A 128,852-nucleotide genomic window follows, 5' to 3' on the forward strand; every position below is an offset into this window, starting at 1 on the left:
ATCGGTGATAGTAGCTTGGGTACACGTCAGTACTGGATGACAATTTATAAGTTACTTATTTTCTGCGTGAAGCGAAACTCAAGTCTAGAATGGAATATAGATTTATCACGTAAATTTTAAGTAAAAAAGTTAGCGAATTAGTTTATTAGTCTGGCTATACAATAACAAATAGAAAGTATATGTATTAACTATACAGTATCAGGTCCCTAATTTGCACAGTAAATAACACAGCCCATCCTACTGCTAGGCACTACTTATATTATTTATTTATTTATTTATTTATATACAAGAAGGTACATCGGGTTTATGAAAATACAGAGCATTGAAGTTTTACATTCCTGTAAAGCCACTAGCACGTATAGCGTTTCGGGAAGATCCTTAATCTAACAGATAATTTTAAGAAGGTAATTTCTAGCAAAAAAAAATAAAAAAAAATAAAAAAATTACAGGTACTTTGTAAGAAAGTATAAAAATACATTGTAAGAAAGTATAAAAATGCATTGTAAGAAAGTGTACAAAATACATTGTATAAGAAATTTGACAGGATTAGTAGGTACATTAAAGTAAATTTAAGGGCAATCTACAGGTACATTGTAGCATAATTTGAGGATTTTTGCACGGTATAATGCTATAAACTATGTGTTTAGTATAACAACCATGATATAAGATGACAGCAAGGATTACAAAGGTAAAGTTGTATGGCTTACAGTTGTGTCCGGACCACGGTCGTGTGCGGTCGCAAGGTTGGCGCTCTTGGCGTCTGCTGATTGGTGGGAGGTGGAGTATTGCCCCACACTCTTCGTTTTTGCACGTGGTGATACAGGATATTGTGAATTTGTTCTCGATTGTTGACAGCGTCGAAGAAATGGCTGAGGCGGTATGGCTAAGTGGTAGTGAGGAGGACAGACAAGATGATAACAGACCGTTTGAAGTAGTAGTGAACAGAAAGAAACGGAGAAATAATAACAGACAGCGAGACAGTGAGAGTGACGATGAAATTACAAAGAGATCAAAGAATGAGACCCTACTCAGCAAGACTCAAGACAAGCAATTTAATAGAAGGAAGAGGCTGTTGTTCCCTACAACATGCCAATTGAATTTCCACCAAAAGCTAGAGTGGACGGTACGTCTAGCTAAAGAATGTTTGGAATACGAACCACTCTTCAAGGAGGGTCTTCACCGGCCCTACATAGCAGTTGGGACTGAACAGGCCGTGGAACGCCTCACGACGGTTGGTTTTGAAAATGTAGTGATGGTTAAGGTATGTTGCACACAAAGATCATAGTTTTCAAGTTTCCAACTTATTTAGATCCTGACTGTCTTCTTCTTAACAATGATAATGTTGTCTGGGCAAAGAGGAACAGTGTTCGTGGTGACAAACAAAGTCAGGTTGTTGCCTTGGTAAAGGGTGAGGCGCCGGAGAAAATTTTTGTGCAAGGACTAGGCTATAGGAACGTTGCAAAATACGTTGAGGAGCCCATACTGTGCATGAAGTGTTCACGTTGGGGACATATGGCATGGAAATGCCAGTTTGACCCCAGGTGTCGGTATTGTGGGAAAAAACACGACTCGCGAGAGTGTAGAGTCAAGATTGAAAGAAGTGAAAAAATCATCCCATTTTGTTGCAACTGTCGAGGCAGCCACAATGCTGGTTCCTCTCTATGCCCCATGAAGCCTCATCTGAAAGAGACTAGGACGGGTCCTACAAGCAGGATAGATGTATCCTCGCAGCAAGGAAAGATTGTGCAAGAGGAACATGGAGGAAACAGTTGGAAGCCAACGACAGCCCCTATGATCAATGTGTGGGAAAAAGGGACGGAGAAAGTAAAGGCGAGCTTAGGGAAAGTACATCATGCAGTGGAAAAACTGAAACCTTGTGACGACAAGGTTCAGGACAATATGGTCACCTCTGAGGTTGGTAATCAAATTTTGGAGTATCTAAAAAAACTAGATAAGAGGATTGAGGCATTGGAAAAATTGGCTATGGAAGGTAGACGGGGTGAAACAGGACGTGTTATTGAAAGTGTAACAGGACGTGAAATGGAAAGTGAAACGTGCGTAGAAGAAAGTAATGATGTGCATGACGTAACGATGATAGAGGATAGTCAGGAGAATACACTTTCTAGTAGTGTTAGCGGTGTTCAACCTCCTGTTGTGACAAATGTTGAAAGAACGTTTAAAGTAAAACGGGTTACAGAAATAACAAAGAAAATAGATATGAATAATATTACCTTCGATGTTAGTAGTAGTTGTGAAAGTGAGGAGAAAGAAAAAAATGTTACGGTGTTGGAAGGAAGTTTCTAAGGTATTCTCGTATCTCATGGAATGTGACGGACAGGGCAAAGGTAGTTTTATTATTAATCATGGATGAAAGTAAATTGAGAATATTATCTTGGAACGTTAATGGATTAAAAACTAGAGCGGTGGATGTACACTATTATACTCTTAGAGAGGATATTGACATAGTAGCACTCCAGGAAACTGGGGATAGGGATGGTAGCATTCTGAGGCTAAATGGCTATAGAGGTTTTCACTTATATGCTGATGGAGGAACTAGGGGGGTCTCATGTTATGTCAAAAGTACCATACCTGCCGAGATAACTGGAATCCCTCAGAGATAAAGAGGTATTGAAAGTATTAGCTTGCGGATACAATTAAAGGACCGAGAGTTAAATTTAATTAATCTGTACATCTCTGATAGCTCCCGTGTTTTAAGATACTTGCCAGATTCCTTCTTTTCTGAAGATACACTTGTGGTAGGGGATTTTAATGCCAGACATCCAGCTTTAGGATCAAGGGGTAAAGCAAATAGGAATGGTTGCAGATGGTACCAGTTTTTGCAGGAACATGAAGATGTTCAACTGCTGGGCGAGCCCTCTCCTACTCATTTGAGGGGAGGGAGATTAGATTATGCTTATTTGATAAATGCTGAGGGCATAGAGGGGAATTGTCTTACTGTGGATGATATGCTAAGTGATCATTTTGCATTACAAATACAGCTTAAACTAGATAAAAAGCATGCCTGCCTTCAGAGGAAAAGGTTAAAGTTTAATGAGGGAGAATTAAGGGGTCTTGTTGGCCATATTAAGTCTTGGTATGATACTTATAAGCCAGTTTCGGCAGAAGCATTTTATGAAGATTTAATTAAGGAGGTAGATGTATTTAATGCAACATTGAACAGGAAACCATCTAGTATAAAAAGGCATCCCCCCAGAAAAGAAAATTATACACATGACAAGATGCTTAAGGGGTGGACAGTGACAATGAGGAGAGCTCACAGGGATTGGAATAGGAATGGTAGGACTGAGGAAGGGAAGAATGCTTTACTGGCAGTTGCTAGGCTGTGTGGGGAGAAGAGAAAGGAAATTAGGAGCAAGTATTGGCAGGAATTTACAGAGAAAGTTGGGAGTAACAGAAACTTGAAGGAAATCTGGCAAGACGTAAATAAAATAAGGGGTAAAAAGCATAATTTTGTTGCACATCCAGACCCGCAAGGAATTGCAAATGGGCTCGTAAATAAATGGGCGGAAGCTGCCAAACTTAGTTCATTACCCGCTGTAACGAGAGAGTCATTAGATTCTTGGAAAGATCTAAGAAAGGATTTTATACTTATAGCAGGTAACAGTGGTGATGTCACTTGCACAGGTATTACCAGAGAAGAACTAATAACGGCGATTAAAGTTGGGAAATCTACCGCACCTGGGGAGGATGGAGTAACTTATGAAATACTTAATGAACTTGCCATTATGACGAAAAGCCCACTTTTAGACCTCTTTAATATTAGTTATAAAGAGGGCAGTATTCCCAGTAAATGGAAAAAAGCTATGATCATCCCTATCCCTAAAGCCAATGGAGAGTATAGACCTATGTCTTTAACCTCGTGTTTTTGTAAAATGATGGAGAGGATCATTTTAAATAGACTTTTATATATAATAGGTGATCACCTAAGCTTGTTAATAAAAATTAAATAAAAAAGTGCACTAAACAATCGCTCTTGACTGTTAACTTTTGTTGCCAACAGATGGCAGATGAATTCCTTCGATTCATTAGATACTCATTAGGATGTAGGGAATTTTTAAGAGCTAAATAATATTTTTTTCAATTAACAGATTTAGGTACACACAGAAATTATAATGTGATGCTACTCTGTTCTATATGAGGGATTACAAACTGCAGATTAAGAGCTTACTATGAGTTCATGTATAATATCCTCATCTCAGAGGATGGTTTGCCACATTCGGAGGGACCTTTGACAAGCCACCGGCTTCCTGGCCTCGTCGAGGCCACTGGTATTAGTAAACCCTCAGGTAAATTCAGGTAAAAGTACATGGCATCAGAAATATGATCAGATGTAAGTCTAGCCTGCACTAGCAAACTCTGGGAAGAGCACAAGAATATCTTCTAAGATTCGTGAGTGTACGAAGTAGTACATTTATTATTATTAACATCTTTATTGACAAAAATTAATTACAATTAATTACACTCTTTCATTTTGAAGTTGTTAAAGTAAATACATGAAATAGCTGGGAGATGTAGGACTTGCAGTGTCATGAGAGGTTAACAGGAGGATGAATGGTTGTGGTGGCTCACTGCAGTTGTGCGTGTGTGTTGCATGCAACCAGTCACCTGTTGCAGAGGCTCTCCAACTGCCAGAGCTCTGCATATTTGTGACAGGTTGTTGCAATATATCACGTTCCAACCTCACGATAGCAACAGCATCTCCCAGTGAGATTGTTTGTGTCATCTCCCAGTGACGATGTTTGTGTCATCTCCCAGTGACGATGTTTGTGTCATCTCCCAGTGACGATGTTTGTGTCATCTCCCAGTGACGATGTTTGTGTCATCTCCCAGTGACGATGTTTGTGTCATCTCCCAGTGACGATGTTTGTGTCATCTCCCAGTGACGATGTTTGTGTCATCTCCCAGTGACGATGTTTGTGTCAGACTGCACTCTACACTGTTGACGTAACGACGAGAAAAACCCTCACAACGAGGTCTGAATTTGATCAAGGCAATTGCGGAGGTATGTTTTGGCGTAATGATGATAAGTGAAATATTTGTTTTGCTCCTCTTACCCATGTTTTAGGTGGTAGTGTAAGGGTTACAGAGCCACCTCAGACCCATTCTGTGAGTGACGGTGAAAGGGTTACAGAAGCACCCCAGACCCATCCTGTGAGTGGTGGTGAAAGAGTTACAGAAGCACTCCAGACCCATCCTGTGAGTGGTGGTGAAAGGGTTACAGAAGCATTCCATACCCATCCTGTGAGAAGGGTTACAGAAGCATTCCATACCCATCCTGTGAGAAGGGTTACAGAAGCATTCCATACCCATCCTGTGAGAAGGGTTACAGAAGCACACATTGGCTTCAGGAACTGGATCCAAGTATTCCTTTAAGTAAACAAAATGTATTGATTGTGAATTGATCACAATCAAGAGGATTGTGTATCAACAAAGTGTGAGAAGATAGAATGTTTGATCAGGTTATCGTAGGACCCACAAATACTTACGTCTCGGTATTAGTCAATATTTTGCGAAACAAATCTTTCAAAACATGCAATACTTTTTCATGTATATCAAATAGTCTCTAATCATTAGGAAAACATGAAACTAAAACTGAAATATAGCAATATGAAAGCTACCCAAACTTTAGTATTAATTAATATATTGCACTGTCTCAAGAATGTTGAGAAAGAGCGTGTTGACAGTACTAGTAACAATGTTGAGACAGAACGTGTTACAGTACCAACAAAACTTACAATTCAAGAGAGTGAATTACTTGCCTTGAGCGCGATATGTGTAAGCGTGGAGTTGCCTGTAGGTAGGTGAGTTGGGTACCACCTGCATGTCTAATGAATCATGTCCGGCTACACTTCGCCTACGGCACTCCGAACCCATACCACAACATACTTACCTCGAATCCTCAAAAAATGGTTATCTCCGTCAAATTTGACTGTCTCAGTTAGCAACCGCTCTTATCTCAGCTAAATAGCATTCCATTTCTATCAGGTAAGCCTACTGTGAACATTGCTGAACAAGATTTTATTCAATGCTGAGAGAAATGGGTCAGTGAAATAGTGCAGCCAACTCCTAAATGTTGTTTTAACCAAAGATCAGAAGATATTACCCTATAAAATGTAGTCATTCACAACGGTTACTATAAAGTAAAGCAATATATAGTTCCAATCTTCCGCCCTCAGCTATCTTGCCAATTATTCTTAAAATGATACGTATTTTCAGACCAAAACAAAAGTGATGGCTGGGGAGGACGAGGAGTCGGTTGGCGCCATCGAGGAGGGAACACCAGGACAGTGTGACCAACTGCTAGGCTCCAGGAGACAAGAGTTGGCAGAGATACAATGGAAGTTCACCGAGCAGGACCTCAAGGACACTGAGTGTGGTCTAGGTCCCTGTAGGGCAAGATGGCTGCAGGTGAGATCACTGTACATTCAGGAGTATATAATGATAAGCCTGAATTGTACACAGACTGCATTGTATTGTATACAATATTGTATGTACACTATTGTATATACTTGAAAATTCCAAATGACCTTGCTGGGACTATATCCTCCACATGCGACGTTGAGTGCTGTACCACTACCACATTACGAAAGCATGGGAGAGTGTTTATAAACTCATTCAACCCCCATGCCCGAGTGCATTCGGGTTATGTTTGGCCACATAGCCTAACCAGGATTGAACCTGGATTCTTCGGTCGCGAGTCGAGGACGCAGACCAATGTTCATTAGGGCACCTTCCTAGTCATCGTGTGGGTCAGTCTCCCGTGGACACAAATATCATTTAAAGCCTAATGCATCTTTTTATCAAAATGTTTATTTTTATTCACTCACTTTCTTTACTGTGTGTGTATGCAGAGGCTGGCGCTGAAGGAGTGCTTGATCGTGGTGTTCTCTCTGAGCGCCATCGTGCAGGGCATGTTCTTCAGCTACACCGTTGCAGTCATCTCCACCATAGAGAAGAGGTTCCAACTCACCAGCAAACAGACTGGTACGTCACCTCTATAGGGTTCTATGGTCGTCTTCTCCAGTCTTACGAAGGTCTGATTGTCCCCCCGCCCCCATGTGAGTGATTGTCCCTCTCATTGGAGTGAGTGTCCCCCCATGTGAGTGATTGTTCATGACTGTTTCAGGGATCATGCTGGCTGGGAACGACATCTCGGTGGTGATGTTGGCCATCTTCCTGGGTTACTACGGCAACGCAGGTCATCGTCCCCGCTGGCTGGGTGTAGGAATCGCTCTCACAGCCATCTCCAGCTTCATGGCCACCCTCCCACACTTTATATATGGTACCGACACCCACCACTACCTCACCACAGCTAGCCTTAACGATACTGCGCAACCTGGGACAAGTAAGTGACGCGCTGTATCTGTGTTTGGTGTGTGTGTGTGAAGAAAGTTATTGTTGCTAATTCAGCTACTCAGAATAAAAAAATCCAAGTAGCACGGGCTATGGTGAGCCCGTAGTGGACTTATCTGGCATAGAAGCGGGGCTGTATGGTATGAATAAAGATAAACAAAGTTTAAATTACATTCTTATATCAAAGCATTAAATTTCAAGTGTAAGTTAAGACATACAGCACTGTGCTACAGGGCTGTATACAAATAACTAAAATTAAATGTGTATGAACATGGCTGTGATTGTGTTGCAGACGAGGAGCTGTGCTTGTCACAGTGGGAGGAGGTGTGTGAGGAGATAAGCGAACAAGGGGAGGGGAAGCCTTACTTAGGCCCCATCATCCTGCTCTTCGTCTCCCAGTTCATCGTCGGCATCTCCATGACCATCTTCTTCACCGTTGGCATCAGCTACGTCGACGACAACATCAACAAGAAGACCACCGCCTTCTACTACTGTGAGTATTGATTGGTGGTGTGCTTAAGGCCCATCACCCTCTGGAGGGTCATCAAACTCAAAGACCCCCGAAAGAACCAGCAAATATACTTTAGTCCTAAACAGTCCAGAGCTAAAGTGTATATACACCGAGAGGTATACCTCTGAATACATATATCCCTTGTGTAGTATTTTTATTATTATTGTTATTGTGATACTAGGCTGTTCTCTCAAATACTTTCGTTGTTGACAACTCATCCCAAACAAAGTCTCAAAAATGGTCGGTATATTTTCTAAAATCAGATATTATGTTCCCCACTCTGCTCTCCTTTCATTATACTACGTACTAATCTATCCCTATCCTATATACGGTATCTGTGCACGGGGTTCAACCACTTCAAATTACCTCAAGCCTATCATCACAGCAAAAATCTGCTATTAGAACTATAATAAACTCTGTTCTCAGACAACACACAGCCCCTCTGTTTAAATCCCTTAACATGCTTAACATACACTCCACACATTCTCATTTGCTATCTACATGTACACAACCATGTTCCTAAATGTTAATCTTGATCTGCAACTTTTCCTTGATAGGTGTAATAGAACTCATGACCACCACACCAGAAATAAATATATTTTTGATATCCCCGGAGTCAGGCTAAATCTGTGCACACTCCGTGCAAATAAAAGGGCCCAGTCTTTGGAACTCACTCCCTGATGAATTAAAAAATGTTCTAACCTATACCTTGTTCAAAAGTTAAACCAAAAAGTACCTAATTATATCCTCATAGTTTCCTATCTTGTGCTTCAAACTCACACTGTATCTTGTACTACCCACTTCCCCAATATTAGTACGTAGGACTAATTAAGTACTTCATCTTTATCAGTGTAATCACCTCTGTCAATTTATATTGTTGATATAAAACCTTGCTACGATATACTTTTCACCTTTTTTTTTTACTTTGTAAGAATAGTGGTGATTGTGGTAGTAGCAGTAAGAGTAGTGGTAGTTGTGGTGTATGGCATTAGTGATAGCATTACCAGTAACCAACATCAGTACCTGTATTCACCCTGTCTCAACAACGGTACACACAGCTATCTACCTCTTGCTGAGGACGCTAGGACCAGTGCTGGGCTTTATGCTGGGAGGCAAGTGCTTGAGCTTCTGGATCAATCCCACCATCCAGCCCAGCCTTTCTCATGACGATCCCAGGTGGCTAGGCGCCTGGTGGATAGGTAAACAAACGCAATATTAATCGAAAATGTGACATAATTAGTAATTATTATGATATACAAAATTAATGTCTTTAATATTTTATTACTGATAATAGAGAAATTACAAATCATTTGTACATAATATAATAGGATGATTAACATAGCTATTATGATGATACACCTAGATAACACAAAAACAAAAGCGTAATGATGTGTCGTCTGTGGGGCCTCCTCAGGGTTCCTGATCATCGGCGGGTCCCTGATGCCGCTGGGGTGCACGATGGTCCTCTTCCCTCGCAAGCTGCCCGCCACCCTCAGGAGGGAGGCTAAGAGGACCCTCAACAGGAGGCTGGACCAGGATAGGGGGACGAGGGAGGCTGGAGCGGTGCTGAAGGGTAGGATGTTGCAGGTAAGCACGACTATACTGCAGGATGGGACGATTCACGAGGACGGTGCACTACAGGAGGACGGGATGATGCAGGCTAGGCCCCTGCACGAGGACGGGATGATGCAGGCTAGGCGACTACAGGAGGATGAGATGATGCAGACTAGGCCACTACGGGAGGACGAGGCTGTGTTCGTTGCATCTACTGCGAAAACGAACGAGACATCGTTGAAAAGTAAGCGTGGTATTTTGAGTTAATAGGTGAGGATGATGTGTAATGTGTGAAGGTGATGGGTAATGGATGGTGGGTTAGGAGAAATTATAAAACAATGAAAAGGTAACAAATAAAAGATAGACGAAATCCATAGCTCGATGGATTATTGAATAAAAAAAAATTATTGATGAAAGGCAGGGTGCTAAAGAGAGAGAAAGAGAGAGAGACAGGGTTGGGGTGTGAGCTGGTGACTGTTAGGGGTGGTGAAGGTAGAGGGATGGCGAGGGAAGATCTGGTGAAGTTTATATCACCTTGATGAGTACGACAATGTTACAGGAGGCAAACTGACTTAGAGCCGGTTGAGGGATAAGGGAAGCTTTGGTGAATAATTTTCCCGCAAATAATAACATGCTCACCACCACACAGCTAATAATGTCCCCTAACGTGGCTAGTAACTCCCTACACAGCTAGTAACTTCCCCTCATCCCATTCACAGCTAGTAACCTCCCCTCACCCCATACACAGCTAGTAGCCTCCCCTCACCCCCATACACAGCAAGTAACCTCCCCCTCTGCCTTGCAGACCTGCCGAGACGTCTGAGAAGACTGTTGAGGAACCGGATATATACAGGTAACCTCTTCAACGTGACCCTGACCGTCCTGGCCACCTCAGGGTACAAAATCTTCCAGCCGAAGTACCTGGAACACCAGTTTAAGAAGACAGCCGCGGACGCCAGCTACTACACAGGTGAGCCGTGGTTATTTAGATTGATAGTTATGCTGTGGTAAGCATACTGCGATGCATGCTGTGTCTAGCGTACTGTTATATACTGGGAATTCTAGGATCTATTTAGGCTGTGACTTACCTATAATGCATGGGTTGGTGTTACATGCTGTGACTCCCATACTGTGGCTTATGGAGTTTGGATTGAGGAATGTGGCTCCTATACTGTAGCTTGAGTAGTGTGGCTTACATACCGTGATATGTATGGTGGGCAGTAATTACTCTTAAAACACACTTTCCTAAACACTGGAAGGTATCTCTCAGATTTTAGATTTCAACTTCTAGAAAGAAGCAGTACATAAACGCCTGTGAAAGAACCAGTGGAAGCTAATCAACGGGTCCATTAAAAAAAAAAATAGACAGTAAGCTACCCCAGGAGGAGACGTTTAGTAGGTATCTCATACCGTTCCCTGTACTACGCGCCTGTGTCTCGCCCCTGCTGGGAACATGTTCAAAACAAAAATATTAATATCCTATATTTAAAATATGTAATACAAACAAGGAGCAACGGTTTTAAGCTCAACAAGCCACAATGTAGGATAGAAAACAAGAGATGTTTTTTCACCCATAGGGTTATAAACCCATGGAACCGCCTATCCGCCTTTGCTGTATAAATGCCAAAATACTGCTGCAATTAAAATTACAGTTGGATAAAATCATTAGGATAAATGGGGGGACCTTTGACAAGCCGTAGACTTCTTGTATTTCTCGAACTAAGTAGAGAGATAATCACTCAGGTAAATTCAGGAAAATTTTGGGGTGTTCAATTTTGCATTCAATTACGTATATGTGCCTTCTGCTTCACGTACGGTGTACATTATCTTCATGTACAGTTTGGTAGCATAGTATGAGTACCTATGATGGTGCATGTTGGCAGGGATGGCGACCATGGTGGCCACTACGCTAGGGACGGTAGTGAGTGCAGTGGTGCTGCGCTGGGTTCGTCCCCGAGCCAAGCTTGTGATAGGCTACAACGTGTTCTCCACGCTCCTCACCTGCGTCTGTTACCTCTGCCTCATGTTCATCGGCTGCCCCGAGGTCACTATTATCACCCCAACCAACATGCGCTTTCTTAATGAGTAAGTGGCAAATTTTGCAGATCGTCTTCTCCAACCAGTACAAACTTTACATGTCTATATAAATAAATTTTAAAGTTTCTGAGCCCATTATGCATAATAAGTTAAGCAAAACTAATTATTGCACCATATGATTTGTATGTCATTTTAGTTTCTCTATTTGTTGTCTAAAAATTCGAATTGCGCTCAGTACCGAATGGTTCACCGTCTTAACCGAAAACCTGGGTAATTAACATTTAAGAGTCATTAGATAAAGGTAATTGCCATAATATAGCACAATAAGCTTATTGCTGTGTTATATGGATATTATTATAACTGCAGAACAGTTAATCAACATATTTGCAGCTCTACAATTAAAGTTACCGTGGTGATGAAGAACACCAAGTACGAGTTTACAGGCAGATAAGTTTATTCTGGAGCTTTACTGACATGAATTTAAGAGTAATATGTAATCTTTCCGCTAGCGCCCACATACAAATGAAGTCACCACTATGCAAAGCGTTTCAGGCAAAATTTAGAACAAAATAGATAAAAAATTATTTAAAAGTAGAATTGGGTAAACACTTAATGAAGTCAACTAACATATGTGAGAATGTTCACTATAAAAAATTATATACAATATTTAAAGGTGACATTTAACAATACCAGGCACAGACTATTACATTATGGAATCTGTAGTTCTACCAACAATACAGAATGGGTTTTTAACATTAATACAGCAGGGGAAACAAAAAGAAATATTTTAGTAAAGCAACTATAGAACATACACAGTAAATTAGTAAAATTTTAAAGTTTAATAGGGTAAACACTAATGAACCTCCCACAGGATGATTACGGAGTCCACAGTAAAACTCTCTGGGTGTATGTGACAGGTCGGATGGTGAACCGTGCTGGAGTGAGTGTGGGTGCTCAGAGAGGTTCTCGCCGGTGTGTGCAGAAGACCTCTCCACCGTCTACTATTCCCCGTGCTACGCCGGCTGCTCCAGCGTCAACACCTCCGTTAGCGACAATGTACGCGATAATTGTTCACTCAACATATAATTACCATGGAATTTGACGGATATATGATTGTTTGCCCTAACACAAAGTTAGGGAGTTCCGTTTGTTTAATTTTAGGTAAATTATTAAAATGTTTACACAGTTCCCGTGCGAAGGGTTGACTGGTGAATACATTCCTGTCAAATGCAAATAAATATATTATCTAATCATGAATCACTAGTAACTTCAAATACACACTGTTTGATATTGTTATTCCCTCCTGCTAGAGATTGACGTTTTTGGTTATGCATTCCAAACCCATCCAATAGTCTATATGTGTGGTAACGAAACACTACAGTGGGCAAAGTTGGATCTTTGTCAAAGATTTTGGATGAAATAATTTGATATTTTTTTGAACATGTGAAAGAGAATTATTTTTAAATCCTTGAATTATTTATTTATTTTTAAATCCTTGAATTATTTATTTACTGACGAGGTGAATCAAAACTATCTGCAATAATGAATCACGTTCAGTATAGCAGGCACTAATTACAAAACCACCACTGGACATTGAAAGATAAACGTCAGATTCCACAATAAACATAAATAAACAACTTGATTGAAACAGAGAGGAACAACCTAAATTGGGGAAATTGATCCTGTAATGGCACCCACAGCTCCTACAATAGGGAAATCTAGGAGAAAAATTGACCCGGAAACTCACCAACTCATTCTCAGTGAGATCTTTAAGAGTACAATAATTATGCTACTCTCTGATTACATTTTTTGTGTGTGGATAGGCAGGCAGGAGGGTTACTCAGTAGACAGAATATTGAAGTTCTTGCGAGGCAGGATCACGTATAACATTTGGGGATTACGGCTCATGCTTGGTGATGATATGAAAAATTGGTTTACTAATAATTATATAAAATATATATAAATGTAGTATTTTCCCTTGAAAATTGATGTAAATATGATCTTTATATTGTGTATTATTTAATAAAAAAATTATCTTGTAGGTAAGTGTATAGTGCCCTGTTCTTGTAGACAGGTATACAACGTGTCTTGTTCTTGTGAACAGGTATACAGTGACTGCCGGTGCATCGAAAGCAACATGGCCACAGACGACAACGGCCCGCTCCAAGAAACACCCATCTTACCTCAGGTAGGCCTGACGTCGGCACTTAAACTAATTTGTTATTATCGATAAATAAAAATAATTGTCATTAGAACCAAAACACTTGATCTAATCTACCCTAGGCTTAGTAGTAATCAAAACTTTAATATATAATAATGTCGCTTATTTGAGAAAAAGTTTGATTATACAGTAGGACAAAATTTACAAATGAGCCTTTGGGGATAGCTTGGGCGAGCTTAGCCTGAGAATGAGTCGATGTTACTATTAGATAAATGAAGCAAAAATCTCACCAATGACCCAATTACGTTGCAGATTGAGACAAGATGGGGGTCTGCAATGCAAGGCTACTGCCCAGACTCTTGCAACACGTTCATCTATTACATCATGATCCAGATCTTTATGGATGGCGCTTTTTCACTGGGGAAAATTGGTAGCGTTCTCGCCCACCTGAGGCATGTTTTGATGATCATTTTTTGTCAAATTGCAGACATAGTGATAACACTGTACCTTTTGCATTAGGCTGTAAAATTACATAAAATATACTTTTCCGTACAGAGCTGTGGCAGACGAGGACAAAGGCTTAGGAATCGGTATATTGGAGGTATCTTTAGCTCTGTTTGGCTTTATTCCTGCACCTGTCATCATGGGCGCCATTATAGGTGTGTATTAATTTATTTTTGTTACTCAGATCGTTTGCCTTGTCTTATGCATATCATGGATTCATCCTGGCATATTAATTCACTCAATCATGATAATAATTTTTATACAGCAAGGTTTTCTTACAGCTTGATCTGGCTACTTAGAATCAATTAAGTAAATATTTTTGCCTGCAGACTCCTCGTGTGTTATATGGAACATCTCCTGTGGCAAATCAGGCAATTGCTGGCTCTATGATTTGAATAAATTGAGGGTAATAACCCATTTGGTACCTGCAGGTTAGTGATATTAAACGTGTGTATATCCACCTTTCTGTACCAGTGGCACCCAATGATGTAGTGGTTGGCTCTCTCACAAGCTCTCTCATTGCCGCATTGGATTTCATTTCATTCATTGAAAGTTTATTGCGCATCCCGTATTCATCCTGTAAGCGGTAGTTTATTGTACACTCCCCACTCATCCTCGCAAAAAGGATTAGAGAGCACAAAAGGTCTTAATCAAAACGGTTGTTATTTGACATTGGTTTTCATCGTTTATCTACACACTTATATTTAATTATGAGAGCTAGTAACAGAACACAGTTTGCACCGTAACTGCTATGTATTGCAAATATAATAATTTATTATATAATAAATGATTGTATTTGTTACACATAATGTTACACATTGGAGCCAAGTCATTTTTAGGTGATACCTAACCTAATTTTCAGTATTGGATAATAATAAGTATCGGAAATGGTGCTGTTTATGAGCTTAGGCTACATATCTTTCACTTTCATCACAGCTATCTATATCTATAAGATAATGTCCTGTCTCTTCAATGTTGGAGGCCAGACTCTTGGGACTGGCCTCACCCAACTTTCACACATGAAGAATGTGGGAATGTCATAGGGCAGTTGGGGTAGCCTCCAGTGCTACAAGAAATATCGGCATCTAACCTACCCACCCATGTGATATTCATAAAGACAAGTATTGAATACTGGTAGTGTTGTCCGTAGACTTGCTTAGAAGTTTAATTGTTTCGTTATACAGCATTAGTTTTCATAGAGAGAAGGAAGAGAGGGGGGGGGGATTTTTTTTTACTAGAGGGAAGGATAGCAGGGGGAGAGGTAAGAGATAGGAGGTATTGGGGAGAAGGGGGGAAAAGGTGCAGAAGGGAAGATACATCAGAGGGTGAGAGAAGGGGGAGAAAGACGCAGAGGGTGAAAAAGGTGGATAATGGAAGAAAGGCGAGAAAGATAGGAGAGAAGGGAAAGAGGGGGAGAGAACTGGACGCAGCTGGGTACCCCCCCTATACGGTTACTATCTACTACAAGACAAAGATTATTGATGTGTGTAATTGTGTGGGTGATTAGATATGTATGTGTATGTATATGTGTATACGTATATATATATGTACATGTATGTATGAGGGTGTGTACATGTGTATACAACATTGATAATTTTGTAACTAGCGTCAAATATTTGTACTTGCTTAGCTAAACGAACTAGAGGGTTCAGTTCCTGAACCGATTATGTGCCTCTGTAATCCTTTACACCACCGCCCACGGGATGGGTATGGGGTGCATAATAAAGAAAGAAATTGAAATATCTACTACAAGCGAAATATGGCTGTAATGCAAGATTCACAGTGCGGTCTGCTGCATGATGCGAGGAGGACGTGTTGCTCCGCATCTTCTTGTTTGCACGTGGCTGCTGCAGCTAGATGTTGTGAATTTGTTCTCGACTGTTGCAGTGATACAGTGCCTTTGTGTATCGAGGAAATGGCTGAGGCGGTCTGCCTAGGTGATGGAAGATCCTGTACTGGGCCTGGAGAGTGTGACAGTTGGGATGGCAGACAGGATGATACTAGGCCGTATCAAGCAGTAGTAAACAGATATAAACGGAGAAATATTCAAAGACAGCGAGACGAAGACAGTGAGGAGGAAATAACAAAGAGACCAAAAAATGAAGACATTCTCAGCAGGACGCGGGAGATGCAGACTAATGGAAGGAAGAGGCTGTTGTTCCCTACAGCATGTCAACTGAATTTCCATCAAAAGCTGGAGTGGACGGTTCGTTTGGCTAAGGAGTTTTTTGAATATGAACCACTGTTCAAGGAGGGTCTTCACCGGCCCTATATAACAGTTGGGACAGAAGAGGCCGTGGAACACCTAACGAAGGATGGGTTTGAGAATATTGTGATGGTTACTCCGGAAAAAGGTATGATGTACACCAAGGTCATAGTGTTTAAGTATCCAACTTATTTGGATCCTGATTATCTATTGCTCAACAATGATAGTGTTGTTTGGGCAAAGAGGAACAGTGTTCGTGGTGAAAAACAAAGCCAGGTTGTTGCCTTGATAAAGGGTGAGGCTCCAGAAAGAATTTTTGTGCAAGGACTAGGCTACAGGAAAGTTGTAAAATACATTGAGGAGCCCATATTATGCATGAAGTGTTCTCGTTGGGGACATATGGCTTGGAAATGCCAGTTTGACTCCAGGTGTCGGTACTGTGGTAAGAAACACGACTCTCGAGAGTGTAGAGTCAAGATTAAAAACGGTGAAAAAATCGTCCCATCTTGTTGCAATTGTCGAGGCAGCCACAATGCTGGTTCCTATCTATGTCGCATGAAGCCTCATCTGAGAGACTCGAGGACGGGTGCTACAAGCAGGATAGATGTATCCTCGAAGGAAGGAAAGATTGTGCAGCAGGAACATGGAGGAAACAGCTGGAAGCCAATGACAGCGCCTATGAACAATGTGTGGGAGAAAGGAACGGAGACAATTAAGGCGAGCCTAGGGAAAGTAGGAAATGCAGCTGAAAAAATTAAACCTTGTGGAAACAAGGTTCAGGACAATATAGTGAACTCTGAGGTTGGTACTCAAATATTGGAATATCTAAAAAAAACTAGAAAAGAGGATTGAGGCATTAGAAAAATTAGCTATGGGGGGTAGACGGGGTGAAGATGGTGGTGAAACAGGACGTGAAATGGAAAGTGAAACAGGACGTGAAATGGAAAGTGAAACAGGACGTGAAATGGAAAGTCAAACAGGACGTGAAATGGAAAGTCAAACAGGACGTGAAATGGAAAGTGAAACAGGACGTGAAATGGAAAGTCAAACAGGACGTGAAATGGAAAGTCAAACAGGACGTGAAATGGAAAGTCAAACAGGACGTGAAATGGAAAGTCAAACAGGACGTGAAATAGTAAGTGAAATAGGACGTGAAGTGGAAAGTGAAACAGGACGTGAAATGTGTGTTGAAGAAAGTAAGGAAGAACATGACGTATTGATGATAGAGGATAGTCAGGAAAATGAACTTTCTAGTAGTATTAGCGTTCAACCTTCTGTAGTGACAAATGTTGAAACAAAGGTTAAAGTAAAACGGTATAGAGAAATAAGAAAGAAATTAGATATGAATAAGATCACCTTTGATGTTAGTAGCTGTTGTGCAAATGAGGAGAAAGCAAAAATGTTACAGTGTTGGGAGAGTCTGTCTGAGAAAATCTCGTATCTCATGGAATGTGACAGACAGGGCAAAGGTAGTTTTATTAAATCATGGATGAAAGTAGAGTGAGAATATTATCTTGGAGCGTTAATGGGTTAAAATCTAGTGCGGTGGATGTACACTATTATACTCTTAGATAGTACTATATTAACCTGATATGTTACAAGGGATTCTTGTATTTGTACTCACTGAATTTGTGCGCCCCTTGAGGGACTTGAAGTATGGGAAGGGGTAGAAATAGCCTAAGCTTTTTTTTTTTTTTTAAACTTGTCTCAATAAACCTACTTGAACTTGGAAGACCATTATGTATTAAAGTGTCAACTTATGGATAACCATAGAAATAAGGAAATAAGTAGTGTACCACTTCAAATTGTTTGGATGTGTGATAATGATATGATAGACAGAATACTTAGGAACTACAAGAATTTTGCCCCAATGATTGTAACACTTACTATATTAATATGCAATGTTAAATGTTGTATTGTGATTTGTGTATCTGTACTCACTGAATTTGTGCGCCCCTTGAGGGACTTGAAGTAGAGGGGGGTAGAAATAGCCTAAGCTACTCTATCCCTTTGAGATGTATTTTTTCTTGTCTCAATAAACATACTTGAACTTGAACTTGAATGCAAGATTGATTAGATTTTAAAATGACTTTCGTATCCGCTTCCCACTCTAAATGACTTTCATATCCACAGCCAGCTTCCCATTGGCTGTCAATGATGTTATTATATTCTTCTGCGGTTAGTGTTGATATTATATTCACTGTGTATGTATATTGTCCAACACATCAAGAGCATGTTTTATATTTTTTTCTTAACGAGTGTTTCAAATTGTTCTTGTTTGTAAAACATGTACCTAAAATATTACTAAATTATATTTAGCCACATTCTATATTGTTTTTATGATAGGGTAACATTTCGATCTGAATTTCATTTGACTAGGGATTGTGTTTGTGTCTGTGTTGGGTGACCTGGTGATGTACTACTACAGTGACACGCTGGACCTGTATGGTGAGAAGGACACGAAGATGACCTAGTGATGTACATCTACAGTGACCTACAGGACCTGTATGACGAAAGAAAAGGCAGTGATGACCACAAGCCAATGCAGAAGTCTAGTTCACCGAACTGTTACCATAGTTAATATATATAAATACTTCATAATATATAATGGTCTCAACTTACCTGATGACTACTATCTTAATTGGTGACGTTTTTCCCCTTTGACTGACATCTGGCCTAATAAACTGCAGACGTTTCATATTATAGTGGTATTTCATTGCAAAAGGCAATAATCTATAAATTCGTTAAAATAAAATATACTGAAATGATTAATCGTTGTAGTTAAGTGTGGGATATTCTCAAATTTTTCCCTCTGAAGTTTCAAAATACAGATAATATAGATTCAAATGAATTTGAGGGTAGGAAGTCTGGGAAGTAGGTGGCGGACATTGTAAGTATGAGAGAGCGGGGAGTGAGAGTGGACAATACAAAGTATTAATATAATTCCCGATGTTGGGATAGGCAGCCTCTGTATATGTATACTTTGGGCTCGTATTGAAGCCTTTCCTTCCCACGTCGAACTCTGACTGCCCTCAGGATGCAACCCCATAATATTTGTCTAACTCCCGGGTACCCATTTACTGCTAGGTAAATAAAAGCATCAGGTCACAAAGGTTCGAACCCTTATCATGGTCCTTATGGATTTGTTTAAAGGCATCAGGTGAAAGGAAACGCTCCTCAATAAAAGCCTAACGTGTATGAATACACTCTGACTTCCTGTCCCCCGACACAGTGAATTAATATTTCTCAACACTATATCTGTGATTGGCCTGTAACCATTGATTTCAGACTAAATGGTATGAGATACTTTGAGCTCTGTAACTACTTCATACACACGAATATTCTACTTACTGCCCTAAACGCTGCGCGTACTAGTGGCTTTACAAGATTGTAATTACCGTATTATGTATCCTCACAATCCCAATGTGCCTCCTTGTATATATATATATGTCGTACCTAGTAGCCAGAACGCACTTCTCAGCCTACTATGCAAGTCCCAAATTGCCTATTAAGCCAAGTTTTCCTGAATTAATATATTTTCTCTACTTTTTTTCTTATGAAATGATAAAGCTACCCATTTCATTATGTATGAGGTCAATTTTTTTTATTGGAGTTAAAATTAACGTAGATACATGACCGAACCTAACCAACCCTACCTAACCTAACCTAACCTATCTTCATAGGTTAGGTTAGGTTAGGTAGCTGAAAATGCTAGGTTAGGTAGTCGAAAAAGCATTAGTTCATGAAAACTTGGCTTATTAGGCAAATCGGGCCTTGCATAGTAGGCTGAGAAGTGCGTTCTGGCTACTAGGTACGACATATATATATATATATATGTCGTACCTAGTAGCCAGAACTCACTTCTCAGCCTACTATTTAAGGCCCGATTTGCCTAATAAGCCAAGTTTTCCTGAATTAATATATTTACTATAATTTTTTTCTTATGAAATGATAAAGCAACCCTTTTCTCTATGTATGAGGTCAATTTTTTTTTAGTGGAGTTAAAATTAACGTAGATATATGACCGAACCTAACCAACCCTACCTAACCTAACCTAACCTATATTTATAGGTAAGGTTAGGTTAGGTAGCCAAAAAAAGCTAGGTTAGGTTAGGTTAGGTAGGTTAGGTAGATGAAAAAACATTAATTCATGAAAACTTGGCTTATTAGGCAAATCGGGCCTTGAATAGTAGGCTGAGAAGTGCGTTCTGGCTATTAGGTACGACATATATATATATATATATATATATATATATATATGTCGTACCTAGTAGCCAGAACTCACTTCTCAGCCTACTATTCAAGGCCAGATTTGCCTAGTAAGCCAAGTTTTCCTGAATTAATATATTTACTATAATTTTTTTCTTATGAAATGATAAAGCAACCCTTTTCTCTATGTATGAGGTCAATTTTATTTTATTGGAGTTAAAATTAACGTAGATATATGACCGAACCTAACCAACCCTACCTAACCTAACCTAACCTATATTTATAGGTAAGGTTAGGTTAGGTAGCCAAAAAAAGCTAGGTTAGGTTAGGTTAGGTAGACGAAAAAACATTAATTCATGAAAACTTGGTTTATTAGGCAAATCGGGCCTTGAATAGTAGGCTGAGAAGTGCGTTCTGGCTATTAGGTACGACATATATATATATATATATATATATATATATATATATATATATATATATATATATATATATATATATATATATATATATATATATATATATATATATATATGTCGTACCTAATAGCCAGAACGCACTTCTCAGCCTACTATTCAAGGCCCGATTTGCCTAATAAGCCAAGTTTTCATGAATTAATGTTTTTTCGTCTACCTAACCTACCTAACCTAACCTAACCTAGCTTTTTTTGGCTACCTAACCTAACCTTACCGATAAATATAGGTTAGGTTAGGTTAGGTAGGGTTGGTTAGGTTCGGTCATATATCTACGTTAATTTTAACTCCAATAAAAAAAAATTGACCTCATACATAGAGAAAAGGGTTGCTTTATCATTTCATAAGAAAAAAAATATAGTAAATATATTAATTCAGGAAAACTTGGCTTATTAGGCAAATCGGGCCTTGAATAGTAGGCTGAGAAGTGAGTTCTGGCAACTAGGTACGACATATATATATATATATATATATATATATACATATATATATATATATATATATATATATACATATATATATATATATATATATATATATATATATATATATATATATATATATATATATATATATATATATATAAATATTTGAAGAGATTCTTGTGTTGTGCCCAGATTTTGCTAGTGCAGGCTAGACTGTAATCTTTCATATAGAATAGGGTAGCAGCATATTGCTGTGTGTACCTAAGCTTGTTAATAAAAAGAATTGTGTTTGTTAATTAGTCAGTTAAATTTTCGTCGGTATTGTGTCAAACACCTGTATTCCACAAATATTTGTTTTAAATAAATTTTCCACCTTTAGTGTTTTCTGTTTGCCCCTATACAAATTGTTTATATACTGTATGGTTAACTCAAACTGCAATTGTCACTTTTGTTGTAGAAAATAAACTAATTAATTAAACGAGAATCATCAAGAATAATGGGAGTACCTTTGACAAGCTGCTGGCTTCCTGTCCCCGTCAAGGCCACTAAAGATCACTAAAGGTGGTCTTCAGGTAAAGCAATAGATACAATACTATCGTACGCCAATGATAAGTTTCTCACGCTTGAAGGAATGTTTACCTGCTGGTTGCCAGAGGTGTACATCTTGTAAGTTTGCTCTACCGTTTCTACTCTGTTGATCGATTGCACAATATGGGGTAGCATTATTAAAGATCAATAATTATATTTACTGTAAAATATAAATTTTAAATTCAATATAAGGTCATACAATATTGTATTAGTTCCGATTATACACACCAAATTTATCAGCTGATGCAATATAGAGCACTGTTACGAATGAATCATTGATAATGCATAATCCTTTATGAGTAGTTTTGTTGTGCTTAAGATAAAGTTTATTTATATTTATATGTGCAGAATAAGCACATGGAAAAATAGAGAATGCTTAACGCGTTTTGGGCTAATTCGCCTTCATCAGAGCAAAGTAGAATGAAAGATTCATTCACTTGGATCAGTGTTTTTGTGATCTTTGTTGCATATTTATATATATGCGCATATTAAAAATAATAATTAAAACTACCAATCGGTGATAGTAGCTTGGGTACACGTCAGTACTGGATGACAATTTATGACAATTTATTTAATTTACTATGCCCGAAACGCTTTGCGTAATAGTGGCTTTAGGCATTGTATGTACTAGCTATACCTATAAGTCAAACAATCCTTGTAAATATTTATTGTATGTATGTACCTTACCTAAATAAAATTGTATTGTTGTATTGTATAAGTTACCTATTTTCTGCGTGAAGCGAAACTCAAGTCTAGAATGGAATGTAGATTTATCACATAAATTTTAAGTAAAAAAGTTAGCGAATTAGTTTATTAGTCTGGCTATACAATAACAAATAGAAAGTATATGTATTAACTATACAGCCTGAAGCTGAATTGCATTTGTTGTTTTCCTTCCAAATAAGATGTAGTAGGTCTTTGCTATGTTTAGTGTAAGTTTGTTGGTTGACATCCATACGTGAACTTTTTAAATTCATTGTTTACAACATTATTTAATGTGTGTGGTAAGATGTGGCATGTGGCATAATCTCGCATAAACCTCATTTTTTGGCAGTTGGAGTTCAATCCTCTACCGTCCAAGAAATTAGGGCACCACTCCTTTCCTTCTTTCTAGCCTAAATCCTTATCTTCATATCCCTTCAACGTGCTATATAGTCGTAATGGTTTAGTGCTTTCTCCTGCTAATTACCTTGCTTTACTTGTAGGTAAATTAAATTACATTTGACCGAAACGCTTTGCATAATAGTGGCTTCATTAATATGTGTAACTCTTGTCTCCGCAATTGTACATTGCCTTATGTTCTTTGTACACACATTCTTTTGAATAAAAGTTTGAAATTGAATTTTTGGTATTAAATTCAAGCATGTGACTCGGCAGACAGTGGTGAGTACAACAAGAGGTGGGTGGCTGGGTACGACACCTGGGTGGAGGACTGGGTGCCGGTGGTGTGGCGGTGCGCACCTCGAGCCTCTTGTTAGTCAGCTCGGTCTAGTGTCTGTGACGAAATTGTGACCCACGTTGCACAGGACAAGTTTTCTCCAGCAGTAATGTCTGAAACTAAGGTGGTTGTCAGCAGTTATTGTTAGCGATGGGGATTTTGAGACTACTAGCCCGAGCAGGTTCCTTGATAAAGAGAGAACTATCTACACAAACATATGCTCAGAGTGCAGCTGCCAAAAGAGTTAGGCGGGTTGGTAGCCCCTTTTAATTTATTACAGCCTTCCTATTATGTGTAAAATAGCAATTTTGACTGTGGTACTGTATGGGTTTTAATTACTGTAAACAGTGGGTGAGAGAATAGCTTATAAAATGTTAGCATGTTGCTCTATGACGTGAAGCGTTTGAGCTAAACAAACATGCTTGAAACTTGTACATATTAATCCTCAAGATACTCAAAGAAAGTAAATCAAATTTACTAAGATTTCACATCTGAAGTGTCTTGGATTTATATATATCGTGTATATAATTGTTGGGTCAGCATATGTTAGGATAGGTTGGATTAGATTAGGTTTGGATTTTGTTGGCAAATTATCTTCGGTAGAGTGTTGACTGTATTTAAAAAAAATTATTTTTATTCTGTGAAACTTAAAAAAGGGTCTTAAAGTGTATTGAAAACTAGGTGTAGTAAAATCACATAGGCTTGTGTTGCACATGGTACGCTCTGTACACGAGTAGCAAATTTGTTCACAGCAGGTTTTATTTACAGGAACCGTGATGCCTACAGTCCTCATATCCTAGGCAATAAAATTACGCGATGGATGCCTACAGTCCTCATATCCTAGGCAATAAAATTACTTGATGGAAAAATATAATTTATACAAAAAAAAAAAAAAAAAAATATGTAGTACTAAGTACGGTAATGTGAATAAGCGTTATTTTATCTAAAAGAAGCTAATGCTAGTATGACTAATTCATAGCTCATCTGTGACATGGGTATAAAAAAATTTAATTGTATATACAATACTCAAATGTGCAAAAAACAATAATTTACTTAAAATAAAAATGTTTCAAATAACACTAGTTTAAGAAAATACTTAATGGCCTTTTTTTTATTATATTTTATTTACGACCTGTGTAGTACAGTAGTTGCAAGCTGGCTACATGTATGTGCCATCATAAAAAATGTGGATATTGTATTAACACTTTCGCGCTTTCGATTAGAGATAACTCGTCACTGGTTTTTCTTACGAATCCGCATAACTGCCTACTTTTCTCGTCAATCGAAAAAATATTTCTATAAATTCCATTTTTTAACCGAAATGGATGGGGATACTTTTGTTTTGTAGAGAATTTATTTGCGAATTTTTTGGTACCAGAATGAATATTATATCACATAAACTTCTATGAGTAAAAAAAAAAATACACAAAGTATGTTTGGGGGTGTGGCGAGCGTGTGGCAGTGGGTTCCCTTTAGCCGTTTATATATCCAACACGTGGGAAATATTTGTATGTGTTATGTATATGTCTGTGTAGGGAATTTTACTGCGATCACTGTCATACAAATTATAAAATGTTTCAACAAGTATAAACATGACAAACATCAAATGAACGAAAACAATGCGTTCGTTTCAGCCGTGAACGCATACTGAGCGACGTGGTTCTATATTTGGCGCTTCTCTTACACATGCTTTGTACAAATGTTATACAGTTCATCTTATAGAAAATTTTATTGCGAACACATTGGTATAAAAAAGAAATACGTACATAGAAAAGTAGGGTCAGGAAACGTATAAACTTTCCAAGCATGATTTCCCCCCTGTGTTTTCGCCAGTGCGCTCGCGGCTAACTACTCTCCACTTCACACACTCTTGCGGGTGGGCAATTACCTATATTAAACATTCATATGCATATGTCCGTGTAGAGAATTTTATTGCGATTCCAATGATACCAAAATTAGCGATGTAGGACAACTGTAGGCTTCGCAACCATTAAGAGAGTGAAAACATTTTGTTGCTGTTTGGCGCTCACGGCGAGTGATCTGCATAGTTTTTTATTTGGTGTTGATACTCCTTATGCTTGGGTGACATTTTATAGGTATGCTCTTATAGACAATTTCATTGCGAACACAGTGATACCAAATTTAAATACGTGCGCCTTCAATTATTGTCAGGACAGTCAAAAGAGTGTACACTTTTTCGGTCTTACCGCATAGGCGCGCAAAGTGCCGAAAGCATCTGGGGTATTGTTTTTTTTTTTGACCGCCGAGAGCGCGAAAGTGTTAATATTATAGTTATTTTACTCATGAGCTGCCATTTAACAATAGGTTTCACATTATCATTATTATATCTAATGCACGAGTATTGCAATTCACACTTGCTATGTGTAGCAACTTATCCATGTATAACAAAATAATGGAATGATTTAACGAGGTTCAATTAAATCGTTTAGAAAATGGGGAATTTTTTTATACCAATATTTTGTATGTCACGAAAACCATAAGGGGAAAATAATATTTTTAGCATCAAAATAATTTTTATTTCTTTCAGGCAGATAGAGCATGTCAGAAGTTTAGATCACTCGACCAATAGGTACTTATGAATGGTAATAGTATTAGATGCAATATGAATGTGTCTGGAGACCAGCACACGCTGACATTTCATCGGTTTCTCAATGGGAAAATTAGCGCGTTCCAAATCACGTAGGAAATTCAGCAATACAAAAAGAAATACCATGGTATATTGCAAATAAAGATCAGATCTAAACACTCACTGATTCTTACGATAGATGACACTGAACATGAAGTTGTCTGGTATCTTGACCTGGTCAGACACAACCTCCAAACATTTCCAGAAACCAACGTTTGTTTATTCTAAATTCTATATTATATACCAGTCATGTTTCGGTGTGTTATTAAAGTACAGTATATATATATTAGAAGAGTTTGAAATTTGTATGGTTTTGTGCAGTGATATAGGCACTGTTTGTACCATGCCAATGGTTATTTACCATTGGCTTTACTTTATTTGATATTTAAATAGCAAATAATGGAATGATATTTTATTGAGTAAAGATTCTTTGAATTTTATCTGGGGAGGTCAAGTTTTTTGTATTCTCAAAGAGCACAATAACTGTACAGAACTGATTACTTTGTGGTACAGTATTTTATTCAAAGATTGCCTTTTGTAACAATCTGTAACAAAGACTAACATATTATTGGCCAATATTTTATCATTAATAAAGATTATACAGTTGAATAGATAAAACAAAGGAGCAAATCTCTCACTTAAGCTGTAAAGAATATATTCAACAGTACTGAACAGTTTTAACTAAGAATAGTAGTCAATTCAAGTATTTAGTATGATTAAACTTTTGAAAACTAGTAGATTTTATGTAAAAGGGAATCATTATTTGACTAAACATATTATGTAGCTGGTGTATTGTATACTGTACTTCCAAAATTTGTCAATCATTTGTTTAGTCTTCATAGATAATGTTGAAAATACTAGAGAATAATGGTCCTGTTGTAATTTTTCCTTTTCACATTAGGACCAATTACTGTGAAATAGCTTGCTCAAGGAAACCATCAACTAATTTGTGTACATAATGGAGTCACTGGAATTGGACTTGGCTGAACTTAATGCTCTGTTGGGCAACCAGAGCTATGTTTGTGGTTATCATCCCACACAAGCAGATGTTGCTGCTTGGAGGGCTATTGGTGAAATCCCGAAAGCTGAGTATCCTCATGCAGCTCGTTGGTACCACCACATTGCCAGCTTTGGTACCAGCAGTAAAAACTTCTCTGAAGCTTCGATTACATTTGTGTTGAAACGGCAGAGTCCAGTATTAAAGCCAAAAGGAACTGCTCCAGTTCTGAGGAATGCCATGAAAGAACAGAAATCAGAGCCTCAGAAAGCATCTGGAAGTAAAATTCAGGTGGAGGTGAGGCTCTGCACATGCACTCTGTATTGTATTCTAAATTTTTATTTTTCCAAGTGAATAGGTCAAAAATTTTTAGCTTCATATCTGAGGATGGGCTCACCCACTGTTGTGCATGGAAAATGTTTGCAGTAAATGTTGTGGAAGGTTTGACTCGAAGTTAATTGGAAAATTGCTTTACAGACTTGCCCCTTACAGTTTGCGGCAAACATTTTATTTTGGTATATTGTGTATGCTTACTCATCAATGCCTGTGCTGTGTACTATTACAATGTGGTAAAAGCAACCTTCTTTGTCCTATAATAATGTTCTCTAATTTACCATACAATCATTTAGTGTTTCATTTCTTTTACTTTATATTTTGGAAATTTCAAATTCTCTTAAAAACATCCCTTTCCACCACGGCATTCTATACACAAATTTCAGCTCTTAGTCTTGTTAACTAAACACCTAGACTATGGCTGTATTTTTGGTGGCTGTCTCTGTATGCACATACACATACAATGTTTAATAATAGTGAGTCTGTGTTGGTCTGGCTAGTTCAAATCAGATAGTCAAATCATACACAGAAGGGTTCAGCCAAGTTCGTCTTAATTGTCAAAACCGTATACATTGTTAGGTTAGGATGTATTAGCTTAGGGTTGGCTGTATTAAGCTCACTTAAGTTGGGGTCAGGTAGGCTTTAAAGTACTGTACAGTACATTGGCAAATAGTCTCGTATACGATGTAACTTGGGTTTATTAAAGTAGTGCACTGAAGTTGATTGTCAATGCTGCCTCATGCACCAGTGTGTTTTTACATGTACTGTGGAACTGCTTACTCATCATTAAATAAGGATTACAGTGTATGTAGGCACCTTGCTCAAATGGACTAATTAGGACTAGACCTGTATTTTTCTACCAAGGATTCCAGTCCACAGAGTTTCTCTATTTTGCTTTCTATGGGTATATTTGTTTTATCTCAAGACACCAAATAATTGAGCACGTGCATATAAGATATGCAAAAAAAATTATATCAGTGTTTTAAGTATACTTGAAGGTAAAATTGAGTAAGAAAATATAAAAAATTATAGGAAATATATACTGCATTAGAAATTTGTTTTGTGTACCTTTAAGAGCCTGGTAACCATTGGTAATTACTTGATGCAAAACCTCCACACTGCTGCTGCAGTAATCATTTATAAGCAGGCCACTCTAACTCATTATGCTTTAATTTCTTTGGTATTTTGTTTTTGAAACATTGCCATTAATTCCCTTACTGCATTTGTCTGGACCAAGCAAATCAGGATTTACAAATGCCTTTAAGAGGTATTTAGTGAAACATGCAATTAAGCAGTGAATGACAGTTTGTACATTGGGCAAGTGCTATGACCAGTGATAGCCAATGGGTAAACGATGCAAAGTTTTATAATCATAAATTTTTTGTAAAAATAGTGATTGGGTATTTATTATTTTGGTACCAAAGTGTTTTCTGATAATTGCTCTTATGTTAATGTCATACCTTGAAGGTATGGGCTAATAAAATAAAATAATAAAATGGACTGAGCTATTGAATCGTTTATCCATTCTAATCCACATTTAGCTGTACACACTCTAATTTTTAACAAATATAAAACACTGATGAGTACTTAGTTACCTGTACATAGGCTTTGTCTACAATACATTTGCAGATACAACTATCAGAAGCAATTTATAAATGTTCCAATGCTCCAAACTTTATCTCCATTCACTGATTTTAACCAATAAATAATGTTGTCCACAAACTGAACGATCATTGATTAGCTCAAACCTGTAATTAATTGTTGTGTATATATCAAGAGATTTCATGGCCTTCCTCATTTCATAATAGGATGTGGGAACCTTGGTTAATTCAGCTTCTTATTGGCCACACACAATTAACTCGTGGAAATGAAATCTGCTACTGTACTGTTCATATTGCATTATGTATTCTACTACGTCACACATTTTATAAAATGCCCTTAGTTTTGGATTTATACAAAAATATTGCTTCTCAATATTTTTTTGTGCTATTGGCATTTTGGGATTCTGTAGATGACTGAATTTGTAACTTTCATCATGCTATACTTACACAGTATTATTTGTGACTTACATCTGTGCTATACTTACTCAGTAACATTGTAGCTAGCTAATTTGTTTCAAGTTTTTGGTCCACTCAGTATATTGTAAGGTATTATACTTGTGTAGCAGTGCAAAAGTTCATGTTAAATTTTCAATGAGGTGGCATTGTTAGTTTCTGTTATAGAGTGAGGTAGCTTTACCAAGTACCAGTACAGGAAAGTCCAAATGGCTTATCAAAATACGTACAGCCAAGTCACAAATATCCAGTTATGTGGTATACTGTATACCTGCCTATCTCATCCAGTTTGTAATAGTGACACAAAGCCCTAGATTATTGACTGATAATTACTGTGCGAATCCTAGCGCTGAGTATTTTGCACATGATGAAGACTTGGTTGTGATGTCCAAACCACACATCAGAGAATGAAGAAATGATGACATTTTGGTCCGTCCTGGACCATTATTAAGTTGTGTGATGTGCATTATTTCTTCATTCTTTGATATGTGATTTGGTCATATCTTCAGCCACGTTATTGTGACTGTCTGCATATCGAAGACCAATTTCATTAAAAAATAATCTGCTAATGTTAGTAAATAAGTATACAGTACAGGATTTTCAATTTCAATTATTCATGTCATTTTGAGCCTTGAGTGCATTATAGATACTATCTTAAAATGATTTGTGGTAATTAATAAGAAAACTAATTACCACAAACCATTTTAAGATAAGGCCTATGATGAATTAAGTCTCATAATGGGATGAATAGTTGAAGACCTGTAACACTAACAGAAAAAAATGTACTCTTATTCTTTCAATGCTGTACTAATTTACGAGACCACAATACACCTTAACACACACACTTATTGCTAGATTTGGACTATTGATTACAAATCATTTTATGTTTTCATATCCTCATAAGCATGTTGGTGTTTCACTGCCGTAACTACATAACCATTGCTGATTTGCTATTGGGAGTGTGCAGCTAATAGTTTGTTTCATCAATTTCCTGTTAAATCTTATAAATGGCTGTATTAAGGCTTTTGTGCTCTAGGCAGAAATTAAGACTGCTTTCTGTTATTAAAAAGGGCCTGTCCCTAGTATCCATTGTTATTTGTTAGTAATGAAAACCATAATCACAAATCTGTCACCTGCAACATGCCATAAGTAACTGGAAAGGTGAGTTTTCTATACAACCAGAATACTGTATCTGATTGGCCCTATAAACCAGTAATTAACAACATTTGGGAGCCCAACTGGTCCATTGGTTAATTCAGCCATATACTTCTGACTTCATTGTTGCTGCACTATGGTTTATTTCTTATTTTGCTTGCTGGTGGGATGTTTGTGTGGATCAAAATTGCATGTAAACTTAGTTTGATTGCAGTTCAGTTGTTTGATGTGAAAGGATCTGTAGTCTTATCTGATGACACCATTATCCGCCTATTTTGTTTGTAATTAATGCCATAAAGAATGGAATAGATCAAATAAATAGCCTTAAATTAGCCACTGGCATGTATTTTATGAATAAATGTTTGTGTGAAATCTTAGGATGACAACCCCAGGATTTTGAGTTGTGATTAATTACTATATTAGATAAATAATTGGACTAAATTGAGTCAATGTATTTCTGGAAACAAATGTAAGTACCATTCCAAAAAGATCATAGTTGCATGTTCAGTGGAAATTTAGAGGAGCATTTAGTATGAATGTTTTGCCTGCAGTTTACTGTTGACATGCCAGTATCTTTAGCTGTGTGTGTATCTACAACAAATTAGGCATATTTCAAGGTTTGAGAGAGTAGCTTCTTGAGTACAAAGCACAGAGCTGTTATAATGTATTTGTATACACAAATTAATAATTGTGTGTACTGTAGTAATACTGTACTAATTATTATAATATTGACATAGGACATTGTTACTGTTTGGCATTTTTCTTTTTACTAGCACTGTACCCGTAATCATAAAAATACAAATTTTGCTGATAGAAAAATTTATCTTATGAAAACCATAAACTTCTCAGATTTGTAATTTTAATTTTGTCGTATAAATAGTTATTTTAGCATGCAATGTCATGCCTGAATGTTTTGTAACCCGTAATAACTGATTTATTAATCTTATTTCTTAGCTGCACCACTTTGTTGCTTCCTTAGGCAAGGTCCTTTCACTGTTACTGAACAGTCAGGGCAAGTTGACCATGTTCTCTGGGACATACTAGGGGTCAGGAGACTGGAAATGATGCTATCCAACACAATGATTTTCAAAAAGATGATTAATTACATTGAAAACCACTCCACATGCTACTCTGCAGCAGAGAGATTTCCAAGGAGTACTTTAAGTGTTAGTAGACTCATTTAGCTAACCCTGCTCCCAACTATCTGCAGATACTGTATCAGCATTAACTTGTCAACAGGATAGCCAGGCCTTACTCCCCTACATTTCTTAAAGATGTATTTTTTGTGATGTGGGCTCTGGCTGCTGTTGGACATTATTTTGCATGCAATGATAGACTTTATAGTATACAACTGCATGTCTTTGGACGTGGTAAATGATTAGCATTTGCAGATGAAAAGTCACAAAAATGTGGCTGAAAAATTTTGACCAAACCACACACTAGAAATTGAAGAGACGACGTTTTGGTCCGTCCTCTTTAGTGCACCTCTCGAGTTTGTTCTAAACTTATTAACAAATGTGACCTAACATAAGCCTACCCTTCCTTTTATCTTTCTTTTTCTTTCTCTTGTTTTCTCTTACGATTCCTTTCTTATTCCTATTTTTACACCCTTTATTACATCTTACCTTATGTTCCTTTTGCCTTGCTCTTGTCTTCCTCTAAGATTTCCATCTCCTCACCTCTCTTTCCTACTTAATGCCCTTGCCTCCCTCGTCTCATCACAATTGACTTGATAATGGTCCAGGATGTACCGAAACATTGTCGTCTCTTCGATTTTTAGTGTGTGGTTTGGTCGACTATCATTTGCCATCTTCTCTACACTGGTTTGAGTTATGCCTCAGCATGGGTGATTCTCATGAAATGTGTCCATTACTGTACTGTACTTTCACAGTTTCTGTGGTACTGTGTTTATTCTGAGGCAGGGTTAGTGCTGGGCATGTTCATATTGAGCACATTCAGTTGCCACATCACTTTGGTGGGTACTTATGGGATTAGTTTTTGTTTAACCCAGGTTATGCTTGTTATTGTAGTTTCTTTGTTTCTTGGTTAAGGAAGTTAAAGTTAAGGCATGATGAGAATATGTCCTGCAACAACGTCTCTTCTGTTCTATGGTCCAGAGTGAAGGTCCTGGGACCTAGTATAGCTTCTTGCCTTAATAGACAACCATGTGTTAGCTGATGTGATTGAATGCACATTTGACATTTTTCTGCATGGTGCAGGTTATAAGAAAAACATAGTGGATTCCAAATGGAATTTTGAGTTTGTCTTCACTGTACAGTATTGCATTGTAATGCAACCTGATTTCCATGTGCCCCATTTAGTGAGATGGCTGGATCATTTTCCTCTAGTGATTGTAAGGGATCGTAGGCATGCTTGCTTGTCTTGGCATCTGAGTGAGATTTAGAACCCTTTAAAAAAATTTAATATCCTGTGACAGGGTGTGCTAAATAGTCTACCAGTTTGGTGCCTTCTTTTAATAATTTACCTGGTTGCTTAGGTATTCTTTGTGTATGTTTTATTCAACATTTACGATTCTTTTGCACTGAATGCGCTCTCAATGTCAATCCTAACAAATGGTTTGGCTCCTCTGTGGCTAGTTGAACTCTGGTTCCCAGCTGAGCTTTCTGGGAAGCTTGATACATCTGCAATCCATGTCTCAATACTGGAGGTTGGCTATGAGTATTTCTTGTACACTTCTGGTTTTAATGTTTTTGTTCCCTATTTTCTGACTGGTTGTAACTTTGTCCCACTGTCTTGAGGTTGAGGAATCCCAAGTCCCTCAGCTTCCCCACTTTTGCTGGTAAAGTGTTGTGCAGTACTTCAGCAATTCTGCATCCAATGCCCATCTCAGGCAGGGATCTAGGTTCTGGGTCAGGATTTATCAAGCACTTGTGAAACCTGTACATATTTTTTTCAGTTATTATTGCAGTTTAGTTTGCATTTATTAAATATTTTGAGTTTTAAAATAATAAGTATTGCAAATATTCAAAGTTTTTAAATATTTAATAAATAGACTAAACCGCCATGATTAAGGAAAGCCGTTTGATAAATAGAGCCGTAAATGAATGATGAATTTTAGCCCTGGTTGTTTTGGGTCTCCTGAAATGCAGATCACCTCATTGTTTTTCTCTCCACAACTATCTGATAACCCTCTGCAGTATAGGTACATGTATCCCTTTCAGTTTATAGTAGTTCTTTATGAGGTAGGTCTTGCTGAAGGAAGTAACGCGAGTGGTGCAGTTCAGAAAAGCTGCACATGCATAGTCCTGCACTACAAATATTAGTGCAGGACTATGCATGTACTGCTTTGATTTGGGTGTAGAAAGTGCAATTTATACTTAGTACCTAGCCCAAGGTACCTATATATGACCTATTTGTGCTAAGTACCTTAGCACAAATAGGTCATATCAAAGGTAACATTATTCACATGCAAGGCTAACAACTACCCAAATATGGGCTTTATGCTTGCTTCATTTTGTCAAAACATGTTTGCAAATGATCAACACTTCATTCTATAATATGTACTTTGTAATATATAAAGGTAAAGTCACTGGTCTTCAGACACTATAGAATATTATTGATGATCACTTAAAAAGATATACTGTATTACATTCATTATAAATCTTAGTGTGGTGCTAAAGAGACAATGATCAATAAAGCTACATTGGAATAGAGGCTTTAAATGCACTAGCCACCGAGGTATTGATGAAAAATGAAGGCCTCAAAATTTCTGTCACCGTCAGATGTCCCTTACCTTGTTAGGCACCACTTACAATAACAATGTTTCTGGTTCCTGGAAGTTTGGCTCTGTTGGTGCAGACACACTAGCAGTCTGATGTTTTAGATTTTGGCACCAAACACTCTGTGTTCAGTGGCTCATTGATAGTGTGGTTTCTTTAGCTAACATTAGTGGCATTTTTATTTTGTACATTTGCCTATAAAATAACAAAATCAAATAGTGGAACCTCCATTCGGTGAATCACTGGTTAGAATGCCTACTTTCCAGGCTGTATTTACTCGCCCGATTCCATGGACTTTTCGCTAAAGCGGGTAATGTGTGGATTTACTTAATGTTGGGACAGTTCACAGACCAGTGGAAAATGTGCCCATCATATAGGTTAAAAATTAAGAATTTCCTTAGTGAAATCAGCCCATAGAGCATGGGAAATATTAGGGTATGAATGGTAACTGTAATGGCTCCAATTATGTTTTTAATGATTTTTGTAAATTGACACAGAAGAATGAGTTGAAGCCTTGGGAAAACCATTGAGTACATTTAAAACCAAATTCTATGGTTCTTTTTCATTTTTGAGATTTCCAGATTTTTTATTCACAAATATGGGCCTATTTCTTGTTTAAAATGAGTTTTTGATGCAAGGGTGTAGTAAATATGCTGTATGTGGCTAAAATCTCTACAGATAGGTTCTCTTGGTAGCTTTCTTCCTATGACGGGATGAAATTAAAATTTTGCTAACCGAAATCACCCCATAGAGCATGGAAAACATAAGGATATGAATGGTAACTTAATATGGCTCTAAACACGTTTTAAATGATTTTTTTTTAAATGATTTTCAATTTTGAACTAGAGGGCCATCTTGGCTTTGACAGCTTTAGCGAGTTGGCAGTACAATTTGTTTTTTTGCTGTATGGGTGAAAAAGCATGTTTTCTGCCCAACATTGTACTGTAGCTTGAGTTTATAGCTGTTGTCCTTGTGTATGCTTATAACTTTTAAGATTTTGCATATATTAAATACTAGCCATAGGAAATACTGTCTAGGGATTAGATTGAAAAATCTGCATTGTCAGGTTCTCATAGTGAGTTTTATTTTATGAGATGGTGAAATTAAGATTTTGTTCGTAAGGTCATCCATTGAGCATGGAAAAATGAAGGTATAAACAGTATCTACTTCAGTGTACTGCTCTAATAACAATTTGAAAAGTTTTTGTGGGAAATTATTGCAAATATTTAAAATCAATTTTTTTGATTGGTTTCGTTTTGAGTGATGCATTTTTATTTCTTGGTACTGTACTGACAACTGGCATCTATGTTATAACTTTTTTAATTCTGAGGTTCAATCACGTTAAATAATAAATTTTTTTGTTAAATAATTTACATCTTTTAGTCAATTAAATCCCCCTTGCATAGATTGGTCTTCAAGGTACATAATATATATAATTCTTCTTTTACAGACTAAAAAGGATAAAGGGGGAGGAAGTGGGAAGGCGGCTGTAGAGCTGAATCCATGGCCAGATTTCATTCAGGAGCGCCTTAGCATGTGGGACAGACTCAAGAAGGAAGCAGATGAATCTCTTAAAGCCAAAGTTTCTGAACCCATCAAAGTAGGTACAATATCTGTTGTATGCTATTACGTAGTAGGCTAATTAGAGATGTGTAATAATGGATTTATTCTGGTGCTGTTTGACTTGGTTACAGTATATTTGCCCTAATGCGGTACAGTACTATGTTTAATGTTGTACCCAGTAATGTATTATCATTTAGACATATATAGTAATTTTGTATTTAATTTTACTTTAAAGCAGGCACCAAATCGCATTTTAATTGGCATCGTTTTTTATTTATATTTGCCTAAAGGAAACATTATTTACAGATTACTTTGCCTGATGGAGCTGTGAAAGATGGCAACTCTTGGCGTACTACTCCATTTGAAGTAGCACAGAGTATCTCTCAGGGTCTGGCCGAAAACACGATAGTGGCCAAGGTGAATGGAGTAGTTTGGGATCTCGATCGTCCTCTAGAACATGACTGCAAGCTAGAGTTGTTGAAGTTTAATGACGAAGAGGCAAAAACTGTAAGTGTTTTTTTTTTTTTTTTTTTTTTTTTTTTTTTTTTTTTTTTTTGAGGGGGGGGGACCATAGATTCACTGTTAGAATATTGATCCTTCTACAGGTTTTACATAATCCACTGAACATATGTTATTGTTTGTTACATTAAATTAAAAATAAAAATAAATATTGAATTTGTGTTACATGAAATGCAATTTTTGAGTTGGATACTTATGGAAAGAGGGAATTGACATAATGAAAAGGCTGAACCTAACAAAAAATATTGGCATAAACTGAATTTTTATTATAAACTGATAAGCTTTTAATGCAAACAAATCCAATAAATTTCAAGGTAGATTTCAATTTCAAGATCAATTTTCTTTAGCAGGTAAAATAAATTAATATGTTTTCAGACAGTTGTACAGTTATACGACCTCTGAAGGACACAGTATTTAAATAGTAACGTAGACATCCAGACCTTTTCTAGATATCAATGGAAGTCAAGGTTATAATGAATTCACTGCATGTGAATGCAGTGCTGTATTCAAGCTTATAAGATGCAGCACATATCTTTAATAGTCTTTTGTTCATAATATAGCACACAGTAAATGTTTTCATCAAGGTGCTCTCTTGCAAATTCCATACTCAGAAATATTAGGTAATGTGAGTGTTTAGTTTAAAACCTCTTGAATGTACTGTATGTCCATTTGGGGACAATGGAACACAACCTGGAATCCTTGATAATACATAAAGAATTTGTAGCAGAAAACTAAAAATTCATAACAAGGTATCTGGACTTAAGGCATTGTCAACAAATTAGATCAGCTCTATATTTTTAATACTTTGAATTCACACATACTTAATTGTAGTGGTAACATATTAAAAGCAAAAAAAAATAAATAATTTTTTTGTAAAAATGGTAATAATGCTTTTATACATAGGTGTTCTGGCACTCGACGGCTCATATTCTGGGTGAAGCCTTAGAACGTGTGTACGGTGGCCACCTTTGTTACGGCCCTCCCATTGAGGAAGGCTACTATTATGACATGCATACTGATGGCCCAGGGGTGTCCAATTTGGACTTTCCTGGTATTGAAGAGGTCATGAAGAAGATCACCAAAGAAAAACAGCCATTTGAAAGGCTAGAAATGAAAAAGGAAGATCTCCTCGAGATGTTTAAATATAACAAATTTAAGGTTAGTTTCTATTATTTCTATTCGATAATGTTCCTCTTATTTGGCAAAGGGTAAGTAATAATCTTTGTGAAAATTTAGTGAATTCTACAATTGCTATTAGTATAAATATTTAGAAGGTTCTTCAGATATTACTCGCCTAAACAAAATTGAAAACACAATTATGATAATTATTCATTATCATCCTCATGTAAACATTTGTACAAATGCCATATGCTGGATAGTGTGTGAAGCCTAAGACACAATCCTGGTTAATGGATACAATAATTATACAGATTTCAAAAGTATTAAAGTACAATAGAGAGGGGGTTCATGTAAGAATATACAAAAACTATGGGCCTGTGACACATAACACATACCTGGAGAAGCCACCTAATGTGAATTCAGATCCACCCCTTGGGTAAATCTTGGAAATAAGCCAGGTAACAGAGACCTGGGTATGCACGCAGAAACCATGAGCACACCTGTGGAGACCTGGTAGGAAAACCAGAAAACACTTAAGGAACACACATACACAAATGGCTAACATTCTGGCACATAAAGCAAAGAAACCATGGCAATTAATTGGGAAAAAATGAATTGACCAAAGATTCAGAAGTTAGTATCAAACTTCAGAAAGGATATCTTTTGGGCTGAGGACCTTAGCAAACAATGCTTACTCTTTATGCTCCGCATCTTAGCCGTTTATTCCTGATGCACTAATTACCTCGCTTAATATTCGTGTTTTCATCATGGTGTTTCTTAAAGTTGTAGATGGAATTGGCCTTTTAATGCATTTCACTCGTGCAGGAACAAGAACTTCCTTACATCTTGGACTTGATTACGTGTCCAGTTTCCACTGGTGTCCCCCTGTCCTACCTCTTTTGAATTTAATTAAGCTTTCATTATCCACTTTGTTCTTATCAGGATCTTGTACAGAGTGATCAAATCCCCTCTGTTCTTTCCTATAAGGATTTGTGGCTGTTTTCTCAGCCTGCCCTCATAGCCAAGCCCTCTCAATTCTGGTACTAATCTAGTTGCAAACCTATGAACTTTTGCAAGTTTCTTTTTGTGCGTCACAAAATGTAGGTTCCATGCTGGTGCTGCATACTCTAGTAATGGTCTCACACAGGCAGCAGGTATGGACTTTAAGGCCTTCTCGTTTAGATTCTTAAATGTTATGTTGCCTAACTTCCAAATATGCTGATGTTGTTGTTCTGTTCACGCGAGCTTCTGGTTGTAAATGGCATAAGCTTCTAAGCCGTACCCTATGGTACAAGCTATCGAAACCCATCCTTACTGCATAGAAATATAAAGGCTACTGGAGTCTACTCTAATGATCCTTATGGTCAAACATCCCCATTATAAAGTCATAATCATATATGACTTGATAATGGTCCAGAACGGACCAAAATATCGTCGTTTCTTCATCTTCTGGTGTTTGGTTTAGTCAACATCTTTTTCAAATTGTATTCCAAAATTTTTTATTTCTTTATCTCATTGAGTTCCAAACTTGTTTCCAACATTTAATGCTGATTTTTACAGTACCTTTTCAGTCGCTGAATGATCTGGAGACGATTTATTTTCCTTGATGATCACACTCGATTTCTTTCATTAAATTGTTTATATTCTTTCAGAGGGGAGCATCCTCACACTGTGACAATACACTGCACATGTGCAGAACTAGCCACTGCACTTGTGTGAACTCCAAATGTCTTTCCCTTACAAACCAACACAGGTTTAACTTTTCACCACCAGTTATCAACACCAACACATTCTTCCAAAATGGATCCTTTCCTTAGTGTTGGGATTATGTCTACTCCCAGGACTCTTTCTTTTATTGCTTTTGTATTTGCCTTAAATTATGGTATAGTTAAATATAGGTTATCCCAGGAAAGACAACTCTGTGGCACAGCCATTGCTGTTACATAGTCAGTTTCACACAAACAAGTGGTTAACCACAGTGAAGCAAACCCTGCACTTTGACAACTGTCCACTACAGAGCCTGGATGAGCAAGAGGTGCATGCCAATCACAAAGTGAAGGTTGCCAACTCCTTCAACCCTATTGTGGTGTCAGTTGTCACCTGGTAGCAATTCGGTAACCTTTGATTATTAACTACAGTAGTAGTTTGCAGAGCGATATTTGGGTTTCCTTGCATTTGTAATTATCCCTTGCAGGGGTGTTTAGAGGTATTGATTATTCTTATTGCGAGCTGGTTACTCATTGGATTTGCCAGTCTTCCTTACCCAATCATATGACAAGAACATTTAAAAGTTCCATATCACAGTAGTGTAGTGGACAGTCATTGAAAGCTCGGTAGGTAATAAGGGTTATGGATGGACCATATTGGCTCTGGCTCATGGATCATTTGAAAGGCTTTGGCTCAGAAAATAGTATTTTTCCAAACACGCATTCCACTCCACTCAACTGCTGCTTCCATTTTCCATTAGCGATCTTTCAAACACAACATAAAATATTCATTACATTCAAACCAAGTGTGGACTGGGTTCAATTAAGCAGGATTCAATTGTATGTATACACTATATTTACCTGTATGATGTAGTAAAAAAGCATAATTTTTATTTATTGAGCATAAAGTTTAAAGTAGTCCTTGTTAAAAAAAAAATTATTTAATCTTCATGTGATTTTTTTGTGCTTCCCAGGTGCGACTTTTGAATGAAAAGGTGAAGACTGACACCACTACTGTGTACCGCTGTGGCCCTCTCATTGATTTGTGCAGAGGACCTCATGTACGCCATACTGGGAAGGTTAAAGCATTTGCAGTAAGTGTTATGGAATTTAATTCAATATGTTAGATTGGAGAAGTATAATGAATATGAATTGGAATAATAAACAAAAAGTTAACCCAGTTGTAAAACTAAACACATGTGTGTGCCTTAAGTGAATCCTTAAAGTAAAATTTTTTTGTAAAGCAAACTTTTAATTGCATTGAATAAAGGGTATGAATAAATTTAGTCAACTGGAGATTGTTATACATTATTATTATTTTAGAACACTATTATAGCTAAGTTGTTAACTTGATCATTTTCATCTACAATGCATTTAAATAACTTATATTCCTCTTTCCTACCCCTCATGAAAATTTAAATCTTTTGGGTTCTGATTATTTATTACTGTTACCATTTACATTTTTATTTGTCAGTTTTGTACAGTGGTACCTCGGAATGCGATTGTCCCTGTATGCGAGGTTTTCGGAAGGCGAGGTGTATTTACTCCAAAAATTTGTCTCGGAAGGCGATGGTTACTTCGGGAGGCGAGTTTGGACGCGAGTTTGTTGATACGCGTACAGCCGACCTAGCGCGTTCGTCGCCCCTCCGCCCCTCAGTTTATTATTGTCTCGCGCTCAGTGACTACCCCCACATCAATTCTTCTCGCGGATTTTCAGTGTTTTGTTGGATTTTTGGTGATTTGTCTATACAATTTGTTATTATATATCTCACCATGGGTCCCAAGAAAGCCAGTGGTAAGGATAAAGGCCAGAAAGCTCATGTGAGGATGACAATAGAGGAGAAACAAGAGATCATTCGGAAGCATGAGAACGGTACACGTGTTGTTGAACTTTGTAGGCAGTACAACAAAGCCACATCAACAATATGCACTATACTTAAGAAGAAAAATAAGATTATGGGTGCTAAAGTGGCAAAAGGAGTAAGAACATTAACGGCACAAAGACCACAAATACTTGAAGTGGAAAAGTTGTTATTAATTTGGATACACGACAAGGAGTTGAGGGGTGATAGTGTTTCGGAGGCCATTATTTGTGAGAAAGCCAGGGTGTTGCACGAAGACCTTCTAAAGAATACACCTGCAACGAGTGATGCAGATAAGAAAGAGTTTAAGGCAAGCAGGGGCTGGTTTGAAAAATTTAGAAAGAGAAGTGGTATCCATAGTGTTACAAGGCATGGGGTTATGTGATGTGATTATGGAAGGGGACTCCCCTTCCAAACAGTAACTCCTCTCCTCCTCCCCCCTCCTCACCATCTTCCATACGCCTACAGCACTCGATAGCAAGGTAAGTAATAACTGGAACACAGTTTTGTAGGTTTATTTAGATGAATTAGGTAAATTAGGTATAAAAATTTAGTTTGATGTGGGGTTTTTGGGGTAGTCAGGAACGGATTAATTCATTTCCCTTTATTTCTTATGGGGAAATTAACTTCGGAATGCGAGTTTTCGGAAGGCGAGGCGTCTCCAGGAACGGATTAAACTCTTATTCTGAGGTATGCCTGTACATAAATACTGTCCTGCTAATGCTTAAGAGAATCTTTAAATGGTGGGCATTATGGCTCCCTCATTTTCGATTTCCTTTATAAGTATTGCACACAAATATTAAACTGATGGTAAAGTTTAATGATTATAAAAAGACTTTGATAATAAAAAAAGATTCCATCAGGTGACAAAAAACTCCTCCTCGTACTGGGAAGGCAATAGTGAAGCAGAGTCCCTCCAGCGAGTTTATGGTATCAGCTTTCCTGATCCAAAGCAGTTGAAGGAGTGGAAGCACTTCCAAGAAGAGGCTGCAAAGAGAGATCACAGAAAAATTGGTAAGTTCTTATATCAGTTTTATGCAGATGAATGGTGTGATGTGAATATCTCAAATCAGGAATTATAGCAGGAGAAATAAGGGAACTGAGAGGCATGTGTTGTTTGTAGAATGGAAATGGGTAGGAAAGTTATGAGATGTGAAGTGCAAATATCCACAAACCATATAATTAAGTTGCATGTGTGGATCTCAACATGTTTAGGCATTTTGATAAAATTAAATACACTGGTAGACTGGTAAAGTATTTTACCAGTATTTGGTAAGAGTTTGGGTGAGTTTGAAGGCAGGGGGGGGGGGAAGGGATAGGAAGCCAAGATGATGTGTATATAACAAAAAGACAATGAATGAGGATATAGCATTTTTCAAATAGGCCATGAGAAGGTGGCTAACATGGAGAATTTACCGAGTGGGTTATAAGGTGACAATCATTAACACTTTGGTGGTCCAGCCTTTCCACACATTCCCAATTGTAAATGTTACGAATTACTTCGGCCGCTTAGTGATGCAAAAAATGTTTACAATTGTTTTTAACTTTGTGTTAATTATTGGGTAATAGCTATAATGGTGTCAAAATGTTCACAAATTAAATGTCGAGAATAAATGCATAAAAGTTTTTTCATGATAGATTTTGCTCCTCTCTGTGTTCCTGAATATAAATATACCGGGCTTGGTAGATACCACTCGGTGATGCTTAAAAAATTTCAATAATTTTACATCTGTTATTTCTTGGATTATAACTATAAATTTAGTGTCAGAATGTTCGCAAATAAATTCTTTAGAGAACAGAAGCGAAAACAAAAGTGTATTTACAATAACATAACTTATACCTAATTATGTTGGACTGAAGCTAATCAGTTTATTGCCTATATACAACAGCTGAACAATAAACAAATAAGCTAAAACAATCTTGGTCAAATATTTTTTAGATTTGTTGGTCAACACCTGAAATCATAAAAGAATGTGTGAAATTTATACAGAAGGGAAGTTTTGTGAGAAAACAAGGAATTGGAGAGAGAGTTACCCAGCTTTAAATGTATTTAGAATACGTTATTTTACACTTAGCCTAATGCAGAAATGGCATTGGTGTAATATTAAAATATATGTATTTTGCGAAATTTCATAATATACCTGTTTAAATTATCATTATTAATTTCAGGTGTTCAGCAGAAGCTATTCTTCTTCCACGAGTTGAGTCCTGGTAGCTGTTTTTTCACACCTCGTGGGGCATACATTTACAATACCTTGATTGATTTTATCCGTGATGAATATTGCAAACGAGGTTTCCAAGAGGTTGTGACCCCAAATGTTTACAACACCAAACTATGGGAAACTTCTGGTCATTGGCAACATTATGCTGAAAATATGTTTGCTTTTGAAGTAGAGAAAGAAAAGTTTGCTCTCAAACCTATGAACTGCCCTGGGCATTGCTTGATATTTGGGCATACTACTCGGTCATGGAGAGAGCTTCCCCTCCGTATGGCAGACTTTGGTGTACTACACCGTAATGAGCTCTCAGGAGCTCTTACTGGTTTGACTCGTGTACGACGATTCCAGCAGGATGATGCACACATCTTCTGTACACCTGAGATGATTCAGAGTGAAATTAAGGGATGCCTTGAATTTTTGTCTGCAGTATATGATAGCTTTGGATTTGAATTTTTACTTAAATTGTCTACCCGTCCAGAGAAATTCTTGGGGGAGATTCAATTTTGGAATGATGCAGAACAGCAACTTACAAACTCTCTTAATGAGTTTGGCATGGAGTGGAAACTTAACCCTGGTGACGGGGCCTTTTATGGTCCAAAAATTGATATCACCGTCACAGATGCCTTAAGACGACAACATCAGTGTGCCACTATACAACTGGACTTCCAGCTTCCTATTCGTTTTGACTTGCAATATGTATCCGAGACAGGTGAAAAGAAGCGTCCTGTAATCATTCACAGAGCTATTCTAGGTTCTGTGGAGAGGATGATTGCCATCCTAACAGAATCCTACGGTGGCAAATGGCCGTTCTGGTTATCTCCTCGTCAGTGTATGATTGTGCCAGTAGCCTCGCCTTTTGATGATTATGCCAAGAGTGTTTGTAAACAGCTTCATGATGCTGGGTTCCAGGCAGACTATGACACTGATCCTGGTGACACCATGAATAAAAAGATAAGAAATGCACAACTTGAGCAGTACAATTTTATATTTGTGGTCGGGGAAAAAGAGAAGACCAACAATACGCTGAATGTGCGTACACGCGATAATAAAGTGCATGGTGAGCATAGTGTTGAAGATGTTATTCAAAAGCTGTCTGTTCTTAAAGCAAAGCGTGTGAAAAACTGGGAAGATTCATTTTAGCATGGGTATTTTGCTAAAATATGTACTTAATAAAATACATATTAATAATGTATACAGTATAGCGAGTGCTTTCTTATTTAATTACTATGCTTCAAGTAATATTGACAGGTTTTATTGGTATGTCTTAATTTTTTGGATGTTGCATTCCATCTGAAGAATTTGCTAATGTTAAGGTGTTACTTCAATGAGCTTATTGCAGTACACTTCTAATATACTGCAAGTATATAATGATACCTCTAATTTTAATTGAAGATTGTCATGGTGATAGCTTAATGATATTTATTATAAATAAAAAATAAATGAGATTTACTTGTTTTCATGTTAACTGAATATTTGTCCATGACTTCCCCCATTCTTTTTTGTGGTGACAAACCAAATGGCTAAAAAAGTTCAGTTTACCAGGCATCTTTGATTAGTTTATATACATGGAGTGTAAACAAAACTGACAGTTGTTGGAGTATCACACTATTACTTTGCTTACACTAATTGATGAAAAATTAACTGATATAAACCAACAGCATTTTGCATTAACCTGGTTCATTTAAAATAGATTTTCTTTGTATTTAATCATGGATATTTCATCTCGGTTTTAAATAGTTGATATTACACCATGTAGTATCCAATGATTGGTTATCTATAGTAAGTGTTTCACAGTTGTCCCCTTTGGCTACAACACCAGTTTTTGGTCTTATTCTACCGAGAATTGAAATAGAAAAAAAATTAAATGGTGAAAGTGTTACTTTATAATAGTACTGTACAGTCCAATTTCTGTGATGTGAAACTAGTTACAAGTGCATTTGAGTCAGTCTTTCAGGTGTCCTTTCACTTGATACTTCTGCTCATATGTTAGGCAATTGTTGTGGGTTGCATCTTTGGTGAGGACTCTTTAGCCTCGAGGCTAAAGAGTGACCCCCCTCATTGACAAGCCTAACAGGTTTTCCTGTCCTAGGTAGTGGAGAACCATATATAATGATCAATATAATCAAAGCTTCCTCCACCAGAACTCTTCCCCACATTCCAAAAGTAGCACGTGCATTTGCAGCAGGAAAATAAGGAGGATACAAATAGTAAAGATAATGTAAAGCAAAAACTAGACAAAAAATTGTATGACTCAAAGAAGGAAAAATAAAATAATATACAACACGGGAAGGGATGTGAATGTTATCCTTGTAAAGAGCTCATTCAAATTCGTAGAAAACAGACTGCCTTTACCCATTATTAGTACACTAAAACACAGTTCATCTATTCTAGAGAATTATCATAGATGTAACCAGTCTAAATAGCTATTTTTACTTAACAAAAGTCACAACATTCAGAGCAGAGCAATTAATAAATGTCTGTCTAAGGCAGGGAAAAAGTGACTACAATAGCATAGACAATCGTGCCAAATTGTCATTTATGTTGGATCGGACCAACGGTGCTTTATTGCTAACGTTTCTGGAAATAAATCTCAATAGCGAATTTGCCTTATTCCAAATATCTATGCATTTATTCTACTAATCGTGACCCCAGGACAATATATGCTTTTGTACATCCTTCCTCTTGAGGTTATATCTTCTTGAGATGATTTCGGGGCTTTAGTGTCCCCGCGGCCCGGTCCTCGACCAGGCCTCCACCCCCAGGAAGCAGCCCGTGACAGCTGACTAACTCCCAGGTACCTATTTACTGCTAGGTAAGTGGCTACCAGTTCTGATTCGTTTCTTACCTTGCAGATATGTATACAAGTAATAATTACGATGCTACAACTAGTACTACCATTATTACTACTGCTGCATCAAAAATTGGTTGCATAATATTTGGGTTGGTCATTGGTGTGTATGAGATGGAGGAGTGAACCAAATGTGTAACCCCTGTAGAACCCCGATATTAATTGGCAGGTGGGAGACTTAACATTGATCACATACACGCGGAGTATGTCACTGAGGCAAGATCAGATGTATTCCAGGGAGTTACCCCCGATTCCATAGTGATGCAATTTAAGGAGAAGGATATCGAGGTGAACGGAATCAAAGGTTTTCGAAAGTCAACAAGTAGCCCCATTGGGTACTTATTTTCGCCAGGATATACGAATATCATGTTTGACTAGGTACAGTAAGAGTAAAGTTACTTGTACATCAGTTTCTCAACAATTTTAGATAATACACAATCTTAAACATAGTTGATTTTGACCGATTCATTTATTTATTATGCACCCCATTCCCATCCCGTTGTAACATTGAATATACTAATCACTGATAATTCTGATTAATACTGAGTAACACTCTACTGGTTGCACTTGGTAACACTTTGTAACAATTTATTGAGGTAAAACCTTGATAATACTAGTTATTGTAACACTGTTAATTTAGATGCAATGTAATATGAACTCAAATATGGGGTACCATGGATGGTACACCTGGACCAATGGTACCTTTCCAAGGAAATGCTACACACAAAACTTACTAGACGCTGCCACCATCTTGCCTGGGCAGTAAGTTACATCAAGCAATGAGGCAAGAAGCGTTGCTTGGCTTTGAGAGTTCTCTTCTAGATGTCATTCCTTACTAATCGGTTGTTAATAAACTGAACACATAGGATTGGGGGGGGGGTTCAATGTCCTTGATGACAAAGTGGAAACCAAGTGATACATACAGATGGAAAGTTAACTAGTTAATAAATCACGATTCCCTGCAAATACTAAGTCCCTATACCCTGGCAATTCCTAAGTCATTACACTGGCAATTGTTAAGTAATTTATACATGGAAAAAATACCCTCGAGATCACACATTATCACACAAGACAACTACCTCTCGGAAGAAACGTTTTCCTTACGAATGTTTGCACAACCACTCTGCAGGTGGCTGACCTGACAGAAAGGGTAGGTCTCCAGGTGCTTACACGTCGGTCTCTGGAAGTTATAATTGCATTAAAATGGTTGACAAGATTATCATGATTAATATCACCTCCTTGAAACTAGCTGACTAAGGCTAGCCAGGAATATATTAATTAACTTTGCAAGACGATCCAGAGGTCATCTGGGCTGACCCCTTGGGGAAGGCTTCCCTGGATGTGGTTCTGCGGGGGGGGGGGGGTAATCATGGGTGTTACACTGTGGGCGGCGGAGGAAAGGGTTACAGAGGCACATAATGGGTTCAAGAACTGAACTCCATAGTTCATTTAACTAAGCAAGTGACTACTTTTGTATTTGATTCAAGGCTTAATTAAAATAGATAATGCACGTGGGATCACATTAATTATTAATTAATCTATAAGAGATCAGAATGATTGATTGTTTCCATGACTGTCTAACCAAGGTTGGAAGTGCTTGGAGTTAGCCTCACCTAACTTTGAAGAATGAATGTCTGAGGTATGGGATGGACATAGGCTGATCAGGGTCGGACCTATTATGAAGGGTGGGGCCCCACATGTGACCCCCCCTCCCCCCGTCTCCCAACCTAATCAGTGAAAGGTGGCTGATCGAGTCCCTAGGCTTCTTCACTTTTCTGAAAGATAGACTGGAGGAGATGTTTGAAGATAACGAAGGTGTGAGATGGGGGGGAGGCAAGAGGAGAGGGGTGAGATAGGAGGAGATTGGGGAAGGTGTGTGTGACAGGGTAGAGGGGGGATGTTGAGGGAGAAAGTTGCAGACCGGAGGAGAGGGAGATAGGAAAAGAGGAAGTATAGCGAAAGAGAGATGAGAGAGGGGGAGGGATTGGGAGAAAAGAGGAAGAGAGACCCGGGTGCAGCTGGCTACTCCTCGTAGGATCTATAAAAGATTATGCTAGATTGTCTGTTTGCATGTCTGTCTGTGTGTCCGAAGTTCGGAGGCAGAGAGTTTGGAACTATCCTCAACCGACCTTTCCAAGATGACACCCTCCCTCCCATCCCCTGCAATTTTCATGAAGTTTGTGAAATAGAGGTTGTGTTTTCGTAGTTATTTAGCAGTTTCAGTTCTTTATACATTACATTTTCTGGGAGAGATTTTAAAAGGGAGAGAGGGAAGGAAAATGGGGACGTTGGAAGAGAAAAAGAAGAAAGGGGGAAGATGTGGAGAAGGGGGGGGGGAGATTGGGGAAGAAGGGAGAAGACGACTGATGGGAGAGAGGAGAGGGGTAAAGATTGGGGGAAATGAGGGGAGAGACTGGCAGACCCGGGCACTGCCGGGAACCCCTTCTAATAAGCCTGTATATAGACACGTTCAGCTGTGTATTATTTAATTAACCGCATAAATTGACATTAGCGTGGCAAAGCAAAAGCATAAACTTAAATTCATAATGCAGATGTAAATTAAGCTATATAATTAATAATGAAATGTCTTAATTCAATATAAAAATTAACTCACTTTAACTAAAACTGTGGATATATTGATTATAATGATCAGTGTTAAACGATTTGGCGGCTCGTATTCCAGGGGAAACAATTAGGATTAAGGACCTGCCCGAAACGCTTTGTGCTATAATGGCTGTATAAGAATGTAAGAACTTGTATATTTTATTTTAATTTTTTGTATATACACACATATATACGGGTCAATGGACATATATACTATATATGATTCATAAACCATCTTCAACACCACAGGAAAACCTCGCATCTACTGCAGATACATCGATGATATATTCGTATGTGTGAAAGACCTCTAGGAATCTACTTATCCAAAGCTCAGTGCTTAACTTTACCCATGATTACCCATGTCATCTCAAGATAAACACAAGATAAGATGAGCTCGGCATGGATGGTACTGTAACGTACGATTATGTTACGTTCTTGAGTAGTTTAGATACACAGTGTTTAGTGGGCTTTTATTTTTATTTAGTAATCTTGGATACAGCAGTGTCGTGGACGTTGAAACGGAGCTTAGAGCAGAGAGCTGAGCGAAGCCGGAGTCGTGGAGCTCTATGTGGGAGAGCGTGGCGGCTCGATGGAGAATCGTAAGTGTCTAAACTTGATGAGGAGCGAGAGCGTTGTAATTCGATGTGGTCGTCTAGTCTGCTGTCTGCTCTGTGTCGAAGCTGTAGCGTCTGGGGTCGATTAGAACTGCATACGCCGAGTGCTACATTCTTGACTGTGGAAATTGTACAGTTGGCTATTCATGTTGTTGTTATAGATTCGGCTATTTGGAACAAAAAGTTCCAAGTAGCACGGGCAAGAAGCTGAGGTGGTAGTAGTTCCAAGTGAGCCCGTAGTGGACTTACCTGGCACAGGAGCGGGGCTGTGGTGGCTATTCGATTGATGAAGATTAAGCCACCCAAAAGGTGGCACGAGCATGAATAGCCCGTAAGTGGTGGCCCTTTTGAGCCATTACCAGTATCAATAGATGATACTGGAGATCTGTGGAGGTGCGACTGCACCCTGCGTGACGGGAAATGTCTCCCGTGAATGTGTCCAAGATTGATTGATTGATTGATGAAGATTAAGCCACCCAAATGGTGGCACGGGCATGAATAGCCCATAAGTGGTGGCCCTTTTGAGCCATTACCAGTATCAAGAGCTGATACTGGAGATCTGTGGAGGTGCGACTGCACCCTGCGTGACGGGAGATGTCTCCCGTGTGTCCAAGATTGATTGATTGATAAAGATTAAGTCACCCAAGAGGTGGCACGGGCATGAATAGCCCGTAAACGGTGGCCCTTCTGAGCCATTACCAGTATCATTAGTAAGTAATTATCAAACGAAGGCACCAAACCGGGAAGGCTATGTAGCACCACCAACTCCAAGGTGGAAGCATATGGAGTTTTTATTATTAATATTATTTTCTACCACAGACGTGGCCTCACATTTACCATGCTAATCAGCATCTATACATTCTCTTCTGTCCTCCATAGATAGGATTAGAGATCTGGTCGGGGCTCGTATGATTTGAGGTTATAATAGCATTTTTGTTATACTAAGATATATATTCAGATTATTTCTAAATTTAACATTCGTGTATGCCTACTGCAGACATGTCTATATGACCTTATAATCTACCTCGATCTACTAGTGCACATGTCATCGATCATATACATTGTCCCACATTAGTTATCATCTTATTATATTTATTAATATGAGACATTGAGAGATTTACCCATTCGTCAATGTAACGCTATACTAAAAGGTAATATAATAACTGCATCAGTTTTTGCAATAAACCGGACCTGCTTGGCATCACTGCCCGACCCATATTTATAAGTGACCTTGGTGTTAGCTGACCTTGCTCAACAAGGCTCCGTAATGCTCTCAATCCTCTTAAGTCTTATATGGTAGTAATTTAGAAAATTCATTGAATTAAATAAAAGTAGCTTTCGGCTATCAGCTGTCAGTGAGATTAGCGAATTACTTATAAAATACCCTATATATAAGTAGTTTTGATACTAATCTATTTACACAATCGTATGCAATCGCATGATATACCATATCAAGCAACGATCTGGGATGTAATTCGATTTAAAAGATTAAAACTAAATTGAAGTTCTTAAATTATATTCGGACATCAGATTCGAGTAATTATTCAGTATGTTTTGTTCATTGCCAGCAATTTCATCTTTCTCTGTCACCTAGAAATGATACTTTATTTCATTAACTTCATTGCATTATAAATTGTCTTTATTTCTTTATGTACCTATAGTTAATCAGTAGCTATAGAGTTAATTAATACGTTGACAATAGCCAATATGTATATATATGTACAGCGACATAAAGTTAAATTATGTGAAGATCTGTGAATGGAATTCCTCCACTATTTTGTGCTACGAGAATTTTTATTAAAGTCGTAAGTGATTGGCAAGTTTTGGGTGAGAGCCAGACTGTTAATGATTATTCATTCACAATGAAATGACAATAACTGTAATATTAACAGGTAATTGTGCCTGAATAAAGTGGTGATTTCAATGAACCCGAGACTCAGACGCGAAGCAATCTCGCATTCCATAGCTTTCATTTGACACCCCGGGGGCATGCTGGCCTGCCATGTCTCCTCTGATCTCTCCTCGAATATATGCTCTTAACCACATTATATGGCCATATTTACTTAATAATAAAAAATCGTTGTAATGTTCGTAAGCAGGTAAACTGAAGAAATTTGTTTATATAGAGATAAATATTCCCGCCGCAGAGGTATAACATGTGGCACCTGAGGGTTAGTGGCCATGTTGAATGTTTGTGTTCGCAGGTGAATTACAGGGAGCTCCTCGGGTCTTGGTGGATTACACAGGTAATCATGTGACAGATCTTTCACTTTGGATTATTAAACGTCCTCTAACGAATGTGGATGAATAAGGATCAAAAAGAATTGGTAGGTGCTCATTTATGACGTTAAATATTTTAAATAGCAGCTCTTTTTCCATCACTACTGCTATGTATGTCAAGTGAAAATTCTCACGTTCTTTAGTGCGCAGCTTCCTGTTGTAATATTCCCGGTCCTTCGGGGAGCCAGGTGTCACGCTTAACATGTGGGCTGCACAAGATACCGTTTGCGTGGTTCATTTTAGAAAGATTATTAAGGAAATGAGACGAACTGTCAGAGGCAGGTCTGGCGGGCAGCGGGTCCAGCACTCTCAAGTACTCGCCTAGTTGTACAAGTTACAGTGTTCGCGTAACTGAACACTTGTTCAACTTACTGGACAAGTGTTCAGTAAGCTGTGGATCTTGTAGTGTGGTTGTGCTTCTTAGGTAGGCTGGGATGCCCTTTCTTATGGTAGGTAACTGTTGGTAATGAATCCCCTAACACTGGATAACTCGATTGTCAGTTCTGTTCTCTACTCTACTTCATACACTGGCAAGTAATTCTGTCCTTTACTCACTTTATACACTAGCAAGCAATTCTGTCCTGTAATTCTAGCCAAAATGCTATGGGTGTTAGTGGCTTTGCAAGAATGTAAAAATACCAATGTTATGTACTCAACCAAACCCAATGTACCTTGTTGTATATAAATAAATAATAAATCTACACACCCTTCATACACTAACAAGTACTTTTGTCATCTATACACACAAGCAAATGGCAGATTACGCCATTTATGCCTAGCCCGAGATTATGCCAGATTATGCCTTATCTTGAGATGATTTCGGAGCTTTTTAGTGTTCCCGCGGCCCGGTCCTTGACCAGGCCTCCACCCCCAGGAAGCAGCCAGTGACAGCTGACTAACACCCAGGTACCTATTTTACTGCTAGGTAACAGGGGCATAGGGTGAAAGAAACTCTGCCTATTGTTTCTCACCGGCGCCTGGGATCGAACCCAGGACCACAGGATCACAAGTCTAGCATGCTGTCCGCTCGGCCGACCGGCTCCCCCAAAGACCGGCCTTGCCCGAAATGCTATGCGTATTAGTGGCTTTAGGTATTGTAGGTACTAGCTCTATCTTTAAATTCAACATTATGTTTGTAACTCATCTTCAATGTATGCACCTTTACCTGAATAAAAAATCTAATCTAATCTAATTATAATGTAGATGAATATTACAAGAAGTTTTAAGGTAATTAAATTCTAGTTGCCGCTCGTGATCTTCATTATACTGTACAGTACTATAAGCATTCAACATGTATTTACTTGAATTTACCAGAGATCCACTAACTGTAATTGCCTCGATTGAGGACAGGAAGCCAGTAACTTGTCAAAGGTCTCTCCATTTGTATTGATGATTTTTTCAAGCTGGATTTTAAAGTTCAGCAGAGTTTAGGCATTTACGGCTTCAGCGGGTCGGTAGTTCCATGAGTTTATAACCCCGTGGGTGAAAAACCATATAATGCTTTCAGTGGCACACTGTGGCTTGAGCTTGAAACCGTTACTCCTTGTCTGCATTACATCTGACCTTTTGAAGAAGATGTCCGAAACAACATCCTCCAAATGATTAAGTACAGTACAGTATTTTGAATGTTTTGATGACATCAGCCCCAACATGGGCAGTTTGCAGTATTTTAGCCCTGTGGCCCCTCAGCCTATTCTGGTATGAGAGTTGATTTAGTTCTGGAATTATTTTTGTTGCTCCGTGTTGAACTTTCTCCCATATAGATACATTATGTCTATCTGAAGATGAGGTCTCAATGCTGCCAAAAATCTCAATTCTGGCATAACTCCTTGAAACATGGGTGATATAATTATCAAAACAGTTGTTCAACAGATATACAATTTATTATTGGGAATTCATTGATGAAAGACATCCTGCAGAATTGGTGTACTGTACTAAGATGGGATTAGCATACATGTATCTCAGAGCCAGGATTCATCAAGCATTTATGTAACAATTTGAGACTTGTATTCTTTCCTCAATCAAGGCAGCTTTGTTTACATGTATTCGAATGCAGAACTTGTCATCCCATTGTTGTTATTCCCATAAAGAATCTCATTGTGTTTCTGAGCTCTTGAACTTTTTAATAGATGTTAACAAAGCTGCTATAATTGAGGAAAGATGTACAGGTTTCATAAGTTGGTGTGTATTCATAAATTCATAACGATGAATTCAGCCCAGGCTTGCAATTTTGGCCATTAAACATAATTCACACCATAGTCTTGGCCTCTGTGGTGCCAAATACTGCCCTTGTTGTAATTTGTGATAATTTTACATGTATTGTACAAGCCATTTTGAAAACCCAGATCTTTATGAATTTTACAATTTTCTTAGGTTGAACCTTACCACTGATTTTCTTGGGACCCATAGTGTGATATATAATAATTTCTTTTATGTTCAAAACCAAAAAGCACATGAATAATTAAATTCTTTACAAGCACTAAGTGGGCGGCTCTGGTAAACTGAGGTGGGGTCAGCCGTGCCACCAGGAACCATGCGATTGGTCGTCCCATACGCATATCAACAAAGTCGCTAGTTGAGGCAAAGGTTGTAAGTCGAGTCACATTTTCCGACAAAATTTACGTCATAACTCAAAAAATTCATAAGTAGGGGCAGTCATATGTCGAGGTGCCACTGTACAGTATCTGAATTTTGGTGCTCGGCTGTCTAATCAGTGTGCACCGAAATTGCACCAAACCAATCAGGTTATTGCCAAAGAACTCTGTCCCCAGCTTGGCTTGGAAAATAAATGATCTCCCAAAAGTGACAAGTAAACTACAGTGGAACCTCTATTAACGAGTGGCTCTATTAACGAGTTTTTCCAGTAACGAGCAAGCCACTCGCAGCAAATTTGTCTCTATTGACGAGCTCGCCTCTATTAACGAGTGAAACCACATGGCGCTTCCTAGCGTCTCGCGGGTTCTCGCAAATTCTCGGACGCCTCCGACGCCAGTGTTGTTGTTCTATCTCACACGACAAGCATCCCTCTGGATTTATTTGAGCTTTTCTTTGGGTTTTTTGTGGTTTTGCGACTACAATTTGTAACACACGATGTCTCCAAAGAAGCTGCTTGCTAAAGATTGTGTTGTCAAGAGGAAGAAAGACACAATTACTGTGGATTAAAAGAAGGAAATTATAGCAAAGCATGAGTGTGGTGTCTGTGTGATTGATCTCACAAGGAAGTATGGCAGGTCCTCATCAACAATTTACACCATTAGTAAGGGAATGAGGAGGTAAGGGAGGATGCTGCCTCTTAAACTGAGATCAAGGAAGTGTTTGGAATGTTTGAAAAGGTGAACGCATTCTTGGAAAAGCTGCCCTGATAAAGCAGTGACAACCCGGTGTATGAAAATGTTTAATTTATCACTTTGTGATAACACTTTATGAAAGTGTTATCACTTTCGCAGGTATATGTCGCTTGAACGTAACACACTTTTTTTCTCTTGAATGCACCCAAACACCGCGCTCAAGCGTCATTTGAGCAAATATTTCTATAAAATTCAATTCTTATCCGATCGACTTGGGGATTGTATACAAGTTTGCCATGAAATTTCCGTTTTCTTTAATAACCACATTGCCTATTTGAGAAAACGGCATTGTATTGTATCTTCGGGGTAAGACTATTATATTGTTGACACAACGAGTGTAATCAACATAGTTTTTTATTTGGTGCTGGCCTAACGCATCCTTGTGTGACATTTGAAATGAAATTTGGGTGAAATTCCCAAGAAGAGAGAGAGTGCCTGACTCAGAGGTGGATTCTCCTTCCACACCATAACCCCTCTCCTCCTTCCCACCTCTCCATCGTCTCCCTCAAGCCAGCAACTACTCTTCATAAGGTAAAGTAAATATTAAAACACTACAACAAAACATTTATATTTACATGTGCAGTATTATATTTACATAAAAAAAAGTCATACAAGTATGGATGTTTTTGGGAGTGGAACGGATTAAATTTATTTCCTTTATTTTAAATGGGGAAATTTGTTTCCAAAGACGAGTTTTCCAGGTAACGAGCTCGGTGCCAGAACGGATTAAACTCGTTAATAGAGGTTCCACTGTATATTGTCTCTCCTGAGCAAATGGGTGATATGGCCAGGAATCAACACAGATACCTGATGCTGGAGTCGTACCTGTCTCCAATGTGAGCAATCCATGATACATTGCCACACACACACACACACACACACACACTTGTGTTTGTTTGAGTCGACATTGTTGGTTTGAGTCGGTTTGAGTTGACATTGTTGGCCTTCTTACTCGATCTGGTGGACATCCCTCGTTTTCTATTTACCTGCGTCAATGTCATTCACTGATCTAGATGGTCCAAGGCTGTTCCAATGATGGAGACTCTGTAATAGCAGAATTTGTAGTTTGTTCTTTCCTCCATGGCTGGGTCTCCCATTTTGAAACCCTGTGACAGTTGTCACTTGTTATAGGAACTGTTGCATTTTTGGGAAACTACATCGACCTTCTATGGTTCTCCTCAGATTTCAGTTGGCAGCTAAGGAGGACAGCGGATTCTTGAATATTATTCTGATCTCCATCTTCCTGGCAAGCTGATCACCATAACAAGTTTAACCTTCAAATTATGGTTATCATAAAAATTGACACCTTGCATGTTATGCTTTTTTCTTATGAAAATGCACAGCAAATATTATTTTGGATGAAAATAGTCACCTTTATTTTGGACTGAGCAGAGGGGTAAATATTCTGAATATCTAGTGGGCCATTTTTGGTAAGCAGAACGAATCAAACGTCAAGTTAAAGGACCTAAAGGATTGCTAATATCAATAATGTTACAAAATGGACTCTGCATTGAAGGCCTCTCAAAAATTAAATTGTAAAGTTTGATAAATTAACTTTACATACTGTACTGCATATGGACTACAACTCGTCTGTCCCAAGAAAACACTTTAAACTTAATGTAGGAAAACATATGATGTGATACTCTTGGAAACTGTTGTTCTACCTAACTGTAAAAACATTCATTTTTATTTTATTATATTTAGCTTATTTTCTCGTTTTTTATTTTTTCTAGCTGGAGGATGCTGACCTTGCGGTGTGAGGCAAGCACCACCAACTTGAGCTGATGCCTGCGGCCAACACTCAAAAGCATCTTGAGCACCTTATGGCCTACCCCCAACATCAGGGCAAGTCTGGCCCCCCACGACCTGGGCCTCACCATGGTCATCCTCCACCTGGTTCATATGGGCCACCCTCTGTACCTCCAACTTCACACGGCTCTCATGCTGGTTACAGTCATCATGGCACTGCTAATCAACTTGGGCCATCAGGTCAACGAGTACTGTCAGGTCCTCATGGCCCTCCCTCACAAAATGGGCCACAAGGTCCTGGACCACAGATTGGGCCAGGTCAGCATCGACCTTCAATGGGATCGGGACAACATGGACAGCCAAGCCAGCATGGGCATCCAGGTACTCACGGAATACCAAATCATCGTGGACCACCTGGTTCCATAGGTCCCCCAGCACCACATAAACCTCCAGGAACCCATGGTCAATATGCACCCCATTTGTCACATTCAAATGTTGTAAATGGTCAACGGAGTCATCTTGATGGCCCTGCAGGTGAAGTACGACAGCCACCAGCTTACCCAGAACCTCCACGTTACCCTGGACCTCATGCATTACTTGAAGAAGTAGACAAACATATTCTACAAACTGGAACACTTAATGGTCCTCAAGTGCAATCAAATAAACAGTATTCTGGGCCTCTTGGACAAGGAGGAGGGGGAGGAGTTGTTGGTGGTAGTAATAATGGCAGTGGAAGCACAAATAATAGTAGTGACATGGTAAGGTTGGAGGAAGAACTTAGTGCACTAAACAGAAGTGAATTATTAAGTAGGGCAGTGAGAGCTGAAAGTGAAACAAGAGAACTTCAGCATACTTTCCATTCTCAGGCTGCAGAGCTAAGACACCTGCGTGATACTCACCAACGTCTCACTGATGACAATCAGGTAATGAAATGGCCGTTTCTTAATTTAGCTTGATTTAACTGATCCATTTGATTTTTTAGTGATACATTCTGGACTGTTTAACTGCTGGTATACTGTACAGTATCAGTATAGGCATCCAAATTCTCACATCCAAGTTAGGCCCTATATTTTCTAATAATTTACACTGCACATTACAATATCTGTATTTTAGTTGTCAAGCATAAACTTCTTAAACTGTTTTTGCTTTTTTGATAATGTACTTGCAGAGGCTTAGCCACTTCTTACAATTGGTTGTCTGATAAATATGAGTGCTGTCTTTGCAAATGAAGTAAAGCAAAATTCCTCAACAATGCATAGTATTTTGCTGAAAATGAACAGCAATCATATATTTGTTTTTGTATTCATATTTATAAATTCTACAGTAGCATTAGTACAGTATTCTACAGTAGCATAGCTTACCTGAAATATATAAAGTAGTTAATCTGGTAGGATTCTTATTCATTTTCTTATTATTTTGCAGTTGGTCTAATCTTGGATGACCTAACAGTGTAGTAAATTGAAACAATACTTGATTTCTTTCTAAAATGTCATAATACTGTACTTCTCTTTTTTTTTTTTTTTTTATTGCTACCAGGCAGGCAAGTATTCCTACTTCGTCCGTTAAAATGTCCAGCCGCCTTCTTCCCAGGCTGCTCCTCTTCTTCCTACCCTCAAATTAACTTTAATACACTGTTCATTAGTCAACCATTATCCACTTTTTGAGCATGCAGATTGTTCAGTTTTACTGCTCTAATTCTTAATTTTTCAAATCCACACATTCATCTAATCTGTACATAAGGGTCAGCACAACCAATTCCTCATGTAGTCATGGCTGCATCTTCTTTCTATCTTGCTAACCAGGGCTTTTACTTCACCAGCCACTTTTTTGTCCCTGACCTACCCTGCTCTCAACTTGCATAAATCCCTTTTTTTATATACAGTATAAATCACTCGCCCTAGATATTTAAACGGATCGATCGATTTCTTGACCATGCACATTTATCTCACAAAAAATTATCTTCTCCATAACTTTTGTTTACATAAAATAAAACCATCTCCATACATTAAGTTTTACATGTATACTCCAGTTGTTATACTCATATTAGGCTTAGTCTATGCACTATGTTTACTCCTTTCCTCTAACATTCTTACATTGACCTTCTTATGACCCTTTCTATATAAAATATATTATGAACACAACCCTGGGGTAAATTTCTATTATCTAACTGATTATTCATTGCACCATTAACTACAGTATTACATACGCACTATTTCTTGCAGATAAATATTTCACAGCATTTAAGCTAGCAGAACTTAGCCATTTCCATGCATAAAGCCCTTATCTAATAGCTTTGTCATATGCTCTACTGTTCTGACTCCCTCAGTAGCTTCCTGGAGCTTAAGACACTGTTACCACAGAGCCTCCCATACATCTCACGTCCCTACAGTGTGAGTACCCTACCAAAAACCAGAACTGCAATCAGGTTCTTTCAAAGAGATGAGTGGAATGTGGGGATCAAAGAGCTATCTAAAACTGAGAAAACTTCCCAGAAAATCACAGGAGAAACAAAACAAACCAACATTTCAACAAATATTAGGAAGGAAATTAAATTAGGAAAACAAGGCAAATGATAGTTGGCAACAGGTTAACAACTAACCATAGCCCAAACTCAACTGACAACTCAGATCACCCAAAGAGTTGGCCTGCCACCCTCCTCACTGGTGCTGACCCATTTGTGCCTCTCCTGTTGAGTCCATTAACTTTGTTGCTCACAGTTACATGTCTTGGTGTTCCTTGGAACATACAGCCCATGTGGAATTGTATGTTGTTTGTTACACTTCACAGTTATTAATTCCATCAACATTGCATGTCCCTAGCTTATTTTGCTCCACTTAGGTTTCAGGAATATCTTCCCTGGTATCAGCTTGTGTTTCTTGACCCTTACTAGTTATCTTAGTGGTTTGAGTTTCGCCTCTATAGGTCTGCTCCGTTTGAGCTGCCCTACATCAGGCTAGTGCTTTGGACCTAGTTGCTAACGTGAGGTCTTTTGTTAAGAAGTTAAGTAGGAAGCTGTGTCTTGTCCTTTTCCCTGGTATGTGCTTGAGTCACGTTAAGTGATTTTTTCTTGTATGTGACTCTGTTGGCCTTTCTGCATTGTCTGTTTGATGAGGTTTTGGGGTTCAGATTGCCACCAACTTTCTGTTTTGCGGTCAAGGTTGCCTGTTGTTATTGGCGAGGCCAGCCAGTCCCTCAGTTCCTGTGTACCCGGGAAGTTTGTTCACTTCAATTAAATATCCTATTAGTCTATTGGTTGGGTCATGATGCATCCCCCACCCAATTTAAAGCAAGACTTTGATGCTGCTTAATTCAAACATATAGGAGGTCTAATATTATGCATAAATGTACTGTTAGGCTTACATGATGTCATTGTTTCATTCTTTTTCTTTCTTGGTTCTGGTTTCAGATGTTTCAGATCAAATGAGAAATATTTCAGTAGTACAAAATATTGTACTGTTGAATAAATCTGTACAGTAGTACAGATTTGTACAATGCAATACTATCTGTACATGTAGATAATATTGTTAGCTGTTTGCATCAGTTGCTACACTGCATGTACTATCATTTGGAAGGATGGATTGGTTAACCCTTAAACTGCGCAACGCGCCTGCAGGCTCACGTCTGGTTTGCGCAACGCGCCTCCGGGTATTTGTATTTTTCACGTTCCATTCAAAACTCCCGCGGCTACATGGGGTTCACATCAGCTTCCTCAGGGCTCTTGTAAACAGACGCCATCTTTAAAAAAATTCGTGGTCCACATTCCCGGGTGTGGGAGCCTCAGTAGTGTGTGAGCAACCAAGGCTGGCGCTCGCAGCATGAGCGCACAGCACTGCTGTTCAGCATGTGACCACAGCATCGCCTAATAATGTCAAAATATATATATAAATTGTATTATTTAGTGTTATATTAGAGCCTGAGTGTGATAATGACTGGGTACAATGTTCAAATATCAGTGATTCAATGCTGTTCACGATGTTCACAGCGCTAGCCACAGCACCAGAGCATTATTTCGTTCATCTAGGAATCTTCAAATGATTTCTTAGGTTCTTTTTCAAAATAAACGTGTGGTCAATTATTCATTTACAGGAATTAGTGACCAGGATTGTGATAATAGCAGGAATGTGGTTATAATTAGCGTTGTGCGTAGTATTGTGGAAGGAGGAATTTTGATGAGGGAGGGAGGGCGAGAATTGAGGTAGCCTCAATTGTGTGTGTGTGGCTGCCACTCTTGTTTTGCTCACCATACTAGCTTAGTGGTTCACTATGGGCAACACATATGTACATGGGTATATATAGTGTGTGTATATAGTGTAAGAACAGCAACAGGAGAATGTTGAGAGGAGCTATTTTGGTGAGGGAGGTGACGTAATCGTAGCGTCGTCTGCTGTGTGATTTTTCATGCAGTGTATGGTGGCCACTGTACTGTTTGGACACAATACCGGCTTACTTGCATAGTTCTGGTAAATAAAACATGTAGATAGGTATATAGAACATATGTAATAAGAACTATAGCAATATGGTGGGAGGAGCAATGTTGGCGAGTAAGATGTTGGAGTGAGGGAGACTGGCTGGGTGTGGCTGCTCTCACTCAAGGTGTTCTGAATGTGTTCATGGCCCATACGAGGCAGCTGCTATTGGCACATACGAGGCAGCTGCTATTGGCACATACGAGGCAGCTGCTATTGGCCCATACGAGGCAGCTGCTATTGGCCCATACGAGGCAGCTGCTATTGGCCCATACGCGGCAGCTGCTATTGGCTCATACGCGGCAGCTGCTATTGGCCCATACGCGGCAGCTGCTATTGGCCCATACGCGGCAGCTGCTATTGGCCCATACGCGGCAGCTGCTATTGGCCCATACGCGGCAGCTGCTATTGGCCCATACGCGGCAGCTGCTATTGGCCCATACGCGGCAGCTGCTATTGGCCCATACGAGGCAGCTGCTATTATCCCATACGCGGCAGCTGCTATTGGCCCATACGAGGCAGCTGCTATTGGCCCATGCGGGGCAGCTGCTATTGGCCCATGCGGGGCAGCTGCTATTGGCCCATGCGGGGCAGCTGCTATTGGCCCATGCGGGGCAGCTGCTATTGGCCCATGCGGGGCAGCTGCTATTGGCCCATGCGGGGCAGCTGCTATTGGCCCATGCGGGGCAGCTGCTATTGGCCCATGCGGGGCAGCTGCTATTGGCCCATGCGGGGCAGCTGCTATTGGCCTATACGAGGCAGCTGATATTGGCCCATACGAGGCAGCTGCTATTGGCCCATACGAAGCAGCTGCTACGCGGTGTTCTGAATGTGTTGATGGTGAATGTATATAGTGTGTGACAGTGTATAGTGTGTAAATAGATTGTATATATACACAAATTAGCATGATACATAGTAAATATGTGCTGCATATGTGTACACAAGTTTCATGCACGTAACACAGTGTCTACGGACAGTACGGATGTTGTACTGCGATATTATAGTGTACGTGTTCATTATACATTGGATTGGCACATAAAAACAATGAAAATGTATTTGGAAAGGTGCGCAAAAAATGAACGAAAATATATTCGCGGCAACTCGCGCGCCCCGCCCCGAGCGCCCCACCGCCCCCGAGAGCTTACGGCACGGGCGCACGGGGAATGATGACGTCACGCCCCAACTTCCGGACCCCATAGCAGCCAAAGTAAGTACAATTTCGACTTTTTTTTTGCATACCCATACTGAGGGAAGGGTTTTTGACACTTCAAAAAGAAAAAAGAATTTTTTCCAGAGAATTTATTTCCTGCGCACTGCGGGGGTGTCACATTTGGAGGCAACGCAGTTAAGGGGTTAATGTTCATATATAGTACATGCCATACAAATTTTTTTAATTCAGATATATTTTTACATTCATCTTTTCTAACAATGTGTAGTTGTTTTATTGTTGAGAAAAATTAAGGTATAGATTTTGAGCACTGTACTGATTCCTATACAGTACTTTGTCCACACTGTTTTCTAAGTGGTTTGAGTTTCAAATACAGTACTGGTATTTGCAGGAGTCTCGTGAGCCAGCCAGGTAAAACATCACGAGTGAAGGATGCTTCTGTCAACCATTGGTGATACTGCAGTTTGTTTTGTCTATTTTGTAAAACACACCATGTAGTTTGATTCTGAGATACCTTAATATGTTTGCAAATTTTCACTAGTTGTAATCCTATATTGCCCTTTACAAAAACCTCAGAGGCACTTGAAACTTTTGAATTTTTCTTTGCTGGCACTTTTGTGCTTTCCTAGCCAATGTTTTTTTTTCTTCTTGGCAGCTCCCACAGATTACACACTGACAACAGGCACCAGCAATGCACTAAATGCCTTTGAGTTCAAGGACCTTTGCAAAGCGACCTTGACTGCTCTAGTGAGTGGGAAGCACATGGGGAATAATAATTTATCCAGTACTAAAAGACACTGCCCCCAAAAAAATTGAAATTAGGGCACAAACTGCTCAACCCTCCTCTGGAAAATGTTTGACAAGTGCTGAACTATCAAAACAAAATTCAGACCATTAGCTAAAAAAAGTATATTTGTCAGATTCTCCCTCCACTACCAAATGGTGGCACATCATACACTGTCCATCATGCACAAACCTGGTATATGGACAGTCACACTCGGTGACCTACGGTGCCTGAGTCTCGCAGACAAGTGTTCAGCTTTCCTTTGGTCTAATTGGTCCAGGCATTTGGAATCACGTTTAAAATGTTACGCGAGAGAGTAAACTGTTCACAATGCATGCTTCTTGCCATCATATCTGCCTCAACTTGGCCTCAGGATTCCCTTTTCTGTCCCTGTCATCAATGACTGCCCAACCACTTGGGGTGGATGGTATAGTGACAGCTTTGCTTCATGCAAATTGTTCACAAGACTAGTAAGAAACTGTTAACAATTAATGGAGACAATTTTCTTGTTGCGTGTTATGGTAATTCCTTCAAACTTCTCCTTTTCAATTGCCTTTTGAGCTTCTAAAGTTCTAGTGCCAGGTTTCTCTTTTAGTCCATGCACTGACCTTAGGCTCCGTTGAATCAGTTTGTTTGCATACACAATCGGAGTACTGTAGTGTGTTTCTTTGTAGACCCACTGACAGTAAACCAAGTTCACACAATGTGTTGTACATTAGAGCTAAATCCAATAGAAAATCCAATAAATCTAAATCCAATCCAATGTTTTGAAGTTACCATTTTCAACAGACCTTCATAGTTTTTCTATCACTTCCAAATTTTGTTTCATCTTTCACAGCTTTTTCAAAGTACAAACAAAGTGCTTCATAATTTTTCCACACAGCTGAAATTGTTCGAAATGAGCTGGCCGCCACCTGGTGCTCAGAACACGACCTATTTTGCAAATCTGTTGTTCAAGTTGAGAGGCACATTCGGAAGGGATGTGCATCAGACTTCTTTTGCTTTAGAGGCAATCTGCTGTAAACTGAGTACAATTTGTTCATAAATGCTTGAAAATTATTAATTCCATGACTTCTCTCACTGAATCACCTACTGTAAGTTCTAAACTGTGATTAAGACAGTGCCAGATTTTTATATCAGGGTAATCTTGAAAATTGTTGCAACGCCAAATTTGACACCCAAGTATGACACTTCCCCTCACTACCAAATGCTACAAGGTTCTGCTTCAAATATAAGTCATCAAACCCATGATAATTGAGACAGCTCAATTGGTGCCTAGCAATAGTTGCTGCTTTCTGATCAGGTAGTTCAATTAGACTGAAGAACATTTATTTATTTATTTATTTATTTATTTATTTATTTATGCATATACAAGAATGTACATAAGGAATGTGAGGATACAAATATGGTAATTACAGTCTTGTAAAGCCACTAGCACGCGCAGCGTTTCGGGCAGGTCCTTAATCTAAGAAAATTTTAAGGAGGTAAATACTTGCAAAATTATAGACAAAAAATGATAACAGATTACATGAAATGAAAAAAAAAGATGAGAGAAAATTGTACAGTATATTAAAGCACATAGGTAGTTAAGATTGATTGCAATGACAGCTTGAATGGTAGTTGACAAAAAAAATTGGTAGGCATAATACAGCAGAAACAATATAAGATTGGTTGCAATGACAGCTTGAATGGTAGTTGACAAAAATTGGTAGTCACAATACAGCATATGGCTAGCACATAAAAGAAGACAGCAATGAACATAATGATAAGGTTGTTTGAAATTACATAAAAATTAGGAGATTGGGTAACACTAGGTACAGAGCAAATTTAAAGCTCAGTGTAGGAAACTAAGAAGATGAAGTTAGGTACTTTTTGGTTTTGCTTTTAAATAAGGCAAAAGTTTTACAGTTTTTCAATTCACTAGGGAGTGAGTTCCATAAACTAGGTCCCTTAATTTGCATAGAGTGTTTACACAGATTAAGTTTGACCCTGGGGATATCAAAGAGATATTTATTTCTGGTGTGGTGATAATGGGTCCTATTACATCTGTCCAGGGAGAGTTTCAGAGCATGGTTTGCATTTAAGAACAGGGTTTTGTAAATGTAGTTGACACAAGAGAATGTGTGGAGGGAGTTAATATTTAGCAAGTTTAGGGATTTAAACAAGGGAGCTGAGTGTTGTCTGAAAGCTGAGTTAGTTATCATTCTGATAGCAGATTTTTGCTGTGTGATGATGGGCTTAAGGTGGTTTGCAGTGGTAGACCCCCATGCACAGATACCATAATTAAGATAGGGGTAAATTAGTGCATAATATAGTGAGAGGAGAGCAGAGTTAGGAACATAATATCTGATTTTGGAGAGTATACCAACTGTCTTAGAGACTTTCTTAGTTATGTGTTGAATGTGGGTGCTGAAGTTGAGTCTCTTGTCTAGGAATAGGCCAAGAAACTTGCCATCATCTTTATTACTGATGTTAATGTTGTCTATCTGTAGCTGAATTGCATTTGATGATTTGCTTCCAAATAAGATGTAGTAAGTCTTTTCGATGTTTAATGTTAGTTTGTTCGTTGACATCTATAAGTAGACTTTTTTTAATTCATTATTCACAACATTATTTAGTGTATGTGGGTTGAGGTTTGAATAGATAAGAGTAGTATCGTCAGCAAACAGTATAGGTTTGAGAATATTAGAGACATTAGGCAGATCGTTTATATATATAAGAAATAGAAGAGGTCCTAACATGAAATGGAGATTACCTTCCTTATCACTTAAACATTTCAAATAAACTATTAAGGTTGTTTTAATGCTCAGGCTTGTTGATTCATTAATGAGAACAGAAATTTTGCCATTTATCTGCTTGATATGCTAGCAACTTTTCTTTTTCATATTATTAATGGATATGTGATTAATTATCTCTGTGGCACTAGTGTGGGAATGCAGTCCCATTCCAATGTCAACACCATTTTGCTTTTGTAGTTGCAGTAAGCCAAAGTGAATAGAGTATGATCTGTCATTCTGAGCTAAATAATATGCATAACGCAAAATTAAACAAGTTGTCTTTGGATGCGAAGCATTCGTGGCATCACACAATTTTCCAAGAGCATCTTCATTAGCTACATTTTTAACACGTGTAGCACTGCAGCATTTTAAAATGTAAAATTCTGAGGGACTTCAGGAGTGTACTTCGATCTGCTCCATAATAGGATACTTGATACATCTGCCACTCATTTGATGGCCTTATCTTGAGGTTATCTTGAGATGATTTCGGGGCTTTTAGTGTCCCCGCGGCCCGGTCCTCGACCAGGCCTCCACCCCCAGGAAGCAGCCCGTGACAGCTGACTAACTCCCAGGTACCTATTTACTGCTAGGTAACAGGGGCATTCAGGGTGAAAGAAACTTTGCCCATTTGTTTCTGCCTCGTGCGGGAATCGAACCCGCGCCACAGAATTACGAGTCCTGCGCGCTATCCACCAGGCTACGAGGCCCCTTAACCTCTTAGAAGTGAAAAGTGTTACTGCATATTGCTTATGTTTGCACATACTTTACACCCAAGTTTATCATCCCTGAAGTCTAACTATGGATAGGTTTCCATTTTTTCTTCCACATTTCTTTAGTCCAAACACGTGAACGGGGATACAGGTTAGACTTCAAAGCACCATTACTTTCTGAATTGCCCATGGATCCAGTTTAAAAATTTGAACTATAAGCAGTCAAAACACAACTTTTGCCACTTTTACTGTTATCATTATTAGTCTCTTGTACGTTATTCTTTTTACACTCATCATTTTGTTTAAAAAACTAAGATGAGTCATGTTTGGATAAAAAATAAAAAGTCTTGTGACTAGTCTAAAATAAACAGTAAACTTGTGTTAATTTTGGGGAAGATAACATTCTCACTGCAGTGCTTATAAATTATTTTCATTCATTTGTGCATATTTGGATTGCTGGGTAAATTAAAACTCATTCTGCAATGTAAAAAGAGAGATTAAGGCAATTACAATACGTACTACTATTTAAGTTTGAATTACAATTACCATAGATTCTTAGAGCTACTGTATAACAAAATTTGCCATTTTCTTGCACAGACATTACCGAGTGTTTATCTCCAGAGTCAGCATTTGTAATACTGTTCATGAATGCATTAATTTATTAAATGTATTAATGTCAATGATTCCAGAATACATTTATGAGAGAGACAGCAGATCTTAATTTAAGAGTGCAACTCTGAGTCTGTGTGTCAGAAAGGCATTTTCATATTGACCAAAAGCAATGTTTCTTCCTGAAAATGATAAATAATTGTCTTATAGACTTTATAGACTTCTGTTATTAGATACTTAACAGACTTGACAGAATCCATTGTGTATGCTCCTAATCCATACTATAAAATAGATATAGACTTCATAAAACTTTTCACGTGATATTTGTGTGTTTTTTGGAAATGGCTTGGCAAATAGATCTTGTTACTCCACTGTTACTCAGCATTCTTCTAAAAGTAAGTCTACAGATAATAGTGATTCTTCTTACACAGGAACTGCGTGATCTCTGTTGTTTTCTTGATGACGATAGACAGAAGGGAAGAAAACTAGCACGAGAGTGGCAACGCTTTGGACGCTACACTGCATCTGTTATGCGGCAAGAAGTCACAGCCTACCAGAATAAGCTACGAGAACTGGATGCTAAACAACAAGAACTTATTAAGGATAACTTGGAGTTAAAGGTGACAAAATGATCAATCCTATTTTGATATTATTAAAAATTTAAACTATGTTTATCTATTGTTGATATTGAAAAAAATCAAGATATATTTTTAATTCAGAAAATAAGGTGTTTAGCTTTGTTGATGTTGTAAGATTTTTTGCTAAATAATTTAAGAATGGTTTGAATCTGATTAATTTATATATCTAGACATAAGCATTGTTCCGCTTTAAAAGACAGGATCTAAAATGGTAATAATGTAGTGTCATTCCATGACAGTCATAAATCTCTACACAAATGTGGTTGAATACCATGATCATACATATTCTTCACTCCAGTGTGAACCTCAAATTACAGTTACCTCTTGCAATTTGTATTACTCTTCATCTTATAATTGCTCTTTCTCCATTCCTTATTGCATTACTATTATTTTTAAGATTCTACAAAATTATCTTGCATTCTCATGCTAGTTATGTTCATACACAGGAATTATGTTTATATTTGGATGAGGAGCGAAATAATGCCGCATGCAGTCACTGTGGGCATCCTCTTATTACCCGGGATGATGGTGATGGCTCCTCCTCATCAACTAATGCAGATGAGCCCTCAGGACCCCCACATCCTCCTACTCAAGCCCCTCCTCAGCCTCCTGCACCTCCACCAACTGATATTCCCTTAGCACGGTCGTCTTCAAGAGAGAGACTATTGGAAGACACACTCAACCGTCAGAGGTCTCCTATGAATGGTAAATATTTGTTTGTATGGAAATGTTTCATATCAGGTGTGCACTTATATTCTGGTTCAAATCAACATTAGCATCTTGGATGGTTGCTGAAAAATGTGGTAAAAAAAATTAAATGTGGTATTTGGGGATCAGGAAAAAGTTTGAGAGAATGAGAAGCAATTGGAATGCTGTGGGATATAAAGTACTGTACCTTGTCAGGGACAGGGAGCGCTTAGCTTGTGTCCTCGTTAAAATATTTGTTGTGTGGAAGTAACTCGTCATCATCATCAGCGTGTTTTTCATCTTCATGGTTTTGGAAGTCATTAGTCTGGAGAAGACACGATGGTAATGCAGTGCAGGAAATGGGTGTTAAATATATTCAGACACTCAAAGGGGGATACCCATTCAAACTACTGTACTTCTGTGAACTCAGCATCACCACACTTGAACACCACTTTACTCAAAGAAATAAGTCCATAGCAGTACTGTATCACCACTCTTTCATAGATTAGTTATAAAGCTCTCCTTGCGAGTTATTGTTAACAAAAACATCACTCGCTCACTCTCATAACAAACTACTTTCACTCAACATCATCCCTTACAACAGTGCAGTTCATTATAAATCCATGCTTTCTAGCACTAACTCATCAAATCACTCCTTGGCCTTTCTTTCCTAACTTCAGATTTACTCACATACCATTCTATCATTATTTAGCAGAAAACATGCAATGTTGTTACAGTATAAGGAATCCTGTACTCATTATGTACATCTGTAACTTCTTCACTTCCACTCGTAGAAAAATAAAATAAATATATATACTGTATATAAATGAATTTTGTAGGTTACCTGTTGTTTTGTCTCAATTCAATTGAACACACTTTCCTTGCAATGCTCTTCCCTCCCTTCTAGGTGAGTGCCTCCCCACCCAGAAAAGTGGGAAATGTGGTAAGGAGGATGATTGCCTTGAAGTATGGAAGAACAAATTCTTCCAAGTACCCTATCAAGGTAGTAGCTTAGGTGTATTTGTTTTGATTCATTAACAACTATATTAGTAAACATGCATGAACACACACACATGCATTTATAAACATACATATAAATATACACATAATGTATGTGCAATGTATATGTACACATACATGAACATAATGAATGTACATTATATAATGAATGTTTGTGTGTACATACACTGCATATACAGTACAAGCACTCATCTATACAGTACATGCATGTATACACATGCATGTCTATGAAATTTCAATACAGATAAATAATTTGTGATAAACTATGCAGCAGGCACATAAACCATTTTAGTATCTAGACTGACTGGATTCCCCTTATAGGATTTTTTGGTTTTAGATAAATTAATGTAATTTTTGTTAACATTGCAACAATTGGGGTCTTTGATGCATCAGATTGGACATTGGCTTCATGTACTGGAAAACCCCATTATTGAGAAGTTATAAAACTTGTGTAGTGGAGGGGCCTGACAGCTGAGTGGACAGCACATCGGATTCGCAGTCCTGAGGTTCTGGTTTCTATCCCCAGTTGAGGCGGAAACAATTGGGTAGAGTTTCTTTCACCCTGATGTTCCTGTTCACCTAGTAGTAAATAGGTACCTGGGAGTTAGACAGCTGCTACAGGCTGCTTCCTGGGGAGGGGGGGTTGTAACAACAAAAAGGAGGTCTGATCGAGGACTGGGCCGCAGAGACGCTAAGCCCCGAAATCAACTCAAGATAACCTCAAGATCTCAAGATAGATGTATGAAGAGTGTATAGAAAATAGGACTTGTATTATGGAGGTAAGGGAAAATAAAACTTGTGTAGTGGAGGAAAACCAACAGAAATACAATTTTTTTTTTTTTTTTTTTTGGCTAATGTCTCATTTCTTTTTTTTTTTGGAAGGTGTTCTGCTTCCTCGTGGATATTGCATCCCTTGGCTAAAACTGAAACAACTGTCCATCTTCAAGGGAAAGTTGTACCACTGTTTAATGCCTCACATTGTTAGAATGTCACCTACTAGCCTTGCCTATGCTGTCTTTTTGCTTCTCTCACCACCTCTCTCCATTTCCGTCTACACATAATCAGCCCATATACACTATTTTATCCTAAATAAAGTAACCATAACAATAAAGAGTTTTGTAATATCAGGAAGGCATAAATAAAGAAATGTGTGTGTAACAAGTGGTGATGGACCTGAACTGTGTGGTAAGGAACCTTAGCTCCAACAGAAAATAAACCAATCCTAGCTTGCTCATCTTAAATAAAGGTTCATTAATGTGAAAATTAATAAAAAATTTGTGAAAAGTAATGTTCAGCGGTGTTATTGATAGATGCTTGAAACACCCCCACTGCCTTCAGGGCTTACCTTTCCTCTCTCAGCTACTCACTGTTTATCCAGATCTGTGAACATGTTTACCTGTGAACATCTTCTAGCATACATTAGTCTGGATAAACTGGATTGAATTATATTGTGCATGCTGCCAAAATGATTACTCCAAATGCATACTGGTAAATACTGTGATTACCCTTGCCAGGCCATAAATGAGGGAAGGGAGAGACTGGCAAATTCTTAATTCAGGCCAGAATGAGTGCCATGATTTACATTCATATACACTCGGAACTGCATCTAAGCAGCACTTGGATTCAGATTTGCCACCAAGCCAGACTACCAAACAGTTACGTGACCACCTGGTTACTATCCCAATACAATACTAAATGGCAGGGTCTTAGTGAGTTGGTTTATAAGTTGAAATGCCTGGTGAACCTATCTGATTATTTAGTTATGGAGACATTTGCTTCATTCTGAGACTTCATTTCATGTGCACATTCATGCTTTGGTGGACATTATTATTATTATTATTATTGGGATTTTTTATATTTTTTTCACGTTGTATAAAGTATATACAGTATAAGAATAATTGAGTTTTCTCTTGCATATTTTTTGTTTTGCAGAACAAGTTTTATCATACATCCGATCATTAGAAGCACGTGTGATGATGCTAGAGACTGAGAAGCAGCAACTTGGAGAAGAACTTAACAAGATAGACCGTATACATCCAGAAGGGGAAGGTATCGAAGCTATAGACTTAAACATAGGTTTGCACAACCTCTCAAAGGAAAAATCTTTGGGATCTAGACCCCTTCAACCACCACCATATTCCCTTTCACATCACCTAAGAGCTGTTGGTCTGGGACTCACAAGAACTCCATTGGGACCAGGTAAGGTTTATTATATCATTTTAAAGTCTGTTCTCCTGTAATAATCATGGAAATGGCTTTTCTATACATTGAGACCTCCAGAATTTTAGTATATCATTCCAGATGCATTCTGGCTTTGTAAATAATTTGGAAAGAGATAACTTTTTAAAATAGAGAAGATAGGATAAGTGGATATCAATTAAGCTGGTTATACATTGAGTTATAGAAATATAATGAAATTTTTGTTGCTTGTGCTGGTGAATGGGTCATTAGCAAGTGAATGCATTAAGAGACGAGGTTTTTGTAACCACTCACATTCATGTTTAAGAAAAAATGTGACAGAACTAGAACATTAAGAAATGTAAAAAACTATGACAGGTAAAATGCTAGGAGACTGGGCATGTGCAAAATGCTAGAAAACTGGGCGTAAAGATCTAAATATAACTTCTTAGTAAACACTTGTTAGTAATCACACTATCACTCCCACAGCACACTTATAATACTGTACCACACTATCACTCCTCCCCTCCCTCTTCCCCCCTGCTACTACAGCTGCCTATGCTCATTACACCAACCTGCATTCTTTGTGCTTTCTGTATTCCTTATACTCATTGTACTTCCTATATTCAATGCTCCACTCTGCTTTTATTATACCACTGTTCATATTCTAAGATGTGCCATCTTTGACATACCTTACTAGATTACCCACATATTCAAAACATGGCTAGTATGTGTTTAGTATCCCAAGAGTCTTGAGCTAAATTATTACATATTTATTATGCTTATTCTTTGTTGGATATATATGCTACATTTATAATGTGTCTAATAGGTTCTACAGAAAGTGATGATGATCTCTTGGAAGGGCCACCACCTCCATTGGTGTCTCGGCCAACATCTGTCGCAGCAGCAATGAGAGTATTGGAGGTACAGGAACAGCTTGAAGGAGCTTCACATCCTCCTTCAGGACCTCCGCCTTCTCAAGGACCTCCACCACAAACTCAACAAGGCTCCAGTGGTCATCCAACACCACAAGATGCAGCATTGGCTGATGGTGAAAAGGCACTTCTCAGACAAATGTGCAATGTAAGTTTATGCAACCTGTCCTCACTTAATTCATCACATTTTTATGCTATCAACCTATAGTTATATTTTTATGCTATCAACATCAGTATTCTGGTGCTTTAATGAAATTAAAAGCACTGCAATATTGATGCACTCATGAATTGATGAGCATTTGTCTCATTAAGTTAGCTAGGTTGCCTGTATTAATTCACTTCTGGTTTGGCAAAAAAAATTCATATCTAATGCTTGACAAATCATGAAAACAGGCTGGTTTGCAAGGGATGAAACATTTTTACATTATTTGGTATTCCGTGTTTTAGTTTTGTTCCCATTGCCTTTTCATTTCTTGAGTATTGCGTGAGAATATATTCTAAAAGTAGCTTAAAACTAACAATAATTTTTTGCATATACAGTAAAATGATACACATAATAAGGTTTTCTATTGAAACTAAGCAATCTATCCCTCTCCTTAGTGACTGTTTTTGAAACCAGTGGTTATAGCTAATTATTTTATATTGTACATACAGATGTTATTTGCAATGCATACTGTATTATTATATATTGTGAATATTGTAGATAATTATGGATGAAGATAATCATTATTGATTAGCGATTACATAAAAGGATAAAAATGCATTAAGCAAATATGCACAATTGACTAACTCCAAGGTACTTACTTATTGCTACCCAAGCAGAAGTAAAGTGAATTAAAGCTAAGATGTGGCACTACACGAATAATTTTAGGTATATTTTGAGATTATTAAATGTAATGGATAAAAATGATGAATGTGGTGATTTTAGCAGTGTGGTAATGTAGTGCGAGCAAGAATTATAGACATTAGCCAAGTAATTATAGTGGGCAAACAAAGTACTGTACAGTATATACAAAAATACGTTCCTCCGCTTTCTTTTTCATCCATCCTTCTCTTATACCACCTGTGCTGCCAACACAACCACCAGCACCCCCCCCCCCTCCCCCCCGTACTCACATAAACTCTGTTTGTCATACCAGCTTGCAGATATTCAACCAATTTCTACTTGCTACACTTCCTACAGCACTGTAATCATTGTAGCTTCTGTACTCATTGTACCACCCTGTTCGTATCCTAACGCATGGCTGTTCATGGAGACTTTTATTATACCTATCTGCATGTGGTTGAGACATGCTAAAATATGCCAGTAATGAAAAGGTAAGATAGGTCTTGTTAATAAGTGAGGAGGTCCCACCTCATATTGTCTCCCAGATGTCACTCATACTCTCTTCTTGCCTTGAAAAGGTTATACTGTAACTAACTACACTATAATGTTGATTTTTATAATTTTATTTATATCCTTTTACATAAAAATGTTTTGGGTAAATACAAAAGCATAAATGGTATGGTTATGCTGTATTAGACTAGCATTCTGGCACTTTACCATTTTTTGTTTTAATCTGCATACTGCAAAGCCCTAACAACTTCAGTTCCTGGATGTTCCACCTAAGATTTCATCACAAATTGTGTGTTCATATCAGAACTCTTGTTATTACTGTTGTTCTAGTAATATTGGTGTGTGCTATTTTATAAGCATTATTTATTAACACATAACAAATTATTATGAAATATATTGCAACTAGATGATATTTTGATAATGTACTTAAATGTTTGTTTATATTGTGATAGGTGGTGTGGAAAAAGCTGGAAGAAGTGCCAAGTCAGAACAGATAACAAGATATAGGATGCACCTCAAGCATGACACTCGGAAGACAACTAGTGTGCAGTGTCTCCTACCTTTGTGTACTAGTTGTGTGAAAAAAATTGATACACAGCTTCTTCTGGAAAATGGAGGAGTCAAGAGGCTAGTGATCTTTTTATAATTTTGCAGTTGCTATCATCTATTGTGTATATTCTCAACTTGGAATCTCACTTTTCAGGTGCCAATGGTACAAAAATTCCTGATCAAATTTATAACGAAAGTTAATATATTTATATATTATTCTCACTGTTACTGTGTTTCATCACTGATGTCCAATTCAGTATTCTGTTCTGTACTATCATGCTTAACTGTACATAGATTTATATATGTGACAAGGTAATAATTTGCTGCTTTAATGTATAGTGTATATGTAGTTTAATTTTAAGATGTTTCATGTTTATTTTGAATGTGAATGCAGTCACTGTTAAACAGAGGTTACACAAACTTGTGTATGTTACGACTTCTAAAACATCTTTACTAGAAAGTTTAACTGATATTTCCTAAAGGCTAGTTTCTGCTTGCTCCATGGAAATTCTTGTGACATTCCAAATACAAGTACAGAGATTTTACCATACAATAGTGTGAATAAAATGTTGATATAGTTAATACATTATACAGTTTATGTAAAAAAATATGTAGATGGTAAAACATTATCTTTCAATATTTGAAAAAGAGTATATAAATAGTTTTATAGTAATCATTCCCAAAGCAATCACATGGATAGAGATGCTTTTCTCAGGCAGTATATACTGATTTAGCTGTGGATAGGTTGTATTATACCCCACCTCCATCCATCCATCCCACCTTGAAGGTTTAATAGTTAATTTATGGAAGGTAGGAATACCAATTATCATTAATAGGCTATATTTTTGTTATTTTAATTCAGATCAATCATGCCATTAACTTTTAAACTTTAAACTCGGATATGTATAGAACATATGGGTCATGCTTTACATGAATAATGGGTGGATTTCTTTGAAAAGGAATTGAACCCATGATGTAGTAATGTTAATCCAGTATTTCCCTTTGTATGTTGGTGCTCTCCTTTGCCATTTCACTAAATAATAATATTCACAACAAAATACTGTGAACACTTAAGAAGGATAGTGTTTGACAAAACCAGAAGTGCCTAGCCCTCTGATCTTGAAATGTGGTCAATTTTTTTATCTTAATTTTTCTTGTTAATTTGGCTCTTTGAAGACCAGACAGTTTCATATTCTATCTCTTTTGGGGGGCTGTGTTTATACCGTGATTTTGATTTTTGGTCAAAGTTTTTTCCTTATTGACTCAGAAGATATGTGCCTCAGAATGAATACTCTGATTCTTCAGAGGAAGTTTCATGCAGAGTCAGGCATATTGCTTGACCATGCTCATGACGGAAAGTTTTTGATAAAACGTTAAAACTTTTTAGAATGACTTTAGTTATTTATCAGTGTTTGTGAGCTATTGCCAAATGTCATAGACATATCAGCATTGTGATATGATAGTTCAAGGCACTTGCAGGTACTTACCAAAGGGTTTTGGCAAGTTATGTGTACATATATGAAGATTTTTTTTTTTTTTTTTTATAATGTATATGCTTAGGCCTTTCTTCTGCTCTTAATTTGCAAGTCAACCAACATAGAAATTTTAATAAAATTATATTTTTAATCATTCGGTGTATTGAGATATTATATTTATTTATTCACCATTATTAAATAAATACAATTACCATTGTTGTCTTAAAAATTTTCAGTTTATCCCCAAATGAAACTGCTGACTTAAAAATATATACAGTACCCAGTACATGTATTGCCCTTGCAATATGTTAGCATCATAATGGGCATCATATGTTGCCCATTATGACTTTGTCTGTTTGGGATAATGTGATTTGTTTCCACATTTGTTTCACCACAAAATCTATTTGCCTATACACACACAAATCACAATTGCATGATGCATCAAATGAACAAATCCGCAAGGGCAGACTATGGCGCGTCTGGCATCATCCCGGACGTAGATTCGAACCCTCATCACGGCCCTTGTGGATTTGTTCCATTTGCCTTAATCAAAATTAAAACAAATAAGAATCTCCGAAAACTGGAAATATTGTAACAATATATCATCTGCCCAAATGACATTAAATTGAAAAAATACTGTGCAATATGCTCGTGACTGTGTTCCAGAAGGTTGCTGGTGTGTGAGAATGGCAAGAGTTGACTTGGTGCATATACAATTCTAAAAATTGTATGGCTGAAAGTTTTTACTGTATAGAAGACTCTTATTCAGATTTTGGGGATAGACTTATAGATGTAGAGGACAAAATCTGATACAGTTGTGGTTGCTGTTGATTTTGGTACTGCAATCTACTGCAACAAAGTTTGTATTTGTGCATGTTCTTTTTATAAATGCTTTTGGGTGCATATTGCAAGTATTTTAATCCTTGATGCAGTGATGATAAAAAATATGGAGATTTATGGCTGATGTTAAATTACTTGAAATAATAGGACATTATAAAGCAACATATAGAATATCTTATTGTTATTAGTTGCTTGCTTTACTCAGAAATTTTTATTCCATGCTCAAATTTGATTATGCGCATGTATGGATGAGATCTGAATATTTGTAGAGGCATTGTTTCAACTTTATTAATAGATGCCATTTTGTTACATAATTTGACATCTCTTGAAGAATTTCCAGTGGGGGCTCTGTCATGTATACTGTACTCACCAGGCACATGAGAGGACTATGACTTGAATCTTGAACAGAGTGGAACTGCTACATATCATTCTTCACTTGGTTCATTCATGTGTAGCTAGGAGCAATTTGGGGAAAAGGGGGGATACCTGGGTGTATAATGATTATTTGATTGTGTCTTGAAGAAAGACATGACACTAAATAATGTACCTGGTTTTAGCTCTTTGCTCTAATTCTCAATATGAAAAAAGGTCTACTGTAGACTATAGAATTCAGTCATGTAGCTAATGCAAAATTCTCCAAGTGTTATTTTCATTAACAAATTTTTTTCAGATGTAAAAATCAACTTAAATAAGCTTAATTTTTTTTGCTAGTTCAACATTTAAGTCAGTTGGCAGAAATACTGAATTATATGATCATGTTTGCTGATGATGTGAAGCTACTAGGGAAGATAAGAAAGTTAGATAATTGTCATTCCCTTCAAGAAGACCTGGACAAAATGTGTACTGAGTAACACTTGGCAAATGGAATTTAATGTAAATAAATGCCACATTATGGGATGTGGAATAGGCCACATACAACTTAAAAATTATGTGGAGAGGTTAAAGGTGTTACATACACCAAAGCTAGATGTAGAAGAAAGAGGTTATGTGATCACTACATCCAAAATAATAACAATAAACAAAATTGACAAAGAACTTTTCAAAACTGCATCCTCAAGAAGAAGACAGGTTCAAAGTAAAAAAACAAAGCAGCACCCCCAAAATTGGAAAGTTCTTTTGCAAACAATGATACAGTTGGATCAAGTACTGTACTCGCTTAGTTGTGCTTGTGGGGGTCGAGCTTTGGCTCTTTGGTCCCTCCTCTCAACTGTCAATCAACTGGTGTACAGATTCCTGAGCCTACTGAGCCCTATCATATCTACATTTGAAACTGTGTATGGAGTCTGCCTAAATGAGGTGGTAGTGGAAACCAAAACTATCAATAGTTTCAAAGCATCATGTGACAAGTACTGGGAAGACAGGACACTACGAGCATAGCTCTCATCCTGTAGCTACACTCGGGTAATTACAGTAACAGAAGGAAAATTTACCAGAAGTGTTAAAGAATGAGTCACAGGCCACTTGGCTGTTACAAATTGGGTTAGTGAGTGCTGTGTGGGGCATCTGTAGTTAGTATCTGGTGCAACAAATAAGAGTAGACATGTCTTTAAAATATTATATTTCCCATTGTTGGGGGGATGGGAAACTTTTGTTGTATCTATGGGCATATTGAGGTCTGTGGCTAAGTCAACTATACTAACATTTCCCTGAATGTAACCTCAACAGCTGCCTAACTTCCAGGTACCAACTTTACTGCTAGGTGAACAGCGCTACCAGGTGAGAGGAAACATGACCAACTGTTCTGTTTTCCCTACGATTGAACTCGGGTCCCTCATTTGTAAGCTAAGGACGTACACCACTGCTACCCTAATTGTGCTTGCGGGGATTGAGCTTTGGCTCTGGTCCTGCCTCTCAACTGCCAATCAACTGGTGTACAGGTTCCCGAGCCGTTTTGGACATGTGGAAAGATAGAAAGCGATTAGAGAAACCTTAGCAACTAAGAAACCTTAGTTGTGATGATAATAGTCCATATGGAATTTGACGAGGAGAAATTAATAAGAGAATGTGGAGACATACCAGAGAAAGCAATTAAGTAACCTGATGGGAATGCGGCAGGTAGTATATATGTACATAAATAGAGGTAGTACATAAATAGGTAGTATATATGTACAAATAATAGAGGACTGTATGAAGTAAAAGGAACGGCAAAGCATAATGGAAATAATGTAATGTATTATTATGAATTAAGAGTGTAATACCTTACAGCAGGGTTGATGTGAACCAGCTATGAGGGAAAGGATGCAGAATTAAAGAGGGGTGAAAATGCAGAAATCACAATATGTATAAGTTAATGGGTATAGAGGACTACAAAAAAATAGATACATCTGAGGAAGATCTTCAAGTTCAGGTGCAGCTGGGAGTATACAAATAAGATACAAAAATTAAATAATGCAAGATGCGGCTGCATGCATCAGGTAAGTTTTAGTCATATAATTACTCTGCTCCTTATATTTTAATAATTTATTTATTTATATACGAGAAGGCACATTAGCTTTATGAGAGTACAGTACATAGCATTGATGTTTTTACGTTCTTGCAAAGCCACTAACACACAGTGTTTCGGGCAGGTTCTTAACCAAACAGATAATTTTAAGTAGGTAACTTGTAGCAAAATTTGAAGAATATTAATAGGAACATTGTGAGAAAATTTGAAGAATGTTAATACAGTTGGTACATTGTAGTAAAATTTGAGGGTTATCAACAGGTACATTGTAGCATAATTTGAGGATTATTAATAGGTACATTGTAATAAAATTTGCATTCAACATAACAACTATGATATAAGTTGATAGCAGTGGTTAAAATTGTGAAGTTGCATGTCTTGGGCACATATTGGAGAAATGGGTAGCACAAGGTAGGAAACTCAGGATGAAAAGAGGTAATTTTTGGTTTTCCTTTTGAATAAGGCAAAGATTGGACAGCTTTTTACTTCATTAGGGAGTGAGTTCCATAGACTAGGTCCCTTTATTTGCATAGAGTGTTTGTACAAATTTAGTTTGAATCTGGGGATATCAAAGAGAGATTTATTTCTGGTGTGGTGATTATGGGTTCTGTTACATCTGTCAAGGAAGAGTTTCAGATGAGGATTTGCATTTAGAAACCAGGTTTTGTACATGTAAATAGCACAAGAGAATGTGTAGAGTGAGTGTATGTTTAGCATGTTTAGGGATTTAAACAAAGGGACTGTGTGTTATCTGAAAACAGAGTTTGTTATTGTTCTGAGACAGTAGCAGAATTTTGCTGCGTGATGATGGGCTTGAGGTAGTTTGCAGTGGTTGAACCTCATGCACAGATAGCGTATGTAAGATAGGGTTAGATTAGTGCGTAATATAAAGAGAAGAGCAGAGTTTAGAACATAATATTTAATGTTAGAAAGTATACCGACCATTTTGAAACTTTTTGGCTGTGTTGTATGTTTGTTATGTGGGTAAAAGTTGAGTCTCTTGTCTAAGTATAGGCCAAGGAACTTAACATCATTTTCATTGCTGATGTTAACATTGTCTGTCTGAAGTTGAATTTAATTTGATGATTTGCTTCCAAATAAAATGGAGTAGGTCTTTTCTATGTTTAGTGTGAGTTTGTTGGTTGACACCCACGATTGGATTTTTTTTAATTCGTGATTTAGTGAGTGTGTGGGTTGGGGTCTGAGTAAATGAAGGTAGTGTCGTCAGCAAATAGTATAGGTTTAAGAATGTTAGAAACAATTGGCAGATCATTGATGTATATGAGAAACAGGAGAGGTCTCATTTAAGCAGCATCACCATGACACTGAGCCACTGATAATTTAATTGTTGCCATGCCAACCCACGAGATCATATCTCAACATATATATCTGATAAGACTATACAGTACAGTACTGTGTATGTACAAATTAAATGCTATATATATATACTGTATATATATGTACTCACTATATATATACAGTACTGTATATATATTTATATATATATCTCCATTGGAAGGAATGGTCTAATTATTTTACGAGTAAAAATAAATATCTAACATGGCATTGATATAAATAGAAGTAAGGAAATGTATAATAGGTAATATACTGTAATCAACAGGTGGGGACAGGTGGACAGAGGGTGAAGGTCAGTGCTCATCCCGGCTGCTCAAGGTATCTCCTGCACCTCACCTCTCTAACATTTGCTATATTCTGGCTAATTTACACACTGTTCACACTTAGTATCGAGCCACGTGGAGTATCAGTTGATGCCGCTTTAGAATATTTAAAGTATACAGTGTGTCATGTCTAATATTAAGCAAATTTGGGAGATATAAAGTACCCCTTGGATATACTTGGCTAAGGGATACACCCCTAAGCAACCACCTTGGACACCACGCTTTATGTAGTCATTTCTATGCCTTTTTCTATGTAACATTATTATATATATATAATATTTTAAGACAGTTACAATGGACAGGGTTACAGATCTGTTAACCATGAGTAACACCATTTTGTGAAATTTATTTTAAAATTTTACTGTTTGAAACCCTAAATCAGTTAAAACCACAAACAATACTGTAATAATTTTCAGCAGTCACAATGTTCCTATTTCAGATTTGACTTTGACATTTCAGCAGCAACATGGCAACACGGTGGGGCATAGTAAGTGCCGGTCTGATCTCCAATGACTTTGTAAATGCATTGAAGGCCTTACCCCAAGGGGAGCACCGCCTGGTGGCTGTAGCTGCACGCTCACTTGACAGTGCAAAAAGCTTTGCATCAAGAAATGGAGTGGAAAAGGCATATGGGTCATATGCAGAGCTTGCTCAGGATCCTGATGTAGGTAAGTGGGTGAGGAGCTGTTGTGTTTTCTGGACTTTAACATATGCTTAAGACATAAATGCCAAGATATTACTTCAGTTCAAATCCAGTTAGATTAAACTATCAGGAACAATTGGAGGCCCCAATTATTTAAGAAAAAAGCATTTAATATACTTTTTCTGTAGTCACAGAAAAAGCATATTGAAGGAAGCCTTAAATACACAGCATTGTAGGCATAAGATGAATATAGTAAATGAATTATTTAAAAGTTAGTCTAGGGGGACCTCGAGGAGCTTAAGTACAAAATTCCTGTCCCTGACAATACAAATTATATATTTTATGACTGAACTTGTAATGTTAATATGCAAATTCTACAGTGTGTCACAATATATTTTACAGAGGTGGTGTATATTGGCACAGTAAATACACAGCACCTCGCTGCCGCTTCCCTCATGATCCAGTCTGGGAAACATGTCCTTTGTGAGAAACCCCTTTGTTTAAATGTGAAGGAGACTAAGCAGCTTATTCAACTTGCTGAGGAAAAGAAGGTTTTCCTGATGGAGGTTAGTATTTGAGCACAATGCTTGTTCATAGAAGGGAAAATATCTGTAAGAAAATTAGCAATTGTATAATACTTTTGTGTTCAGTTCCGTATGTATCAATGTTTCAAGCATGAATCTTCTCTATTTTCCTTAAATTATTCTTCACTCAAGGAGGAAGTTAAAAAATTCTTTCTCCAAAGTTCATTTTTAGTTTTATTTGGACTGACTCTAAGGGATGCATTTCATTAGCTCTTGTTAACATTGTCAAATGCAGAGTTCGAATGATTACAAATTTTCTTGCTGCATGATATATATCCGAGGATGAGGTGAGAGCGAAGCACCTCAATTATTGGTCAATTGTATTTTGTCAATCTCCTGTTTGCATAATAGCTGAGGCAGTATGTTGTCACATGTAGTTGGTTATTGATACATGGCTTGGTTTGTTTTATGTTTAGTGTCTCGCCGATGTTCAGTCTTCTGTTGTCGCTGTATCTATCAATTATTTTGTTGTTGTTTGTCAGGACATCTGGTGATGGTTTGGTTATGTATAGAGACTTAATAGGGTCTTGCTGCTTGTGCATTATTAGATGTCTTGATAAAGATGATGTTGTCTTGCCTATATAGTATATTGAATTCATTGGAGCTGACAGTTCCCAAGTGGGCAGGTGAAGGCATAGACGACATTCGTCTCTTACAAGGGGGGTTTTATTTGGTGTCGGGGGGAATTCTTCATGATGAAGTTGGCAGTCTTCTTGCTCTAGTAGTATATTATTAGTTCAATATTCTAGTGTGAGTAGGGGGTCACATTTTTATCAATAATGTTTATCAGGATCCTCTAATCAGTTTTTTGGGCCATGGCAAAGAAATTCCTGTAGAATACTTTAATAGTAAAGGGACCAATATTGTTCTGTTGTCTGTTATATCTGAAGTTGCATGGCGACTCACTTTCTTTTGATGATTTCTTCGACATATCCATTGAAGTATCCATTACTGATCAGGACCTGCCTTACTCTACCGAGTTCTTGTCAACCTACTTCCAATTGAAGCTGTGTGAGAGAGCATGGTTAATATAGGCATTGACAACACCCCCACTTGTACCTATCAGAGCACTCACTCTTAGCATTAAGGCACATTCCCATGTTAGTTACCTTAGTGTAGACTGCACTACATGTATAGGATACATGGAGGATAGGAAAGCCTCCATTCCTATCTGAGACTATTACATCTAGGAAAGGTAATCTACCTCCTCTCTCAATCTTATAAGTGAACAAATGCACTGAACTTCATTCGAATGCATTCTTAAGCCTCATCAAGTGCTCAATATCAGGTACCTGCAGGAATGTCATCTACATATCTGTAGTATGCACTCAGCTTTAAGCCCATGTCAACAAGGACATGGGCCTAAAGCCCATAAATCCACATCCAACTACGTCTTTGGAGAAGTGAATGAAAAACATTCAGAGAAAACCTTGTTGTTTGACTCTAAATACATATGAGTATTTGCTTCTCCTACCACCCCTTTTTTATTTTTCTTATTTTATAAAGTACTTTATTATGTATCAACTAAGTGGTTACAGAATATGAACACTAAGAAATAAGTAAAGGGAGTTTGTTCCCAGGCTGTCAAGGGTCTCCCCCCATCAACAGCACTGGTACTCTGACTACTGCACCAGGACGATCACTGGTGCAGTGGTCAGAATACCAGTGCTGCTGGTGTGGAAGACCCTTGGCAGCTGGGGTTTGAATCCTCTGAGAGGTCATTTTAAGTTTAGTTCAAGTGATACAAGTGCATACATTCACCTAGTTGTTGTGTTTGCGGGGGGCTTTGCTCTTTTGGCCCGCCTCTCAACTGTCAATCAACTGTTTACTAACTACTACTTTTTTTTATTTTTTTCTCACACCACACACACACACCCCAGGAAGCAGCCCGTGACAGCTGACTAACTCCCAGGTACCTATTTACTGCTAGGTAACAGGGGCATTCAGGGTGAAAGAAACTTTGCCCATTTGTTTCTGCCTGGTGCGGGAATTGAACCCGCGCCACAGAATTACAAGTCTTGCGCGCTATCCACCAGGCTACCAGGCCCCTACATGTGCATGTGCTTGGGACCATTCAAGCTTTGCTTACTGATAAATAAATAAATAAAATAAATAAATATTTTTTTATTTTTACAATTTCCAAAGAAAATGTAAGAATTTTGTGTTCTTTTAGGCAGTATGGTCAAGGTTCTTCCCTGTGTACCAGGAGATGACAAGAAGAATCAAGTCAGGAGAGATTGGAGAAGTGGTGCAAGTTATCTGTTCCTTTGGCAAATCAGTGGAGAAAGTAGAGAGGGTGATGTAAGTCTGAGTGTGACATTTGTTTTCTGCCCATTGTGTGTGTAGTTGAGGCTTAGAGTAATGTCGTTCTTGTAAAGAAGTTGACTCAAGTAATGCCCCGAGGTAACAGAAAAATTATGATCCAGATGTATGTGGACTGTGGAGATACTGTAGGTATTGTAGCTGGAGTAAGAAGAAAACTTCAGGAACATTGGGACTTGAGTTGATCATTATAAAAAAGATTAACAAACTTATATTATGGTAGGATAGACTTTTTTTTTTTTTTTTTTTTTTTTTTACATGTACACTATTATTCTTATATTGTATTTACTACTGTTGTAGTAAAGTAAAGTGCAGTAGAGTGGCAGGAGATGTGCCAACAACTATTGGCTCCAGCTCTGCTCCCAGATACAGGCAATGTAAAGGAAATGTATGACAGCATCAAGCAGGCCCTCGATCCAATCCAGAAGAAGACTGCTCTGAAATCTGCCACAGGTGAGGTGATTCAGGACCAGACACTGCAGCTGAAGCGCTGGGTTGAGCACTACTCTGAACTATATGCCAGGGAGAAGGTGGTCACCGAAAACGCCCTGAGCGCCATTGAGTGCCTGCCTGTGTTAATGGAGCTCGATAGCGAACTGACCCTCAAAGAACTCAGTGAGTCCCTAGACGCCTTTGCTTCTGGCTAAGCTCCTGGAAAAGACGGTATTCCTGCTGAGACCTTGAAGTGCTGCAGAGGTAGCCTGTTCATGGAGCTGCATGAAATTCTCTACCTCTGCTGGGAAGAAGGAGAGGTGCCACAAGACATGAGGGACACCAACATCGTCACGCTGTAAAAGAATAAAGGTGACAGGGATGATTGCAACAATTACTGTGGAATCTCTCTCCTCAGTATTGTCGGAAAGCTGTTTGCTCGAGTCACATTGAAGAGGCTCCAAGTACTTGCAGAGAGAGTCTATCCAGAATCACAATATGGATTCAGAGCTAACAGGTCCACCATCGACATGGTCTTTTCCCTCAGACAACTGCAGGAGAAATGCAGGGCAACAGAAGCAGCCATTCTTCGTAGCCTTCATAGATCTGATGAAGGCCTTTGACCTCGTCAGCAGGGATGGCCTGTTAAAGATCCTCCCCAAGATCGGATATCCACCCAGGCTCCTCAGTATCATCAGATCTTACCACGAGAACATGAAGGTCACCGTGGTCTTTGATGGCCTAACATCAGACGCTTTTGCCATCCGAAGTGGAGTAAAGCAAGGCTGTGTCCTGGTTCCAACCCTATTCAGGATTTTTTTCGCAGTTATGCTGCAGCACGCCTTCGGATCTGCCAAGGAATGCATCTACCTCTGGACCAGGTCGGATGGAAAGCTCTTTAACCTCACCAGGCTGAGAGCCAAGACAAATGTTCAGCTGAGGTGTCTGAGCGACTTCCTTTTTGCTGACGACGCAGCAGTCACCGCCCACTCAGCCGAAGACCTCCAACGGCTCATGACCCGTTTCAGCAAGGCCTATCAGGCTTTCGGACTCACCATCAGCCTGAGGAAAAAGCAGGTCATGGGACAAGGAGTGGACTCCCCACCTGACATCGGCATCTCCGATTACAAACTGGAAGTCATTCACGACTTCGTGTACCTGAGCTCCACAACCTCTGACTCCCTCCCTCTCAACATGGAGCTAAACAAATGCATTGGTAAGTCATCTACAACCATGTCCAGACTGACAAAGAGAGTGTGGGTCAACAATAAGATGACTGAGTGTACAGAGATCTAGGTTTACAGAGCCTGCGTCCTGAGCACTCTCCTATATGGCAGTGAGTCTTGGACACTCCGCGTCCATCAGGAAAGACAGCTGAACGCCTACCACATGCGCTGCTTTCGACACATCTTGGACATCACCTGGCAGGACAAGGTGACAAACAACAGCGTCCTGGGGAGAGCTAGAATCACCAGCATGTACACAATGCTGAAGCAGAGAAATGCGCTGGCTCAGGCACGTGTTGCGAATGGGCGACGGCAGGATCCCCAAGGATCTCCTGTATGGAGAGCTGACACGGGGAAAGCGTCCAACAGGCAAACCCCAGCTGCAGTACAAAGATGTATGCAAGAGGGACCTGAAAGCCAAGGACGTTGATCTTGATACGTGGGAAACACTGGCCGCAGACCGATTAGTCTGGGGGCAGTCTGTTCAGAGAGATATTATGATATGATGATGATATTACGTGACTCCTCCAAGTTCGAGGAGTCACTTGCCAAGAAATCGGAAGCAAAGAGACAGAGAAGGATAGCCGGTAGCCAGGAAGACAGAATAGAATCAGACTTCGTTTGTGTTCGGTGTGGGATGGACTGCCATTCTCGGAGTTACCTCATCAGTCACAACAGACGCTGCACCAGGATTGACAACCAGAGCACAACTCCATAGTCTCCCAGGACTGAAGGGTGTCTTGGTCCCACCCCCCACACACCACTCACCCATCCCACACATCCACTCACACAGAAAAAGATCTAGGGTATAATTATACTTGTAAGAATATTTAATATTGATATATAATAATGTTTTTATTATGCAACATTAATTAAGCCCTGTACTGTGTATACTAGTACTTGTAACCCCCAAAGTTCTACTTCTCCCACAGGAAGAAAGAAACTGGCGGAGGAGTCACCCTGGATATAGGAATTTACCCATTGCAGTTTACCACACTGGTAATGGGAGGAGAAAAGCCACAGAAAGTGCTTGCTGGTGGACACCTGAATGCCAATGTGAGTGTTTCATTGAAATGGGTATATACTGTATACATTATATAATATCTACACTTACCAGCATCATTGGAAAAAAAAAAAAGAGTGCCAGTATACTGTATTAGTAAAATGTCCATAGTAGTACAATATCTCATTTATTTTGTAGACTTAAATGTAAGATACTGTATGCCACACAAGGGGAAATAGTTTCAAGGTCAATAAACCATAAGGCCATGATCAATTTCCTGTTGGAAAACGGGAAATGCATTTTGCCCATAGGATAATAAACATATGGAATCACCTATCTGCTGTAGCTGTAATAAATAATAAATAAATAAATAAATTGGTGAATAAAACATGTAGATAGATATACATAACATGTGTAAATAGTGTAATAAAAACAATAACAGTATGGTGGGAGGAGCAATGTTGGCGAGTAAGATGTTGGAGGAGTGAGGGAGACACTGGATGTTGGAGGAGTGAGGGAGACACTGGATGTTGGAGGAGTGAGGGATGTGGCAGCTGACACTCGTGGAGTTCTGAGTGTGTTGATGATGAATGTATATAGTGTGTGATAGTGTATAGTGTGTAAATAGATTGTGAATATACATAAATTAGCATGATGCATTGGAAATATGTGCAACATATGTATACATATGTGTCATGCACATAAATGTCCATGTCTTCGGACAGTACGGATGTTCTACTGCCATAATATAGTGTACGTGTTCATTATACATAGGATTGGCATGAAAAAACAAATAAAATGTATTTGAAACTGTGCGCAAAAAATGAATAAAAATATATTCACGGCAACTCGCGCATCCTGCCCCGGGCGCCCTACCGGCCTCGGGGGTGTACGCCACGGGCGACCAGGGAATGATGACATCACGCGCAAACTTATGGACCCCATAGCAACCAAAGTACGTACAATTTTGACCTTCTGTTACTATACTCATACTCAGGAAAGGGTTTTTTGACACTTCCAAAACAAAAAAGAATTTTTTCCAGAGAATTTATTTCCTGCGCACTGGGGGGAGTGTCATATCTGGAAGCCGAGCAGTTGAGTGGTTAAGAATGTTCTTAAAGTTTTAACATTCAATGCAGTATATATTAGGATATATGAATTGCTGTTGCAGATAATCTCTCAAGTGTAAAATGTTTACTGCTATATATTTTGCCAGGGTGTAGAAGAATCAACTAGTGTCTCGCTTGTCTACTCTGGACGACGCTTGGCTTCTCTGAGTGCCACCATCAGGGCATGTTTGCCTTCAGAGGCCTTTGTTATTGGCACTAAGGGCACTATCAAGGTTAGTGTTTTCACTGATGATCACTAGAAAATGTAGAGCTGCTAATCTTCTTGGGGGGCTGATAAGAAATAATTAATAATATTAATTTTTATTTGTAAAATATACTTATGAACATGTTACAGTGGTTAATTAGTAGGTACAGAAATTGTACATTATATAAAGCCACTAATATGCAAAATATTTCATGTACAGTATAACTTAAAATTATTTAGATAATGCTTCTAAATTTATTAAGGGTAACGCTTAATATTATACAAAGAGGGTCTCATAGTACAGTTGACTTCATTCTCAACTCATAATTGGGGATCCTGGGTTTGATTCCCAGATGGGACAGATATGGTTGAGCACTTTCTTTTTTACCTAATGCTACTGTTCATCTAGCAGTCAAGGTAGTCATGAGTTAGGGAACTTGTGGGGTTGCGTCTTGGAGATGGTCAGTAGTTCAACATGGGGTGGGGGACCCTGATACGTGTAAACAGGTTTAGGATACCTGACCCTAAAGTAGCTTAGTGTAAATACAGGATGAGAGCTATGACTGTGGTGTCCCATCTTCCCAGTACTCTGGCATTTAAAGCTTTGAAACTACTGATGGTTTTGGCCTCCACCACCTTCTTTCTTAACTTGTTCCAACCGTCTACCACACTGTTTGCTAAAGACACTTTCTAATTTTTTGGGCACCATTGTTTCCTTAGTTTGAATTTGTGTCCTCTTGTTCTTGAAGTTGGTGGCTTCAGGAATTCCTCTTTGTCAGTCTGATCAATTCCTTTTATTATTTTGCAAGTGGTGATCATATCGCCTCCTTTTCTACTATCTTCTAGCTTTGGCATATTTAATGCTTCTAGCCTCGCTTCGTAACTCTTTGTTTTTCAGTTCCGGAAGCCATTTTGTAGCATGCTTTACATCTTTTTCAGTTTATTGATGTGCTTGAGACATGGGCGCCATACAACTGCTGCATATTCTAATCTAATTAAAAGCGAATCTGAAGTTGGAAAGCAACGCACATGCTCTTAGCAAAATGTTCTTTGTGTTCCTATAGTGACAGTCTATCCAAAGCCACCTCTAGATCTTTCTTTGTTAGAGTTCTTTAATTTTTTCCCACATAATCTGTAAGGTATGTGTGGTCTACTTTCTCCAATTCCACATTCCATGACATGGCATTTATTCACACTGAATTCCATTTGCCACATGGTGCTCCAAGCACTTATTTGATCTAGATCAATTTGATGAGCATGACAATCATCTAGGTCTCCTATCCTTCCCTAGGAGCTTATCATCATGAGCAAACCTGTTCATAATTCTGAATTCCTTCTGGTAGATCGTTTATGTAGACAATGAACATGACTGGTGCAAGAACTGAACCCTGTGATACGCCACTAGTAACACTCTTAGGCCAATTACTGACCTACTTCCTTATAAATGGTTGTTTTACAGCTGTTTGTGTGTTTTGGTTGCTTTCATGTACCATGCAGTACATGAAAGTCTGGCACTAAGTCTGTCTATATTAAGTCTAGCACTATATGATTATGTAACAAGCTCTGATTTGATGCCACAGTCCCTGGCTGTAGGCAATGTGTATCATAACTCCTTGGCTAGAATAGATGCTTGTTTTACCCTGAAAACTAGTTAAATAAAAATGTTCTAATAATTATGTTATTATTGTGAAAATGTGAATGGTGGGAAATCTCGAATGTATATTTTTCTGGGGGGAGCCCCTACGGCTCTCCGGAGCTATCCAGGCTAATAAGGATATCGCTAACTTTCACATCAGTCGATGTAAGGTTATCTTGAGATGATTTCGGGGCTTTTTTAGTATCCACGCAGCCCGTTCCTCGACCAGGCCTCCACCCCCAGGAAGCAGCCCATGACAGCTGACTAACACCCAGGTACCTATTTTACTGCTAGGTAACAGGGGCATAGGGTGAAAGAAACTCTGCCCATTGTTTCTCGCCGGCGCCTGGGATCGAACCCAGGACCACAGGATCACAAGTCCAGCGTGCTGTCCGCTTGGCCGGCCGGCTCCGGCCGGTGGAGTTCTAGTCCTACCAGGGACCACGAGCCAGAACCTGGCCCCCTCAGAGAGGCATGAGAAGCAATGGCCTATAGAAATGCACATGTGATTGTGGAGCATTCTACACCCATGAGTTAGGGAACTTGGGGTCCCTAACTCATGGGTAGGTTAGTTAGTTCCCAAGTTAGGGAACTTGGGTCCCGGCCATCAACCGGGACCCAGAAAGGTAAGCGCCCCAAAACAAACCCCTATTCTGGTGAAAACGACTGAAAATTGAGTCGCTTCCTTGTCTCTTCCTCTGTAGTCTTTCCTTCGACTGACTGCGGTGCTGCACGCGCTTGTTTCTGGAGGGCTCCCGGGTCACCCAGCGGTTGCTCGAGGGTCTGTGCGGGATCCTGAACTTTGTGATGATGGTCTACCCGCCGGATCGGGTTTGGCCTTGTCGGCTATTCTGGTTCCTTCGGGGACATCCCTTCCGCCTCTCTCGCAATCGCTGGGTTCGACCTCCGGGATCGTTACATTGGCTGCTGCGTCACCGGCTTCCTCTTAGGGTTTTTCGGAGTTCAGTGCCTTGGTTCCTACCTGACCCCTCGCTCGATGTGTTCGTGGATGCGTCATCTCTCGACTGGGGCTTTGTGACCAGTGCTCACCAGGCCGGCCAGGGGGGATGGGGTCCGTTCTTCCATCGGGCCCACAGCACAGTGCAGGAGTTCGCGGCAGTGTGATTTGCACTTTGGAGGGTTCTGGTCGCCCGCGGATCGACGGTCTGGCTTTATTCGGACTGCTCTCTGGTGGTTCTTAGCCTGAACCATGGAGGTTCAATGCAGTCCTTGGCTCTTTGGAGCTGGTCTCTTCAGGTGACTCGTCTGCTGAGTTCTCGGGGGTTTGGCTCTCCTGGTAATTCACGTCCGAGAGGTGTCCAACGTCCTGGCGGATGGCCTGTCCTGGTTCGTTCCCCCTGTCCACGAAATGGACGGTCGATGCCGACTCATTCAGTTGGCTCTGAATGGTCCCTGCAGTTGGACCTCTTCGCGTCGGCATGGGCGAGGCACCTTCCGGAATATGTGTCCTGCTCCCCTCCCCCTCCCAATGAGGGGGGAGGGAAGCTGCGCCGACATGCGGCGCAGCTCGTGTAACATCATGCTCGGTTGCTCGTTTTCACTTGGGGAGTTCTGTCCACTCGTTTGTCTATTTCAGTCGTTTTCACCAGAATAGGGGTTTTGGGGCGTTTACCTTTCTGGGTGCCTACCTTACCTTGAGGCTACCTTGAGGTGCTTCCGGGGCTTAGTGTCCCCGCGGCCCGGTCGTCGACCAGGCCTCCTGGTTGCTGGACTTATCAACCAGGCTGTTAGACGCGGCTGCTCGCAGCCTGACGTATGAGTCACAGCCTGGTTGATCAGGTATCCTTTGGAGGTGCTTATCCAGTTCTCTCTTGAACACTGTGAACACTGTGCCTGTCCCGGTCAATGGCAGATATAGAATGCTCCACAATCACATGTGCATTTCTATAGGCCATTGCTTCTCGTTCCTCTCTGAGAGGGGCCAGGTTCTGGCTGCTGGTCCCCGGTAGGCCTAGAACTCCACCCACATCGAATGATACCAAAGTTAGGGATATCCTGATGAGCCTGGATAGCTCCGGGGAGCCTCCGGGACTCGCCAAGAACATGGTGTTTCGTTACATTCAAAGCTGTTTTTTTGTTTCAGGTGAACTATCCCATGTGGTGTCCTGAAAGTCTGGAGTCACCATCAGGAAAATTTGAGTCACCACTTCCCAAAACAGGTCACACCTTCAACTTTGATAATAGCCAAGGATTAATGTATGAGGCAGTTGAAGTAAGACGCTGTCTTAAAGAAGGTTAGTAATTTCTACTGGATTTGTTGAAATAATAATAATAATAAAACTGCATATTATAAAAATATGGGTGGTCAGATTATATTGGTTACATAGCAGGTAGTGCAGTGTTATACAGTATTTTATAATGTCATTAATTATATGCAGCATTTTGGGCATAACTTAAAATAATAAGTGTACAGTACTGAGTTTTAAATTTTTGGGAGAAAAATTTAAACAAATTTAACATTAAAAATATTTAAAAAAATTAACTTAGAACATTATAGAGTTAGAAGATGCAAGCTTTTAGAGTATACATTTGTTTTTGTATATTAAAAAACAAAAGACTCATGTACAACATAATATTTGTAGATTGCAATATGGAACAGTACTTGTGTTTTCTAACATTTAATATGAATGATACAATTAAATTCTTGCATAAATAGGAGAAATAAATTTTTTTTGAACTTTATTGAATTTTGTATATTGTTTCTTGCGGCAGGTTTGCTGGAGAGTCCAGGGATGAGCCACAAAGAAAGTCTCACTATTGCTGAAGTCATGGAGCAAATAAGACGACAGGTTGGAGTAGAATTTGACTAGAACATCAAGGCAATCTAACAGTGTTAAGCTTTCATATAAAGTCGTAAACTAATTGCTGTTATTGAAGACTGGAGCCCAACTATATACTGTATAGTGCTAGCAATAAGATAATCAGTGGTATAGTATTAGAGTTCTTTTAGAATATTTTATTAATCTTTACTTTCATGACATCAGTAGAATCCATTACCTTCTCAGTTATTACGGAACATAATTGTAATTCTGTCATGGCAGTCAAAATCCTCATGGGTATGTAATTCATGTTATTATGGTTATTCATTTGTTTATTGATTACACACGGTTTCAATTTATGTAGCTTAATTCTGTTAATTTGCATTTCACGAAGTCCTTCATTATAGCAGCTTTATAGTAAGAACTAACTGGTATATACAACTGTACCCCTGGAAATATGTAAAGGAATTTGAGAAATGCAGATCATAATAAAATTATAAAATATTTAATAGTTTCATGCAGTCTGAAATGCTCAATTACTATGCAGAACATTTTTGTTTTGTTTTTGCTGCGTCGCCGGCTTCCTCTTCAGTTTTTTCGGGGTTCAGTGCCTTAGCGCCTACCTGAGCCCTCACTTGATGTGTTCATGGACGCGTCGTCACTTGGCTTGGGCTTTGTGACCAGTGCTCACCAGGCCGGCCAGGGATGGTGGGGTCCGTCATTCCGTTGAGCCCACAGCACAGTGCGGGAGTTCGCGGTGGTGTGGTTTGCTCTTCCGAGGCTTCGAGTCGCCTGCGGGTCGACGATCTGGCTCCATTCGGACTGCTCCCCGGTGGTTCATTGTCTGAACTGGGGGGGTTTGATCAGGCTCTTTGGCGCTGGTTGCTTCGGGTGACTCGTCTGCCGAGTTCTCTGGGCTTGCCTCTCCTGGCAGTTCACGTGCGGGTAGTGTCCAACGTCTTGGCGGACGGCCTGTCCCATTTCATTCCCCTCTCCACAGAATGGACAGTCGACGACGACTCCTTTCGTTGGCTCTGCCAGAGGTTCAGGGTGCCCAGAGGTGGACCTCTTCGCGTCGGCGTGGTCGTGGCGCCTTCCCCAGTATGTGGCGCCCTTCCCCGATTGCGAGGCCATCAGGGTCGATGCCTGTTGGCATGACTGGTTGAGGTCGGGGTTCATTTACCTCTTTTACCCGGTTCAGCTGTTGCTCCAGGTCCTGACTCGCTTGGAGACCTACCAGGGAAGAGTAGTCCTCTTGGCCCTATGGTGGCCGGCCCAGCCGTGGTTTCAGGCGCTGCTTGCACGGTGTCCGAACCCAGAGGTTTTCCCGCGGCTCAGTCTCTTCCAACAGAATGGCCCAGTACATCAGGTGGCTGGTTCGATCTTCTCCTCAAGTCTTCGCGTATGGTCTTTTTGACTCGAGTTTATCATCATCTTTATGGTTATCAGGTGGCTTCTTTGTTAGTGTCCCACCTGCGGGCTTCTTCTCGGCGGCAGTATGAAGTTTCCTGGCTGTCCTTCCGGTTCTTCTTACGTCTTCGTCGTTGTACTTCACTTTCTGTTAGGGTGGTGTTGTCCTTTTTTTTTTGGTTGTTTCAGGACCGTCACCTTATGCCTAACATTGTCGCCTCGTATTGTGCGGAGCTGGCGGAGCTGCTTCAGCTTGCTTTCGGCATTGATGTTATGTCTGCGCCGTTTCACAAGCTGTCTCAAGTGGTGTTTCACCTCCGGCCAGGTCATGCACCCCCTGAGCCATCCTGGTCCTTGGACAAAGTGCTCTCTTTTCTTTCTTCTTCTCGGTTTGTTGTGGCTCCTTCGGTTGCGAATTGCTTTTCGAAGGTTCTTTTCCTGTTGGCATTAGCCTCTGGGGGTTGAGTTGGTGAGCTTCATGCTCTCCTCCGGCGCAGGGGTTTCTGCTCCTTCGGTCGGGACGATCGGTTTGTTCTTCTGCAGCCTTCTCCTTCTTTTCTGGCGAAGAATGAGACTGCTGCTTTCCGGAGGGGTCCTTGGATTGTTGATGCCTGGTTGGTTAGGCCGGGGATGCATCGTGTTTTGTGTCCGGTTGCGGCTCTTCGCCGGTATTTGCACACCACGGCTTCTGTGACCGTGAACGCGCTTTGGGTTGATCTGGTTTCCCTTCTTCCCTGTTCGAGGGTGCAGGTCTCCCAGGTTGTCCGCAGGGTTATTAAGGCTAGCCAGCCTGTGGTCTATCCCCATGTCCATGACGTTTGCAAGTTCGCGGCTCTTGATGCCGTTTTTGGGAATGTGTCTTGGGCTGATATTCCGGCGCGGGGGTTTTGGCGGTCGAACAGGGTCCTGGTTGCTCGTTACCTTATTAACGTCCCTGGGCCAAGTTGGGCCTCTGTCACTTTGGGTTGGTGGATGCAGCCAGTTGTCTTGACTTCGGGTTGAGGTGTGAGCAGCAACCGCCTCCCGGGTAAGTCCCTCTTTTTTCGTCTGTGGGAAGTTAGCTCCGGGAAGTCGTAGGGGCTCCTCCCAGAAAACCAGCATTGAATGTAATAAAAGGCCATATTCTGGGTCAAACCCAGAGGCTCCCCGGCATCCCTCCCTCCCTCCTGTTGGCGTTTTTTTCGTGTGTTTTGACATTCGGCCTCAGAACTGGGGTGTGGATAGTCAGTGCGGAAGGTATGGGGCTTCCCCTTCCCTCTCCCAGGGAGTGGGGAGCTGCGCAGACAGCGGCGCGGCGACAGGTGATATCATACTAGTTTGCTAGTTTTTGTTTGGGGGAGTTCTATCCACTCATTCGACTTTTGGTTGCAATTTTCACCAGAATAGGGGTTTGTTTTGCAACGCTTACCTTTCTGGGTGCCTGACCCAGTCGATGGCAGACATAGAATGCTTCCAACCACATGGGGGTTTCTATAGGCCATTGCTCCCCTTGCCTATCTAGAGGGGGGGGGGGGGGGCGCCAGGTTCTGGCTCGTGGTCCCCGGTAGGCCATAAGAACTCCATACACATGACTGATGCCAAAGTCTGACATTAGCATATCAGCCTAGTAAGCTCCGGGGAGCCTCTAGGTCTCACCCAGAAAATGGCATTTCATTACATTCAACGCTGTTTTTTTATTTTACTTTTTCTTATTAATTTGGCTCTTTTGAAGACCAGTTTCATATTCGCTCTTTTGGGGGCTATGTTTATACTGTGATTTTCATTTTTGGTCAAAGTTTTTTTCCTTATTGACTCAGAAGATATGTGCCTCAGAATGAATACTCTGATTCTTTAGAGGAAGTTTCATGCAGAGTCAGGCATATTGCTTGACCATGCTCATGACTGAAAGTTTTGATAAAATGTTAAAATTTTTGAGAATGACTTTAGTTATTTATCAGTGTTTGTGAGCTATTGCCAAATGTTATAGACATATCAGCATTGTGATATGATAGTTCAAGGCACTTGCAGGTACTTACCAAAGGGTTTTGGCAAGTTATGTGTACATATATGAAGATTTTTTTTAATGTATATGCCTAGGCCTTTCTTCTGCTCTTAATTTGCAAGTCAACCAACATGGAAATTTTAATAAAATTATATTTTTAATCATTCAGTGTATTGAGATATTATATTTATTTATTCCCCATTATTAAATAAATACAACTACTGTATTTTAATTCTTGCTGCAGTGATGATAAAGAATACTGTATGGTGATTTATTACTGATGTTAAATTACTTGAAATAATAGGGCATTATAAAGCAACATATTAGTATATCTTATTGTTATTAGTTGCTTGCTTTACTCAGATATTTGTATTCCATGCTCAAATTTGATTATGCGCATGTATGGATGAGATCTGAATATTTGTGGAAGCATTGTTTTAACTTTATTAATAGATGCCATTTTGTTACATAATTTGACATCTCTTGAAGAATTTCCAGTGGGGGCTCTGTCATGTATACTGTACTCACCAGGCACGTGAGAGGACTATGATCTGAATCTTGAACAGAGTGGAACTGCTACATATCATTCCTTCACTTGGTTCATTCATGTGTAGCTAGGAGCAATTTGGGGAAAGAAAAACACCTGGGTGTATAATGATTATTTGATTGTTTCTTGAAGGAAGACATGACACTAAATAATGTACCTGGTTTTAGCTCTTTGCTCTAATTCTCAATATGAAAAAAGGTCTACTGTAGACTATACAATTCAGTCATGTAGCTAATGCAAAATTCTCCAAGTGTTATTTTCATTAACAAATTTTTTTCAGATGTAAAAATCAACTTAAATAAGCTTAATTTTCTTTGCTAGTTCAACATTTAAGTCAGTTGGCAGAAATACTGAATTATATGATCATGTTTGCTGATGATGTGAAGCTACTAGGGAAGATAAGAAAGTTAGATAATTGTCATTCCCTTCAAGAAGACCTGGACAAAATGTGTACGGAGTAACACTTGGCAAATGGAATTTAATGTAAATAAATGCCACATTATGGGATGTGGAATAGGCCACATACAACTTAAAAATTATGTGTAAAAACTTTAAAGAATTTTGATAGAGAACTAGGGGTGGTTCTGGATAGAAAACTGTCATCAGAGTACCACATAAACATGTTTGAAGAGAGTATGCTATGCTTTTCAACTTGAAAGTAACTTTTAAATACATGGATGGCAAAATATTAAAGATATTGTTTAGGACCTTTGTAAAGTTAAAATTAGAATATGCAGTGGTTGTATGGTGCCCATATCGCAAGCACAGCAATAAATTAGAGAAGGTGCAAAGACTTATAACTACATGGCTTCTGGAACTAAAAAATAGGTTATGAGGAGAAGTTAGAGGTGTTACATACACCAAAGCTAGACGTAGAAGAAAGAGGTTATGTGATCACTACATCCAAAATAGTAACAATAAACAAAATTGACAAAGAAGAACTTTTCAAAATTGGACCTTCAAGAAGAAGACAGGTTCAGAGTAAGAAAACAAAGTTGCCCCCCCCACCCCCCACCCCCACCCCCACCCCAAAAAAAAAAAAATGAAAGTTCTTTTACAAACAATGATACAGTTGGAACAAGTTAAGTACTCGCCTAGTGGTGCTTGCGGGGTCGAGCTTTGGCTCTTTGCTCCCTCCTCTCAACTGTCAAGCAACTGGTGTACAGATTCCTGAGCCTACTGGGCCCTATCATATCTACATTTGAAACTATGTATGGAGTCAGCCTAAATGAGGTGGTGGTGGAGGCCAAAACTATCAATAGTTTCAAAGCATCATGTGACAAGTACTGGGAAGACAGGACACTACGAGCATAGCTCTCATCCTGTAGCTACACTCGGGTAATTACAGCAACAGAAGGAAAATTTACCAGAAGTGTTAAAGAATGCTGTCACATGCTACTTGGCTATTACAAATTGGGTTAGTGAGTGCTGTGTGGGGCATCTGTAGTTAGTGTCTGATGCAACAAATAAAACAGTAGACATGTCTTTAAAATATTATATTTCCCATTGTTGGGGGAATGGGAAACTTTTGTTGTATCTATGGGCATATTGAGGTCTGTGGCTAAGGCAACTATACTAACATTCCCCTGGATGTAACCCATAACAGCTGCCTAACATTTCCCTGAATGTAACCTCAACAGCTGCCTAACTTCCAGGTACCAACTTTACTGCTGGGTGAACAGAGCTACCAGGTGAGAGGAAACATGACCAACTGTTCTGTTTTCCCTACGAATGAACTCGGGTCCCTCAGTTGTGAGCTAAGGACGTACACCACTGCTACCCTAATTGTGCTTGCAGGGATTGAGCTTTGGCTCTGGTCATGCCTCTCGACTGCCAATCAACTGATAATTACCTAAGTGTAGTTACAGGATGAGAGCTATGCTCGTGGTGTCCTGTCTACCCAGCACTCTTTGTCATATAACGCTTTGAAACTACTAACGGTTTTGGCCTCCACCACCTTCTCATTTAACTTGTTTCAACCATCTACCACTCTGTTTGCAAAAGTGAATTTTCTTATATTTCTTCGGCATCTTTGTTTAATTAGTTTAAATCTATGACCTCTTGTTCTTGAAGTTCCAGGTCTCGGGAAATCTTCCCTGTTGATTTTATAAATTCCTGTTACTATTTTGTACTTAGTGATCTTATCACCTTTTTTTCTTCTGTCTTCTATTTTTGGCATACTTAATGCCTCTATCCTCTCCTCGTAGCTCTTGCCCTTCAGTTCTGGGAGCCACTTAGTAGCATGTCTTTGTACCTTTTCCAGTTTGTTGATGTGCTTCTTTTGGGCACCACACAACCGCTGCATATTTTAGCTTTGGCCTAACAAAAGTCGTGAACAATTTCTTTAGTATTTCGCCATCCATGTATATAAAAGCAATTCTGAAGTTAGAAAGCATGGCATAGGCTCCTCGCACAACTTTTTTTTATGTGGTCCTCAGGAGATAGTTTTCTATCTAGAACCACCCCTAGATCTCTTTCTTTATCAGAATTCTTTAAGGATTTCTCACATAATTTATAGGTTGTGTGGGGTCTATGTTCACCTATTCCACATTCCATAACATGGCATTTATTCACATTAAATTCCATTTGCCAAGTGGTGCTCCATATACTTATTTTGTCCAGGTCATCTTGAAGGGCATGACAATCATCTAAGTTTCTTATCCTTCCTATTATCTTAGCATCATCAGCAAACATGTTCATATAATTCTGTATTCCAACTGGTAGATCATTTATGTAGACAATGAACATCACCGGTGCAAGAACTGAACCCTGTGGTACTTCACTTGTGACATTTCTCCAGTCCGATACATTGTCTCTGATTACTGCCCTCATTTTTCTATCAGTCAGAAAATTCTTCATCCATGTTAGAAGCTTACCTGTCACTCCTCTAATATTTTCCAGTTTCCAGAACAACCTCTTATGTGGAACTCTGTCGAAAGCCTTTTTTAGGTCCAGATAGATGCAGTCAACTCGACCATCTCTTTCCTGTAAAATCTCTGTGGCTCTATCATAGAAACTGAGTAAATTCGATACACAGGATCTTTCAGATCGAAAACCATACTGTCTGTCTGATATTATTTCTCTCCAGGTGTTCTACCCATTTAGTTTTTATTATTTTTTCCAATATTTTGACTATTACACTTGTCAATGATACAGGTCTGTAATTGAGAGGGGGGGTCTTCCCTACTGTCACTTTTGTAGATTGGAACTATGTTAGCCTGTTTCCACACATCTACTATGACTCCTGTACACAGGGATGTGGTGTACAGGTTCCCAAGCCTTTTTGGATATGTGGAAAGATAGAAAGTGATTAGAGAAACCTTAGCAACTAAGAAACCTTAGTTGTGATGATAATAGTCCATAGGGAATTTGATGAGGAGAAATTAATAAGAGAAAGTGGAGACATACCAGAGAAAGCAATTAAGTAACCTGATGGGAATGCGGCAGGTAGTACATATGTACATGTTAACAAATAATAGAGGACTGTATGAAGTAAAAGGAGCGGCAAAGCACAAGGAAAATAATGTAATGTATTATTATGAATTTAGAGTGTAATACCCTACTGCAGGGTTGATGTGAACCAGCTATGAGGGAAAGGATTCAGAATTAATTGGTTTGAAAATGCCAAAATCACAATATGTATAAGATAATGGGTATAGAGGACTACAAAAAAATAGATACATCTGAGGAAGATCTTCAAGTTCAGGTGCAGCTGGTAGTATACAAATAAGATACGAAAATTAAATAATGCAAGATGCGGCTGCATGCATCAGGTAAGTTTTAGTCATATAATTATTCTGCTCCTTATATTTTAATAATTTATTTATTTATTTAATTTGAGGATTATTAATGGGTACATAGAAATAAAATTTGCATTCAACATAACAACTATGATATAAGTTGATAGCAGTGATTACAATTGTGAAGTTGCATGTCTTAGGCACATATTGGGGAAATGGGTAGCACAAGGTAGAAAACTATTAGAATGAAAAAGAGGTAATTTTTGGTTTTACTTTTGAATAAGGCAAAGGTTGGACAGCTTTTTACTTCATTAGGGAGTGAGTTCCATAGACTAGGTCCCTTTATTTGCATAGAGTGTTTGTACAAATTTAGTTTGAATCTGGGGAGGCCTGGTCGATGACCGGGCCGCGGGGACACTAAGCCCCTGAAGCACCTCAAAGGGATATCAAAGAGATTTATTTCTGGTGTGGTGATTATGGGTTCTGTTACATCTGTCAAGGAAGAGTTTCAGATGAGGATTTGCATTTAGAAACCAGGTTTTGTACATGTAAATAGCACAAGAGAATGTGTAGAGTGAGTGTATGTTTAGCATGTTTAGGGATTTAAACAGAGGGACTGTGTGTTATCTGAAAACAGAAGTTTGTTATTGTTCTGAGACAGTAGCAGAATTTTGCTGGGTGATGATGGCCTTGAGGTAGTTTGCAGTGGTTGAACCCCATCATGCACAGATAGCGTATGTAAGATGGATTAAATTAGTGCATAGTATAATGAGAAGAGGAGAATTTGGAATATAATATTTAATGTTAGAAAGTATACCGACCGTTTTGAAACTTTTTGGCTGTGTTGTATGTTTATGTTATGTGGGTGCTGAAGTTGAGTCTCTTGTCTAAGTATAGGCCAAGGAACTTTCCATCATTTTCATTGCTGATGTTAACATTGTCTTTCTGAAGTTGAATTTAATTTGATGATTTGCTTCCAATAAAATGTAGTAGGTCTTTTCTATGTTTAGTGTGAGTTTGTTGGTTGACACCCATGATTGGATTTTTTTAATTCTTTATTTAGAATGTTATTTAGTGCATGTGTGGGTTGGGGTCTGAGTAGATGAAGGTAGTATCATCCGCAAATAGTATAGGTTTAAGAATGTTAGAAACAATTGGCAGATCATTGATGTATATGAGAAACAGGAGAGGTCTCATTTAAGCAGTATCACCATGACACTGAGCCACTAATAATTTAATTGTTTCCATGCCAACCCACGAGATCATATCTCAACATATATATCTGATAAGACTATACAGTATTGTGGATGTACTATATATATATATACACACACACACTATATATACAGTATATATATATCTCCATTTTAAGGAATAGTCTAATTATTTCACCAGTAAAAATAAATATCTAACATGGCATTGATATAAAAAGAAGTAAGGAAATGTATAATATTCAATTCAATTCAATTCAATATTTATTCAGGTAAAGTACATACATACAAGGTAAGATACAAAAAGTTGATGGATTTATAGATAGAGCTAGTACATACAATGCCTAAAGCCACTACAGTATTACGTAAAGCGTTTAGGGCAGGGATAGATAATATAATCAACAGGTGGGAGCTCCTGGCGGGCGGGCAGGCGTAGTGTGAAGGTCAGTGCTCACCCCCGGCCGCTCAAGGTACCTCCTGCACCTCGCCTCTCTTTAATATTTATATTCTGGTGATACACACTGTTCACATTTAGTATCGAGCCACATGGAGTATCAGTGGAGGCCACTTTAGAATATTTAAAGTATGCAGTGTGTCATGTTTAATATTAAGTAAATTTGAGAGATGTACAGTACCCCTTGGACACACTTTGCCAAGGAATACACTCCTTAACAACCACCTTGGATGCGACACTTTATGTAGTCATTTCTGTGCCTTTTTCATTGTAACATTATTATATATGCAGTATAATATTTAAAAAACTCTAATACTAATTGGGTTTGTCTGGGGGAGGAAGCGTGTGTGTATATGTATACTTGAGGCATGTATATGGAGGTCTCTTTCCCCCCCCCCCCTTCCCCTCACAAGGTGGCACTACTGACTCCTGGGTGAGTAGAAGCATCAGGTGATAGGGGAAACTTGCCCAACTAGTTCTTCCGTCCCGCTCGGGGTTCCAACCCGGGATTCCCGATTGTGATATATGTACATACATATACATACATGCATGTTACAGTTATGTCTTTAAAAAAAAGTTGCAGAATTGCAATTGCAGTCTTAAAGGGGTTGAGTGCAATTAAGGATGATAACATACAGGCTTCCTGTCCCTAACGAAACAAATTATACAAATACAAATACAAATAGACACACAAAGGTGTAGACATAAGAGATATGTAGACAGACGGATGTAAAGACATAGACATGTAGACATAGGGACATTTTGACAAACGTGTGTGAATTATATAGGTAACTGTATTACAGGTAAATGTAGACATAGATGTGTAGACATATGGTGATGAAGACATTAGACAAAAAATTGTAGACGTGCAGATATTGGGACATGTAGACATAGACATGTGAACATAGAAACTATTTACTCACCTAGTTGTGCTTGTGGGGGGTGTAGCTCTGGCTCTTTGGTCCTGCCTCTCAACCATCAATAAACTGGTGTACAAATTCCTGAGCCTACTGGGCTCTATCATATCTACATTTGAAACTGTATGGAATCAGCCTCCACCACATCACTGTTAACTACTCTGACACTGAAAAAGTTCTTTCTAATGTCCCTGTGGCTCATTTGGGTACTAAGTTTCCTCCTGTGTCCCCTTGTTCACATCCTACCTGTACTAAACAGTTTATAATAATATACCCTGTCAATTCCTCTGAGAATTTTATAGGTAGTGATCATGTCTCACCTAAATCTTTTGTCTTCCAAAGTCATGAGGTTTAGTTCCAGTAATCTTTCCTTGTAGCTCATACCCCTCAGCTTGGGGACTAGCTTGGTGGCATACCTCTAAACACCGAGTCAAGAACGTGAACAGAACAGAACGTGCAAATGAAGAGAATATGAACACAGAGACATGTAGACGTTCATACATGTAGACATACATAGTATAGACATAGACATGTAGACACAGACACATGTACACATATAGACAGAGAAAGAGGCACACACAGGACATGTACTCACATGTGCTGATGATGCCAAGCTACTAGGAAAGGTAAGAAACTTAGAAAGTTGTCATGTCCTACAAGAAGACTTGGACAAAGTATATGGAATAAACTAGGAAAATAGAATTTAATGTGAATATATACCACATTATGGAACATGAAATAGGAAATAATAGACCACATGCAACCTATAAATGATGTGAAAAGGCTGTAAATAATTCTGATAAAGAAAGAGATCTCAGGTTCTGAATAGTAAACTGTCACCCGAGGACCACATAAAGAACATTGTGGGAGGAGCTACGCTTTCCAACTTTAGAATCGCTTTTAAATACATGGATGGTGAATTATTCAAGAAATTGTTCATGATTGGAATATGTATTGTTTGTATGGTGGTTTATATCTCAAGAAACACATCAGTCCCGGTAGTACAGTTGGGTTCGTTATCGATGCACAATTGAGAATTCCAGGTTCGAATCCTGGGTGGGACAGAAATGGTTGGGTGCTTTTCCTTTCAACTAATGCTGCTGTTTGCCTAACAGTGAGTAGGTACTCAGGAATTAGTCAGCTTGTTGTGGGGGTTGTATCCTGGGCGGAGTCAGTAATTTGGCCTTGGGGTGAGGGGGATCTCGATAAAAGCCAAAACGTGTATGAATACACTCTGACTTCCTGTCCCCAAACACAATGATTTATATTACTGAATTATCAATAAACTGGGAAAAGTGCAAAGACATGCAACTAAATGGCTTCCGAAATTAACAAAAAAAAGAGCTACAAGGAGAGGCTATAAATGTTAAATACTGTATTCCAAGGCTAGAAGAGAAGGAAAAGAGGTGATTTGATCACTACATACAAAATAGTAATAGGACTCGACAAAATTAACAAAGAAGAATTTGTTAACAATTTTAACAAAGAAGAATAACTGCAACTTCAAGAAGACTCTGGTTCAAACTAAGGAAACAATGCTGCCGAAAAAACATAAGAAAGTTCTCTTTTGCAAGCAGAATGGTAGATGGTTGGAATAAGTTAAGTGACAGTGTGGTGGAGGCCAAAACTGTCAGTAGTTTCAAAGGATCATATGACAGAATACTGTATTAGGAAGATGGGATACCATGAGCATAGCTCTCATCCTGTAACTACACTTATGAAATTACACAGATGGAGAATGTAAATCAATTGTTGAACTGTACTCTTAGGGATATTATTTAAGGGATGATGTATAAGATAACTCATAACCAGCAAAAATATTATTATTATTCCTACGACAGTACCATTGCAGTGTTAATATAACATTAAAATGGTGGATGGGATTTGAAGTGTAGTAAGTGGTAAGGGTGCTAGTCAGTAAGGTGTTATAGTTGATTTACTGTACTGTACTGTACTGTATTTGTGATTTTATAAATGTATTTTATAACTCGGTCAGAATTCTGGATATGTACATGAAGAAGTTTTGCAATGAGTAACACTATTTCATGAAAATTATTTAAAAATTTTACTCTGTATGAAACTAAATAAGTTAAAATCATATACAATGCTATAATAATTTTCAGCAGTTACAATGTTCCCATTTCAGATTTGACTTGACATTTCAGCAGCAACATGGCAACACGTTGGGGCATAGTAAGTGCCGGTCTGATCTCCAATGACTTTGTAAATGCATTGAAGGCCTTACCCTCAGGGGAGCACCGCCTAGTGGCTGTAGCTGCACGCTCACTTGACAGTGCAAAAAGCTTTGCATCAAGAAATGGAGTGGAAAAGGCATATGGGTCATATGCAGAGCTTGCTCAGGATCCTGATGTAGGTAAGTTGGTGAGGAGCTGGTGTGTTTTCTGGACTTTGTTAACATATGCTCAAGACATAAATGCCAAGATATTACTTCAGTTCAAAATCCAGTTGGATAAAACCATCAGGAACGATTGAAGGCCCCAATTATTTAAGAAAAAAACATTTAATATGCTTTTTCTGTAGTCACAGAAAAAGCATATTAAAGGAAGCCTTTAATACACAGAGCATTGTAGGCATAAGATGAATACAGTAAATTAATTATTTAAAAGTTGGTCTAGGGGGACCTCAAGGATCTTAAGTACAAGATTCCTGTCCCTGACAATACAAATTATATATATTATGAATTCTGCAAATTTTACAGTATATCAAAATATATTTTACAGAGGTGGTGTATATTGGCACAATCCAGACACAGCACCTCGCTGCTGCTTCCCTCATGATCCAGTCTGGGAAACATGTCCTTTGTGAGAAATCCCTTGGTTTAAATGTGAAGGAGACTAAGCAGCTTATTCAACTTGCTGAGAAAAAGAAGGTTTTCCTGATGGAGGTTAGTATTTGAGCACAGTGCTTGTTCATAGAAGAGAAAATATCTGTAAGAAAATTAACAATTGTATAATACTTTTGTGTTCCGTTCCATATGTATCAATGATTCTAGCATGAATCTTCTCTATTTTCCTTAAATTTGTCTTCACTTGAGAAGGAAGTTAAAAAAATCACTCTCCAAAAGTTCATTTTTAGTTTTATTTGGCCTGACACTTAAGGATGCATTTCATTAAGTCTGTTATCATTGTCAAATACAGAGTTCAAATGATTACAAATTTTCTTGCTGCATGATATATATTCGAGGATGAGGTGAAGGTGGAGCACCTCACTCATTGGGCCATTGTATCTTGTTAATCTCCTGGTTGCATAATAGCTGGGGCAGTATGGTGTATGTTCCATCATGTTCTGGAAGTTGGCACAGTATAATTTGGTGGTAGTTGGTTATTGATACATGGCTTGGTTTGCTTGATGTTTAGTGCCTCACCGATGTTCAATCGTCTGTTGTTGCTGTATCGATCCATTATTTTGGTGTTGTTTGTCAGGATATCTGGTGATGGTTTGGTTATGTATAGAGACTATATGTTCCTTAATAGGGTCTTGCTGCTTGTACATTTTTAGATGTCTTGATAGGGATACTGTTGTCTTGCCTATATAGTACAGTATATTGAATTCATTGGGGCTGATAGTCCCCAAGTGGGCAGGTGAAGGCGTAGACGACATTCGTTTGATGTCGGGAATTCTTCCTGATGAAGTTGGCAGTCTTCTTGTTCTTATAGTATATTATTAGTTTAATCTTCTGGTGCCAGTAGGGGTCACATTTCTATCAATAATATTTTTCAGGATCCTCTCATCAGTTTTATGGGCCATGGCAAAGAAGTTCCTGTGGAATACTTAATTAGTAGGGGTCCAATATTTTACTGTTGTCTGTTATATCTGAAGTTGCATGGCGACTCGCCTTCTTTTGATGATTTCCTCGACATATGCGTTAAAGTATCCATTATTGATTAGGACCTGCCTTACTTTACCGAGTTCCTCGTCAACCTACTTCCAATTGAAGCTGTGCGAGAGGGCACAGTTAACATAGGCATTGACAACACCCACTTGTACCTATCAGAGCACTCACTCTTAGCATTAGGCACATTCCCATGTTAGTTACCTTAGTGTAGACTGCAGTGTTAAAGCCTCCATTCCCTACTGAGACTATTACATCTAGGAAAGGTAGTCTACCTCCTCTCTCAATCTCATAAGTGAATAGTAGCACTGAACTTCATTCAAATGCATTCCTAAGCCTCATCAAGTGCTCAGTATCAGGTACTTGCAGGAATATGTCATCCACATCTCTGTAGTATACACTCAGCTTTAAGCCCATGTCAACAAGGACATGGGCCTAAAGCCCATGTTTTTGGAGAAGTGAATGAAAAGCAATCAGAGAAAACTTGTCGTTTGATTCTAAATACATAGTATTTGTTTCTCCTACCACCCCTTTTTTTATTTTTCTTATTTTATACAGTACTTTAATATCAACTAAGTGGTTACAAAATATGAACACTGAGAAGAAAGTAAAGGGAGTTTGTTCCAGGCTGCCAGGGGTCTCCCCCCATCAACAGCTCTGGTACTCTGACTATTGCACCAGGACGATCACTGGTGCAGTGGTCTGAATACCAGTGCTGCTGATATGGGAGACCCCTGGCAGCTGGGGTTTGAATCCTGTGAGGGGTCTTAAGTTTAGTTTAAGTGATATACAGTATGTGTATGTGCTTGGGGACCATTCAAGCTTTGCTTACTGATAAATAAATATATTAAATAAATAATTTTTTTGTTTTTTTTTACAATTTGCAAGGAAAATATATTAATTTTGTGTTCTTTTAGGCAGTATGGTCAAGGTTCTTCCCTCTGTACCAGGAGATGATAAGAAGAATCAAGTCAGGAGAGATTGGAGAAGTGGTGCAAGTTATCTGTTCCTTTGGTGAATCAGTGGAGAATATAGAGAGGCTGCTGTAAGTCTGAGTATGGCATATGTTTTCTGCCCATTGTGTGTGTGTGTAGCCGAGGCCTAGAGTAATGTCTTTCTTGTACAGAAGTTGACTCAAGTAATGCCCCGAGGTAACGGAAAAATTATGATACGGATGTACAGTATGTGGATTGTGATAATACAGTAGGTATTGTACCTGGAGTAAAAAGAAAATTTCAGGAACATTGGGACTTGAGTTGATCAAAATAAAAAAGATTAACAAACTTATATTAGGGTAGTGTAGGCTTTTTTATTTTTTATTTTAATTTTTTTTTTATTTTACATGTACACTATTATTCTTATACTGTATGTACTACTGTTGTAGAAGGATGGGTTGCCTGCTTTCTTACCATTCAGGGTGAAATTGGAAGAACAAGGCTGCCATCACTCCACAAATAATAGTTTTTATCCTATTGCCACATGACAATACTTTATAGTACTGGCCATTCCTTTACTGCCACATAATCTGCTCAACCCCCTACCCATCTACATCCATCCACCTCCCAACCCTGCTAAATGGCCAGCCTACCCTACCAGGGCACCTGACAGCTGGGTGGACAGCGCTATGGATTCGTAGTCCTGAGGTTCCGGGTTCAATCCCCGGTGGAGGCGGAGACAAATAGGCAAAATGTTTCTTTCACCCTGATGCCCCTGTTACCTAGCAGTAAATAGGTACCAGGGAGTTAGACAGCTGCTATGGGCTGCTTCCTGGGGGTGGAGGCCTGGTCGAGGACTAGGCTGCGGGGACACTAAGCCCCGAAATCATCTCAAGATAACCTCAAGATACCCCACACAACTTCACTGCATGCCTCCCACACAACCATTACCCCTTAACCCACCACCCTCCATACTTATGTACACCCACCCACACCACTCCACGCAAATCCTAACCCACAATTGCACTAACCTCCCCATACTTCTATACCTACCAGCTCCTCATGACATCCATCATCACCCCTCACTCCCCCATCCACCACCAACCCTCTCAAATCCATGCATAACCACATACCTACTATAACAATACCACCTGGTCCCACCCCCACACACCACTCACTCATCCCACACATCCACTTACATAGAGAAAGATCTAGGGGTATAATTATACTTGTAAGAATATTTAATATTGATGTATAATAATGTTTTTATCACTCAACATTAATTAAGCCCAGAACTGTGTACACTAGTAGTTGTGACCCCAAAGTTCTACTACTTCCCACAGGAAGAAAGAAACTGGCGGAGGAGTCACCCTGGAAATAGGAATTTACCCAGTGCAGTTTGCCACACTAGTAATGGGAGGAGAGAAGCCACAGAAAGTGCTTGCTGGTGGACACCTGAATGCCAATGTGAGTCTGTTTCATTGAAATGGGTATATACTGTATACTTTATACAATATCGACACTAATCAACATCATTGGGGAAAAAAAAGAGTGCCAGTATATTAGTAAAATATCTATAGTAGTAAAGTACTGTTTGAGGTCAATCTTATTTTTGGGGGATTTTTAACACTATCAGGTGACCAAATACTGTAATATTTGGATACTTGGATAATTTCCTTGGATACACAAAGTAAATTTCTAGTAATAGTTTAACAGAATGCGTAATTTTGAGCTTACTACTCATTTATTTTATAGACATAAGTGTAAGGTACAGTATGCCACACAGAGGGGAAATAGTTTCAAGGTCAATAAGCCATGCCCTCACTGCCCTCACCTGGAGCAGTGTTGCTGCTCATTGTGAAGGCAGCATCCAGCTCATAATCAACTTACATTATGTTTGTTTAACATAAAATTTATGAGCTAAGTACAATATTTGTGTAAAGGCTGTAGATGGCCTAAACATGCATGCACTGATTACTGTTGTTGACAGGAAGGCTTTTTGAAGTTCTCTAAGGCTCACTATAAACTTATAGTTAATCCCAGGATGCACCCACAAAACTTTCCTTACTCCTAGGATACCTATTCACTGCTAGGTGAACAGAGTCATCAAGTGAAAGGAGTTTAGTTTAGTTTATTATGCATTTTATACCCATCCTGTTGGCAGTAGATGAAAGGGTTACATAAGCACATAAAGTAATAGGCTCAGGGGACTGAACCCCCAAATGTATTTAGTTAAGCAAGTTACAGTTTTGAAGAGCTAGTTACAAAATTCAGTGCTCATTGTTATGTTAACAATGGGCTCGAGAACAACTACTGTAAATGTATAAGTAGTCTATAAATTAACATTTTCACTGCCCAGTGGGCCACCTGCATCGCACCAAAAAGTAGGCCTGGCATTGCACATGAGCGCACAACCGAATGGTAAACTTTTTCATTCACAATGTTTATACTTACTATAAGAATAAGCAAAAATTAATTGTTGACTGCGTTGACATCATGCCTTGAACTGCGTATATTGTTTTAATGACTACGTGAACGTCATCACGATGCCAGAGTGTTAAGCAACTGACATATGTGAACAGATAGTGTAATTATTGATATGTTTATCCTTCACACCACCCCTTAACCAGTGGGCACTGGTGGATAAGTTACAATTCCCCATTTACTACCTACAGTTAGCAAACTGGGTATATTTGGCAAAATTTTTTGGTAGCAGATCATTTTGAATTAAAAAATATGCCAAACCATTTGTAGCCTTCCCGGAAATTGAGCCCAGATTCCCCAGTAGTACACTGAGGATGTACCTGGTTGATACCTGGTTGATGGGGTTCTGGGAGTTCTTCTACTCCCCAAGCCCGGCCCGAGGCCAGGCTCGACTTGTGAGAGTTTGGTCCACCAGGCTGTTGCTTGGAGCGGCCCGCAGGCCCACATACCCACCACAGCCCGGTTGGTCCGGCACTCCTTGGAGGAATAAATCTAGTTTCCTCTTGAAAAAGGAGTTTCTAGTTTCTAGTTTTAGTAAAAGGAAATCTAGTTTCCTCTGCAAAAGGAATGTAGGAGGAAAAAATCTGAAGACATATAAAGATGCAAGGTGGAAAAAAATAAGATTCAGAATGAATGCATACGATGTACAGATCAAGTAAATGTACCAAGTTGGCAAGTGGTACCTCAGTTGTATGAATTTTCGGTTCTGTACTTTACTAATTTCAGCAATCTTTTTGAATATTTAAGAATAATTTTAATATGTTTGGTACTTATTTCTAGTACAGTATTTATTTTCAGTAGGCCTACTGTAATAATGTTTACTATAAAATGGTAATAATTTTTTAGTACTCATTTCAGTAGTATTAAATAAAGCTAGTTATCACCACTTATAGCAGCCGGCTCTGTTCCACCTGGGTATATTGTCCTCTTGTTTTCTTTTATTTTTGTTTCTGCCTGGTGGGGGGGTCTGCCTTCTTGGTTTCCCCTTAGCTGTTGTTGGGTATATTTATATATTTTGTGTTTTGGCAGTATCCTCTGCTAGGGCCCCCGTAAATGGACATGTCCCGGGGGTTCAGCTTTTAGCAGTTTGTTTGGTAGACTTGGGCACCGGTTCGCAGTACCCTGCCTGGGCTTCCCTTAGCATGCAACCAAGGCTAGGCCCTGGTAAACCCCATGGGGGCTATGTTGTCCGATGGATGTGACCTTTGAGTCCCTTCTCGCTTCTTCCATGTTTGAAGGTTGCTCTGTCCCCTTGTCTTAGGGTGACACTCACCAGTTGTGCCTCCGCCATGCCTACTGTCACCTACTGGATCGGTGATTCTTTTGACCAGGAGTCGTGCGGTGTGTGTTGTCTACACGTGCTCCAGTTCACCTAAACTACTGAACATGATATGAGGGTGCAGGCAGCTGCTGCGCTGCATGCTAGATTTAGGTTGTTGTAGCGCACTAGGTTGGTTGTGGCCCCGGATGCCCCGAGACTGCCCCGTTTTGGTTATAGGGACCAGGACCTGGGGGTGGGAGTCGCATCGGCTCTGGTTCCATCCGCCCCTTCCAGTCCTTCCCCTTCTGTTGTACATCCGGTTCCTCCCCCTTGCTTCCGGCTCTGACACGTCTGAGGGTTTCGGAGTCAGGGCAGGGGTCTAGTTGGTGTTGAGACTCGGGCAGTCTCGGGGTGACCTCTTCCGGGGTAGCGGTGGAGGCATTCGAGCCTGTTCTTCCAGCTGTGTCATATGGGTCAGACCAGTGGGCTCCCTTCCTTAGTGTTTTTATGGCTGCCCCGGCTTTTTCTTGTAAGGCCGGGGCTTTGGAGGGACGGCTTGGCCCCGGGTCCTACAGTGGGGGTTCTCGGGTCTGGGGAGGGGTTGACTGGGAGGTTTTGGCTCCATTCGCCCTGCTGGGGTTTTGGTGCCCTCGGAGCGGGGCTTACAGTTCCTAAGTGTGGGGTTTTCCTTTACCCTCTGCTTCCATGTTGGTTTGTGTCTGCCCCTCCCCGGGTTCGGTTCCGTGTCTCTGGGTCTGTCGGGTCCGTCGGTTCTGTCAGTTTCATCGGTTCCATCGGTTCCGTCCTTCCTTCCTTTGGGTGCTTTTCACCCCTTTTTGTTTTGGACATGTTTTCTTCTACATCTTGTTGCAGTCATGTTCCCCTTGTATCGGGATCCCTGCCTGTCACTGGGTCTCGGGTGCCGTTGGGCCCTTATGTGCCTTTGTGATTTTATGCTTGGGTCTCTGGGTTCTTGAAGGTTCGCGGATGTCTTCGATACTTACAATATTATTTGGACGTCAGTGGACTTCCAGTGAGGCTTCCCTCCAGTCCTTCTCGGATTTGTCGGTCCTCTTTCTTTCGCTTCTATTTATCGATGTTTGTACTCACATCGTCTCTCCATACTGTCTCAACATTACTCATACTCATTCACTTCTCCTTGTTGGCATCCTCCCCGTAAGACGGGTGGTGCAGTTCGGACCTCAGGTTCCAGGCCGAGGGGTGTCCGTTTTGTTTATGGGCGGAGTACTCATGGGTTGGTGTTCCACGTCTTATGTCACGGGTTATACGCCGTTCTTGCTCGTCTTGTCTTTCCAGTCCTAGCCCTTTAGATACTGGGAGTGTTCTGGGTTTTATGTATGGCGAAATCACCTAGTTCTTTTCTCTGCTTGCGGATGTGGGGTGGCTCGGAGTTGCTCCGCCTTCCCCCTCTGCACTCCGCCTCCTCTTCTCTTCCTGTGCTCGCTCCTCTGGACATACACCACTAGCGATGCTCCCGGAATATTCTACAGCTCAGCTGTGTCGTGACACAGTCGTGTCTACGCTACAGGTGAGTTTATACAATCTGGCAGCACTGTCAGCCAGGCGCGGGTTTTCGATTTTTGGATGAGTGTGGGGTGTGGTTGTAATATGTGTTGCTTGGCCATTTTGCCTGCGTCGTCTTGTGACCTTCCTATGTTCGTTTATCTTGTTCTTTGTTCCCTGTGAGGAGCAGCCCCCTATTTTCTGTGCCTTTTGTGTAGTCTTTCTGTGCTTGGATCTTTTCTCGATATCTGGACACTCATTCATTGACTCAATCCTTGCTATCTGCACGCTCTTTCCTTGACTCCGTCAATGCTCTCTGGACACTCCTTCCTTGACTTCGTCAATGCTCTCTGGACACTCCTTCCTTGCCTGTCATTCAGTGCCTGGCTGCACCGTTCTATACATTGGGGTGTCTCTGTATATGTGGTTGATCGTGTACACTGTGTTCCCATTTGCTCCTGGGTCTTCTTTGTTCGTCCTTTTCCTTGTACTCTCTTGTCCCTAGCTACCTGTGCTTGGACCATCTTTCGGGTCTTTTCCTCTTTACTACACATTGTTGTGTGTCTTGGTTTGTGCTTATTGGCTATACTGCTGTTGGTGCTAGGTTGGACTATGTATATGTTCTGTTCCCTGATATTGGACTGCCCCTGGGTTCAGTTCTGGAACTAAGTTCTTTCATCTTCACCTTGTGTCCCTGCCTGCTACTGTGTTGTTTAGTCTGCGAGTAGATGTAGGTTTCCGATCAACCACTCCTGCCCCTACGGTTCCTTTTTCGTTGGGGCAGGAGGAGCTAGGTTTTGGTCCCGACTTCAACCTTTTCTTTGTGTTCCTTTTTCAGGAACGTCCATTTTTGTTTTAGGGTGGTACTCGTCCTGTGTAGTTCTCTTCATATATTACTCAGAGATGAGTGCGTCATTTTTCCTACTGTGACTGGTTGCACTGCTCCTGCGGGTTGCGGGGTTGCTGTTTTTCGCTTTGCATTTCAGCTCGTGGTGATAGTTTTCCCTGTGGAAAACTTCCACAAGCAACCTTCCCCCTCTCAGGGAGGGAAAAGGTTGCTCAAATGACGGTGCGGCGATGTGATGACGTCATGATTGTTTGCTAATTTTCGTTTGGGAGTTCTGTCCACTCATTCAGTTTTCGGTAGCAATAGTTTCACCAGAATAGGGGTTTGTTTTGGGACACCTACCTTTCTGGGTGTCAGACCCGATCGATGGCAAACATCGAATGCTCCCAACCACAGGGAAGTTTCTATAGGCCATTGCTTCTCGCGCCTCTCTGAGGGGGCCAGGTTCTGGGTAGTGTTCCCCGGTAGGCAAGAACTCCATGCACATTCACTGATGCCAGAAAGTTATACATATCCATTCAGCCTGGATAGCTCTGGGGAGCCTCCAAGTCTCACCCAGAAAATGGCATTTCATTACATTTAATGCTGGTGTTTTGGTATAGTACAGTAATAATTTTGCTCATTTTCAGTACAGTACCTTACAAATCTAAAGTATTGCATGTATTTAGTATTATTATGCTTAAGAATGTTCCTTGAAGATTTAACATATAATGCAGTATATACTAGGATATATGAATTGCAGTTGCAGATAATCTCTCAAGTCTAAAATGTTTACCGCCATTTATGTTGCCAGGGTGTAGAAGAATCAACAAGTGTCTCGCTTGTCTACTCTGGACGACGCTTGGCTTCTCTGAGTTCCACCATCAGGGCATGGTTGCCTTCAGAGGCCTTTGTTATTGGCACTAAGGGCACTATCAAGGTTAGTGTTTTCACTGATTATCACAAGAAATAATTAATAATATTAATTTTTATTTGTAAAATATACTTATGAATATGTTACAGTGGTTAATTAGTAGGTACAGAAATTGTACATTATATAAAGCCACTAATATGCAAAATATTTCATGTACTGTATAACTTAAAATTATTTAGATAATGTGCCTCTAAATTTATTGAGGGTAACGCTTAATATTATACTAAGAGGATCTCATAGTACAGTTGACTTCATTCTCAACTCACAATTGGGGATTCTGGGTTTGATTCCTATAGAAGACAGAAATGGTTGGGCACTTTCCTTACACACAGAAATCACAATAGTTGATGCATCAAATGACCAAATCCACACGGCCCTTATGGATTTGGGCACTTAGCTTTTTACCTAATGCTTCTGTTCATCTAGCAGTCAGGGTACCCATGAGTTAGGTAACTTGTGGGGTTGCATCTTGGGAATGGTCAGTAGTTCAATGTTGGGGGGGGGGGGACCTCGATACGAGCCTAAAGTGTAATTACCTAAGAGTAAATACAGGATGAGAACTATGAGTGTGGTGTCACATCTTCCCAGTACTCTGGCATCTAAAGCTTTAAAACTACTGATGATTTTGGCCTCCACCACCATCATCTTCTTACTTAATTTAACTTGTTCCCACTGTCTACTACTCTGTTTGCAAAGATAAAAATTTCTAATATTTTTTTGGCACCTTTGTTTCCTGAGTTTGAATCTGTGTCCTCCTGTTCTTGAAGTTGCTGGTTTCAGGAATTTCTCTTTGTCAGTCTGGTCGATTCCTTTTATTATTTTGCAAGTGGTGATCATATCGCCTTTTTTTCTACTATCTTCTAGCATTGGCATAGTTAATGCTTCTAGCCTCCCTTTGTAACTCGTTGCTTTTCAGCTCTGGAAGCCATTTTGTAGCATGCTTTACATTTTTTCCAGTTTATTGATGTGCTTGAGACATGGGCACCATACAACTGCTGCATATTCTAATTTTGGTCTCACAAAATTCATGAACAGTTTCTTTAATATTTCACCATCGACGTAATTAAAAGCGAAGCTGAAGTTGGAAAGCAACACACATGCTCTCTGCAAAATGTTTTGTGTGTTCCTCTGGTGACAGTCTATCCAAAAGCACCCCTAGATTTTTCTTTGTTAGAGTTCTTTAATTTTTTTTTAACACAATCTGTAAGGTGTGTGGTCTACTTTCTTCAATTCCACATTCCATAACATCGCATTTATTCACATTGAATTCCATTTGCCGCATGGTGTTCCAAGCACTTATTTGATCTAGATCAGTTTGAAGGGCATGACAATCATCTAGGTCGCCAGTCTTCCCTAGGAGCTTATCATGAGCAAACATGTTCATACTTCAGAATTTTTCCTGGTAGATTGTTTATGTAGATGATGAACATTACTGGCACAAGAACTGAACCTTGTGGTACTCCACTAGTAACACTCTTAGGCCAATTACTGACCTACTTCCTTATAAATGGTTGTTTTATTTCTGTTGACCAAACCACACACTAGAAAGTGAAGAGACGACAACGTTTCGGTCTTGACGATGATGAAGGGCGAGACGACGATATTTTATTGCTGTTTGTGTGTTTTTGTGGCTTTCATGTACCATGCAGAACAGTTTTAAGTCTGGCACTATATGATTATGTAACAAGCTCCGATTTAATATCACAGTCCCTGGTTGCAGGCAATGTGTATTATAGCCCTTTGGCTACCAAAGTTGCTTGTTGTACCCTGAAAACCTAGATACAGTAAATAAAAATGTTCTATTAATTATGTTTATTATTGCGAAAATGTGAATGGTGGGAAATGTCGATTGTATATATATTTTATTTTTTTGTTTCAGGTTAACTATCCCATGTGGTGTCCTGAAAGCCTGGAGTCACCATCAGGAAAATTTGAGTCACCACTTCCCAAAACAGGTCACACCTTCAACTTTGTTAATAGCCAAGGATTAATGTATGAGGCAGTTGAAGTGAGACGCTGTCTTAAAGAAGGTTAGTAATTACTACTAGATTTGTTGAAATAATAATAATAATAATAATAATAATAATAATAATAATAATAATAATAATAATAAAACTATGATAAAAATACAGGGGGATCAGATTACATTGGTTACATAGCAGGTAGTGTATTGTTATACAGTATTTTATAAAATCATTAATTATATGTAGCATTTTGGGCATAACGTAAAATAATAAGTGTACAGTACTGAGTTTTACATTTTTTGGGAGACAAATTTAAACAAATTTAACACTGAAACCATTAAAAGAACATTAACATTAGAACATTACAAAGTTAGAAGATTCAAGCTTTTTGTGTTTACATTTGTTTTTGGATATTAAAAAACAAAAGGCTCATGTACGCCATAATATTTGAAGATTGCAATACGGAACAGTAATTGTGTTTTCTAACATTTATACTCATTGATACAATTAAATTCTTGCATAAATAGGAGAAATAACATTATTTTTAAACTTTATTGAATTTTGTTTGTTGCGGCAGGTTTGCTGGAGAGTCCAAGGATGAGCCACAAAGAGTCTCTTACTATTGCTGAAGTCATGGAGCAAATAAGACGACAGGTTGGAGTAGAATTTGACTAGAACATCAAAGCAATCTAACAGTGTTAAGTTTTCAGCTAAAGACATAAACTAATTGCTATTTTTGAAGACCGAAGCCCAACTATATACTGTATAATGTTAGCAATAAGATAATCAGTGGTATAGTATTAGTTCTTTTAGAATATTGTATTAATCTTTACTCTCATGACATCAGTAGAATCTATTACCTTCTCAGTTATTACGGAACATAACTGTAATTCTGTCATGGAAGTTAAAATTCTGATGCGTATGTAATTCATGTAATTATGGTTATTCACTTTATTGACTACACACAGTTTCCATTTATGTAGCTTACTTAATTCTGTTAATTTGTGTTCAATGAAGTCCTTCATTATAGCAGCTTTATAGTAAGAACTAACTGGTAGTATATACAACTGTACCAAGGGAATATGTAAAGGAATTTGAGAAATGCAGATCATAATAAAATTATAAAATAATTATTAGTTACATGCGGTCTGAAATGCTCAATTACTATGCAGTACATTTTTTTATTTCAACAATAGTAATGTTTTCATATTAAAAGGATTTTCTATTTCAGAATTCAGTTTTCTTAGTAGTACAAAAGATGGTGATATTGTTGACAGCAGCTTAAACTTTACTTGGCTTTACCTGTTGCAACATTTGTTTAAATTAATGGTTGTTAGAAAACTTCAGTTTGGTTAATTTTCTATAAGTGAATGCCTGTTTTTGCTCATATAAAATTACTTAATGAAAGTCAAATGATCACATTATAATATAAATAGCCTTAGAAAATTTAAAAGTAAATAACTTTAAAAATGCTAGGCTGCAGTAGCAACTACATTGAACCAGAAATGAGTTACTTTACAAACTGCTCATAGAGAACATAATTCTTCTAGAAAATTTAATGAAACATTTTAGCAGCTAATTAATAAGGCATGTGAAGTATCAACAAAATTATACTTTAGCAAATATTAATGCAAAATCAATAGAACTCCTAGCCTGACCCTATGACTAATGCATGTCAAATTACTAACATTACAGTATAGTTCTCTTACTTTGTTCATGGTGCATGAATATATATGCATAACTATATATAACTGTAGCACAATAATGATCAAACCTATTTTTACTCTGAAATAATCTAATTTCATAACGAAATTAAAAGTAAATATGTAAAAGGTGACGCCATAGGAAGTCGAGGGTCCAAGCAACAATGTTGTGGAGCGACTTATCCAAGATATATTGTCACCTGGAGAGAGTTTGCTGGCATATCAGCCTCCTGTACACAGTGATCCAGTTGTCGCACTTCTTGGCTCAAATTGTTGCAAAGTTAATTGGTGGTATTAACAAGTAGAATGTGTATTTGTAATAATATCTTTTATAAATAGCCACAAAAACGTTTAATATTTATTAACAAAAACGTGTCTGGAAGTTAAATCAACCCCACACAATTATAATTTTGGTATATAGATACTAAACTGATTCATTGGTATGCGTTTGCTACTTAAACTACTCATGACCTTTTTGCTCATAGAACACTGAACCCTACACGCTCTCTGTGGTCGATCTCGAATCTATTTTTGATGTGACAACATATATTGAATTTTGTAACTAGCTCAGCATGATTGTAACTTGCTTAGCTAAATGAATTTTGGGGTTCAGTCCCTGAGCCCATTATGTGCCTCTGTAACCCTTTCCACTACCGCCCACATGATGGATACGGGGTTCATAATAAATGAACTAAACTCTGATATATTGCTTAATTATTAGAGATTCACGAATTCACAGTCATGTGCGGTCGCAGTGTAAGCGCTCTTGGATATTGTGAAATTGTGTTCAACTGTTACAGTTATACACTGCATTTGCGTGTTGGGGAAATGGCAGAGGCGGTCTGCCTCAGTAATAGACAATTCGGCACTAGGCCTGACGGTTATGAGAGTGAGGATGACTTTCAAGTACAAGATGATACCAGGCCATATCAAGTAGCAATGACCAAAAAGAAACGGCATAGTTTTCACAGAAAGCGAGACAGTGACAATGAAGATGAAATGAAAAAGCAACAGAAAAATTGCTGTGATCCATGACAGGAGAATCCAGTGATGCAAACTCCCAGGCATTCTCAACAGGAAACCCTAACCAGCAGGATGCAAGAGACGCAGATTAATAGAAGGGAAAGGAAGGGAAGTATCAAGGGAAAGCGCCAAGCCATTACGACTATATAGCACTGGGAAGGGGTCAGGATAAGGATTTGGCATGGGACGGGGGGGAAGGAATGGTGCCCAACCACTTGGCCGGTCAGGAATTGAACGCCGACCTGCATGAAGCGAGACCGTCGCTCTACTGTCCAGCCCAAGTGGTAGGGCAGATTAATAGAAGGAAGCGGCTGGTATTCCTTACAACATGCCAACTGAACTTTAATCAAAAAGTGGAGTGGACGGTTCGTCTGGCTAAGTATTTTTTTTTAATATGAACCACTATTCAAGGAGGGTGTTCACTGGCCCTACTTAACAGTTGGAACAGAAAAGGCCGTGGAACACCTAACGACGGTTAGGTTTGAAAATATTGTGATGGTTACTCCGAAAGAAGGTATGATGCACACCAAGGTCATAGTTTTTAAGTATCCAACTTACTTGGTTCCTGATTATCTTCTTTTCAACAATGATAGTGTTGTTTGGGCAAAGAGAAACACTTTTCATGGTTATAAACAAAGCCAGGTTGTTGCCTTGCTAAAGGGTGAGGCTCTAAAAAGAATTTTTGTGCAAGGGCCAGACTACAGGAAAGTTGCAAAATATATTGAGGAGCCCATAATATGCATGAAGTGTTCTCGTTGGGGACATATGGCTTGGAAATGCCAGTTTGACACCAGGTGTAGGTATTGTGACTCGCAAGAGTGTAGAGTCAAGATTGAAAAAGGTGAAAAATTCCTTGGGACCTCTCCTATTTTTTATATACATCAATGATATGCCTAATGTCTCTAACATTCTTAAACCTATATTGTTTGCTGATGATACTACCCTCATCTACTCAAACCCCAACCCACACACACTAAATAATGTTGTTAATAATGAACTAAAAAAATTCACTTATGGATATCAACCATCAAACTAACACTGAACATAGAAAAGACTTACTACATCTTATTTGGAAGCAAATCAACAAATGCAATTCAGCTTCAGATAGACAATGTTAACATCAGTAATAAAAATGATGGAAAGTTTCTCGGCCTATTCCTAGACAAGAGACTCAACTTCAGCACCCACATACAAGACATAACTAAGAAAGTCTAAAACAGTTGGTATACTCTCCAAAATCAGATATTATGTACCTAACTCTGCTCTCATCTCACTATATTATGCACTTATCTATCCCTATCTTAATTATGGCATCTGTGCATGGGGTTCAACCACTGCAAACCACCTCAAGTCCATCATCACCCAGCAAAAATCTGCTATCAGAATAATAACAAATTCTGCTTTCAGACAACACTCAGCCCCTTGTTTAAACCCCTAAACATGCTAAACATAAACTCACTCCACACATTCTCTTGTGTCAGTTACATTTACAAAACCCTGTTCTTAAATGCAAACCCTGCTCTGAAACTCTCCCTGGACAGATGTAACAGAACCCATTATCACCACACCAGAAATAAATATCTCTTTGATATCCCCAGAGTCAAACTTAATCTGTCTAAACACTCTATGCAAATAAAGGGACCTAGTGTAAGGAACTCACTCCCTAATGAATTGAAAAGCTGTCCAACTTTTGCTTCATTCAAAAACAAAACTAAAAAGCACCTAATTTCATCTTTATAGTTTCCTACCTTGTGATTTAAAATTACACTGTATCTAGTCTACCCAATCTCTATGTACCTAATCCAAACAACTTTACCATTATGATCATTGCTGTCTTCTTATATTTGCTATCAATTTGTTGTATTGTGCCTATTAATCTTTGTTAAATTATCAATCAAGCTGTCAATGCAATCAACCAGAACTACCGATGTTCTTTAATATCCCTACTAATCTCTCTCATCTCATTTTTTTCTTGCAATGTACAGTACCTATTATCATTTTATAAATTTGCTAGAATTTACCTACTTAAAATTATCTGTTAGATTAAGGACCTGCCTGAAATGCTGCGCATGCTAGTGGCTTTACAAGAATGTACATATCATGCTATGTATCCTCAGAAACCCAATGTACCTTCTTGTATACTGTATAAATAAATAAATAAATAGTAGTTGTTGTTGTGCAAGTGAGAAGAAAGCAAAAATGTTACAGTGTTGGGAGGAAGTGTCTGAGGTACTTTAGTATCTCATGGAATGTGACGGACAGGGCAAAGGTAGTTTTATTATTAATCATGGATGAAAGTAGAGTGAGGATATTATCTTGGAACGTTAATGGGTTAGAAACTAGAGCAGAGGATGTACACTATTATACTCTTTGAGAGAATATTGACATAGTAGCACTCCATGGAAGCTGGGGAAGGGGCACACAAATTCAGTGAATACAAATACACTGTACACAAATCACAATACAAGAATCCTATTTAACATTGCAGGTTTATATGGGAAGCACAGCATGCAAGTGTTACACTCTTGGGGCAAAATTCTTGTAACTCCTAAGTATTCTGTCTATCATACCATTATCACACATCCAAACAACTTGATGTGATACACTACTTATTTCCTTATTTCTACAGTCATTAATAAGTTGACACTAATACATTGTAATGTACGATTAAAGTTAGGTTGTTGGGTAGATTAAATACACTATGTTTAGTGAGTTTCATATTTATTTCGTAGTCTTGATTACAGTAGTCGGTTTAGTACAGACTAATTGTAAACTCTGTCAGCAGAACTATTTGCATACTTTGCGTCATTATATAATGGAATGTGAAAAAATTGCAGAATTTAGAGATAACACCATCAATAGTGTCCAAGAAATGTGTAAGTACTTCATTCATAATGATGTGCTGCCCGAAATCTTAGCGAAGTATCCAAAATTTGCTTACTGTAGGTAATGCATGCATATGACTGTAAAGTTGCCGCCCAGTTGGGTGGGTGTGCAGCAAGACTAGTAACTGTGTGACTCACTATAGATGTAAAGTGCCTTGTATAGTGACTGTTGTGAGCCTCTTGTTGATCACTTGTGACACAAAGATTATTGATGTGTGACCGACAGTGAAGAAAAACATTAAAAATATCGAAAAAATTCCTGTTAGAATTATTAATCTTACTTTTTCGGTCATATTCAACAACATATGCCTAATATATATATATATATATATATATATATATATATATATATATATATATATATATATATATATATATATATATATATATGTGTGTGTGTGTGTATAAACACGTGATTATATATATATATACAGTATATATATATATATATATATATATATATATATATATATATATATATATATATATATATATATATATATATATATATATATATATATATATATATATACACACACACACACACACACACACACACACACACAGGAATCAGGAATCTGTACACCAGTTGATTGACGGTTGAGAGGCGGGACCAAAGAGCCAGAGCTCAACCCCCGCAAGCACAATTAGGTGAGTACAATTAGGTGAGTACACACACACACACACACACACACACACACACACACACACGTACGTACGTACGTACGTGTGTGTGTCTATCTTTGTCCTGAAACAAAGTTAGGTGTTCCAAGGCCTTTTCTGTCCCAGCTGTTATGTAGAGCCGGTGAACACCGTCCTTGAATAGTGGTGAATACGCTCGTACTTAAATTGTTGCCATGCCAAACCACGAGATCATATTTCGCCATATGTAACTGATAAAGCTATATTGTACTGCATACGTACAAATTAAATGTTATATGTATACACTAATATATAATAATGGTCTATTTATTTCATCAGTAAAAATAGATATGTAACATGACATTGATATAAAAAGAAGTAAAGACATGTATAATCATGATATAATTCAACAGGTGGGGGCGCCTGGCGGGCGGAGGGTGAAGGGCAGTGCTCGCAGAGTTGCCAGATCGGGCTACAAGTAGCGAATTGGGCTACTTTTGAGAGCCTCGCGCTCCCAAATTTTTAATTTCGCTACTTGCTACTTTTTGGGCTAATTTAAAAGCAAGTTGGGCTATTAATGTTAAGCAACTCAATTATGATTATTTATGGTCAGATGTAACACAAACAAGCTCCCCGCGATAACAGCCATAGACAGATAATTTAAACGCGAGCACAGCACGCAGTATATCCTTTTACGACCAAAGATCACATTCACTCCAAATAAAATCTTCCACTTACGAGCTATTCATGCCTGTGCCACCTCTTGGGTAGCTTAATCTTCATAAATCAATCACAAATAAGGAACAACGATTTTAAGTTCAACAAGCCACAACTTCGGACAGAAAACAGGAGATTTTTTTTCACCCATGTGGGACTTAACAATGCACAACTACCAAATCATCAACATTATCTTGGAGTCAGAATCCACCAATCCCTGATAGTTGTACAACAAGTGGAAGCTGCAGTTATAAAAGCAAACCAAATCCTTTGGAATAGTCAAACGAAATTTTGACGAAGGAAAAGGGAGTTATACAACTGTATAAATCTCTGGTGTGCTTCCACTTGAATTATTATATCCACGCATTGATACCTCATCTTCAGAAAGACATATCTGCTTTGGAGAAAGTTCAACACCGGGCGACTAAACTCTTTCCCGGACTAAGTCGACTTTCATACCGGGAACGGTTGAGGGCCACAAGGACCAGACATGACAGTGCTGCTCTCGGCAAAACATTTAAATTACTGAATAATTTGGAAGATATTGACCCAGAACACTTCTTCAAAAGGCTAGATGTAAGACGAACAAGGAGCAACGGTTTCGAGCTCAACAAGCCACACTGAAGGATGGAAAATATTTGTTTTCACCCATAGAATTATAACGTTGTGGAAATGCATACCCGCCGAAGCCGTAAATGCCAAAACATTGTTCGATAAAATCACCAGGGCAAATAGGGGACATTTGACAAGCCGTCGGCTTCCTATGCTCACTGAGAGATAGTGACTGGTAAATTCAGGTAAATCTTATTGCTTATTGAAGGCAGGGCTGTGTTAGCAGCATTATACTCTCTGAGCAAAGCAATGCACTGTTGCCCTCCAACCCAGATGATGGGCACTGGTTCCCATGTCTGTGGACCTATACCTTGAGGTTACCTTGAGGTGCTTCCGGGGCTTAGCGCCCCCGCGGCCCGGTCGTCGACCAGGCCTCCTGGTTGCTGGACTGATCAACCAGGCTGTTGGACGCGGCTGCTCGCAGCCTGACGTATGAGTCACAGCCTGGTTGATCAGGTATCCTTTGGAGGTGCTTATTCAGTTCTCTCTTGAACACTGTGAGGGGATTGCCAGTTATGCCCCTTACGTGTAGCGGAAGCGTGTTGAACAGTCTCGGGCCTCTGATGTTGATAGAGTTCTCTCTCAGAGTACATGTTGCACCTCCGCTTTTCAACGGGGGTATTCTGCACATCCTGCCATGTCTTCTGGTCTCATGTGATGTTATTTCTGTGTGCAGGTTTGGGACCAGCCCCTCTAATATTTTCCACGTGTAAATTATTATGTATCTCTCCCGCCTGCGCTCATGGGAGTACAGATTTAGGCTCTTTAGTCGATCCCAATAGTTTAGATGTTTTACTGAGTGGATTCTAGCAGTAAAGGATCTCTGCACGCTCTCCAGGTCAGCAATTTCTCCAGCTTTGAAAGGGGTTGTCATTGTGCAGCAGTACTCCACTCTAGAGAGCACAAGCGTTTTGAAAAGCGAAAAGTTTTAAAAAGTGAAAAAACCTATACTTACAACCACGTTCTCGTCTGTGGACCCTCCCTACTTTGGTACGGCTCTCAGTGTGCTTGGTAGAGTAAGGGTGGGGGGATGTTTGTCTGGTTAGGTGAGGTATTTGTTGACCAAACCACACACTAGAAAGTGAAGGGACGACGACGTTTCGGTCCGTCCTGGACCTTTCTCAAGTCAATTGTGCATTCTCACAATCTACTTGAGAATGGTCCAGAATGGACCGAAACGTCGTCGTCCCTTCACTTTCTAGTGTGTGGTTTGGTCAACATATTTCAGCCACGTTATTGAGACTCCTCGTCTGCAGGTGTTTGTTTGCTAGGTCAGTATAGGTACACAACTGGTCGGGTTCTTGTTACACTCCGACACGAGACAATTCGGCTAAACTCATTTTCTGTTTTAAATCCGGATGTACTGTTATGCTAGGCTGTATTAGGCTATGTTATTAAGGTTAGGTTGCATTGGGCTCGGTTGAATTAGATTGGTTTGATTTGGGTTACGTTAGGTTGGGTTGAGCTATGTTAGTCAGGTTTCAAAATTCATAATTCCACTACGCCACGGAAGTCTCTGTGGCGCAGTGGTAAAGCACGCGCCAGCCCTTTGACCTGGGTTCGTATCCTGGCCGGGAAGGATTGACTGCCCGCCAATCCTTAACTGTTCACCCAGCAGTGAATAGGTTGTTAAACGATTTGGCGGGTCGTATTCCAGGGAAAAAATTAGGATTAAGGACCTGCCCGAAACGCTATGCGTGCTAGTGGCTTTACAAGAATTTAATAACTTTTTTATATATAAATAAAAAAAATAAAAAAAAAATCCGCCGACGAATCTTCTTGTGTGCGATGAGACGTGTATCTGGCATAATTAAAATCTTAACTTAAATAATTGGTTTGTTAGACAATATATGATATTCAGATCTATAAATTACTTTAGAAAGGCCTATAATGCATATAAATATTAATTTACACATTCCTGGCGCTATACGCTAGGAATTTCAATATGGCGTTCAAATAATTTTTGGCAGGGAGTCTCTGGGTCGGTTGGACGCTACGGGTCATCGACTGCGACCCGGTCAGTCTTCAAGAAGCGGCGGCGGCGTTAGGTGCGTCGCTTCCGTGTAGGTAAGGCTGATAATTTTTTTTTGTTTTTCTAAATATACCTGAGCAGTTGGGAGGTACGCATGAATATATAGTCTACCTCCACCTACAATGCTTAATGCATTATACATTTGCTCGCTATTATAACATTGAGTTTTGTAATGTCTCGAGGGTCATTGTTTCCGTATTTTTTTTTTTCATCCGGGTTCTGCAGTATTCAAATGTTTGTATTCCACTAATGCTAAATAGTCTGTCCTCTCTCGGATATTGTGGAAGATTTTGAGGATCATGATTTGCCAACGTTATATGGGTAGGATATTATGGAAAATACACTTCCCCATTGTTAAACTACCCCGTCGTCAGGCTAGGCTCGTTAACGCGGCGGTCGTCTCCCCCACATCCAAAGACGCTTTTTTTTTTTTTTTTTTTTTTTTTTTTTTTTTTTTTTTTTTTAGATATATACAAGAGTTGTTACATTCTTGTACAGCCACTAGTACGCGTAGCGTTTCGGGCAGGTCCCTGGAATACGATCCCCGCCGCGAAGAATCGTTGTTACAACCAAGTACACATTTTACTGTTGCGTTAAACAGAGGCTACAGTTAAGGATTTGCGCCCAGTAAATCCTCCCCGGCCAGGATATGAACCCATGACAAAGCGCTCACGGAACGCCAGGCGAGTGTCTTACCACTACACCACGGAGACCTAGAGACCATTTATTATCGACTTTCATGTACTGTGTATAAAAAATAGTTTTTATCGTGTATAAATTAATTTTATATTCTATAATTAATTAGCCGTATAGTAGGTTCGGTATTTAGGTTCTGTTGGCAATTATTTTCACTTGAAGTATGTGGAGTGTGAAGCATTTACAGTTGCCTGTCCTCAGGCCAGGCTCGCCTCCGTGGCCGCCCGACTCAAAGCCGCATTCGTCAATTTTATTGCAGTGTATTCAGAATTATTCTCGCGTATAAGGTAATATTATTTCATCAAGTTAATAGTTAACAACTAAGTTTAGTGACAAGCGACAGGCCAATGTACAAATACTGCAATAGTTTAGTTTAGTTCATTTATTATGCACCCCATACCCATCTTGTGGGTGGTTATCTTGAGATCTGTAGTGGAAAGGGTTACAGAGGCAACTAAACTAAACTGGTCGGGGTCCGGTAACACAACTGGTCAGGCTTCGGTTACACAACTGGTCGGGCTCCGGTTAAATAGCTGGTCGGGCTCCGGTTAAATAACTGGTCGGGCTCCGGTTAAATAACTGGTCGGGCTCCGGGGGTGTCATTTGGGCCTTGGGTTGTGCATAGTCGGGCTTCCGTTCGTGCATGGTTGTAATCCAGAGGTTGTTTGTATGGTTCGTTCATGCTAGGCTTGCGGTTAGACAACTGGTCGGGCTCCTGTTTCACAACTTGTCGGGTTCAGATTACATAACACCAGGGGTGTGACTTGTTGGGCTTTGGGTTGTGCATGGTTGTACTCCGGTTCGTACATGGTTGTGCTCCAGTGGTTGTTTGTGTACTAGTGCTCCAGGTTTGTTTGCGAGGGCTCTATGTTTATATGTTTGCTAGAAATTTCGAGTTTCTTTTTTTTTGTATATAGTTCAATTGTTTGATATGGCTCCATAGTTGGTTTCTAGGGCAAGTGGAGGGTTTTAGGTAGCACTAAGAAGATTTTTGTTTGGTCGAGCTAGGAATGGAGTTTGGTTGTGCTTTGGGACTGTTTAGGTTGGTGGGCGTTGGATGAGATGTATACTTGCTAGGCTTAAGGTTAGACAACTAGTCGGGGTACGGTTAGACAACTGGTCGAGCTTCGGTTACACAACTAGTCGGGCTCCGGTTACAAAACTGTTCGGCCTTCGGGGGCATCACTTGGGCTTTGGGTTGTACATAGGTGGGCTTCGGTTCGTGTATGTTTGTGCTTCGGATGTTGTTCGATTCATTCATGCTAGGCTTGCGGTTACACAACTGGTCGGGGTCCAGTTACACAACTGGTCGGGGTCTGGTTTCACAACTGATCGGGGTTTAGTTACACAACTCGTTGGGGTTTGGTTACACAACTGGTCGGGTCCGGTTACACAACTGGTCGGGGTCCGGTTACACAACTGGTCGGGGTCCGG

At 39.1% G+C, this 128,852-nt stretch overlaps 5 protein-coding genes across 21 annotated transcripts; all 5 read left to right on the forward strand.

Moving 5' to 3' along the window:
* Positions 1 to 667: 667 nt before the first annotated feature.
* Positions 668 to 20,141, forward strand: LOC138359769 (solute carrier organic anion transporter family member 74D-like). Of its 5 annotated transcripts, none has more exons than XM_069319453.1 (15): positions 668 to 1,261; positions 6,238 to 6,429; positions 6,873 to 7,005; positions 7,148 to 7,366; positions 7,667 to 7,867; positions 8,944 to 9,084; positions 9,300 to 9,683; positions 10,245 to 10,409; positions 11,323 to 11,524; positions 12,394 to 12,532; positions 13,581 to 13,664; positions 13,950 to 14,089; positions 14,193 to 14,296; positions 14,471 to 14,572; positions 18,727 to 20,141. In XM_069319453.1, exons 1-15 carry the CDS (start codon positions 668 to 670, stop codon positions 18,819 to 18,821), a joined length of 2,895 nt encoding a protein of 964 aa, XP_069175554.1. In that variant the 3' UTR covers positions 18,822 to 20,141. The 5 variants fall into 5 exon arrangements, 4 of the variants coding, with proteins under 4 accessions (XP_069175554.1, XP_069175555.1, XP_069175557.1 ...); XM_069319454.1 differs by lacking the exon at positions 668 to 1,261 and adding an exon at positions 4,606 to 5,023 and having other exon boundaries at positions 18,727 to 20,138; XM_069319456.1 differs by lacking the exon at positions 668 to 1,261 and adding an exon at positions 5,057 to 5,217 and having other exon boundaries at positions 18,727 to 20,139.
* Positions 20,142 to 23,445: 3,304 nt separating this feature from the next.
* Positions 23,446 to 44,836, forward strand: ThrRS (threonine--tRNA ligase). Of its 4 annotated transcripts, none has more exons than XM_045728800.2 (8): positions 23,464 to 23,601; positions 27,026 to 27,418; positions 35,854 to 36,003; positions 36,273 to 36,473; positions 37,389 to 37,643; positions 40,285 to 40,404; positions 42,036 to 42,186; positions 43,342 to 44,836. In XM_045728800.2, exons 2-8 carry the CDS (start codon positions 27,083 to 27,085, stop codon positions 44,529 to 44,531), a joined length of 2,403 nt encoding a protein of 800 aa, XP_045584756.2. In that variant the 5' UTR covers positions 23,464 to 23,601; positions 27,026 to 27,082; the 3' UTR covers positions 44,532 to 44,836. The 4 variants fall into 4 exon arrangements, with proteins under 4 accessions (XP_045584758.2, XP_045584757.2, XP_045584756.2 ...); XM_045728799.2 differs by having other exon boundaries at positions 23,483 to 23,729; XM_045728802.2 differs by lacking the exon at positions 27,026 to 27,418 and having other exon boundaries at positions 23,446 to 23,601.
* A 6,602-nt stretch (positions 44,837 to 51,438) lies between these two features.
* Positions 51,439 to 76,394, forward strand: LOC123746907 (coiled-coil domain-containing protein 85C). 6 transcript variants are annotated; one of them, XM_069319590.1, is made up of 8 exons: positions 51,439 to 51,556; positions 56,818 to 57,756; positions 67,779 to 67,967; positions 68,432 to 68,690; positions 69,580 to 69,675; positions 71,625 to 71,891; positions 72,700 to 72,953; positions 74,594 to 76,394. In XM_069319590.1, the coding sequence occupies exons 2-8, from the start codon at positions 56,869 to 56,871 to the stop codon at positions 74,636 to 74,638; spliced, it is 1,998 nt and encodes a 665-aa protein (XP_069175691.1). In that variant the 5' UTR covers positions 51,439 to 51,556; positions 56,818 to 56,868; the 3' UTR covers positions 74,639 to 76,394. The 6 variants fall into 6 exon arrangements, with proteins under 6 accessions (XP_069175691.1, XP_045584760.1, XP_069175692.1 ...); XM_045728804.2 differs by lacking the exon at positions 51,439 to 51,556 and adding an exon at positions 51,599 to 51,703; XM_045728803.2 differs by lacking the exon at positions 51,439 to 51,556 and adding an exon at positions 51,618 to 51,784.
* A 3,001-nt stretch (positions 76,395 to 79,395) lies between these two features.
* Positions 79,396 to 96,622, forward strand: LOC123746909 (trans-1,2-dihydrobenzene-1,2-diol dehydrogenase). 5 transcript variants are annotated; one of them, XM_045728807.2, is made up of 9 exons: positions 79,396 to 79,419; positions 81,070 to 81,122; positions 81,587 to 81,795; positions 82,173 to 82,336; positions 84,528 to 84,655; positions 87,267 to 87,390; positions 88,554 to 88,679; positions 92,392 to 92,542; positions 93,021 to 96,622. In XM_045728807.2, the coding sequence occupies exons 1-9, from the start codon at positions 79,411 to 79,413 to the stop codon at positions 93,116 to 93,118; spliced, it is 1,062 nt and encodes a 353-aa protein (XP_045584763.2). In that variant the 5' UTR covers positions 79,396 to 79,410; the 3' UTR covers positions 93,119 to 96,622. The 5 variants fall into 5 exon arrangements, with proteins under 5 accessions (XP_045584763.2, XP_045584764.1, XP_069175694.1 ...); XM_045728808.2 differs by lacking the exon at positions 79,396 to 79,419 and having other exon boundaries at positions 81,064 to 81,122; positions 81,567 to 81,795; XM_069319593.1 differs by lacking the exon at positions 79,396 to 79,419 and having other exon boundaries at positions 81,068 to 81,096.
* Positions 96,623 to 102,370: 5,748 nt separating this feature from the next.
* On the forward strand, positions 102,371 to 119,513 carry LOC123746911 (trans-1,2-dihydrobenzene-1,2-diol dehydrogenase). Its single transcript, XM_045728813.2, has 8 exons — positions 102,371 to 102,426; positions 105,474 to 105,701; positions 106,069 to 106,232; positions 108,098 to 108,225; positions 109,459 to 109,582; positions 115,025 to 115,150; positions 117,024 to 117,174; positions 117,686 to 119,513. Exons 2-8 carry the CDS (start codon positions 105,500 to 105,502, stop codon positions 117,781 to 117,783), a joined length of 993 nt encoding a protein of 330 aa, XP_045584769.1. The 5' UTR covers positions 102,371 to 102,426; positions 105,474 to 105,499; the 3' UTR covers positions 117,784 to 119,513.
* Positions 119,514 to 128,852: the final 9,339 nt, after the last annotated feature.

The sequence above is a fragment of the Procambarus clarkii genome, chromosome 93, assembly GCF_040958095.1.
Source record: "Procambarus clarkii isolate CNS0578487 chromosome 93, FALCON_Pclarkii_2.0, whole genome shotgun sequence".
Classification (NCBI taxonomy): domain Eukaryota; kingdom Metazoa; phylum Arthropoda; class Malacostraca; order Decapoda; family Cambaridae; genus Procambarus; species Procambarus clarkii.

Coding starts and splice junctions, on each gene's coding strand:
- LOC123746911 (XM_045728813.2), top strand. CDS start 105,500: ATGGCAACACGTTGGGGCATAGTAAGTGCCGGTCTGATCTCCAATGAC. Junction 105,702..106,068: donor TGCTCAGGATCCTGATGTAG/GTAAGTTGGTGA, acceptor TATATTTTACAG/AGGTGGTGTATATTGGCACA. Junction 109,583..115,024: donor GTGGACACCTGAATGCCAAT/GTGAGTCTGTTT, acceptor TTATGTTGCCAG/GGTGTAGAAGAATCAACAAG.
- LOC138359769 (XM_069319453.1), top strand. CDS start 668: ATGACAGCAAGGATTACAAAGGTAAAGTTGTATGGCTTACAGTTGTGT. Junction 6,430..6,872: donor GTAGGGCAAGATGGCTGCAG/GTGAGATCACTG, acceptor GTGTGTATGCAG/AGGCTGGCGCTGAAGGAGTG. Junction 9,085..9,299: donor GCTAGGCGCCTGGTGGATAG/GTAAACAAACGC, acceptor GGGCCTCCTCAG/GGTTCCTGATCATCGGCGGG.
- ThrRS (XM_045728800.2), top strand. CDS start 27,083: ATGGAGTCACTGGAATTGGACTTGGCTGAACTTAATGCTCTGTTGGGC. Junction 36,474..37,388: donor ATGACGAAGAGGCAAAAACT/GTAAGTGTTTTT, acceptor TTTTATACATAG/GTGTTCTGGCACTCGACGGC. Junction 37,644..40,284: donor TTAAATATAACAAATTTAAG/GTTAGTTTCTAT, acceptor TGTGCTTCCCAG/GTGCGACTTTTGAATGAAAA.
- LOC123746909 (XM_045728807.2), top strand. Junction 82,337..84,527: donor AGAAGGTTTTCCTGATGGAG/GTTAGTATTTGA, acceptor GTGTTCTTTTAG/GCAGTATGGTCAAGGTTCTT. Junction 92,543..93,020: donor AAGACGCTGTCTTAAAGAAG/GTTAGTAATTTC, acceptor TTCTTGCGGCAG/GTTTGCTGGAGAGTCCAGGG.
- LOC123746907 (XM_069319590.1), top strand. CDS start 56,869: ATGCCTGCGGCCAACACTCAAAAGCATCTTGAGCACCTTATGGCCTAC. Junction 69,676..71,624: donor CTTCCAAGTACCCTATCAAG/GTAGTAGCTTAG, acceptor TTTGTTTTGCAG/AACAAGTTTTATCATACATC. Junction 72,954..74,593: donor TTCTCAGACAAATGTGCAAT/GTAAGTTTATGC, acceptor ATATTGTGATAG/GTGGTGTGGAAAAAGCTGGA.